This window comes from Telopea speciosissima, chromosome 10, assembly GCF_018873765.1.
Source record: "Telopea speciosissima isolate NSW1024214 ecotype Mountain lineage chromosome 10, Tspe_v1, whole genome shotgun sequence".
Lineage (NCBI taxonomy): Eukaryota > Viridiplantae > Streptophyta > Magnoliopsida > Proteales > Proteaceae > Telopea > Telopea speciosissima.
In genome coordinates this window covers 55,442,972-55,564,867 of record NC_057925.1, presented here as the reverse complement: position 1 = coordinate 55,564,867, position 121,896 = coordinate 55,442,972, and the positions used below count along the sequence as shown (strand labels likewise).

Below are 121,896 nucleotides of genomic sequence, written 5' to 3'. Positions count from 1 at the left end.
TTCTTTCCTCTCTGTAAGGTATCGTGGAGATGGTGGAGTGCGATCTATCACCTGCAAAAACCCCAAATCCCTGATTTTGATTTTCTTAGGGAGATTCCCTTCCAGACTGTTGTTCCTCATGGCAATCTCAACCAGGGAACTAGGCAAACCCACCGGAGCTCCTCCGGAGGTCGCATTGTCGCTCACATCCAAGAAACTGAGGTTCTTGAGGGAACTCAGATCGGGTAACTCGTCGGAGAGCCTGTTCCCCTGGAGCTCCAACCTCTTGAGGCTATCCAGGCCCTTGAAGCTAGCGAGGATTGGGTCCTGAAGCTGGTTCCAGTCGAGATAGAGCTCCTCTAGAGTAGAGAGAGAGCCAATCAAAGTGGGAATCTCGCCTGAGAAGGAGTTTCCAGAGAGAGCGAGGCGGCGGAGATGCGTGAAGTTGGAAAGAGAGGTCGGTAGGGAACCAGACAAAGAATTGTCGGCCAGGTCGAGGGTTTCCAAGTAAGGGAACTAGTTGCAGGCGGAGGAAGAAAGGGAACCAGAGACTACCCATGTTTTCTCCTTCTTACTTTCACTCTTACCCTCGCTCACTCATAGGTTTTGGTTTATAATTTTAGAAGAGGGCAAAGTTGGAATTTTTCACTGAGTATTAACAGAATATTAGAAAAGGGCAAAATTGGTATTTAAAATATATTATTTAACATCATCCACTCACAGTCCACTCAGGGGGTGTGGCTGTATAATTTAGAAACACAGGGGATCATTCTGTATTTAATACAAACCTTAGGAGGTGACAGTGTAATTTTCCCAAAAATTAATTAAAAAAGAAGAGTACAAATTTTTATCTCAAAACGGATCGTTGGATCAGCCGTCTCACTCATCTAAAGGGAAATTGAGCAAAATGGAGCATGTGAGAAATGGAGCAGATAAAAATCCGATAACCGAGAGGCATTTGCCAAAATTGGCAATCATGGACGTTCTTCCTTACCAGCGCTTGTATTAAGCCTCCCCTGATGCGTAACCCATCTCTGCCCTTCACAGGGGTAATTATTAAGCGAGAAGGTTGGAACGTTTCTTCTCGCTTCAACCTCTGTTTCTCCGTCATTGTATCATCTCTCTTACTGATTTTTCCAAACCCTAATTTTACATCTGTATGAATCACAAGGAGAAGATGACGGCTGGAAGTAACCCTAAGGGCTCCTCCCACAAGTCATCTTCTTCGTCGTCTCAGCGTAAAAGCAGGTGGGAATCCGGAAACAATCCTGATCCCGATCGTAATACGGGCTCAGCCAGTGATTCAAAGCCCGCAGAAACTTTATCGAACTCTAAATACGATGCAGCAGCTCCTGGCCCATCGATGCTCCCTCTCGATTCAATCCCTTCTTCAGACCCTGGTTCTTTCCATCCAGGCGGAGCTGGACCTCCGTTTCCTTTTCCGGACTTGGCTGGCATTGGTCCCCCTCCTCCGCCGGCTTATGGCTTTCACATGCTTGAGCGTCGTACCGTCGTTTTGGCCGATGATAGCGTTCGGTCTTACTTTGCTCTTCCACCGGGTTATCAAGACTTTCCGTCGGTCAACAGGTTCTTACCTTTGGGACCCGGTGGTCTAGGGTTGGGGTTTGATAAACATTTCCATCATGGTGGGCTGAGTCCCAAGGGAGGATTCCGTGGTGATGGCAATGAGCCATTTGGTCGTGGTGGTGGACAGTTTGATTACTGGAATTCATTAGGGCTTGATGGGCGTGTGCCACCTGAAGGCTCACTCAAGAGGAAGTATGGAGATGAGTATGAAAAGGATGGCAGAGAAAGCGACGAATTGGCTAGGCAGCGACCGCAGCTCTCGGGGTTTGGGAACCCCAATTCGAATCCCGCTGGCGACCGAGCTGATTACTTGTCTGGTAAAGGTAGCCCATTTAGAAGGGATGCACTGGACTCCAACAGGGGAGTGGATGATTTGAGTTTGAGGTCTTCGAAGCACATGCGGGTTGGAGGGGATTACAATGATATACCTTCCAGGGATGGCGTTGATAATGTGGGTCTGGGTCCCAAGTATCCCGATGTGGACCCACATGCTCTAAAGAAGGCCTTTCTTCATTACGCAAAGTTAATCAATGAGAATGCATCTCAAAGGAAGAATTATGTGGAGGATGGGAAGCATGGGCCTCTGCAGTGCCTTGCCTGTGGCAGGTTCGATATACTTAGGAATTGGATATGCTTATCTGCTTCTTTTTCTCATAGGATGTTTTCAATGCTGATGTCTATGGTATGGAAATTATGTACTTACCTTGGCAACTTAGAAGTTAATGGCCGAAAATTCTCAGACATTAGAAGAGGCTTGGGAATTTTCTACCATGAGATAGGGATCAAGTTACCCTTGGGATATTTTATTTTTCTGTTACATGGTATCGAGGGTACAAAGTCAACCTTTCTGAAAATTGAATTTTTTAATTTGTGTGTCGTGGGTTGGGTGCATATTGTTCATGCATTTTGCTTATACGTTTTTAGACTACGGTGGCCATTTTCGCTTGTCAGCTCTGTAAGTGATTGATTTGATAGATTTTTAGAGTTGCAGGAGTTAGGTCTCATGTAAAGAGTTTTGAAGCTTCTGGAGTTAGGTGATACTAGTTAAAGATTCTTATGGATATGATGGAATTATTACTGGTCCCCTGGAATGCCACAGATATTTGAAGGAAGCTTCTAGAATGGTCAGAATTAACTTGAAGGGAAAGTCATTTTGTTGTTATCATAATCTGTGCACGTGATTTTCATGAATATAATGCTTTTAGTACATTTAGTAGTACTTGGTATTTAGTTTGGTGTTGTTATTTCTATTTAGAGACCAGGATATTATTTTGTTTGGGAGTTAAGAATGCACATCCATAGATTCTCAATATTGTTTGTCATCATTCTTTTGGCCATGGAGGATTGTCTAGACTGGCAATATTTATCAACTAAGGCAGGAAAAATTAGATTTTATAGCTTTTTCCCACACTTTGGAAGTTCTTCTGTCTTCCTATAAGTAAATTGTTGAAAGTGAGAGTTGCTAAATAGAGAAACCAAGTAGTTCTCATGTTGTTTGGAGATTATAGTGTGGTTTGCACCTAGGAAGCTTAGGTGAAGCTCTAGTAGGTACAAGTATTGGCTAACCTAGCACTGGCTGGTCTTGCAGACAAGGGGCTTATTGATTGCATATGTGGTTTGGGAATTCGGCGTGGTAATGTTGTTTAATTTGTCAATGTGTATTATCCATTTACCTCGGCCTATTTTAGTTTCTGGCTGTGGAGTCACATTTTTCTTTCCTTCCTCATTCCCAATATTGGAGTTTTGCTGGTAATAAACTCTAACATGTATTGGGAACACATTCTATCCTTTGTAGCTAGGATTTTGAATTTTCTATTATAGTATGCCATATCAGTTATGCATCCGTCATCATGACAGAAGGAAGACACAAAAGAAAAAGAAGCAATTGTAGTGTTGATGCTATTTAATAGGGCATGTTCAAAGGAGCTGGGGCTTTATTGGTAGTGTGATATGCTGCAATTGTACGTCACTTCTCTGTATTCATCTTCCATGGCTACAAAATGCTGGTATGAAACAAAAAAGGTGGTAAGGAAGAGCAATGAGCTATCAAATATACTTTGATAGACAAGTAGTGTTTATGAGTTCAAGGAGAAATATAATGACGTTGGAGAAGACTTTTGTGGCCCTCCACATAATTTGTATAGCTTCATATGATGTTATGTCAGTTTAGTGTGTTGATGTGACACTGGGTAATAAATAAATTGTGTTCAATACATAGCCTTTTGGATTTATTACTTTAGGTATGATGTCTTGAATTACATTGCATCTAAGGTATTATGCGTCTTATGCAATCTAGGATGAAGATTGCGGACGGGAAAACTTGTGTGTGTTAATGAATTTGAATACCCCCCCTCCACTAAAAAATGGAAAAATATTGTACTGTTATCTCTAGTTGTGTGAGATGCCTAAACTTACCATTATGAGACATGTTTGTGTTGTTTATTTACATGGAATGTAATTGATTTTTTGCCGACCTTTTGTTGTGTTCATAAGTTTTCATCCGTGAATAATGTACCAAAGAACATAATATAGCGGAACTCAACGAGCTGTTTTTTTTTAATGTTATGGCACGGTATTGCATTGGCTTTATACATAAGAAAGCATGTAGTGTTTATGAATCATTTTCAATTTGATATTTGCTTGGCTTCGTTAATGTAAGTATATCAGTTGTATTATTGAATTTCTGGAGCCTAGGTGAATCCAGTTATGACCATGGTACTAAATCTTGTTTCGTTTCGGTGTTTCAGTCTGACCGAAATTTCCGAGATACCGAAATTTCGTCGTCGAAATATGGTATTTTTTTGTGGGTGTAAAATGCCAAAATGACCGAGATTTCCGAAATTTTCGAAACGAGATTACCGAAATTTCCAAAATATTCGAAATATTGCACGTGACTTTTTCAATATCTCGCGATATATCGTGAGTCCACGATATTTCGTCGATATCTCACGAGATATCGTCGAAATATGGTATTTTTCCATTTCGGATTGGTATCGTATCTCGGACAGCTCGAGATATACGAAATTTGGCGAAATATCGCCGAAATTTCGCGAGATTTTGAACTATGGTTGTGGTACAACTCTCTTTGTAGATGCAACTTTTGAGCAATTAGATTGCTTTATATGGTTGTCTTGTATGTGTTGCTTTATGCTTTTGTTGGTATTCTTTGAAGGGCAAAAGGTTCCTTCACAGCCGTGGATAGAGCCTTTCTTCATGGTTGATTTTTTTTGTGGCATGATCAGATGGGCCCCAAAGTTTGTTGACAGGTAGACTTGTACATCCCCAGTACACCGGGGGTGCATACACTTGAATATGAGATTAAAAATTGACACATGCCTAACGAGACCTCCCCTATCTAACCAATGATCAGAATTACTGAATCAACCTACCACACAGCAGAATTAGGGGGTCCTATGGAGAGAAGCCTATCTACACTGGACTGTGTGCACAAATGCCTTCTTTGAAAATACTTCGAAGCATTTTTTGTTTTGTGGGCATGCACATTGATGCAGATCACAGTCCGTGGAAGAAGAATAATTTTCGGATTTGGGTTTGGTTCAGTTTTTTGGGTCAAATTGAACATGCGGTTCAATAAGTTAGTCCCAAATATAAGTCCTGAGTTATATGGGTCGTGGGCTAAGTAATTAGTTTTCTATTCTAATGGGCCAATTCTATAAGCCCAAACATTAGATATTTTATGTATACACGAAAATAGGTATTAGTTTCTATTTTTCAGATTAGGAACTTTCTATTTCTAAGGTTTCTTATGTAAAAAAGGGAACCTCTCTCTACAATGGGAAGGTTTCTTTTAGTCGTTCCTACTTGCTATTTTAGTTTGTTTCTATTTTCTAGATGTAGACTACATCCATATAAGTAGGTCTGTAAGGCTTCAAGTCACTCTTAACGATTTTGAAGTTGAATGAAGATTTGCTTTTGTGAACTTCTTAGCTGTGAGATGCCTTTCTGGTTAGTGAGATACTGACCTTGGCCATAGGTGAGAAGCCATGGTCATATTCCCCTTCTCCTTCCCCTTTTCTTCTACCCAGTCCTTGCAGTCCCAGCACTTGTTTGAAGTTGTTCGAAGTCTACTTCTGGAGCTTTGTTACCATTTCACATTGCCATTGAAGTGGATTACTGTTGGTGGTGAGTAGAGATCAATTGAAAGTCATTTTTCATCTTTTATTGCCCTGCGGCTGCAATTCAGATTGACTGTAATAGTAGGCTTCTAATGTGGATGCTACTTTCTAGTTTGATACCTGAACTCTCATCTTTTAATCTAACCATCAGTTTGATGAGATATTTGGAGGGTTGTGTCTATTGACCAGAGCTTACGTTCGATTGAAATTTGGTGTTGATCTGCCCAACAGATTATTAGATATTGGTAGTTACTAAATTTGAGGCTTTCACTTTCTATTTTATTTTCCCTACTGTAACAACACATCTAACCGATGGATCCCACCAAACTTGGAGGCTATGTGCTTCTACCCTAACCCCATACTCGGCCAGAATTTGGGGTTGATCCAAGCCCTGGTTCTTTAATCAAACCCCTTTGTTTTGCTGGAATCTTTTCCCTACTGTTCTGCTTGTGGATAGAGTTTAAGTACTTGCTGTTAAACTAAGTTGAGCCTTATTACACATCCATGATTCATGTAGACTCCCCTACACTGGGGTCTGGGGGGGATTCAGTATTGAATTTTGAGCCTGTATTATGCCTTTCATCTATGGCTGTGTCTTCTGACTTTTGAAGTAGGTCTTCCCTCTTTGTTCTTGATTTTCTGTAAGCGAATTTATGGTTTAGATCTGTATGTGATATATGATTTGCAGGAAATAGAATTTAATGGCTCTTGACCATTTTTAGTTTCTGGTTCCTGGCTGTTTTGACCTTAGGATCATGGTTCGAGAACTCAACTCGACTTGGCGAGATCTCGGTTTTTTTGAGAAACCGAGTCGAGTTCCAATATGATATTAAAAAGTACACTATTTCGGCGAGATCTCAGATCTCGGGTTGACCTAGAACTCGACCCATCTACCTCTTGTCTTACTTACCTAACTCGACAGAACTTGACATATCTCGGTCGAGTTCTGTCCAAAGCTCCCAACACTACTCTCTTCTTCCCCATTTGAAGCTCTTTCTTCATTTTACTTGTGGATTTCAAGACTTGACCTTTGGGAGAGGTGATTCAACTACACATTTGAAGGATTCAACTACACATCTTCAAAATTCATCACAAATTTGAAGGATTTTTCAAAGGTAAACTATTTTTCCCTAAATCTATTTTTTTCAACAAATGAGTTTGACAATCAAAGCCCTTGGTCTGGTTTTCGGCGCAAATTCCCAGTCCCAAATCAGCCATACATGCCTCAATATGACAGTAGCAGTGGATCTCACGCCTCATGGCAACCGCCTCTTCCATACCCTAAGATAGGGGACTTGGCATATGTTGATGACAACACTTATATGAGTGTTGTGGCAAACTACGTGCAAAACTACAACAACACTATGACATGGGAATTCTTTGTGGATCACGTTGGGACTGAATACATTAACATATCACATTTTATGTAACATTTGTTTAAAGATTGATGTATTGTACACTTTAAGTCTTTAACATTTCTAATGCTTATTTAAGTTGTTTTACATTAATTGAATGTTTTGATTGCTTTCTATTACTGAATTATGTGTAGAGTAGGGTATTTTAGTACGTTGTCACCTACCAACCTATGGTCTGAAGTGAAACTCATATTTGGACTTTGTTGTTGCAAAATTTGATAGTGCCATTGTGTTTAAATGGCCTAAAATAGGCTGAATACCAAGTTTCAGACCCAAACTAGGCCTAAAACCCACCGAGTTGAGGCTTCGAGTTGAAAAAAAAATGCACCAACTCGGCGAGAGTCTCGATCTCGACTCGATTCGGTTTTTCCAAGGGTCAAGTTGGTACCGAGTTCCGAGTTTTAGTACCTTGCTTAGGATGCATAGAAAATATTAATTGATGGCGTTTACCATACTGATTTTTTGTTTTGTCTATGGCTGCAAAAACATGCATTTTTGCTGAATGCTGAGCATGATGTGGAAGTGAACTTTCTCAGCTAGTGTTCTCTCTCTCTCTCACACACACACACACACATTTATTTCTTTCTTTGCTTATGTGGAGATGAATAATAGCTTGTACTCTAGTGGATTGTGTATACATTCCATGGAATGACTGGTTGTCTTGGTAAGTAGGTAGTGTTGAATGCTCACCTTTTTTCTTATTTTGTTTGCAAGTTTACTGTTTCTAAACCCAAATTTGGATTATTTCTCTAGTGTTGGCTTCTTCCCACTCCCCCAGCCCCTTTCTTTCAGTGCCCAATAAATACTTATTTTCATTGTACAGCATACATCTAGGACTGCATATGAGGAAGCTGGGCCAGTTTAAGTTCAACCCAGCTGTAGAGAAGTAGAGTTGCTAGGAACCTTGATCCGAACTCCCAAGTGGGTAGCTGTTGCTGCTCTTTTTACTTCACTTATTTTAGGCAATTTTTTGGTTATACCAATTTCTTGTTTCTCATTTTTTGGTTCTCTCTTTAACAGCGATAATTGGTTTGAGGCTGGTCTGTTCAATTTATAGCCCTACTTACATCCCTTCTTGCATTTAGGTTTTATATCAGACTGCAGTTTCATTGATAGGCAAGATAGACAGTGTTAGTTACTTTATATAGATTTGTAATGCAGTACATACCAGATAAATTTAATGTGCTATTTATACTAGAATACCTGAGAAGCATCTATTTGGTTGTGGGGAATAGTGCCTCTGTTTATTGAATTGTCGGCTTTGATGTGAATGTTTGTCTGTTTATCTGTGGCTTGGACTCATGTGAAGGTCTTTGGTCAATCCTTTTTGCATACAATAATGTAGAATAATGTAGAAGTGTTGGTTTTTATAAATTTTTTTTGTTGGTCTTTTTCAGCTAGTTCACTGAGGGACTGAGAGTGCTTTGCCTGAATGGCTGAACTTTGCTGGCAAATTAATACATAAATAGACACATTTCCTATTATATGTACAAAAATAGGTGCCTCTTCAAATTTTTTTTTTGGTGATTATGCCTCTTCAATTTGATTTCTTTTAAGAATAGAGGTTTGCAAACCTGTGATGAATGCTACTCTGCTTATTGCAGAAAAATGTGGCAAATATTTATTTACAGTTTCCTTTCAGTTGGTTAAGGTTTGGCAATTTGCATCTTCTAGCAACTGGCAGTGGCTGTCATTTGCCATAATTTGTGTCGAGTGGCTCTGGTTTTCTATTCTTCATTTATGTATTCTTGGATTGATTGGCTTTCTTGCATTGTCTTAGATCTGCTGCTTCCCCACTCAGCCTGGGATGTATGGGTGCGTGGGAAACTGAAACATGGTATCCTACCTTTGTATCTTAAGTTTTGAAAGGTGCCTGGAAATTGTATTCCTGGATGGCTGACTCAAAGATTATGTCATAATATATGGTCTTATTGAACAGAGAATTGCTTTTCGAACTTAGAAGAGGGCTTTCCTAGAGTCTTTTCTGCTACCATTTGGTAGGCTTGTCATTTATCTTCCCTGCGATGCTTGTGCATGGTCCAAAAACATTTTAAGTCTTAGATGGCGTCTTTATATTTGCACTACTTCACATAACTTCTTCCGTTTGGTTCAACTTCAATGACATTTCCATCAAACGTTGTATGAATGGAGAAAAGTTCTGTACCCATGTGTGGCTTGGCATTATTGGGCAACTACATCTGGTTTGATTTAGATTCTGCGTTGGTCTTTGATTTACATACTTTTGCTTCAAACTTGTATGATGTGTGTGTGCTATTGTATGGGTGTTTGTACTTGGTATCGTACACTCATTATGGGAACATTAGATTTTAAGAGGGTAGTGAGTTACTTAACAGTTGCTTTATAATAGGTTATATACAAGTCGTTGTGTTTGGTATGTATCTGCTAAACTGTTGCAGATATATGCTTGGTTTTCAATATTGCTGTTTCGTCTATGTATGTCAGTATGTGTGACCAATATGCCTTCATAGTGACAGCTGCATTCTGTTCCAAATATGTGTACCAATTGAAGGAAGAAGGGTTTGAACAATGTTGATTGGGAATTAGTCCTTTTTTATATCTGTTAAGTAAATTTGCATCATCACCCTTTAGATAGTAGGGTGCGCCATTGTGCTATGAATTTGTAATAGAACTTCTTCCCGCTATATGACATCTCTCTGAAGTTTGTGCTCGGTGTGTGTTTTTTGGTGCAAACTTCTTCTGCAAAGAGGATTTTGAGTTCATCTTATCAGAGGAAATAGTTGTTGGCAATCTTTTCAGAACAGGATTATGTATGTTTTAAGCTTGTGATCTTTAATTTGTTACACGGGGTAATTATACTTCTGCGTAATCGGTACTGCCACTTTTTGATATCTTATGTTTAGAGTGTAACACGGAAGGGAGAATGAACTGTTTTAGCCAGCAGCAGAACGGTTTAATGGTCCGACTGTCTTGTCTGAATGGTCAAACTGTTACGCAACATTAGACTAAAAGAATGTTATCTGTAAGATATACTGGTTATATGTAAGTAACGATTAGGCTTGTGGGTCACTCTCGTCATTTTCAGCTATTTTGGTGGTTGTGGTTTTCAAAAATTGCCGTATTGCCTTGACTTATTGATTTCTGGGTTTGTTCTCTATTCTGATCTGGCTTGACCCATGATATTATTATATCTAGTCCGATTATATGGTTTGATGGTTCAGCTGGATGCTCTGAGCATTCTTTGACTTGGTCAATAGTTTCCTGCACAAGGTGGTTCTAATAATTGCTAGTTCCTACGATTATAACTAGGATAATCGATGGTTCTGATCGTTGTATGTCCATCCTGTCTGGTACATTTAATCTGATTGCTCTTTGATAGGTTGTCAGTCATAGTTATGTTAGTTCTGTGCTGCTTTAAAAGCTGTAATGTTGTTGCTTTTGGGTTATGTGATTAATAGTTCTGTACTACAGGTGCCCCCTTTGACCTTTGTAGTTTTCTTTTTTGTAGCCATGTTGCTTCTGTAATCAGAAATGATATCATATTAGGAAATGTATTTGACTATAGATTATAGAGGATTATTGCTGATTTTGTTGTTAGATAACTTAATAGGCTTTCCTTTTCCTTATATAATTTGTGAATGTGAGTTTACATGATTCACTTTTCAAGGTGCCTCGTTGTTGGGATTCTGTTATGTTCCTTCTTATTTGCATGTGGATTTCCTGGTGAAATTACTTATGGAGGGTCAACATTTTTAATTGTCTGGGTGTGTATACCTATTCAAAGGTTGAAACTATGTTACTATCGTAGCTTCTGGCATTGAAGTTTTGGCTTTATATTTGATACCTTACTCTTCATCCTCAGTTCCTTGGATTCCTTGGTGTAGATTTTCAAACCATGATAGGTTATTATTGAAGTGATTTTAGAGTTAGAAAGCTGAATTATTTGTTGTTCAATGCACATTGTGTGTGAAACTACAGGGCATCTAAAGATTTTCCAGATATGCATGGTCTTATAATGCACGCGTTCAACTCACAGAATTCTGACTTGCATGTGGATCATCTTGGCTTGCACAAGGCCTTGTGTGTTCTTATGGGGTGGAACTATGCAAACCCTCCTGAAAACTCAAAGGCTTACCAGTCATTTTCTGCTGAGGCAGCAGCAGCAAACAAGGATGATCTGATTATGTGGCCTCCTGTGGTGATCATACACAATACGAATTCTGGAAGGGGAAAAGATGGCCGCATGGAGGGTATGGGAAATAAAGCAATGGAATATAAACTTAGAGGTATAATTCCTTCCTATATTTTTTAACTAGCTATGTTTTCTTAGAACTCCTTGAGATGAACATCATTGCGGTTGTGGAAATTTTGTTTTGTGTCTGAAGTTAGTGATTCATCTCCTCAGCCTGAAGTGTTTAGATATTTTTTTCAGTTTTTTTTTTTTTTTTTTTTTAAAATTGTACTAAAATCAGTTTGTCCCTAGGGCAGCAAATTTATATGTTTGCAGCATTTGTTTGTTATCCATAAATTAGCTCAAAGTTTTCCGCTATGTTCTGGTGTAGCTGCTTCAAGAATGTGTTCTATAAGTCTGCTGCAAGTTTTACATTGAATTTTGGTTTTCTACTTATTGAGAGTTTCTGGTGATTGTATCATGAGAGGGTTGAAATGGAGTTTTTATGAATCTTACATGAGTTGATTCTGCCCTGATATTACAATATTTTGGGTAGTGTCTATTAGGTGTTTGTTTGTTAGGATCTTTGTTTTGTATTATTTAGTTTGTTTAGATCACTTTCTACTCTTGGATAAGTTATTATACACAACAACAACAACAACAACTCAGCCTTATCCCAACTAAATGAGGTCGGCTACATGGATCCTTGCTCTCTAATCAGCTATATTTGACGTCATACTTGATACATGGCCTAAGCTATGCATGTCTTTCCTCACCATTTCTCCTAAGATCATTTTAGTTCTACCTTTAGTTCCTTCAATCTGAATTAAATCACTTCTCTGTACTGCAGCATCCAAAGGCCTCCGTTGAACATGGCCATGCCACCTCAAACTACTTTCTCGTTTCTTGTCATGTAGCAAAGCTACTCCTAAATCAGCTCTAATATGATCATTCCTTACTTTTAATTGCTCAAAAATCCACACCATACATCATAGCCGGTCGTATGATTGCCGTATAAAATTTTCCTTTAAGTTTTAAGTGAATACGTCACACAACACTCTAGATGCACCTCTCTCCACTTCATCTACCCTATTTTAATTGTCTGTGAAATATCATCCTTTATATCACCTTTATTTATGGTTGGGCACAAATACCTAAAATAATCACTTTGCGGAATCTCCCTCTCATCAATTTTCACCACCTCATTATCCGTCCTAGTCACACACAATATACTCTGTCTTCGTTCTACGTATCTTAAAATCTTTTGATTCCAAGGTTGAACTCCATAACTCCCAACTTGGCGTTAATCTCTGCTTTTGTCTCATCCATGAAAACAATATCATCAGCAAAAAGCATATACCAAGGGCGTACCCAGTGCACGAGGCTCTTGCCACTGCGGGGTCTGGGGAGGGTCATAATGTACTCAACCTTACCCCTGCTTTCGCAGAGAGGCTGTTTTCATACTCGAACCCGTGACCACTTGGTCATTTGAAGGAACTTCATCTTGAATGTCTGTGGTTGAATCATCCATGATAATTGCAAACAAATAAAGGCTTAAAGCTGTCCTGATGTAATCCAATTGTAATTGAGAATTCACTACCTTGGCCCCCACAGTTATTACACTTGTCACCGCACCATCATACTTATCTTTAATTATGTCCACATGTTTTAATTGAAACACTTCTCTTGTCTAGTACTTTCCAGATTCTCTCGAGACTCTGTCATAAGATTTGTTTGATCGACTTTGAAAAAGATTATGACAGAGTCCCTAAAGAGTTAATTTGGAAAGTACTAGAGAAGTGAAGAGTTTCAATTAAAAAATGTGGACATAATTAAAGATAAGTGTGATGGTGCGATGGCAAGTGTAAGAACTGTGGGGGGGGGGGCAAGGTAGTGAATTCCCAATTACTATTTGGTTACATCAAGGATCAGTGGAACGAAAACAAGTGTAAGAACTGTGTGGGGCCAAGGTATTATAAGTTATTATATCTGCATGTTAAAGTCCAACTTCTTTTACTAGAAGTTAATGGTCTTGTGAACTATGTTCTAGAAAATGTTTATTTATGGCTTGACCATAGTTGTCAAGCCTAGGTGTCAGTGCGGCGTTGCCTGAACTGGTGCCTTGGTCACCTAGGCAGCACCTTGCTGGTGTCGCCTTAATTTTTGGCCCTTTCAATTGCCTTGTTTCGCGTAGGCACCGTGACAACTATGATTTATGCTTTCCAAATTAACTTGTCAATTGGAGAAGAGAAGTTGGGGGTTACGATCAATTCAACAAGGATTGATAAATAATGAGAAAAAATGTGAGTGAAATTCCCTGTTCTTTTCAGTTGTTTGAATTATTCTAAGGGAATAGGCTAGGATTTTCAGAGGGTGCATTGTGTGTGCATTTGGAATTAGTTTTCGCATTTGATCTGCTGTTTGGTTGGTGTTTGTGTGCCTATTTAATTAGGAGGGTTTATATTTAGTGATGCGGATCCTGGGTTCTGAAACCCCTTTTGGATAGCTTGTGGACCTACTCAAACAATTTTAACCCAAGTAAAAGAAGCGATGGCAATTTTGTAATTAAATAGAAACTCAAAACCCAATTCAAAGTTGCAATGGCAAAACTGTAAATAATGTGAGCAGTGGAAAGTCTTTTTTGGAAGATAAGGCAGAATTAGATCTAAGCTAGAATAAGATTATTAGACAGAGGGTAATTTTGGAAGATAACTCAAAGAGGGATAGATTAAAAGCAACTTTAGAAGAAGGGGCTGTTCTGTAATTTATGAACAGTACCTTCTTCTAGCTCTTGACAAACAGCAAGTGCGGTAGAACCTGCAGCTATTACGACACAGTTAACTCCCTGATTTGAACACCAATGGATTCGAAATATTAAGGCAAGGGACCACCTCACAGATCTCTGAAATCCACCAGATCACAACCCAAAACAGCAATCAGAATTTAATAAAAAAATCATTGAAGTAATAACTAGCGGTAAAACAGAACCATCAATAGTTTCAACTCTGCAACTCTCAACAGAAGGGTCTGACCAGCATGATACTCTGGGGTTTGTATCGCATATGCAAACCCTACCCTCGACCAAAATTACGTGTCAAACTTTTCAGTTACGGTGAAGATCGAACTCTGACAGTTGGGACTACAAGTACCACCCAGAAACAGAGAACAGAATAGTTTTAAAAAAATCTGAAACTAAAGAAGTGGAGGAGGAAGAAATATGAGATTTAGAATAGAGCTCCAACTTGGTAGAAGAACCGGACTGATTCAAGCGAAGGAGAGAGAATAAGAAACGAAGACAAGAGAGAGGTATCAGGTATGCGCAGCTCACGGCATCCATTTCTTTCAGCCAAAAATAAATTTAATTCCCAAAAACTCTAATCTCCATCGTGGGAGTACATGCTCTTTTATAGAATTAAAAGAAAAGGAATCTTATTCCTATTTTGAAACTGAAATAGAGTTTAACTCTAGCTGGAACTCAAAGGGAAACAAACTCTACTCTAATTCTATCTACGACTCTACCAAAAGATAAATTAATGAAAGAAAATTACAAAAAAAGGACAAGTCCTAATTCCTACGCATAACTGCATCATTTAGATACCACTTGAGGTATTATTCAACTCTTGATGCAAACTAGAGGTGAGGAAATCCAACTCTTTTATCAGTATAATCTGTTCGTTACCACTGAAAAATTGTTTGTTAAAGGCCTATCCAAATTAGAAAATTTCACTCAAGAGCAACTTTCCAAATTCATTTCCAGTATATACACCAAGTCTGCTAATTAGAAAAATATGTGTTCAGAGTTATTTATCAAAAGGTGCAAGATGGTTGTCACAGTACCGATCCTCACAAAATTAGCATCCAAACTCGATGAAACTTTTAGGATGACATGTGGAATTCTAGGTCCTGTTGAAATAAAGTATTGATTAATTAAATGGGCTTTAAAAAAGTTACAGAATTTCCTGAAAGCAGCCATAAGGAACACAGAGAGACAGTGGGAATTTAATTGAAATTCAGTCAAAAAATTTGTCGGCAATTCGCCCTCAAACCAGCTCTATTTGACTCGTTTTTAAGGACGACGGATTCTACAGAGTTCCAAAACTAAAGCACCAGACTTGAGCTTTTCCGTACTCAAGCTTTTAGTGCCACAACTACTGACTATGGAAATTCGGGAGAATATTTGTAAAAGTCTCAACCATAATCAATAGAAGAGTGGGAATACCTACCTAATCTAGCCTCAAGATTAATAACTCTATCTGTAAAGCGAAACCATAGCAGCAAGTCCCTCACCAGGGCTTTTGGAATAAATTTCAGACCAGAATCTTTCATAGCTCCTGCAATGGTAGAAAGAAGGTTTTTACCCAAACAGGAATCTGAAAAGCCCTCTGAACGTTTGCATAAGAATGGAGAAATTAAGAGCTAATAATTTAAATCAACTATTAGAAAATAAAACGAAGGGAAAGGATTTCTGTTCTCATAATCATGCCTTTTCTCCTGCCATAAAGTGAAAGAATAATTGTTTTTGCAATAGTATTCCGTCACAACTAATATGTATGGCCCGACTTTGATTAATCCCAATCATGTTAAATTACTAGGTATTGACCCTACATGGACTCCACATTGAACTCAATGTAACTCCGATTGGGCAAGACCCTTTTTACCTATTGACTAAAATAACTAGAAACTCCCTTTTCTAGACCACAAATACTAGCCATCCATTACTTGACCAATAACCTAATAATATAAAAACCCCTTACAAAATAAGCCTAGAGAATATACAAACAACAAAAAATGAAGATGTACCCACATACCATCTTATCAATTTATCATTACAAAAGAAGACAAACACAAAAACTGTGCTAACAGCCAAACATGCAACATAAATCCAAATCTAAGCATGCAAGCATAAGGGAAAATATAAAGCTAGGTGAGATTGGGTGAAGTCCCAACTTCAACCTTCACTACATGATACCTTTGGTTCCCATTTAAGTTTTTACTTTGACTTGTGGGGACCAAGTCTTCTTTGTTCCTTCCTTGATCCTGCAAATTTGTCAAGCAACTCTTTGGTACTCATTTTAAATTGGGTCAAGTCTTGTTAGTCCTTTGGTGACACTAAAATCTCAAATGTCCCCTTCTTCCACAGCCTTAGCATTTTTTGTTAGGTAACTATGCGTAAGACTTGTGAGAAATTATTTTATTTGTAGAACTACACAAAGAACATATATGATCATGAACAATATTAACAACATTAAGACCATTAGTGAGCTATTCATCTAAAAGAGCGTCCTGGTGCATGAGGCTCCCGCTACTGCAGGGTCTGGGATGGGCTAATGTACGCACCACCCTTGCTTTGCAGGAGAGGTTGTTTCCAAGTTTCAAACCCGCAACCAACAGGTTGCAATAGTGCAACATAACTGTTGCGCCAAGGCTTGCCCACTTGATTTGATTCAATTAATTCCTTATGAGCCCACAAAGTCTCTAGTAACTCTTTCAAGGAATCATTTTCAGAGCATATGTTAAGGCCTTGGATTTCAAGTCCTTGTACATTTATTGCACTTTTTCGTACTCTAAATGCAACCCCTTGAAGGCATCTAATAATTCCTCATATGAGTGAAGGATTGACTTGAGGTTGCAATTCTGTGCGTACTTGAGAATATGAATGAATAAAGGATTGAGAATATGAATGAATAAAGGACAAGGAGGTAAGCCTTGATGTTTGTAAAGCAGGGTACTTGGTCTTTGCAGTTGCTCGAAGACATGGCCATCCTTTTGGCTTAGAAAACCATAGATACTGCCAAGTGCTTGCTGCTCTGGTGCCTGGATCTTGACCAGGTAGATTGGTTCCAGAATCTTGGGTTGGGCAATTAGTTGAGAAGCATAGATGACCCTCCTGGTAGTTGGAATGATCTGACCACTTCCTTTGTAGATGAGATTGGCATGCAGCACCACATCACAAACCTCAAAGGCAATACTTCTCATGTTCTCTTTAGTCAATGTTCCTTCCTTTGATGCCCACTGGAAAACAACAACTGAAATCTTGATGTCATTCAGATATTGTCTTCCCTTGCGCATGTCAATTACCATGTGTGGTCTAGTGGTCTCAGGCCCAAAACACCAGATCTTCTAGGCAAGATCCTTTGCCCAACCAAAATTTTCAGACAAGATCTTTGCAAGAGCCTTCGGGTTGTCCATGGGACCATTATGACCCTCATCAATGATCTCTACAAGACCCTTCCTCCATGGGCCTCGCTTCCATGTACAGACGGTTGTGCTTGTGTGGGGGCTTGCTCATCTCTGGCAAAGTTGCAGAGAAGCTTGGAAGAGATGGCCTGGGGGCTCTTAAAATTGGACTTCCATTCTTGTGGGTGATGAGATTGGCAATAGAAGGGTTAGTTGGGGACGTTTAGATGCTTCTGGAAGGGTTAACGGAGGAAGAGCAAGGGGAGGGGAAGGGATGGCATTGTCACAGTAGAGATCAAAGAAGGGGGGGGGTTGAGATCCGGTGACCCCACTGACATCGCAGAAAAGGGGGAAAAGTCCGAGTTCGGAGTTGCAATGTTGCTTGCTAATTCTCTAGCCAGAGAATCTCCCTTTAGAATAGAACCAAAATGATTTGTGCGTTGCCCTTGAAAAACCCAGGCACTTGGCAAAGATTGAATGCTCATTGGAGGATGAAGGTGCATTGTAGAGTATTATAGATGGATTGCTTAGGTTGGCCGATCCGGTCACCTCTGAATCTGATCGGGTGATTCACCTGATCCGATTCTGATTCCAAAATCCATGTTTGGACTGCAATTAGAATTTTCATTTTAGTCTACCGGTGATGAAGATCATTGACAAATCTGAAGTGCGTGTTAATCATCTCTTTGCTCTCAAGACACCATTAATACTTTTTTATGTGTACTGTAGGGACTCTTCTCTCGGCAGCTACCTTCTGCTTGTTTTCAGATTTTGTTTCCTACTTTCCTCAACTAATTAGTGATTTGCCTTTTTATCAGTGCAAAAAAATGTCACTACTAGGAACTTACTCTCTTGTTATTGTCTTTCTCTGCTTAGGCTCTGTTTGGTTCCAAGGGAAATAATGGGATGGGAATTGAAATTCCGAAACCTAAAAAAGAAACATTTGTTATAATTGCCTAATAGAGTAATAGTGTTGTCTAACAAACTCCAAATCATTCCAAATTTGGTTATTAAATGTTACTTCACTGAACAATCAATTTCCTTTAATGTAAAATAAAGATTACACTGAAAAATCCAATTACTAAATATGGTAAGATTAAGTAGGCTACACAATGATGTTAGATAATAAATACAAAAGTTTCCTTTTCCATTGTTAAATAAAATTTCCCCTGCCCTTCCCTTCCCTTTACTTACAACCTAACGGAGCATTAGTGTATAGACTAGTCTTGCATTCTGGTTGTACTTGTGGCAGTTATATGCGTACTATTTCGTGACCTATTTTGTACTGGTAGCGCCATTATACAGCTGCCTACCCTCATTTCAGTTTCCATGAGTTTCTTTTGTTGACAATCTGATTCTTTTGTGGTATATTTTAGGTTATTGATGCCCTGATTTGGCCAAATGGATAGTCGGTTTTAAAGTAGTTGGAAACTGCTCCCCTTCGAATAAGATCATCTTTGCTTGCCTGGATTTTAGTGCTGCTAGATTCTTAAGTTGCAGCTTTGAGCGAGACTTTTGGCTCTCGTATTTTAGCTATATGTTGGAGAATTCCTCTGATGTGGTTTTCTCTGATTGGCTTGCATTTATTTAGGGTTGAATGTGCCTCTTTCTTCCCTTTCTGATGGCATTAATTTTTAACATATGGAATATAATTTCTTGCTAATCCAGAGGTGCTGCATGTGATGCTCACATCATCATATTATTTAGTGGTCTTAGATATCAAGCCAGCCTTCTGAGTCATATGCTTGGTTTGTGGATCGATTAGTAGTTTCTTGAATTTTAGCTAGAGGCTCTGTTCTTTTAGTGAAACATAAATCCTTTCACTTGAACATCTCTCTTGCTGTCTCTTCTTTCGGTGGCTAATATCTTGGCCTACCTATTAGTTTCTGAATTACAGGAAGAATAGTTACTTTTGAGTAGTTTCTAATTGTAGAGGTTTGTTGTTACAATTGGAAGCCATCTTATAAAAAAACGTAGCTGTCAGTGCTTCACCAGTGGCACTCCAACCTTGGTGATTTTGTACTTAATTCGTTTTTTGGGAGGAGGTTATGTATTTGAAAGTGAATATCACCACCTGAAACGTTGGAATTCAACTTTAACAAATATTTCTGGTTCTACCTTTCTTTATGGCTTCTAGATCTTGGTTTTGGCGGTGGGAAGGTCAAGTCCTTGTATGGAAAGGATGGTCATCTAGGCATTAGCTTGGTGAAATTTGCTGCTGATATGTCAGGCCTCAAGGAAGCCATTCGACTGGCGGAATTCTTCGAGAGGGATAACCATGGTCGTCAATGCTGGGCTCTTACAGAGTCTTCGCAACCAGGCAAGGATGATGAAAATAATCCAAATCTGGTGAAGGTGGATGAGAGGACAGGGGAAAAGAAAAGAATCTTTTATGGGTATTTAGGAACTGCATTTGATCTGGACAGGGTTGACTTTGAGACGAGAAAGAAAGCTGTGATAGAGAGCAGAAGTGAATTCAAGCCACCAACTTAATTTTGATGTTTATAGAAGGTACCATATTTTTGAAACTGCTGTCTGTGGACGATAAACCTTCTGTTGTGTGATAGAGGGCAGAGTTTATTCAGGCCAGAAAATTAATTGTTATTTTTTTTTGTGATTTCATTATTTTGGGTAATGTCTGCACATAGTTACAACTAACCGTTTTTGACTGATGTTTGCAGCAGATTGACGGTTGGTAGGCGTTTGTGTTTTTTTATTTTTCCTTTTATTATTATGTTAATCTCTATTGCATGTTTAGATGGATTTTAAGTTTTATAGCTGGATATCTTTGTTGGGTTTCACCATATTTAGATCTTAGTTCAGAAGATCAAATCTAGTGTTTGATTCTGTGTTTTGTTGTAGAGAGATTCTTAATACAGTTTTTTTTTTAACCTGTGGATCAGGTCATTAGGTAATTTTAGTATATAATGCCATTTGGTGCCACGTGCTAGGGAATCATTTAGAAAGGAACTAGGTCTTAGTTTGAATGTTAGCTTTTCAAGGATTTGCTGAATTAATAGCAGAAACTATGATATCATGTGTCTGTAAAGTAAAATGGGAGCTTAATATTTTATTTTAGGGAAGTAGTTTTTTTAATCTTAGTAGAAGGGAAACCTTTTATGAATCTCAGAAGCGTAAACATTTTTGTTATTAAATACATTGAATGTGGTTCTTGTTATTTAACGGGAAGTATTCCAGCTATTAGTTTGGTATTTGAGCTCACTTCTTGAAATGTAATGCTCCACTCTTTGGATGGTTTTGATCCTCTTTAAGAGGAAAAACTGTTTTAGTTTTATGTGTCTCTTTGGAGTTTGGACGGTTTGGCCAATATTAGTAGTAAAACATATTATTACCAGATCAAAATATGATTTACTTTTTTATTCGTCGCTCAAGTTTGGTAACTGTTATCTGGGGTTCTACTGCTTCAATGGGATCTCTACTCAGGAATGGAGCTAGGCCCCGTAGCTGTGATCAACCCACTTGGAAATTTTATAATTCAAATCATCCCTTTACAGAGCACCTAGATTCGTGGTCTCTGGAATTGGAATCGGATATGATAAATTGTCTGATCTCAGTGGAATTCTGAAACACTCTTCAATTCCTTGGTTTCATTTTGATCTTCATTTTGGGCTATTGTTTCTTTCTTCCAAGTCAGTAAATTCTTTTGCCAGCTGTACATACTTCAAGGGTTTATTGTGGATTTATTTAAGGGCAAGAGATCGGTAACCAGTCGTGTAGCCCCCACGCCAGTGCCACTGGGGTTGGGGGTGGTTGGTTGTCGGGCATGAAAGTGCACACACAGATGTATTTGTGTGGATGAGATTTTTGGATATCACGGGGGGACTTAAGGGAAGGGTATAATTTAAGAGCTTAATTCTATGCTTCCTAATATTATGTCAAGTCACGGCGTGGCAACCTAGTTTTACGATCGCTATCATTAATATATTTATGCTTAGATATTTTTATCCCGAACATCTCCATCTCCTTGGCATCTAGAATCCATTGAAGAATCTTTTCATATTCAAAAGCAGCAATAAGATGTCAGAACCACTTTACTCGTCCTGTGACCAAAATAAGAGATAATCCGAGTTGGCTGGAAATATAATTAGAACCGTTGGACTCATCCCACAAAAAGAGAAATATGAAAAAACGTAGCTTTAAGCCCCTCCATGTGACCAAAAACAAAGATATTCCAGCCTCTTAAGGGACCTAGCTAAACCTGTCCAATTAACCATAATATTAGAGTCACCCATCACATTACATATTTTCAACTAAAAGTGCCCTAAAAGCAGGGTCATACAGCTATGCTGCTTGAAAATGAAATAACTTCTTAAAAGGAACAATATTAGCAGTGGTATAATTGCAAAACTATATGATTATGGTCCGTAATAACTGAACTAAAGCTTCTTAAGAAAGGCAAAGGCCAAACCTGCAACCATGAGTGAGAAATGAGCGGGGTCCTCTATCTATTTGACTATAGGTTAAGGGTGACCCTGAAACTCTAAATCTCTTCCAAATTAAAATAAGAAATGGCATTTCTCAAGTATTGGGCTTAGGAAGAGAGAGAGAGAGAGTCTCACATTAAAAAATAACATTTGGATTTACTTTATAGACGTGGTGAACAAGATACTTCTTAGTATGGGGAATGTAAACCGCCACATTCCAACTCAAAATAATCAGGAGAATATAACTACAAAAAATATTAAAAAAACCTGGAGTCTAGAAAAAACTTCATTATTTGTCACATGCCGTACATGAGCTTGTGCATGTGATAGAAGACCAAACAAACATTTTATTGATACATTTTCAACTTAAAATGAGTAGAGGAAGTAATCATATTTGGTTGACAATAAATGGCTGGAAAAGGAAAGAATTTTTTTTTGTTTTTTGAATTTGAGTAGAGAGAGAGACACATAAATCAATCATTGTGTCATCATAGTTTTTATCTTATTATGCTTTTCTCTTCTTTTCATTTCTTGACAACCAAATATAGCATAAAATTACAAAAATACAATTTTGTATTTGAAGATGAATATAAAATACCAAAATACCATCAAAAGGAGATAAATATAATGGGAAAGAAAAAATCTCTACTTGATGGTGTTTCTTATGCCCTCTCACAGGACACCATGAGATGATGCCTCTGCCCCCTTGGATAGATACCCAGGCGTGTTTAGCCATTGGTCGAAACGCTTGTGTAGAGACCATGTGACCAAGTAGAGATCTCTTGCCCTAAATATAAATTATAAAATGCCCTCAAATGAAGATAAATATAAAATGACATCTTTTTTAATTCTAGTTACTTCAACTACTTATTTCAAGTTAAAATTGTACTAATGAGATGTTTGTCTCGTCTTTTTTTGGATAGAAGTAGTGAAGCATTATACTGCACTTAGCATAAATGATGGGCAAGAAAATTCTAAGGATTTGTTTCTATTGATGGTTTGTTTTATTTATTTTTTTATTTTTATATAATAAATTCTACTAAACGCAAGAACCTTGTGCACTGAATATGACCTTTAAATAAATGATTTTGAAATTAGCTTTTAGTAGTTTGGACCGAATGGTTTACTAGAGAATTTGACTCTTCTCTAGTGCGGGGAGTCGCTGGGGATCTCCTAGTGAGGTCTCTCCATGAGTCACGTGTGTTGGAGAGGATGCAAGGGCTGCTCTCTCTTATGTGGTCTCCCAATTTCTCTATCTCTTCAATCATTTCTTATTTTTAGCTTTTTATTTTTTTAGTATTATTAAAAAGTCAATATCGGCAGCACAATCGCGTCATATCACTATGCTGAACACGTCTTATTGTTGATCATGTCATGTTTGTCGTAGGTTCGTGCTATATCGCGATATTGCGCGATCCACAATATGGCGCAATCCACGATATGACATGATCACCATATATCATGTATGGTATCGTATCGAATCAATAACGAGTTGATATTGGATCGATATTGAAAGTGGATTCGGTTGCATGACGAAGAAGAATGGTCGGCAAAACATTGATATCACGATCGGATCACGCCATATCGCAATCAGATTACAGCATACCGTGGGATAACACTATGGCGCGATCCCATCGTGATATGGTGCGATCATCATAGCGATATATCGCATATCGTATTATCAATATCAATATGATATGAATCGATTTCATATCGGATAAAAAATGAGTTGGTATAGGATCAATATTGGAAGTGGTTTCGAATTGCAAGAAGAGGAAGAAAAGAATAACTAAATAAAGGGAGAAAGAACGCTATCTGATTACGTGCGATTGTAGTCCCTGCACTCAGACACAAGGCTGCATGAAATGACTGCACACCCCATCAAAATGTGAAAATTTTTGAAAATGTGACGATCATTTCATGCAGTCCTGTGTCTAGACACTGTGCAAGAATCAGGTAGGTTTCTTTTCCCTTAAAAAATAATAAATAATATAAATAACAATAAAATCGATAGCTTTTGAATATAAAAATAAGAAGAAATTAAAGAAAGAGAGTAATTGAGAGAACACATGAGAAACCACTCCTTGGATCCAGTGTAATGGCTGGAAAATCCCCCCCCCCCCCAAAGGGGGTTCCATTGAAACATTAGAGGCGGAAATTCGAAAGCAATTCGTTCGTGGTGGTTGTTCTGGAAATTCGCATTCTAATGTGACTTCCTGGGTATTCCTGACCAAACTATTTTAAAATCAACACCAGCGTTTGAAAGACGTTGTCCACGTGTAGAGCTATGAATCTTCCACGTCATCAAGTTCGTACATTTTCCTCCTCGAAAAACCCCATCTTTGCCTTTTAGTTTTTACCACCCACTACCTCCGACGGCTGCTTTTTCAGAACCTCACTTCTATTTCTAGGGTTCCGATCTACCTTTCCCTTCGTCGTAACAATGGGATCGGTAGCCATTACTGATCCCGGCGAAATGTTTCAGACGAGTTTCGAAGATTTCCAGAGGCAGACGTCCTTGATGACCAGCTGTACTCTGTTATGGAAGGAGCTTTCTGATCATTTTTCTTCGTTAGAACAAGATCTACAGAAGAAATCTGAAGCCTTGAAGAAGAAAATCGAAAACCTAGACCATAAAACCAAGGAATCCTTAGATGTTTTGGAGAAGCGTGAGGTTTCCATCGATGGAAATGTGGAACAGGCACTGGTTGTAGTTGAAGAACTCAAGGAGGCAGCACTGAAGGCTTTTCAGAATAGGGGTGAAGAAGAATTTGATGATAGTGAAGAAGGTATGCTCTTAAAGTTGAGATCTTTTTGTTCGGAGATGGATTCTGAAGGATTTTGGAAGTTTGTGACTGCAAAGAAGAAAGAATTGGACAAACTTCGTGCTCAGATTCCGTTGGCCTTGTCTGATTGCATTGATCCGCCGAAGTTTGTTATGGAGGCGATTTCCGAAGTTTTCCCAGTTGACAAGCGGGTTGAGAAGAGTGAGCAGTCGAATGATTTGGGTTGGGCTTGTGTCTTGCTCCTGGAATCGCTCATTCCTGTTGTGGCGGACCCTATTTTTGGGAATTCGCGACCTCTGTTGCCGCCGAGAGTGAAGGAACGGGCAAAGGAGATTGCAGAGGCTTGGAAGGAGAGTTTGGATCAGCGTGGGGGAATTGAGAATGTGAAGACGCCGGACGTACACACTTTTCTGCAGCACTTGGTTACATTTGCGGTTGTCTCTAAACGGGATGCTGAATTGTATCGGAAGCTCGTGATTGGTTCCGCCTGGCGGAAGCAGATGCCTAAGCTCGCTGTTTCACTTGGACTGGGGGATAAAATGGCTGGTATGTTGTCCCACATACTTTTTACTGATTATTTTTGTTTGTGTCCTTTCTGTTGCTAAGGATTGAATCACTAAATTCCCGTCCAATTTATTATTTTTCAGTTCTCTCGATTATTTTTGTCAAGGTCTGGAATATAATGCTGCTTCTTTTCCTGTCTTAAATATCTCAACTTTTTCCTTCTTTAAAGCTGGATTGAGGCTAATGGGTTGAGTGCTTTGATAATACCACAAAGTTACCAAGGACAGTCTATATTTTTTGAACTGTTTTAAATTAATAACTTTTTTTCATATTGTGGGGAATTGAAGAGAACAATTGCACCCAGTGATCTAAATGTTGTTGATTGATCAACTGCTTACTAGGAGTGGTAAACAATTGGACAAATTTGGGTTCACGTTGCATGATCCACTATGTCTATGACTAACTGTTCAACCCCGATCCTCTTGGAACCTGGTTTTCGGGTCTGGACTGGAGTCCATGTCTTACATGGATTTACTTCAGGTTGTCCGTGTCCAGCTCGTTTAGACTGAAGTTCTACAAAAATGCTCATAACTCAAATAAGCTAGGAATCCTGAACCCTAACCTGTATTTCAGGCAGGTAATCTATGTCCCGACCCAGTTTTAATTGAGTCAAACAAAATTAGTGGAACAGGTCACTCAAAAATTTGCCATCCATACTGCTTTCTAATTTGTGTGGAGACAACCAGTTAACCCCCAGAATAATTGACATTTTTAGCAAAGTTATGTTTATGTATTATATAGCTATAAGTTTGCTGCAAGATTCTTGTGGCTTAGAGATCATCACCGGGAAGGGGCTTTTAGGCTATCATTTGGTGTAACCAACGAGGATTCAATGTGTGATCATTTGAAAGGTGTTGGCTCAATATTTTCAGCTTCTTTTACCCCCTTTACTGTTTGTTTTGGCCTTGTGTCTTACTTTCTGGAGTTAAATAGAATATTTTTTTGTTGCTTATGCAAGAAAAAATAAAGTTTTTGGCCAATTTTCCCCGGCAGACTATGAATGCCTGACCCTAAATTTTAAATTTGAACTGCCGCCATTTTGAAGGGAAGAGTGGGTGTTGTGTATAAGGTGAAAAAACATGTGGCCAATTGAGAGGCTTGCCTGCATGCTCCATCTTTTATCAGATTTGGATCAGTGGATAATCTTATAAATTTGGGTGCATCTTATTGTAACCAAATTGGTGAACTGAGAAGTTGTAACCTTCTTCTGATTTGCCCCTTTTCTTATTCCCAACAGTTCTTTTAAGTCGAGGGTAAAAAGGATTTTTTGCCATTATATTACTGTCAAGAGCTTTCATTGTCTTGCATTTTTTTTCGAGTTCACTTGTGAAATGACAGGATTTATCCTCATTGAAAGAAAAAATTGTGCTACACTAATAGGGCAATAAAGTAATGTTACAAATTATTTTTACTCCAACTTTGGTTAGAATAAGATTTTCCCTATAAATTTATATTGAATAAGGTGAAATGTTGTGGCCAAGTTATTTAGCTTTTCTGAAGACTTGGTTATAGGCTTATAGCCAATTAGCCATAAGTTTAATGGAATTAAACGAGTTTCTGATAAATTTCTTTTAAGTAGGGGAAAGAAACCTTTGATTGTTTCAGACTGGGTAATCCTCATCCTGATTTCAATTCGGGTTGGGGCTGGTTGGGTTATGCTGCATCTACTTTGTAGTATAGCAACTTAGCCCATTGCCTCATCTAGTAGAAATGTTATAAGGCTTGGATTCAAGGTCTTTGAGTTGGGTTTTGGTTCTGCATCACAACTACTTTTGATCTAAAACATGGATTCATGGTCAACCCAACCTCTTCCACCCACTTTTGGGAAGCTTAAAAAATTATTGCTTTAGTAGATAACTCTTTACCTTTGGTTGTAAAGGTTTAATCCCTTCACCATTCTTCATTTTTAACCCAACCTCTTCCACCCACTTTTGGGAAGCTTAAAAAATTATTGCTTTAGCAGATAACTCTTTACCTTTGGTTGTAAAGGTTTAATCCCTTCACCATTTTCATTTTTAACTCTCCCTAAGTCACCCTAAATATTTTCACTGTCTATAGTTTTCCGTCAGACGTTGTTGCTATTTGGCTTGTATAGTCTGAATCATTTGAGTATGTGAACTGAGACAAGAAATCTGGAAGAGGATTTCATTGAATTTTTCTCTGCTCAGTACTTTGTCACTTTGTTGTTTCTTTCTTTTCTTATGAGGTTGTATACTGTCCTTAACCGCACAAACCTGGGCTGGGCCTACCTCCATCCCTATAGGAGCCGTATGTGGTGGAAGCTCCTCATACAGTTTTGAATCTGAACCTTTCCAGCAATGGCGCCTGGAGGGAAATCGTATGCTGACCAAACAAGCAACGGTGGTCTACGGCTACGATAGCTGGGGCACGGAAGGACTTGCTTGCTTGTTCTGGCATGTACGCCTTACACAGATACGACTTCCTTCAAGCAGTGCTCCACTTGTATCTTGTATGTACTGTCTACCTGCTCTCCATCTTATTCGAAAAGATGGACACATCATTCCTTCTTTTTCCATACCTCACATATCTCATATGTAAACAGATCAAATTGACCCCTAACTTAATCCACAAAGGCCTTTACTTATGAAGACTTATCCAGCATTGAATCATCATCCCCAGCTTTCAATCAGTACTAAGAACGCTCACCTGAGGGGCAAAATACTCGCTAACCCTTTGGCAATGATACAATGATTTTTAAATGTTTGTAGGAAAAGAAAGTTATGGGGGTTTTACTACCATCCATGTCTTTCTGTTATCAATCTTTATGGCTGGTTGGCCATAGGTGATCAACCCTGATCTGGACTTCAGGGCACTGTGTGAAAATCATATGTGCTTATTGAGTGTGTAAAAATGCTCCTGTTTCGAATGTATGAGCTGGAATCTGTGTGTTTTAATCCTGGGGAATCCTCTTTCTTTGAAAGGATGTTGCTGACAAATTTAGCACTGGCATTTACTTGATTTCATGTACATGAAATGAATGTAGCCCATCTTCAGGATGTTGAGATTGACTAGTGGTAAGAGTAAGAGGCTATGAGGGAAAAAAAAGTTATTATTGGAAGTTTAGCTTCCCACCTTAGGGTGACTGGATGAGGGGAAGTCTATTGACATGGTTTGTCTTGTGCAACAAAGACCAAAGACTGCAACAATGAGGGCTGATGTGTATTAAGTTGAATATTCTAAAAAATGCAATAGAAATCAGCTAACAATTTGACTGATGAGTTTAGCTAGGTCTGGTCTGGGTATATCTGAAGTGTATCTGGGTGCCTGTGGCGTGATTAGACCATGTAATATTTTGCAGTTTTGTTCTCGTTGATGTACTATATCTGTACTTTCAAATTGTTATTGTAAGAGTCGAATGATTGCACAGGATTTTTGTTGATCCTAGTTGCAGAGTTAAGGCTTTGTTGAATTTATTTTCTTTGGAGTGGGGGTTGTACTGAAGGTCTTTTGACTTGAGAAGAATGCATTACTCTTATTATTTTTTTTGGGGGGGGGGTGGAGGTGAGAGAAATAACCTGATATGTGTTTGTAACTCACGTTCTTCATTGTCATTGAATTCTGGCACCCCCCCCCCCCCCCCAATTGTCATGTCATGTCAAGAAGTTTGGTTTAGTTTATTCTAGTTCACATGGTTGATGCTTTCATTGTTAAAGGTCAGCATCTGTTGGGTAAGAGTCTTGGATATTTTTAAGAGAATGTAAGACAGATTTTCAAGGACAATCATAGTTCTAACGGAGAAGTTGGTGACAGAGATAAAGTTTCCCTCTTTTGTTTGTCCTGAATTCAAAGAAGTCAAACAATTTAGTCAAATTAGTATCTTTTATTAGTTAGGATGTCATACCTCATGGCATCAAGTTATAACGAAATTCCAGATAGTCCTTTCAAGTGGTAATTGAGGCTTTGAGTCATTAGCTTTTGTCCTTGTAACACCGCCTCTTTGTTGATTTCATTTTCTGCTTATATTGTCCATCTTGACCTATAAAGATTAAGTGTCCTACAGTTAATAATCAAGCAGGTTCAGATGAGTTGATCGAAGGTACCTTTTGCTATATTACTGTCTTGACCAAATCCACAGGGTGTAAGCAATTCATAGTTATCAAGGCGACGCCTAGGCGTCCAGGCTCCTTGGTCGCCTAGGCGGGCGCCTTGATTTTGGACCCTCTCCAATGCCTTTGTCGCCTTGCCGCCTTTATAACTATGGTAAGCATGCTAGTCTGTCCGTTTTATAATTGGTGGATGTGTGGGTGGTTCATGTAGAAATTAAAAAATAAATAAACGATATTGTAGTTTAATTTCATTTGTTATACATTAGTACACTTTAATTTTTTTTATAATGAAACATTCTAGTTATGATGACTACTAGTTAAATTAGGTGGGTTTTCGGCTGGGGCTGATAAGTACGGCAGTCTAGATCCGCAACCCATGCATGAGCAGATTTTACTTTATATCCATGTAGATGACTTACCCAATATCAGCCTGTTTATTGGCCTGTCTGGGTTCAGGTGGGTTCGAACGGGTGGATATGGGTGGCTTGAGGGCCGAACATGAATAGTGCCACCCATAGTCTTACTGAGGGCAGTTTGCATGTCATGTATCTTTATTAACAAAAAACAAATGTAATGATATTTACTGAAGAAAGCTGGAAACTAGGTACTCTAGTGCAGAGATGTCTCATTTTTTTTGAAGATCTAGTATTTGCCCTTTGCCAAAGTATGGTTTTCAATGTGGACTTGAAATCTGCATTTGCAAATGTTAAATGGGCAAAGTTTCGATGGTGCGGAAAGGTTCCTGATGTTCTTGTGCACATTTTCTGCAGAGATGGATATTCCTCATTTTGTCTTCATGCTTTTGTTACTTGCAGAGATGATTAAAGAATTAATCAACAAGGGACAGCAAGTCGATGCAGTTCATTTTACATATGAAGTTGGCCTTACGGACAAGTTCCCTCCTGTTCCCCTGCTGAAAGCTTATCTGAAAGATTCGAGGAAAGCTGCCAATTCTATTTTGGAGGATCGTAACAATTCTGGCCGAGCAGCTGTATGTGCATGTTTCCTGAACTGATTTTCCCAATTCTTTCCATTCTTTATCTGTGTTTGTGTATGTCTTAAAACTAAAAGTTCAGTCAAAATGTTCTTTTAGATATAGAAAATACTAATGAGAGAAGGGGTTGGGGTTAACCCATTTTCTTTCTCAGTAATGACCCACAGAGTTTTCTTTCCCATCAGAGGGAGGTTTTAATTTTGGCTTCTTTTGTTTCACCGAAAGTTGAAAAAGTAGTCATCTTTGATATGTTTAAATTTTTTTAACTTGTGTTGACATGGTATTATTATTATTTTTATTTTTCTGTCGTCTCAGAAAAATATATCAGAGTTTTACCTCTAGCAAACCAGTTCACCTGGTGAGAATTCCATCGATATAAACAGTAACCAATGCTGCTAGAGTATTCACTCTCTCACTTAAGTGGTGGGAAATTCCCTTTCAACTAGCAATTTTGCAATTGTTTGTTGGTATTATGGTCAATCTCATGTATTTCTTCAGAGAATAGAAGTTAATATCATTTGGAAGTTTCTTTTGTCAATTGAGAGGCACAAGCTCAGGCAGAAGATTAGGAAGTTTGACTTTGTTTGATACTGTTTAGGCAAATTAAAGAAAGTAAGAGGTTATGGTTTTTTTTTTTTCTCATTGCAGCAGCTTGCTGGACGCAAGGAACAATCAGCGCTTCGAGCTGTCATCAAATGCATCGAGGAGTACAAGCTTGAGGCTGAGTTCCCTCCAGAAGGCCTCCGGAAGCGTCTTGAACAGCTTGAAAAGTCTAAGGCTGAGAAGAAAAGGCCAGCTGCAGTCCCCGCCAACAAGCGAACCCGTGCTAGCAATGGAGGACCTATGCCTCCTGCCAAGGCTGGCCGTTTGACAAATGCTTACGTATCCTCTTTCCCTGCACCTGCAGGCCCTACATTCGTCAGATCTCCATCCCATGTCCAATACCCAGCTGGGGTTCCATCTTACTCATATGATCGGCCTGCACCACCTGCTTTGTATGGTAACAGGAGCCCACCAGCTGTTAGGGATCCTTACGCTTACTCACCAGAAGAAGCAGCCCCTCCTGCAATCGCTGGGCCTTATCCAGGAGCTCCAGTGAATTATCCGGCATATGGAGTTTATGGCAATGGTATGGCACCAGGATATCAGCAGGTATACTACCGATAAAGACTTAACGTCAAGAGCATGCAAGAAACCTGAAGATAGCTACACTGATGATGACCCCAAGCTCATCTCCTTTCAATGGCCTGTCTGTAATCGCTAAGACGCTAACCACTTATTGTAGCCTTCCTTCCCTGTGTGTTATTTGACGATGGTTCTACTTATTGCTCTAGGTGATGTTGTGTTTCTAGTCTTGGTTAATCTGGTTTTAGTAGGATGAGTTGTATTCATGGTCTTCATGAAACTTTGTAGTAGGTGATTGTGAAAGTTACCTGGATGACTGTTTAGTTCAGTTGACTCAGTTGACCCAGGAACCAACCACATCAGTGATTTCACATGTAAAAAACATATAAAATTAGTGTCTAATTATGCTGGATCTTCTCTGTTCCTGGTTGTCATATTGTTTTTTTATTTTATTTATTATTTTGTTACTATTAGGTGTTCAGTAGACCTAACTTGCAAGTGAACAGTGCCTTGTATTGTATTCCTGCCCATGAATATAATCACTGAACCTTGCAGAATCTTTGTTCCCCATAACGCCTACGAAAGGCGTGGAAAGGCATCTCTAAGGTGTAGATTTCAGCCGAGAAAGATAGACGGAGAGGGATAGGATATCAGCCTCTCAGTTCAGAGCCGAGATATCTGTCAATCGAGTGGACTTTCTACAATGAGGGATGATGACAGAGTAGAAAACAAATTATGATGGATGATGGCAGACTAGGAAAAAATATTATCGGATAGCAAGTGCTCGACGATTTTCCTCATTGGAAAATTATCATGCTAAACACAAACACTGCAATTTAAGCTCTCAACTCCATTTGCTAGTACTTGTTAGAAGCCTGTATCTGTGATGCAACCTTCATGGAGTTTTCAAGTATACTGGCACATTGATATTGAGAAGAAGCGTCTCCTTTACCTCAATGGTTAACTCTCTCATCCGTTTCATGTTTTATAATTATGTTCTCGGGTGTCATCAATGATTATTGGTATGGAGCATGGAGCCGGGAGCGAAGCATTTGAAGATGGATGATAACCGGAGTGTTGATCCTGCTGATGCCTTCACAGATCATGCAAGTCTAGTTAACCTTTCTCCATTGCTTCCCCACTATAGAGTTCATCTGGAAGGTCTTGAAATGGAGCTCGTGGATCCCGATACTAAGCGGGTTTCCTCTGGTTCAGCCAAGCATGGAGAGAAACAGATGGAGCGAAAGAAAAACTTTCAACAGAAATGGTTGGTGAGCTAGTGAGTTACTCCTCACTTGTTGATGAAGATGACTTTGATGGGGTTGAAGATGTGCGAATTCGTGGTGAACTGTTGTATAAACTTGATAGTTGATAGAGATACCTGAGTACAATAGTTCTAATTAAGGAGAAGAAAACAAAAAAAAGAGTCAAAGCAAGGGAAAATCAACCCATAAATCAATGTCTGGAGATGAAAAACTTCCAAAGCTTTTGAAGAACAAACCAAATCCACATGTTCTTGTCGAAGAGTAGCTCTTCAGCTGGTAACTCCAACCTTTGATCTACCATCGGATCCTTAGTACCATGGCATTTTGCTGAAACACTTAAAATATCAAGTGGCTCAGTTCGTGCCTGCATTGTTCACCGGGCAACTAGTAAGGTTGCTACCGTGGCTTATTCAATTTCTAAGGACATGAAAAGTAACTTGGCCAACGAGGTTACTGCTTGTGGTGCTGCTGCTGCTGTGGGAAGAATTCTGGCAGAGGGCTCTCGCTGATGAAATCGATGCCATGCGGGGAGAAATTGGAGGGGAAGCTTCAGATAGTGCTTTGGTCTGTTATTGATAAAGGAATCAATGTGAAACTGAAGATTAAGCAAAAAAAATGGCCAAGAAAGTTTGGGACTTGGGAGCCAATTTACAGGGTAGTGGGTTTCATGGATAATGATTTGCAGGGAGCAAGGTCTCAAGGCAAAATGGCTTACCATGCTGTAAGTCTGCAGTGCATATGGTTTCTAATTATTCTTTTCCTCTATCACTTGCGTATTGGCACTTGAATTCTGTAACAATTTTGAAAGAGTAACATCTTTTCCTTGCCTTAACCAAACAATATGGTATTGAATTTGTACAGAACCTTATAAATACATCTTTAGGAAATGCTATTTGAAATTTTCAGGGATGGGTTGAGCAAAAACATGTTTTTTTTTTTCTCAACTTCATTTGGGGGGGGAGCTTGAATGCTTCTTTAATGGTGTTCATCATAAAGCTGCAACTGCCCTTCAACTAATTGCATTCCATTAGGATGAACTGCATTGCACTAAAAATAACTTTGACATGGAATTTTTTTTTTAAATTTTATTCTTGCCGCTTCATAGATTCCATTTTGAATATACATTGGACAAATTAGCAAGGGACTATGGGGTCTACTTGTTCATGAATTTTGGGTTGATTTTTGGTTATGTTGGAACTTGAGAAGGAGGGCGGGCCTTGGTGCAACGATTACTCCATTACGATCAAGTGGTCATGAGTTTGAGTTTGGAAATAGCCTCTCTGTGGAAGCAAGGGTAAAACTACGCCAACCTAATTTAACTGTTTTAAAAACTGTGAAACCTGATGAAAATACAACTTAATTGGAAGAGTAGAAATCAAATCGGTTTTATGCAGTTACCTGATGATGTCAACAAGTTAAATAAATTTAAATCTCTAAACTACCCTTGAATCTTAAAAAAAATAGGATAATGACGGGGATATCTCCGTCTTCAACCTCCCCCAAAACAGAAAAAGTAAGGGTTTATACAAACATTCAGCTGCCAATTGCGGCCTTCTTCTGATACCCTCCAGCACCGGCGAAACTAGACGAACGACGATATGACTCCGATGATTATAATGGCGGCGATATCTGCCGGGAACACCAAGCCCCAACCTTAGATTTAAAAAAAAAAAAAAAAAAACAATTTCAAAACCCAAAAAATCCCTTAGGTCGCGCCCCTGTTGCTACTTTGATTTCACGATCATGGCAAGCCTTGGCTGCCCAATCAATAGTACCCCCTTCTTTTCCTTTATTCTGTTATGCTCACGGTAATGGCAGCCTTGGCTGCCAATGTTTTTTTTTTTAAATCTGCCACCCACCGGAGCATTAGGAGAGTTCCCGGCGACAGCAGCGGCATTAGGTAGCGGTTAGGGCAGCTATGGTTGCACAGCCCTTTGCGGGTTTCAGTGTGCGTGGCCAGAATGCTAGCCGTGGCTGACAATCATGGTGGCCTTTGGCTCCCCCCCCCCCCTTCCCCTCCCCCTCCTTTTTTATTTATTTATTAATCCTGCAGGTCGAAAGAGCTCTGCGATTTCATCTGGGTTTTCTCTTCTGTTGTTGTTTTCCTTATTTTTACAGATTCTATAGAGAAGAAAACTTTGATAATGGCGGGGTGGCTGGGGCAACCATGGTTGTAGCGGTGGTGGTGATTTGGGGTATAATTGGAAATATAAAAATTGGTATCCTAAATATAATTTTCAAGTTTTAAGTATCTAAAGTGTATTTTCTACAAACGTTGGGTATCTCAATTATCATTATTTATTTTATTTTGGTTGAGGTTAAAATTGTCTTTTCAGCTTTTGGATTGTTTTAAGTTAACACCGGTACTCTATAGGGGATGGTTGAATATTTTCAAAAACAAAGGGTGACTTGAGTATCTTTTCAGGGGGTGTTACATAATTTATTCTTACAAAAATATAAAATATAAAAAAAGGATTATTACCCACCATCTTAGGGTTTATCAACCCATCCTAGGGTTTTTTAATGTTCCAAAATACCCTCCCAATACCTATTTCCGCCCTATGGTGAATGGGATCTCAATCACAATTAATGGAAAGAAACTCGGTCATAAAAATTTAAAAAAAAAAAAAAAAAAAGAGAAACAATTATAAAAAAAACAGGTAGAGAAAGTTGTGCACCCCTTCCCTACTATTCTCTCCATTGTGGTTTAAAATTAAAACAGATTTTTGGGGGCAATTTTGAAAGTTTACTTTTATTTTGTTCTTACATGGCATGACTATTAACCAACTTTGAAGACTGAGAAAATCTTTTCAAAATAGAAAGTAGTGGAAGTAAAACAAATTTGAAACCTACTTACCCAACGTAGGCTAAGAATTTGTCCCTAGAATTTATCATCCACATTGATTGAAATATTAAAAAAAAATATAAGTTTACCCGGTTCCTTATTTGATAAGAAAATAGGCAATACGATTCAGTTCAACGATTTTAATCATGAAACCAAAATTGAACCAAACCAACCCTCGATAGATAAATCTTGTTATACATATTAATAGCTACTCTAAGAGGAATGTTTTTATATGGTGTTAACGAGTTAATTATTAACTTTGTAGTTTCAAAATGTTTCAGTTTATGCTCCAATCTATTGTCTGGATATACCAAGAGAGATGTACGAATATTAAAAAAGAATATAAATTTATCCATTTTTTTATTCGATTCGAAAATAGTTTATTTGATTAAGTTCAACAGTTTTAGTCATGAAACCAAAATCAAATAAAATCCAATTGAGAAAAGAGTCTAGATTTTGAAACCAAAATCGAATCAATGTACTTTAGTTCAATTTTAAACAACTGGTCTCGATTCTAAATTGTTACCCTTAACCATAAGAGAGAACAGAACATAAGAAAAATATGAGGGTCGGATCCCTCTAGTGTCGAGCTGCCCATACTGCACCCTATTGCGTAAACACAATAAGGTGCGCAATGACCGCCTTACCTCTGCCCAAGCGCCTTGCCCAAGTTAGGGTAAAACAGTCATTTCACGGCCTACTGTGTCTCTGTAGTAGGGAAGTTGGGGCAGCTCGCCAGTAGAGGATCCGCATCCAAAATATGGGGGGGGGGGGGGGTTGGTAGAGAATTAAAAATTTCCCTTTCATTTCCTTTGTTTCTCTCACTTTCATGACAGTTGCCATCACCCTTCCGTTATAAGAATGGAGCCCATTGCTTCATGATGATGTCAAAAATAGAAGAGAGCACACCTTGGATTTTAGATGATGTTGAAAGGGTTTTTTACAAATGCCCCACTGAAAACGTTCATTTGTCCAAATGCTCTCTTACAATTTTTGTAATTGTAAATTTTCCTTTACTTTCAAAACATTATAGCAATTTGATCCCTACCGTTAATCTAGGACGTTAGAGGTTAGTTTTAAGATATTTAATGACCAAAATGCCCTTATTATAAAAATAAACCAAAATTAAACAGAAAAATGACCAAATTGCCCTCATCTTCCCCAAATAGTTTAGGGTTTGAAATGAAAATCCAAAAAATCCCTAAAATCATTCAAAAAACCATCTTCCTCAAATCCTTTGCAAATGGTCGTAAATGGGTTGGATTGAGAAAACGAATCAGTGGAGGATTCCAATAACATTTCATGGCTACTAGATTTCTTCTCCTGTTTCAATCTCTTTCATTTTCTGTACTGGTTTCATTGCCAGGACCCGGAAGGAACAAGAAAACATAAACCCAAAAACACAAAACAAAAATACAAGATTGGAAAAGGGTTATTGGAATCTCGCAATCGTTTCAGGTTTTGGCCATACTTTCGGCCACTTTAGTGTATTCGGTGGTCTATAGCTATCGGTTCTGAACAGCAATCGGGCTGCCCACCGCTTGCTTCCCCTTCGTGGTGAATTGCCAGGTAGTGTTGTTGGGCTGCAACTTGGTGTAGCATGTTGGGGTCCTTCTGTTACATTTGAAAGGTGGGTGTAATGGAATTGGGGCTTGGGTCTTCAATTCTGTATTGAATGGTGCCATTCTCCTGCTGTTCTTGAACTCCTACGTCAAGATGCATCTCAGGAAGAGAAAGGTAGTTGCAGTAGAAGATGACCCTTTAACGACCCATACATGTTCTGCTGCCTCTGGCTTGGAAGCAAGAAGAGAGATTGACAAGTTTTCGTTAATCATCTTCTTAAGAAATTTTTGTGTAATGAGTCTGTATTGTAACTGTAATTCCATCCATCCATGTATTTGGGGGAGAACTCATATCAATTTCCCCCAGTATTTTTGTATAGAATCTGTTAACCTGATATACAAAATGTTGATAGTGATTGTAAACTCTCTACCTTCTTTCATTAATCTTCAAGAGAAAGGGTTTCAAAACAGGAGAAGAAATCTAGTAGCCATGAAATGTTATTGGAATCCTCCACTGATTCATTTCTCAATCCAACCCATTTATGATTTGCAAAGGATTTGGGGAAGATGGTTTTTTGAATGATTTTAGGGTGTTTTTTCGATTTTCATTTCAAACCTAAAGCTATTTGGGGAAGATGAGGGCAATTTGGTCATTTTACTATTTAATTTTGATTGGTTTTTATGATAAGGGCATTTTGATCATTAAATCCTCTAAAACTAACCTCTAATGTCCCAAACTAATGGCAGGGACCAAATTACTATAATGTTTTGAAAGTAAGGGGGAATTTGAAAAATTGTAGGGAGGCATTTGGATAAATGGGTATTTTCAGGGGGCATTTATAAAAAACCCATGTTGAAAATAGAGGAGATGAGACCACAGTTTTTGAGAAAAAAAAATTTTGGTAGAAAGTTTTTGAGAAATTTGAGCTAGGTAAAAGCAATTATAGTTGTCATTTGACATTTTCAACCTCAACATTTGCTTTTAACGAAAAAAAAAAATATCTCAACATTTTGTGGGTCCTATGCGATTCTTGGAGATCTCAATTCTAAATTCTAGTTAAAGAAAATGAGTTTGCGTTTAGAATTGGGATCAGGATCATCTCCAAGGAGCCCAGTGCCCAGGGTGCTACCAGGGGGCATCCAGCAGCTAAGTTGTGTCACACACATCTTGGTGCATGCCTAGGGATGTGTGCGGCACAACCCAATGACTGGCAGCATCCTAGGCGTGCTAGGCTCCCTAGAGACGAGCTAAATTCTTGGAATTGTATAGTGGACTCCCTGAAATTAAGATTGTGTATACATCTTGTCAAGTCCAAAGTAATTTAAAAATATAATAAAATAAAATAGAGAAATATTAGGTAGAGAAAGAGGAAGAGAGGAAAAGAAAAAATATATTAAGTAATAAACTCAAACTTAATATGCTTTGTGGAAGAAAGAATGACGTCTGGCATATTAGCCTATTAAATAGGCAAAACCAAACAAGTAGTTAGAACTCAAACTTCTCCCACATGTCCCATTCCGTACTATACCTTCAATAAATTTCCTAAATAACTATAGTAATGTAAGTAACATATTACATTACAGGAGATGATCCTTATAAAAAAAAATACAGGAGATGGTCCTTTGTCACATGTCAATCTCCCAGAGGTGGTCCTTTGCCACATGGTGATCTCCCAGGAGGTGCACTAGACATGTAGGGGATTCATGCATTGGGGGTGATTGGGTGTTATACTGATATACCGGTCACCACCCGAATCCAATCCATCGATTATCCATCACATAGATTTCCACATTTTTAGCGCTCTCCTCACCACACTCTCATGGTAATCCCAAGCCCGACACCTACTTGCGATACTTGGGTTACATCACATGTTCATACACAATTCACATTTCATTTTTATATATAGCATCATTCAATCATTATTGTATCTCATTATTCATCATATCAGTCCATAAAGTAAGAATGTAAAATAACATGCAATGCATAGTATCCATACACATCCATATGCATAGCTTAGTTGAATGATCCTTTGCCACATGTCGGTCTCCCGAAGATGGCCATTTGCCACATGTCTCTCCCAAATAAGAGCCGCTTAAATTTGACCAAAACGTTTGAGGGTTGAGGCTGCAAATCCCACCTTTTAACCTGCCAATTCTTATTTCTCATTTCACAAATTTCAATCTCGAGGTCTCAAGTGGGGAACAAGAAAGACGCTTGCAGGGCCCAGTTGGTTGCTGTGAATTGACTTCTCCCTCTCAGTCTCCTCTCCAATCTTTTTCTTGATTGGATAGGTTTTGTCAATCAGGGACTAAGAGAAGAGTCGTCTTTCACTGCATCACGTAGTCGTCGCTATCAGAACTGATCATTTCCGTTAATATTTTGTCAGGAAGAAAAAAAATCAGAAAAAGGTATTTCTTCTTCGTTATCATGTTGATCACGTCAAAACAGTTATACTTTTCAGAATCTCTGAACCAGAAAAATTTTCTACGGTAGTTATTGCTTGCTTTTTTCTGAAGTTCCATCTTCTAGACTCTCTCTGTCATATCATTTTCAGATCTTTCAATTCGAGCCATGTATAGAATTGTACGAAAACTTGGCGTGAAAGTCTGTCAGAAATGAATAAAAGGAAAAATTTTCAACATAAAATTCGGTATTGATTTGCCAAACCACCAGCCAATGCATCTATTTTTTGGTATTACAGTAAAGCCAAGCCGAATTTTAATTTATAGTAATATGCTAATTTTCCGACTAATAAATTGACCTTTGAGGCAATCTCCTTCGAAATCAACAATTCCTCAATAGAAATGTTAAAATAACTCGCGTTTGGTGAGAATTGCAGATATAAAGCCGTTTTGGATATCTGTTTCATATTTTGACATCTCTTTTAAGTTTTGGTTTTTCTTCCAAAGTTTTTGCTTGTTTGCATAGTCGCAAGGTTGGATGTTTGCATTTGTGTTTTTCGGAGCTTTCGAAAGTAGGAGTTTGAGAGTTCTGAAATTGTTTTTTCGTTTTCTTTATAATAGTTTTTTCTTTCAATTTCAACTCCCTAATTCGAGCATTTGGGCCTTTAGTTTTCTTATTAAATTTTCGTTTGATTGGGATTGGGAAGGGGTGTGGGATTCCTTTTTGACAATTTTTTTACTTATTATCTTGATCCCTGAGAAATTGTATCTTATTTTTTTTTTTCCTTTTCTACTTCTGCAGTAATCTGAGAAGATGGCGGAGGAGGGGTCTGCAATCGCAAAAGATATTACTGAAGTAAGTTGCCTCCATCAGTGTAGCTTTCCGTCCCATCCTTTTTCTCTTGGGTGTTCTCTGTTATAGTTCCTTTGTTGTAATCTTTTTGGTTTTGGCTTGAATAGTTGATAGGGAACACGCCGTTAGTATATCTCAACAACGTTGTGGATGGCTGTGGGGCCCGTATTGCTGCCAAACTAGAGATGATGGAGCCTTGCTCTAGTGTTAAGGACAGGTATTAATCCAGATTTTGCTTGGTGGCTTCTAGTAAATTTTTATTTCTCTATCTTCCAATTTATAACAGGTGTAATGGTGACTATGACTATCACCATTGTAAATTCAATTTAATCCGTGATGTTTCTCATGCCCTGATTTCATTCCAACTTGCAGGATTGGATATAGTATGATCGCCGATGCGGAGGAGAAGGGCCTCATAGCACCAGGGAAGGTTGGTTGACTCTTTTTCCCCTTCTGTTAGGCCTAATTCCTTCCTTCCCTTCCAAAAGAGAAGGGAAAAGGGGGGGGGGGGGGGGGGAAAGGAAAATCCCTCCATGGGATTTGGTTAATATATGGAATTGTAGGAAGATGTTTATGGTTCCGATTATAATCATTTAATTGTATTTTAGTTCGTATGTTCACTAAACCATCCTTGAGTCCAGACCAATCCAACCAGTTTTGCATTTCATAACAAGTTTTACATTTGTGAAGTATTTGCCAGAGTTAGGAAGTTGCATAATTGAGCTTTATCTTTTCCTAGTATCCCAAAAATGTGGCAAGTTTTGTACCATGTGAATTGCAGACAGTGAACAGCTAGTATGAATCAAGAATGTTTTTAGCAACTTTCAATCCTGTCTAGTGGTCCTAACTTCTCCCAATTTTGTGTCCTTGTAAAATATATTGTACTTCCTAATTCTTTGCCAGCTGGTGTTAAATCTAAAGATGAACTGGAATTTTAATGAAATTTGTTTCACTGCATATCAACATACAAGGGGATGCGGATAGTCTGCATTAATTAACTTTGCATAGGCATCCCCAAGAGTTGATTTTGCTGAAAGGTTAATTAGATGAAATGGTGACTAGCAAGAAAATTTATTTCTTAATGTTATTTCTTGGAACCTTATGAATTTCCTTGATTATGATTGTGTCATAATGATGATGGCTGAAGAGTGTCCTCATTGAGCCTACTAGTGGTAACACCGGCATTGGGTTGGCCTTCATGGCAGCAGCTAAGGGTTACAAGCTTATCATTACGATGCCTGCTTCAATGAGTCTTGAGAGGAGGATCATTCTCCGAGCATTTGGAGCTGAGTTGGTCCTCACAGATCCTGCTAAGGGCATGAAGGGGGCTGTTCAGAAAGCAGAGGAAATTTTGTCAAAGACACCCGATGCTTATGTATTACAGCAGTTTGAAAACCCTGCTAATCCCAAGGTATTTGTCATTCAGTATCTTGTTCAGATGTGTGAGCTGCACACAAAGGCCTACTAACAATTTTAATTGACCTTCTAAGGTTCACTACGAGACCACTGGACCAGAGATCTGGAAAGGCACAGGTGGGAAAATTGATGCCCTTATTTCTGGTATAGGTACGGGTGGTACGATAACAGGTTCAGGGAAATTTCTTAAAGAGAAAAACCCTAATATTAAGGTTAGTCTGATCATATTGTATGAACAGAAGCTCAGTGTATTAGCAACTCATTTGCTGTATGCTAATTTCTCATTTCTTGTTTTCTGGACATGTTTTTTCTGTTCTTTTAGCTATACGGTGTGGAACCATCTGAAAGTACAGTTCTATCTGGAGGAAAGCCTGGTGAGGCATCTTGAATGTCTTACACTTATGTCTTTTTGATCTTCCTTGTGCTGTTCCATCCTTTTATGAGTGGATTCTGGTACTCTTTGCATGTTTCTTGTGTAAGTCCTTTATGGATCATTTAGTAAAGGGGACACACATGAACATTTGTTAAATTTTGATTTGTTAATTCGGAATGTTAAAATTAAGCTCCTGAAAAATGGGGTTATGTAGTAGTAAGATTTGATGCCTAATATGTGAGTCAAGAAACGTGCAGTCATTTGATTTTAAGAATTTATTAGTATTATAAATATCCATTGCTTAAAATGATATTAAATGACAAAAAGTTCAAGAGAACTGGTTAATGTTTCTATCAATTGTATTGAACGTTTTTACATCTCCCCTGTTTATCTTTGGCAACTTCCATTAGGTTATTTTGATTACTTGCTACTTATAGTTGAAAGCTATGGTTCTCTTTATTTACTCAAATTGAGTTCATTCTTTTTTCTTAAGTTGATGCATCCTGCGTTTTAAACTGTGTTAGGCCCACACAAGATCCAGGGTATTGGAGCTGGTTTCATTCCCGGGATATTGGAACTTGATCTCATTGATGAAATTATTCAAGTAAGCCCCCTGAGTAGGAACTTGTCTTTCAGTGAATCTGTGAACTGTTGTTCTAATTCGTGGTGTTATAAATTGTCATTCATCGCATGCCTCAATTAAAAGTGGTTAACAGTGATGTCCCTGTCAAATAAAATAGTTGTTACTCTGGTTGATGAATTGTTGCCTGCCTAGGATTTTTATAACTTGCAACTAACTTATTATGGAGAAATTCGTCATTAACGTACCATCCACACACACACACTGGGTCAAAGGTGTGCCTTCTGGCTGTGCAGAAAATGGTCTATTTAGTTGCATAAAGATTGCAATATCCTAGAAAGCCATCTTCTGGGAATCCCAAAGTTTTCCAAGTGATTATTACCATTATCTGGTTACAACAAGGCCTATGAAAAGGCATATTTGAATCTAGCAGTTGGCCTGCACATGGGAAGTCTTAGGCCTCATGAATTGGGCCTTTTTAGCTGGCTGATAGTTTGAGCGGTCAGGAGCTCAGGCTTTGTTTCTCAGTCACATGCTTATAATGCTATATCAATCCACTAGAAATTGTATGACAGTTATACTTGATCGCTTTTGATTGTAATTCTGATGAACTTTTTTGAGAAGTGTAGTTCATTTCATGCTTGAATTCCCAAGTTTGTTTAACCATCAGATCTCTACTAGTTGACAAACTAACATTAGTCAACTGTTATGTTTCTGTGATTTCTAGATATCAAGTGACGAAGCCATTGAAACTGCAAAGCAGCTTGCACTGAAAGAAGGTTTGCTGGTAAGTTTGCTACATCATTAAAATCTCCATTGATAGGGTCTTCAAGATTAGCACCTCGGTTTTTGGACTACCACATTAAATCTCTTCTGTCTGTAGTTGGAGGTCTCTGGTTGCTAGTCTTTCAATTTCTGATGATTTTTGGGATAATGGTTATAGGTTGGGATATCTTCTGGTGCTGCTGCAGCTGCTGCAGTTAAGATTGCGCGGAGACCAGAAAATGCTGGAAAACTCATTGTGGTAAGTATGACTGCTATAGACAGTTCATTTTGCTTTGGACATAACCCAAGGCCAAAGTTTTATGCAATTAAGGTTTTGCACTAGATGATTTAAAGTGTCTCGAAGAAAATATGAGAAACATGGCAGCAAGTTTAATTTTGTGTTGAGATTGTTGCATCAGTGTAGTATTATAGATCTCTTTGGCTGATCCCATTGAATTGTGGGTTCCGGCTGTGTGTTATTGATTAATATTGGTTGAAATTTCGCATCTGAGCTGAACCCTGGCCATCGTCCAATTTGATGAGATATTTCTTGGATGAATTATATCTCTGAAATCACAAAAATCAGTTTAATTGTTTAACTTACCATCTTTTTTGTTGATTATTAATAGTAACCTGTAAGACTCAAACGACCAATTTGTAGTTTAGGAATAATTTACTGCTGTGATTTATGGGCTACTGTCCATCTAAGAACTGGACCATTATTTGAGACTCTATGGATCAAGTTTTCTCCTCATTATGTAATCCTCACCGAAGCCAACCCCTCCCCCAAGATTCTCTGTTGCATTTCATCATTTAAAGTTTTGAACGATGAATTTTATTTCCTTTGTTGTCTTATTAATAATGAACTAATTTTCTGTAGTGAATAGTGATACTTGAAAATTTATTATTCACCTATGCCTTTTCTTTGTTTATCCTTTTCCTTAACTGTGTCTTCAGGAGTCAGCTTCATCCCCTTTATTATGTTGTACAGGTTGTGTTCCCCAGCTTTGGAGAGCGTTACCTGTCCTCTGTGCTGTTTGAATCTGTGAGGCGTGAGGCAGAGAGCATGACTTTTGAGACTTGAGATGTTATTCACCTAATTCCTTAGTATTTTAACTTAATCTGCTTGTTGGGTCTGGAATGAGAAGCAAGATACCAGGAGGTATTGGGTTTATTTTGTGTTTCTTCTTGGTCGGAATAATTTTCAAGCATTTCATTTTTATGATGAAGGGGTCTCTCTCTCTCTCTCTCTCTCTCTTATTTTGGTTATCGCAAAAGCTTAGGTAGTTTGTGATGGATATAGAATTGGAACAACAATTGGAAAGTTTGATTAAATGGTGAAATTACTCGACTGCAATGTGCCCAACATATCATTTATTAAAGAGGAATTTTGTACCGATTTTTGTTCCATAATTATGGAAGGTTACACTCATGTGTGAGATGCGCTAGTTTTGCTTAATGAAAAACATCATTCGTGAGATTATCCCAAAAAATGCCTCTGTCTGAGTACTTTCGCACAAGCAAAAATTCAGGTGGGCAACTAGTTATGGCTAAGTTCCTTTCTTGCAATTTGGGTTTTGGTTAACAATATAGAGGTAGAAGAACTAGTGATTTACCTATTCTGCTAATTATTCATTCGATCCTCTGAAGGGATCTACATTTTCTGATTAAAAAAAAGGAAGAATGTTTTCAAATGTTCATCCCTTCAGGAACCTAATTAAGTCATAATCGATTGCTTAATACTCTTTTCGTGGTCTGGAAAATCTAGTTCAGATAATCATCCCTTGAAATGGGCAAGAATGGTGTTTGGGTTCCAGCCCTAAACTTAGCCAGGAGGCTGCTCCAATGTGTTTAGAAAACTCGCATAAGCGGATTGCATGTCATTATCAATTCGTCCCATAAAGGAGACAGGCATTAATGACCTTAAGATGGTGGCTGACCTTTTACTGTACGATGAAAGGAAAATTTTTCCCTTAAAAAAGGACAAATTTCATTTATATTATACTCGATACTGAGGTGGGAAGATTTTAAACCACAACATCACTTTTGGATTGAGATGTTTTTTCAACTTCATACAGTAACGGCATAAATTAATGATGAAACTCACCTCTTAGAGTCCGGATCACATCATGGTGGATGAAGAGATTCTCCCTCCATCCTGGGTGAGGACGAAAAAAACTGTGCGTTGTCCGATGTCTCCGATTCAGCTCGAGTTAGATGATGTCAGCGATCCAATTCGGGCTGGATCAGTGTGTGTTCCAAATCAGGCCGAAACGCCTGATCCGATTCGAATATCTAAAATGAAAAAATCATGCTTCTACACAGCACTCTCTAGAAGTGTAGATTGGTAATTTGGTATCTCCGCTCCGCCAAAGACCAGAACCCCAAAGTCCAACTCCTAACCCGTTCCAAGCCTGCATCCCGAAATTCTTGCCCTCCCATCCTCTGTTCGCTACTCGGGCAGCCGACATCGACGACTAGTCCCTACCCACCATCTCCCCACTCCGTCCGTCGAACAGTTGGTAAGCCCTTCTTTCTATTTCTCCCGCTGTGTGTGCGTGTGGTTTAGCTGAAGTAATCCGGCAGTTGGGTTTCATCGCAAGTTGATTGAAGCTTGTTTTTTTTTGGGGGGGGGGGGGGGTGGAGGCAAATCGTTGCTGGTTTTTAACTTTGATCTTTTGAATGTATCCTTTGTTTGTCCCCAATCAATTTGAACCCAATACGTTTAATGGCTATGGGGGACCCAAATCCAGGGTTATGAATGTTGGTGGCAAGAGCCATCAAATTCAGACTCTAAAACAATGATAAGTAATTCATCCGGTCTTGCTTCTGTTTTGTTATATGGTGCTTGAATCAATCTGCTTCTAATTTGTAATGTGTTGTTTGAATCAATTTTTACAATGATCAGGGTTAAGTAGCCTTGCTTTTCTAGTTGCCTGAATCAATCCATACAATGATATCCATTTTAATACTTGTTTGTTTAATCACAACATTTTATTTTAGTTGCTTGAATTCCTGCCCCGCTTGTGAAGTTCCTGAGTGAGTCCTTAGAGTGATGCTGATTATAGAAGTTTTTCAATCCCTATTATTCCTTTTTCTTTGTTCTTGTAAATCTTAAAGTCTCTTGAATTTAGCACTTCTTCAGCACAAATGAAGAGGGAGCTCCAGACTTACAAATACTCTTTGATTTTTTTTCCATCTTTTTATTGCATTGTAATGAAAATTATGACATCCCTCTCTTAATTGTAAAGCACTACTTATTATTTAATTTCATACAATATCTTGAAATTCTTAAAATATGTATTGGACCGGGAAGAGAAAAGGGGAAAAAATAAAGTCTAAGCGCATATGGCATGAAAAGGAAATCCAATTTCGGTAAGACTTGATCTGAATCGTAGTTCAGATCCAAGTCGGTTCAGTGAAGGCGACCATGAAAGTCACCAAATGGGTCAGTCTTTTCTTTCAGTTTGTCCCATATTTGAAATAAAAATAAAGGCGTGGGAGGACGTTGCAGATCTCCGGGACGGATACAACTTCTTCTAACGCTAGAAGACAACGGGAAGACACCCGGGACCAGAGCATGTCCTGAAAGAAGCATACTGGACGGGTGTGCTTCGACCGTGTCTCCGTGGCGCAGTTGAATGTAGATATTAATATTATGAGCGCGAGGTGCAGGATACCCGGCCGAGAAACTGTGCTTGAGATTTTGCTATACATCACTGCACAGACATTGCAAGCCGTGGCTTCAAGGACGCTTGAGTTTAGGAGGGGAAGTATGTCATTCCATTCCTCCTATTTATCTCCCCCTAGTCCTATTGGTATTCATTGAGTTGATGCTTAGTGCATAATTACAAGTGAATTACAGAAATGTGGTGCAGTGTTTGGTGGGTGGGAAAAGTGTGTTGGAGGTAGAAATAGGTCTAAGATGGTTCTTTTCCTTGAGTGTATATTGCTTTATCAAGTCAGTTTCTCAATATGGAAGAAAAGGAGAATTTATTTTTAGGGAGAAAGTTCTCTGTCCGGGAGTGTGGCCTAGGCCAGCACTCCCATGAGTCTATCTCTCTCCTCCTTATTTGAAAAGACACTTCTACCCCCTTGTTTTAAGGAGGAGAGAGATAGACACATGGGAGTGCTAGCGTAGGCCACACTCCCGGACAGAAAACTGCTTCCCTTATTTTTATTAATGACCATGAGTTTTTCAAAATTCTCTTGGAAGTAAGGATTACATCTGTTTATGGATTGTGGTGCTTTGAATTTTCACTGATAAATTTTTTTTAAAAATGATATGTGAAAGAAAAGATGTTTGTGTCATACTTGAAAGAAATTTCCACGTTTCTTTTGTCTGCTGGTGATTGCTCTCCCACTCTCCTCTCCTCGTTACAGCATCTGCTGGATTAGCCTGGTGGTTTGTTAGTTGGTTTCTATCTGATTCATTGAATTCGCTATTGTGCCATTGAGAAATGTCTGTTACTATTAGTAGGTTTTATCCTTTACCAGATGCTTGGTCATCGTGTTTGTTTATGATTATCTCTATTAATTTAATATTTGATTCCATTTCTTAGAGGGAGCATGAACATGCATAATATTCAGATGACAAAATGACATACTTAAGTATGGTTATTTTAATTATCATATATTAGCAGCAAATAGCTTATTGTGGTTTGCAAACTGAAAATAGTAACTCTGTTAGTATAAGATGCACTGACTGAATGTTTATAATTCTTTTTAGTTTCTTGATCTACAAAGAATATTATCCTTACATAAGTGAGTTGTGAAAATCCCCCAAAAGGACGTAAATTCATTTTTTGGGGGTAAGATTTCATAATTATTGTTTTGTTTCCTTTTGGTCTAATTCCCTAAGGTTTACAGCCATGTCAAACAAAGCTGAGGGTGATGGTAAGGAACCAGTGAATGAGCAGGCAATTGCCAACATATATGGCAACATGAGGTCTGAAATCAACCAACTTCACTCAAAAATTACAGAATTGGAGATGGAAGTGAGCGAGCACTCTTTGGTGATTGGAGCCGTACAGCCACTTGATCCATCCAGGCGATGCTACCGGATGATTGGAGGTGTGCTGGTGGAGAGAACCATCAAGGAGGTCCTACCAGCAGTCCAGCGTAACAAGGAGGGTCTTGAGGAGGTGATTTCTCGGCTAAATGAAGCCTTGGAAAAGAAGAAAAAGGAGATTGCTGAATTTGAAGCAAAATATAAAATCAGGATAAGAAAATCAGATGGTGAGGTTAAGGATGATGGAGGTCGGAAGGAAGGTTCTGCTCAAGGAGTTCTTGTGGGTCCTGCGGGTGCTAAGAATGAATAATCAATTGTATTGAGTTTTTTGTCTGATGAATTATTTTATTTTTGTTGAAATGAAATTTTGGTTGAACAGTTGTTGGTGTTTATACTAAATTTATATAACCTTATTCTCTATACAGTGAATGACTGATCATTGACCAAGCACTTAAGTAGAAAATAATTGAAGGGTAAATATCCATCCTTTGGTGCACGCATATGAATAAGACTCTTAGGGACCTGTCTCTAATTTCTATTAATATGTTTGCAAGTGCAACTGGTTAAACTGTTTGGCTGTTCTTGGTACTAACATGCCCAAGGTGTGAATCAACAGCTGAAGCTTAATTTGGTACTAACATGCCCAAGGTGTGAATTAACAGCTGAAGCTTAATTCTGTATTTATATTGGCTTGTTCTCTTTGGATACCACTGCATGTAGCCAGTAGGGAACTTGACAATCATTGGGTTTCTGGTCTCAGGTAGCTGGGGTCATGGAAGGCCTTCCTCATCTCATCAGGGAAGTCATTCACAACTATATCTTCATGTTCTCATCATAGTTATCAAGGCGGGAAGGCGGCCATGGCGTTTTAGAGGGTCAAAATTCAAGGCGACACCGCCATGGCGCCCAAGGCATCCAAGGTGTTGCCTTGATAACTATGGTTCTCATGCTATCTGGGTAAGCAGGGGACTGAGATATTACTATATTAGGCACTTCTTGATCTATATTGTCTGTCATAACTATATCATCTTTTTTTTGTATGTTTTTTTGGATTGGGGGGAAAAGAACTAACCTCTGTCCAACTGTGCTACAATATGAGGGTTAGTATACACATAGTAAGAATGATATGATTGTGCAAAGACATGTTAAGCTACTGTTTATTAGTAATAGTACATCAAAGCCAGCCTTGACCTACAAATTATATTACAAAACTTCCACTCTAGTTGATGAGCACAAGATATTATAAGAGAATAAAAGAATAGATGCACCTAATTAAAAACATCTATAATAATTTTCCCTATAAACATCAAGGCTTTATAAACAGAAGGCAACATCACAACAAATCATTATAGGGTGGAGGTTTTTTGTCTAGGAGCATGGCCTTTGCACCAGCGCAGGGCCAATGGGAGCGCGTGCAGAAGCATAAACAGGGATAGGATTTTTACTTTTCATGGGGGTGGGAGTGGGACGGGCGGTCATTTCAACCCATCATGTGTCTAGGTGCAGGAGTCACGCTCTTGTACAGAATCCTTTTTCCATATTTATATATCAGAAAAATTAAAATGGTCCTACATGCATTATCTAGTCTAATCTGCTAATCAAGCACAAGGAAGAGAAGCAAAGTCAAGGGATGACTCCTGATTCCACTTACTAGAACCTTAACTGATGGCCATCATTGCATTTGGATGGGGGCATAAGGGAATTGTGAAGGAAAATTTTGACCTCCAGCTCCAACACATAAGGAGGGTTGGCGATAATGATGATGGTGGATTTTTGAGTGAAGGAAAACTTTTGCCAAACTGAATGGATCAAGTTTTGTACTAGGTTATATGGGTCAACGATTAAAGGTTAGTGCCCTTACTTGAGTCTTCTTCACTCCTAGTGCCAAAGCACAATGTGGGACAGAGACAGAGAAGACTATGAGTGGAAGCAGTGTATTTTTCTGTTTTTGGGTTGGGAAGGTTTGGAGGGATAGATAAGATTCCCAAATTGAATGGTTTGAAACGAAGGGTTTTTTTGGGTTGATTTTAGATTTTAGGGTTTTGCTATTATCACCGAAATAACCTCAGTTATAGCGGATTTTCATCCTCTTAAGTGCGGTGCATTGTTCAATGCACCTTTGAAGTGCATGTGGCCAGAATTTTTTTTCTGTCTTGTTCCCTACTCAGTATAGTGGTCTAGTTCCTCTCGTAGTAAGGCGGAAATGACATTTTAACCTCTCTCAGCCAGTGTGTTCGGGCAGGGGGTTAGGTCGTTATTTCCCGTCCCCTATGAGAGGAACTGGACCACTGTACCGGACAGGAAACAAGAGACGATAATGATCAATGTGGCCACTCTACTTGGGAGGATAAAATCCAATGCGCAGATGAGATACACCATTCAATGAACTTTAAAGGTGTACTAGGCAGTGCACTACCCTTGAGAGGATAAAAATTCCAGTTTTAGTTCACTGATTCTAGGTACTGCACTCTTACAGTCTGAATTCAATGATTTAGAATGCACTTACCACCAAAAAAAATTGATTTAGAATGCCATCCCTACTTAAGATCAAATTAATCCCATCACTATCAAATGTCCTGCGTGTACGTATAGAATGTATAGCCATTATAAATCAATTTTATTTATTATTTGATGCAGTTTGCCGTATATGGTCCAAATCCTCCATCTGCAACGAAGAAACAAACAACAGAAATGTAATTCAATTCATTTGGTTAAAGTTACGGATTTTAAATTTGTAATCCGGGTTGAATCGGGTTCTGCCGTTTCTTGGATCGGCCAGAATCGATCCCTTAATTCTGAAAAATACCCAACAATCTAATCCCAAAAACCTTAGAATAGACCGCTCCAAATATTCAGGGCTGACCATCCAATTCTGATTTTTGAAATAGTGGTTACAAAGATGTGAACAATACAAATAACTTAAGATTTAAGAGCATACCTAGTGCACGAGACTCCCACTATTATGGGGTTTGGGGAGAGTCATAATGTATCCCTTATTGCTGAGAGGCTATTTCTAGAGCTCGAACCCGCAATGGAGCAAACCTAACTGTCACACCAAGGTCCACCCTCAATAAAATTAACTTAAGATATGTTTCATTATAAGTTAATGATGAGTGAAATCTATGATAATTTGTAGACATTTTTCACCATACATCCAACTAAACATCTTGTGGAAAAGTTTCCTTTCTATTCTTTTGCTTCATTTGGTGTTGGGCTCACGTTCATGTACTCGAACGTACGAGAACAGCTCCCAGCTGTTCAGATGGAATCCACTCCATGTGGGTCCCACAGAGTGGATTCCATCTGAACAGCTTGGAGCCGTTCTCGTATGTTTGCATACGTGAATGTGAGTTGGACTCCTTCCTTTGATGGACTAAAATTTGTTCTACTGTGCACTTTGTTCCGTTTCCTTTCACCTCTTGAATTAAGATTCAGAGGGTATGCAGATGTGAGATGCCTCTATCTCTCTAGATGAGGGTTTCAAAAATCGATGTGAATTGGATCGGGAATTGGCTGAGACTGATTTCGATTTCTGACATACTAAATTTGGAATATTCATATCAAGATTATCTCGATTTCTGCCATTTCAGACCCATTTTTTGGTTATTTGGACCAGAAAAATCGACAGGGACCGATATTCAAATTCGTGAAATTGACCTCCATGGATTTGAATTCGATTCCATCAGCCGGAATTAGCCTGAAATTAAAAATGACCTGATTATTGATTCTGGAATCGACCTGACTTCTAAAAAGACCCGATTTTTTGAATTAGGAATCAGATCCAGCCGATTCCTCAAGTCGTGGTCCCTCTCGGCCCCTTGGTGGATGCTGGACATCTGGTCCGTCTGTAACATTTATTGTAAGTTTAAAGATTAGAATTAGGCGTAAACCAACAAATTGAAAGAATATATCGTTATCCTTGCCAGGGGAACAGCAGACCAAGGTCTCTCTCTCTCTACACCTATGTGGCTAATTAATTATTAATTAAACATTAGATGTTTGTCTGTTGTTTCTCATAAAGATTAGTTGTCTAGATGAGACAATAACTTCACTATTAGCTAACTAATATTGTTTATTATTGGGTTACCAATTAAACATGTTTGTATCGTTCAACTATCCTACTCTACTATTCCACATTTGCCCACATTGCTCATATGCAAGTGGGTTCTGGTCTTCTAGATCTACCTCTCCTAGTTTCCACCGTGACCCATGTCATACATCTTTCTTCTACTGGGCTCCCAAATAAAAAATAAATAAATTACAAATTTTATTATTTACTTTATCTCTATCAGCTGACCTATGTACGGATAAAATTAATCATTGGTCTTTGATTATTCATGATGTTCCCATAATATGATCTTTTTTTTTGGTCTAAGGTGACTTTTGATTTCATGCAGGATTTTTTCTTGGGGAGTGAATGGAACAACTATATTATCTGAGGGAAAAGCTGGGCACACTATCGTACACTGTAAACCATTGTTATTGTGTCTGTATCTCTTTTCCCGTCTTTGAAATGACCCTTGACCTGCTTGTGTGATACCCCCATTCCGCTTTCTTATTGGTGTCATCTATTATTGGTGAAGTTTGATCTTAGTCTAAAAAATGTTGTGATGTTCTTTCGGCAAATCGTTTTGTTTTTAAAATGCGTGTAAATGACCTAAACATGTAGAGGTTATCGGGATCTTTGATTTGATATATATTTCATTTTATTTTTTGTTCACATCTCGAACCTGACCTGGTGTGTCTCTAAGGGTAGTTTTGTACTTTTTAGATTAGAATTTTCTTATATATTGTAACTATCTCTTTGAGAAATGTGAGAGAGGACTTGTATTATTCTTCACTAAAATAATGGATTCGTACTATCACTTGATCGTAGATATCGCTTCTTTTTTAAGGGTGAACCACATAAAATCTTGTTTTGCATGTATGATTTCTTTTTTTTTTTCGTTTTCTTCTATAAAATCATCATTCTATTGCGTTGTTTTTTTAATATCACCCGATAGTTTATTGTCGTGTGTCTATCCCTCGCCCATTATTTGATTATGTTTCATTCAAGGTTTTAGTAAGCGGAATTAGAAATCGATCAAACTCGGTAAGAATTGGCCTAAACCCACTCAAAAGAAGCCGATTTTTTTTTTAAATTGAGAATCGAAATGAATCAGCATACGGATCACTGAGAAGGTTCCTGAACATATTCTCCTCATGTCTTTAGGAGATTCAAAAATATACATTATTGTCTGAGCGGATCTCACGTATTTACAAATCTCCCACTGAGCATGCTTTTGTTTTACCCGGTGAATGGATTGCCAAGCATGAGCAGAGAATTGGCCTTATTAAATGATTCTATTATATCCCTTTTAAGTGGGCTCCCCATACACTTGGAGCTATGATTTTGCATATGAGTATGAGACTGATAGGATACGATTAAACCAGCCACTTTTCTGGAAAGGAGACAACCTTGGAATCTTTCATGTGAGAGTTCAGTTAGAAACTAGAACTCTTCACATTTAAACCATTTACCCTCACATGTGAAAGATTGAGGATGGATCTAGATAAAATTTGAAAGGCTTTGTCATCACCCTATGTTTCCTTACTAATTTGGATGTGGTCCACTGTATGTGTAGCTTTGGTATATCTGACTTTATATGTAAGATTTCTAAAAAAATTTTTACATGTGAGACGAATAACTTAGAAAAGATAATATAAAGATCTAGGCTCTAACACCATGTTGAAGGGTCCAACTCAAAACCGTAAAGCATTAAGTGAAGATAGCTCTTCAAGATTATCAGTATATGAAGACGCCAAGTACTTGAACAAATTAATATAAGACTATAATTCTTTAACTCTCAATATTCTACAATTAAATAATGGGCTTTGCTTTTTGGATAAACATGGTTGGTTATATTTTCACAGTAATCATAACGATTTTGAAGTCCTTCATACAATAGAGGGTGATCTTCTTTTGTCTGCTAAAATAAAAATAATACTATAAAAATTTATGTATTATACAAAAATATCATTATCAGAATATCTCTTCAATAATCTCTGCTATTTTCTATGGTCTCATCAGAATCGCATTCTCAAATGTAAGTCTCAACCAAATCCTTTTTGATCATTAAGAACACCAACCGATGGATTGATTATTTGCAATTGGTACCCAATGCCTAGTCTGTCTCAGATGACAGGCCATTGTTTTGCAGTACAATCTCAGGGTATCCTTCAAGGGCTTAAATAGGCTGCTGCAATGGAATGGAAAACTTTAAACATCTGGATAGATTTGAAGGATCCGGTGGCACTTCTTCTTGAACCTGTTGAGGGACTATGGCTGTGACATCTTGTCTCCTCTTTTTTGGATATTTCTTGTCTTTCTTGCAACATAGTTTTTCTTGTATTGCATGATACTGATGTAATTAAGGTCTTTAAGTTGTTAGCCAATCGGGTCATGACAAACAGATTATCCGTAGTACCCCATGGCAGTGATGTAGATATTTTTTTCTCATCTCTTTTGAATGAATTTTTCCATTACCAAATAATAATAATCTCTACTAATACTCCCAGATGTTGGGGGATCTTTATCCTCTCAGGTTCCTATCCGGTATAGTTCGTACGGTTCTTCTCATAAGAGGCAGAAACAACCACCTTATCCCCTGCCGGAACATACCGTCCGAATAGGGTTCATCCCATCTTATTAGAGGCACTAGGCAACTATACCGGACAGGAAACTTGAGAGGATAATTTTCCGAGATATTGGGTGGTACTTTTACTTCAACAGGAAGTGGTGAAGCTTATAGTTGAATGAATAATTTCTCGAACTCCAAAACAGCGTATACGATCTATGGGTGAGAAAGTGTAAAATCCCATTGGCACCTAATAGAGGAAATGTTCTATGCACTGGTGGCGCAGGATGTGTCCAGACACATGGGGTGAGTGAAATAATCACCCGACCCCCTTAATGGCCATAATGACGGTCCAATCCTCCCCCATGTGTCTGGATGCAACTTGTGGCCCGTGCACTCATGGGCAGAGATCAACGCCCCATTATAAAACAGTAATATGACAAGATTACCGGGAATTAGGGATCAACTATGGAACCCAAGTCTTAGTATATCAGACAACGTGTCTTCTGTTTAAAAAAGAAAAATTGTCACAGTAACCTATGAATGAACCGCCAGAACAATAGTTCACAGATAACACTTAGCACAACATGACTAATCCCAAGTTTAACTGTTCATAAGCACGAAGTGACTCATCTCCAAGTTATTATTAACAATTAAAAATGGACAAAATTGAGATTCTCTCTCTGTTTATGTTTGCCATTTCTTGTTTTTTTTTTTTTTTTTTTGCTCTCAGTCGGCCAAATCTTAAAGTGCACCAATGAGACAATCTGAACCAGTCACTCTGGATCCATACCATAGAGCAAAATAGCAAATTAATGCATAGACAAGGTTGGACATAAATTTTATCTTTTATCGATACCTAACCTAACAAAGCAACCCTTATTATTAATTAATTAATATATCTCTATCCACTCTTGAGTAGTCTTATCAAGGATCGTCTATCTGTTCTGTAGAAAAACTGTGGGAAGAAAAACAAAAAGAGAGTGATAATGATGAAGATAGACTCAGAGAGAAAGAGAGATTGGAAACTATAAAGACAAGATCATAAAAAGGACTATATATACAGACAAACAAAAGTTACAGAAGCAAAACTACCCAAAGAGAAAAACAAATCATATATATCTCAACTGAAATTCCTAAAAATGGAAAATGTATTGGTGAAATAAGAATTTTTATGAGATGGAAAAATTAAACCAACCGCCGTGAAATCGTACACCGGCCGGAGACCATGTCGGAGCCGGAAGGATTGTTGTTGACATCCGATTCCGTCGATTTTGTCATGAGATTAAGAAGGAGATCTGCAAAAGCGCCGATGATGAACTTGTGTGTTTGCTTAGGATTAAGAGTGAGATAACACAAGAGCAACTCGTGAAGGTAATCCCAATCAGCCTTCACGTCAAGCAATTCGCGTGCTTCAACCATTTCCTGCATTGATCGCCTGAAATCCGAGTAAGGATCTGGTGAGTACGTGGAGATAGGAATTCCTCCACTCAATAGTTTCTCTGTTTCTTCTGATTCAGGAGGGGATTCCAGTGGCGATTCGACGATGGAGTTAGATCGACCAGGGGATGAGAAGAAGAAGCGTTGTGAAGCGAAGATTGTGGCGAAATCAGGGATTGTAGTTTCGAGTAGGTCTTCGGAGTACTCTGATGATGAGAAGTTATCGCTGGAACGACTCACTGATTTAGAGGTTGAGTCGGAGGTGAGATCATATAACGAGTTGAAATTCTTCACCAGGATCGACGTTGTCTCTGTGCTGCGTTCGTGATCGCTCGCTACGAGTGGTGTGCGAGGAGATTCAGTTACTACCGGGCGTTTGCACTTAGAGAAGCAGAGATGGAGGTTCTTCGCTAGCATATTCGGCATTTTTCTGCTTCTCTGCAAGGCAGAGAGAACGAGAAGAAAGGAGAGAAGGTGAGAAGATAGAGAAAAGGGGAAGAGGAAGGGACGAGTGGATTTATGTGTTTGTAATTGCAAGTGGAGAACAGAGAGAGGGAATCGTTACAGTGAAGCGTTTTTATTGATTGAACGGGTGAACGACGGTGGAGAGAGTAGACACTGGACCATCATCTTTTTTTTTATTAATTGGATAGTACTATTACTGATTCAAATGGTCACTTTCTAACCGTCGGATTTGTCAGAATTATAAGGACGAAGCCTGAGATTCCAGGAAGACATGCACATGATGTGGGACCAGCTTATGATGTAATGTATAAGATGATTAACATTCACTATTCTGTTAAACTATTTACTTAGTTATTGTTTTGTTATTTTGTGGTTATATATAACGTGAGAGATCAGAGATGTATCGGACGGTTATGGTTTCTTATCATTTTGATGTGATGTGATATGATTTGATATTTTAGTGGGACCTTTGAGTTCCCAATTTTGGGATCCTGTGGGTCCCACTACTTTGAATGAGTACTTTAATCTTACCTTCTGAAGAATTTTTTAGGTTGGTTCGAACCCGGTTCTATTTAGGTAGACTATAAGTACTGTCTACCAAAACTTACTCCACTAGGTCTATGGACCATGGTTGCACGTGGGGTGTAAGCCCATCCACTTTGGTAGAGAATGAAGATTGCTTATGTGATAAAAGAGCCAAATCGTCCTACCAAACACTATCAATTTTCTCACTATAAGCTTCAACCATAATTACCTAATTGGTGTAGTCCTCTATTTGTAGTAATGACTTCAGTCCGGCTAACAACCTATTAGAATGCAGCATTTTGGATCTTAGGCATAAAAAAAAAAAACCAATAATGTATCTGACATTTGATTGGATATGAGGTCAAACTGTCAAAGTCATTGTGAAAATAACAGTTTACCTCCCTGTTCCTAGAATGGATTAGGAATTGAGCTCAGTATGTTTTATTTCAATTCCAAAGAAGTGATCATCATTTTTTTTTTAAGAAAGCAAGGCTATTCATTGAAGCGAGCCCAACGCCAAACAAAGAAAAATAGAATACATAACAAGGATAGATAACATGATAAACACGAGATTTGGATATACGATATCTAGAACCAAGGAGTAGAAATTGACCTGGTCTCATATGCCATTGACAGTGTCATTCAGGCTAGAGGTTGGTTCACAAACACTTTCCTAATAAATATGCTGTAAACACTACTTGGTTTAAGCGCATGCACATACGTGCCAATAAAGGGATCCCCATATGTGCCGAGTAGAACTGCGGCAAGGTAATCGAAGTCGACGTAAGCATCAGCAAGGTTATGGGCAAGCCCAGAAAAATAAAAGTTGTGGATACAACCAACAGAACAGCTGGACACATAACAAATATCCATGATGCTGCAGGGATCAGGATGGATGGGCATGGCTGACATAACCATGTGCATTCCCACCAAGGTGACAGACAACCTGTCAGGTCCTCACAATCCCAAAAACCTGCATGGCCGACAAGGCACCACGCAAATCCAACAACAACTCATCACTAGATCATTACCAAATTGTAAAACTTTAAATATAAGGGGGAAAAAAAGATTTAAGGAAAGGCCGCCAGGGTGTTGAGCATGTGTCATCCTCACTCCTCCTTTGGAAAAGACCCTCTTAATCTCTTATGTCCAACCCTGTTATTGGTGTATGTTGTTAGTTTATCGAAAGTTGATGGCATACCCTACCTTCTCCTAAAAGAAAAACATGATTGTATGGCTTATATCAACACCTTTTTTTTCTTTTCTTTTTTTAAAGCTTTTTAGGTATTGGTTTTGATACCCATATTAGTCACTGCCAATATTAATACAATACCGATATGGATTGGCTAGTATCGGATCGTATCGAGTGCAAACTAAAAAACTAGCCACTTTGGGACTGATTTTCTTGATCCGTATTGGAATTGTATTGATAATCGAATAACATAATACTTATACGTATCAACACCAATACATAAAGCCATGCTTATTACATACTAATGTATATATGTATGGATGTATGTAAGAGATAAGGAACATGCTTAAATTTAATTTTTGGAAGCATCAATTATAGATAAACAGTGTTTGCCAAAATATAATTATTGATAAACTGTGGAAGTACATGTCCTCGTCTTACTCTGCAAGTTCTTGAAAGCACGTGGAAAACCCCGGAATGTGTCTTGGCTCTTGTACACAAGGGTGTTTATTGAGTTCATAAAACGTGTATTAAGAGATAATATAATACCAATTGGTACATTTGATACCTCAGGAAAGCTCTAAAAATGTAGTTTTTTAAATTAATAAAACATTGAAGCTTGTACCTACCTTCAACAAAAGAGGGTGTGCTCCGTAAAAAGTAAAACATTAACGCTAAGATCTATGTTTCAGGACGAATAATTGTCCTCTTCGTAAACTGTGGTTTTGGCATACACTATTACCGTTGCAGTTAATTTATCTGTTTTTTGATTACCCAAAAATAATAATAATAATAATGTTTTTTATCTCTTATTGATTAGTGGAAAATCTTAAATCAGCTAATGGGATTTTGTCCATCACCTATTTCAAAAAACTGATTTTTTTTAAGGATTCAAGGTAATGTCACTTCTGATATAGAACTGTCTAAGGCCTGATTTGATATGAATTTCATAGGATGATTCATCTATTTTTTTTTAAAAAAAAAACCCCACCATTATGTTCCAGCCAATAGCAACTATCGAAACATAAATTTTTTTTGTCAGAGTTTGATCGACGCCCAATTAGTTGCATTGGATTTCTTTTGAACAAATATGTGATATTCATCTCGGGTTTAGATTCTATTCGGACCAATAGCATTCCTCAAAATGAAATATTTTTTTCTCGGGGTCCAATTGACATCCGATCAGTTCCCTTGGACTCATTTTGACCAAAATAGGTGATATTCATCTCTGGTTTTTCAAAATTTTCGGGATTTCTATTTGACCAACAACAGCCCCTAAAACAAAAATCTTTATATATATATTGAAGTTCGATCAACGTCTGATAAATTGTGTCAGATTCCTTTTGACCCAAATCCAATGATTCATGATGTTGCTAAATGGGCTTTGTGTTTTCAAAGGTCTGGATGTTGGGATTCCCTCTCTAGAGGAGCTCATGCCTAATTTGAAAAAAAAATTCTTTGCTCCACATAGGTGAATAAAATTTGACCCCATAAACAGATTTGCATACACACGCAATACATATACATTTTTATTTTTAGAAGTAGTTTTTTATCCACCACACTCCCATGTGTCTCTCCTCCTCAAAACATGGAGGCAAATGTATTTTTTCATATGCAGGAGAGAGATAGACTCATAGGAGTGCTGATGTAGGCCACAATTTGAACGAACAAAGTTCTTTTTCCTTTTTATTTTTATCATTAATTTTTCATTTTTTTTTCTTTCAAAAAGTTTGACCCCTTCTTCCAATTTTATTTTCTTTGTTGACACAAAAAAAAAAATGCCCTCTCATAATAACCAACATCAAATGTGTTCTTTACCAAAACAAAAAAGACATCAAATGTATAGGTGGTGTGGTGCAAACAAGGTGCGGTTGGTTACACTAAGCCTATGACCACAATAAATGTTGTCCATATGTATAAAAGGATCGAGTTCCCTCCACCCACGATGAATGAGATCTAATTCACCGAGGGGTGAGAGAGGGCGAGAATGAGTATCATAAGGGTATTTTGGAACATACTAAAACCCTAGCAAGGGTTTGTGAACCCTATGATGGTGGGTGGAGGAAAACTTTGCCTTATATAAAAAGGTGGTCTGAAATATTTTAGTTAATTAAAAGTTTAGCTTCGCATGTAATGATCTTATGTCTTATATGTAAGACTCTTATTTTTTCTATGCAATATAGGTTGGTGACAATTCATACTCACCATTCATTGTTACACGAACATTATCCCCTAAAAAACATGTGGTCTGTGGAGCTTCCAAAGCTCTCCCTAATGTCCCTAATTGACATCCTCTACTTCTGCCTGCCCGTACTTTTGTGTGCGCCCTACACACAACGAGGCACGCAATGACCGCCTTACCCCCACTCGGACAGGGGTGAGGCAGTCTTTGCGCTCCCCGTTGTGTGTAGGGCGCACACGGAATTAGGGGCAGGCAGTAGAGGATCCGGACTCGTCCCTAAATGCAACACAATAAGATAATAGATTTCAGCATGAATTTCATTTTGTTGTGACACTATTTTCCTTACAAGTCTAATGGTTAAGAACCAGAGAGACTAATGCTTATCTGTACCATCTTAACAGGACAAGGATTGATCTAGGCACGATTTAGATCCTTGGTGACATATATCAAATTGAAATTTGAAAGCAAGCAAGAAGCTAAAATCTTCTTCCAAAAGGAAATCTTTTAAGCTCAGAAAAAGCTTTCTGTGGTTACACATGAGAATCATGAACTGTACATAAAGAAAGAAAGAACTGCTACAATAAAACCAATACTGTTAAGATTCTAGTGGCCATGAATGATGGAACAAGCATTTATCCTTATCTGTTTTGAAAGGGAAATGGCATGTGCAAAGCTAATGTTTTTTTGATATTTTGAATAAAACCTGACCTATATATTGAGTTTTCAACATCAATGTGCCAGGCCAGGCCAGGCCAGTTGATTAGCTCAGGTTCCTGTGTGTGGCTCACGAGAACATTGTCTCAAAAACAAAATCGACCAAACCAGGTTGGTTGGTTTTTTGAGACTTCAATTAATTCAAACACTATCACCAGAAAGTGCAGTACAGTAATTGATGACCAAAGCTCAGCCTTGAGCATATAAACATATCCGTGCTGGTTCTCCTGGAAAACTGGAAAGATAAGTGATAACCTTATAGATAGAAATAACGACAGTTACTGGACCCACTAATAATATGCTAACGTAACGTTCTGTGATTCATTCAGTGCCTCCCTTAATTACTGAATGGTCCACACGCTCACTGTGACCACTATTTCTCAGATTGTGAACTCACAGTGTACGACTGACTATAGGGTCCTGTTTCAGAACCCAGTGAGTCAATCTGGGATGGGATCGCTTGGATTTCTAGTACTCCATGTCCATGGATTCTGATGAGTTTTGACCAAAATCGGCCTGAACCCTAAAAATGATCAGAAATTGGGAATTCCGATCAAATTTGACTGGAATCGGATTGCCAATTCCACGTACAAACCCTGGATGTATTCAACGATTTGTTAGATTTCTTGTACGAAACCTTTAACATCATGAGAATCTTGATGTAGAAGCATTACGGCGAATGCAGGGAACGTTCATGTACGTGAACAACTCACAACCGTTCATGGAACATTTCTGTGGGAATGTTCCATCTGAACAATTGTGAGCTGTTCATGGAACATTTCTATGGGAATGTTCCATCTGAACGATTGTGAATTGTTCATGTATGTGAACATTCACTCCCCCCATGGGCTGTTAGGAAAATAATCCGCCAATATGCCTGGTTAGTGAAGTATAACAATTCACTATTTGTCACATGGTCGTACATGAGTTGGAACATGTGATTGAAGCCTTTACAAACATCTCACTAGTATAATTTCAGCCTAAAATGAGTAGAGGAAGTAGTTAAAATTACAAAGGGAAGCAGTTTTCTGTAGGGGAGTGTGGCCTACAACAGCACTCCCATGTGTTTATCTCTCTCCTCCTTAAAACAAGGGGGCAAAGGATGTCTTTTCACATGGGAGGAGAGAGACAGACTCATGGGAGTGCTGGCTTAGGCTACACTCCCGGACAGAGATCTTTTTCCCAATTACAAAAGATGGCTTATTTTGCACTAAAATTTGGTTATTGGGATGTGTGTGGGGTCACTAGCACATGGACTAACCCATGTACTGCCAAGTGGCAAATAGTGAAGCGTCCCATTTTTGTTTCCCAATCATCCTATGTGATTGCAGTCGTTATATCTCAAGATCTTTTGACATTGAAGTCTTAATGCTCCAATGTGAAAAATTCTTGTGGTGCTAGTAAAACCTTTTAGGTATATTTATCTATGGAGAAAGTTTTCCTCCACTTATACAGGACGGGTCACGCACTATCATAGGCTTCACAAACCCCAATAGGGTTTTAGTATGTTCCCAAAATTATATCTACCATGTATTTTTCTTTTTTTTTTTCTAAGATGCTAGTGCAATGGTTATTGTTAGCACGATTTTGTCCCACCTTGTGATTTTTCAAATGACATCTTACTTGCCACTGAGTTTATTGAATAGGTTGGGTTCCACCCTTCTCCAATTAAATTAAACAGTCAAAATATAATTACTGTTGAAAACACAAGAAGAAAAATTCAATACATAATTGAATGAGAATGGTTCATCTCCACGTACATTTGAGAACCAATCATATATTTATTTTATTTCCACAAATACCCCTCTTCACCTTGTAAATGCCAAAAATTAGACAGGTGATTGCCTCTCACATGTATGTGCACATGCACATTAATGTGTCGAGGAACCAAAATCTAATTGAATTGGAATGTCAAATTTAACATCTAGCTAATACAAAAGACACCCTCTCTATCCATCCATTTGATTGGCTCAAATGGTTCGATCAGAAAAAAGATTGAGTGAATAAATTGGAAAAGTTGGAAAAAGTTTGGGCAAAAATTTTATTTTATTCATGAAAACAGAAGAATCCCTTCACCAATGGTAATTTGACCTTATGATTGAAATCTTATATCATCATAAACTCTTACCCCCTGTTATCAGTATTACTATAGTAGATTGAAAACAGGTTTCCAATCTCATCAAACAATGATAATGGTGAGAAAGGTGAGAGAAAAATGGATATACATATGTGGTGATGTGGTCCATTTGAATAGTATTTGTCCGATTAAATCTCCAAAATTTGCAGTAGAGAAGATTGAAGAACACGTGTGCTGTAGGAGTTGTTGCAATCGTTGCTTAGCTCATAAGGGTCAGAGGGAGTGTGGTAGTGATTCATTATTTTTGGAATTACATACAGAGACGGCCCTACATCACAGTTTGACTTCCTTCTCATATATATATATAAGGCATTAGAACCATTTCCCATAAAGAAATATTCAATCAAATAAATAGAGAGAAATATATGTACTTCCTTGCAGTTTCCCAGAGATTATGTAACCACGAACAAAGGCCAGTGGCACGAGTTAGTGTGCCAAATACTGTCTTCGGCATCAAATCTTAGATCAAAGCTGTGAGGGTTCTCTTTGTTGGATCCTTAGTGACCAGCCAGCCAAGATAAGATATTATCAGCACAGAAAAAGAGAAAGATATGATACTCCCATAGATACTTCATCTCTCTCTCTCTCTCTCTCGTACAAACACAAGTGGTTGAACTTGGACCAATTAACAAAAGGGAAATAGTTTTCTATTCGGGAGTGTAGTCTACGTCAATACTTCCTCTCTCCTCCTCAAAACAAGAGGGTAGGAGCTATCTTTTCACATGGGAAAGAAAAAGATAGACTAATGAGAGTAGGGGCCGGTGTAAGTTTGACCCTGATGGCCTCAGCCCGCCTTGAACCCGAACAGGGCCTGAGCATAGATACCCTGACCCTGAGGGCGGGTCAGCACTGAGAATTTCTGACCTTAAGTTAGGGTCGGGCCGGGTTAGGGTTGAGGCCTTGGGTTGAGCCCGGCCAGCCTAACCCTGTCGCGATCTTCTTCTTCCTTCTTTTTTGTTCTTTTTGTTAAGAAAACAACGCCCATGAGTGGGGATTTACATAAGAAAATGGAAATGATAAATCACACAACGCACAACACAAAGGGATTTACGTGGTTCACCCCAAAAATGGGAAGCTACGTCCACTGCCGATTAATAGAACAAATTTCACTATTTTTGAATGTTACAAAACCTCTCATACAACCCTCCCAGAGATAAGAACATTATATAGATTGGGATTTGAGAAGCCCTAACCCGAGAAAGTATAGAAATACCCCTAGACCCAAAAAAGCCAAACCGGACAGGATTGGACCAAAACATAACATATGTCTCAAAACATATCGATTCGAAGGTCTCAACGAGCCCAACACAACTCACCGCCTTTGGGGCCTTTGGCGGTGATGTATCCACTTTTTAGGCCATCCGAGCTCCTTTCGAGGCCGAAACAGCCCTCTGAAGATCCCAACTACACTTTGTGGACGAAAATCAGGCTTCACCAATAACACTTCTTGTTCTTCCTCCTCTTTCATTCTTCTTCTTTCTTTTTCTCCTCCTTAGCCTAGCCTAGCTCTACATCTCCCTACCCCCTTCCATGGTCAGGGCCAATCAAGGTTAGCTCGGCCCGACCTTAAGGGTGTGTCAAGGTTGGATTTTTCTAACCTTGAGTTAGGGTTGGGTCGGACCTAGGCCTTGCTATGGGAACTTAGGGTTGGGCTGGGATTTTAAAAAGCCTGGTCCAACCTGACCTTGTTGCAGCCCTACATGGGAGTGTTGGCGTAGGCCACACTCCAGAAGAGAGTTCTTTTTCCCTTAATAAAATTTCCTCTCTGAGCCGGTGGAAGGTACACGAGTAGGGAGAGTGGATGAAGGGCAAATGGTTTCAAAAATAGGGATAAAGAGGTCATTTATGTGAAGAAGAGATATATATATAGAGAGAGAGAGAGAGAGAGAGCGAGAGAGAGAGAGGGTGATAGTGCACCATCTGCGGACGACTCAAATACTTTTGCCTTTTTGGTTTTTAAGTAAAAAATCTTCCAACAAAATTGTCGAGGCTAAAGATCAAGATTATGAAAATTGGAATTGAGGATACAATCGGTGCTGAATCTGCTGATTCTGACCCAAATCGATTGAAATTTGATGAAGATCAGTCGGAATCGGCCAGATCAATCACATCTGAATCGATTGATTCAACTAACCCGATTCAGATTTTTGAAACTTTGCTGAAGAGTCACCACAACTGGTGAGCTTGCAGCCTTCAAGTTCTAGCTTCCTTGGCTGCATGTGTAGTCATAGCATTGCAATAAAAACATCTCAGTTAAGAGCTTAATTAGTGATTAGACTTGGTTCCAGAAAACCACAAATTTTGTATATATACAACATCGTGTATGGAACACAAAAACATATACGCTCACAAAATTGTGTATGATACACAAAAATATATATGTAGGACCGAATACAAGAAATAAAACAAATATTTACACACAAAATACAAGAGACGAGATTTATGTGGTTTGACAAAGTCACCCATGTCCACGGATTGAATCCAAACTTCAATAAGATTGAGAAAACAATATAATATTTGCGATTTTATTATCAAACCCAAACCCCTTTATACACCCTTCTCTCATTTCCTCCTTTTACATTTTGGCTTCTCACTTGGATCCTCACTTTCTTTTTTGGTAGACAAAGCTCTCCTTTTATAAGACAACATTTTCTTGAAAACTCTAGTAAAACTCCACCTAATTGGAAGACTGAGAATGGAATCTTGAACAGAGCCAAGCAAGAAAAGGACATCTACATATGAGATTGATTTGAGTTTGTACCAGTAACACGTGACATGGATAACTTATCTGAAAAGCATTTCCTACAAACAGGAGCTATCAGATAAGAATGCAATTTCAAGGCAATTAGTACAATATGCTGCTACCAAGAAGATGTAGCAGAGCCACTTGACTCAATATTTTTCACAAACCTTCAATGTACAGATGCACTGAACTGCTGGGAGGGTGGTGTGAAGCACAGGTCAGGAGAGAGAGCAAATGACTATTAACTGGTCAGTTCTGGTCTTTTAATTGTTAGAGTGATTTATATTTAAAAATGGAATGAAATCAAAGTGATTAATTGATTAGAACCGATCAAGAACCAATTTGGTACCGGGGTTTTATATATGGGTGTTTAGTTTTTTCACTCTCTTGGGCTAACTATGCTCATTTTAAAATGGGCCACTGAGTATGGGCCGAAATATATGGGCTAAGAAAATACTTTCTTTGGGCTTGATTGACTAGGGTTTTGGTCTTTGGAACCGATTAGTTAATCGGGACGGTTTTAGTCCTAGCCCAAAATGTTGGAAGTGACTAGGACCTCGCCTTGTTAACCAGAACCATTTCAATTAACACCATACCAAAGAGGAGAAGCAAGATTTGGACAAAGTAAAGGTAGGAGTTGGGAGAGTTTATCCCTTGATCTTTAGGATCCAACAACTATGTGCAAGAGTACCAATCAACTGCCCTAGAAGTCATGGATTTAGGAATTGTTATTGGATCGCCCGATACCAGATTGGAGACATACAATTTGGGGGTTAAAATAGTACAAAAAAAGTATCATAATCTTGGGGGTAAAATCGTCCAATTTGGACCCATGTAGACAACTTATACCATTATCAATATTAGTATCTGTATTGGCGACAACCAATATAGGTGCCAATACGATTAAGGATGTCAAATTGGAATTGAAATCGAAAACAGATACTGGATCCAAACCGAATAATTGGAGCCGAACCGAATCAAATTTGACAATAATCCAAAACTAAGGAATAGAACCGAGGCGGGATTTGGTGATTTTCTGGATCTAACATAGGAATTGACGGTTAGAACTGAAACCAAACCAAATTTTGGTACCAATATATTATAATATATTAATATAATGTAATACTAATATGTTATAGAATATAAATATACTATAATACTATGTTTTGGGGGGAAGGATCTCGACAGGCCTCCCACTGACTTGGCCCGGGCCTAAGTGAAAGTGAAATGGTGTCTATTATAGTATATTAATATATTACAATATATATTTTACTAGTATTAAATTTTATAATACTATTATATTATAGGAATCCAAATCCTCTATTTCCAAGCTGCCCTTACTATCGTGAGACACAAGGCGGTAAAGACCACCTTACCCTCGCTTAGGCAAGGCGCTCGAGCAGGTGGAGGACAATCTTTTTGCTGCCTTGTTGTGTCTAGGATATACACAACAGTAGGGGCAGCTCGGTAGTAGAAGACCGCGATGCTATATTATAGTATAATATATATAATATAAATAAAATATAGAAATCGGATCCAAACCGTGTAAGAACCAAGTACAGGTTTGGTGTGTATCGAATTTCAAAACTGAGACAGGACTTGGTCTGAATCTGTATGATTCAAACAGAATACCTGCTTCTAAACCGATTTACACCCCTAGAAACGATGAACTAAAGTTGCCTTCAAATATTGCTGAAGTTGACTTGTCTAGTAGGCCGAGTACGTAGCCTACCCCACAAAAAGAAAAGAATTGGGGAAAATCAAGCATTCGAGGTTAAAGTTTCAAAAATCGGGAATCGGATCAGCATCGACTGATTTGTATTGGAATTGGCCGGGCCAGTTTCGATCTTTGCCGTTCTGAATTGGACTATTCACCCCGAGATTCCCCTGATTACTGCACTTCAAGATCAATTCCGATCGATTCCGATCCAATCTGAGTCTGAATCGGCAGTGGACCGATTCCATCACCGATTCTTGATTAAAAACCTTGTTCGAGGTTGTCCAGTCCAGGCTGTCCAACTTTAAGAAATGTTTCGCAAGATCGGTACTTTGAGCCAAAAGCCAACGGCTGGCCTGCAAGCAGTCATTCTCTAACGAGCTTCTCTTTCTCCATCCTTAATGTTATTCTTCTTCAATCGTCTCCGAAGTTTTCCTCGATGTTAGAATCATAAATTAGGCCTAATAACAAAGGAGAACCAGTGGCTAGTTATGGCTTTCATGGCGGTTCTTGAAACAGATCTGCGCGCGTTGTCTGCTGAAGCTCGACGCAGGTATCCTACAGTCAAAGATGGGGCCGAACACGCAATTTTGAAGGTTAGTATCTATAAGGCTTGAAATTAATAATAGGATTATTGTGATGCTACTTAGTCTGGGATTATCGGGATCTGAATTTGAAGATCGTTTGTGGGAAAGGGGCTGCTGATGAGATAAGCGTGATTAGATTCAGTTGAAATGTGATTTGCTACAGACTCAGAATCGGAGAGTTAACAAGCCATTGTACAAGTTCGAGCAATTTAAGGACTGGAGCTTGAATTCAGCTTTTTCTTTTTGAAATTTATGTTGGAACCATTGATTTTTGGGGGAGCAGTTGGATCTTTCTCTTACTTCTATGCTGGGACAATGTTTGATTGTGAACTTAGAAATTCTCTAGCTACGGCTATAGAGTGTTCATTTAAATACAACTTATGACTTGTCTTGGCCGAAAGTCATAAGCTTTTTATGCTTTCTCACTTTATATTGGATTGTATGTCAAACTTTGTCTACTGGATTACTCTGCTTTATACTGTATCCAAGAAGATAATCTGCTAGTTGTGAATATTTTACAAATAGAGGGGCAAACGTATTTATTTTGATTCAACGGTATAGAATTAGCATCTTTGAAATCTGTTATAGTACAATTCTATCTATTCTACAAATAATGGAAATGGATTCTTTGGAAAGTATTAGAGCTTTAAGTAGATACTCCAGTGATTAAGTTAAGAAGGAGATGGTTTGTTGATAGAAAGAATCCCTTCTGATAATTTGTTAATTAGCAAAGAAAAGTTACAAGGCAGACAATTAGAGTTCAGAAAAATAGGTTGGTGGTTCATTGAATTTTTTTTTTTTTTTTTTTTACAGAATAGATGCTTGAGTTTGAATTCATTTGTGCTTGTTTATTGACCTGCAGCTTCGCTCATTATCAAATCCCAGTGAAATTGCCCATAATGAGGATATACTGCGGATATTTCTTATGGCTTGTGAGGTTAAAAGTGTGAAGTTGAGTGTTATTGGGCTTTCTTGTCTGCAAAAACTCATATCTCACGATGCTGTTGCACCCTCAGCTCTGAAGGAGATACTTTCTACACTGAAAGCTGTAAGTTCTGCAGATAATTAGATCTTGCTTTGCATTATAGACTATTAGTTAAGTAAATCTGCTCTGATCATCAAACTGCCAATCATAGTTGTCAAGGCATCGACTAGGCGTCAAGGCTCTTTCTTAGATCCAAGACGACAGCATGCATTGTTGATTCTTCGCAAGTTTATGTTGATTTATGTTTATTGTTTTGTTTTTTGATGAATATGCTTATATTTAATCCTATGTTTTGTTTATTATATGTTGGTTTTTTTCATATCAGGTCATTACAACAACTCAGCCTTATCCCAACTTAATAGGGTCGGCTACACCGGATCTTTCACATACACCAAAAAAGAAAAAGAAAAAAAGGGATAAGAAAAAGGAGTGATGGAAAATGAAAAATGAAAGTAAGAGGAAAAATGATAGCCCAGTAAATCAGGAAAATCTCAGTTACATGGTGTCGATAACGTGGATCCTTGCCCCCAATAGGTTCTATTTGAGGTCATACTTGGCACAAGACCCAAACTACGCATGTCATTCTTCACAACCACACCTATGGTCATTTTAGGCCTGCCCCTACCTCTTTTAGCTCCTTCAATCGGCATTAGATCACTCCTCCTTATTGGGGTGTCCCCAGGCCTCCTTTGCACATGGCCAAACCACCTCAGACGACATATCAGGTCATTACTAGCATAATTATATCATATCACATTGAGATGGCTTCTATGTTGCATATAAGCATAATTATATAAAAGTATCATTGCTATAGTCATATACTGCACACCTAGGCATCCCCTCCAATGCATTGGGTCGCCTAGTCTCTATGTCAACTATGGTGCCAATATTGCCATATTTCCTTTAACTGCAGATTCTGTTAGGCAGGCTCTTTGATTTGCATGTATAGTTTTATACATTTTTTCTCTCAAAAGGGCAGGAATCTATTTATTTATTCTTTCTGTTGTCAGATGACAGAAGTAGGTTGCATGCTGTATGCTTGTGTGGAGGACATTGATACATGATAGATTTAGCAAACTAGGTAGCCCTGTTGATGGTGGGCCATGATATAGCCCTGCGACAATTAGGGTTTAAAGGCTTGAAGGGAGTGAGTGAATGGTTTGAATTGAGGAGAGGAGGCTGAGAGAAGGGTGTAGGGTTTGAGAGGGAGAAAATTAAATAACTTATTGATGATTCAAACTGTAGGTGTAATAGAGGGGTTGATGCCATGTGGTTGAGGGGAATGATAGTTCTCTCATCAATAATGAGGGGAAGTTGGTACAAAGTTGATCTATTGAAGAGAAATCAACTCTTGATCAATCAAAGCAATTGACCACTATAGATATAATACTATCTCAATCAACTGCAGTGAATCAAATGAAATAATTGAAGAACTTCGTTGCAGATTGAAGAAATACTGAATATCTGGAGAATAATCCAATAATCGAAAACCTCAATGCCAGCAAAATCAAGAATTTTTGGAACTAAGCATAAAAAGCAAACAATAGCAAGAATAGACTCAAAAACCTTAATGCTGGCAAAGAAGTAGCATAACCATAGCAGCCAAATATATACCACAGGAATCGAGCGCGGGGCGTGTTAGCCTTACCGCATTCCGGTCCCCGGGCCTGAAATTGGTCCTGTTTCTTTCTCTCGTCTTCTCTGTCTATTGAACAATATCAAACTTAATTTCATTCAATTTCAAAATGTTTACAATGAGTCTCATTCTGATATTTATAAACCCGTAACTCTATTCTAATTCAAAATTATGTACCCATCCCATTTTATCCCTTTTCCTTTTCTTTGCTGCCTGGTTGGAGTGATACTCCCTTTCTTGTATACTCTTAATCTTTTTTAATAATAAATTTTGACCTGTCTCCCGAAAAAAAAAGGAAAAAAAACCTTAAAAAAAATGAGGAACTGAACCTCCACCTTTACTAGATGGTGCCGTATGGATCTTAAACAACCCGTAAGCCCACAAAGCTTGATTTATAAACACAAACGACCTTCTTCTAGATGTATATCTAGACTCAATACATATAAAAGTCATTTATGGCGTAGTATGATTGCCTAGCTGTAGCCACATATCAGGTGTGCTCAGTGACAGTAAGAAAACCTTTTCTCAGAAAATCTGAACTGACTTGTTCACCAGATGGTGGTTAACAGAACCGAATACTGGCTGGAATCTAACAAAATTTTATATGTAGCTAGTAGAAAAAAAGGAATACAAATCAGAGTCAGCAAACCAACTGAATTGATGCTCAGATTCCAGTATTAGAAAGCCAGTTCTAATGTAAAGTTTACCACAAACAAACGAGACTCCAAAGATTACAAGATGTAAAAGTCAGAGTAGGCTCAGAACTTTAATTTCCTAAAGTCTCAATCCAACAGATAACCCTTAGTGGGGGGTTTTTGTGGGTCATTGACAAGACTCCAAAACAGAGCCCTAGGATGCTTGTTTTGCCTTTTCCTTTCTGTAATTTCAACATAGCTCACAGGAACAGCAAGGGAACCTTATAATTCTTGTTTCCCATGGCCTTGAAACTCTCAGAATTTTTTTTGGGTGAATAAAAATTCATTATCAAAAGATGAGAAAAACAGGGACTCCTGAAGAAAAGGGGGTTGAAGAACAAACAATACAAATTAAAACTTACAAAGCCCTGCCTTTACATAGAGAGAGAGAGAGAGAGAGAGAGAGGGGGGGGGGGGAGGCATGGGACTGTTGGAAAATAGAAGGGGAAAGACCCCAAGAGTCAACAATAAGCCTATTTTAGGGGTATTGGCTCATTGGGAAGGGGCCACAACTAACTTGGATCTGACATCAAAGAAGATAGAACCCCAAATCTGTGCGAAAGATCTAGACTTAGAAGTTCATCTTCTGAGGTTGCGTTCCAACTAGATATGGTAGATAGTGACTCCAAATGCTACTTTGCCCAAATGTCACAACAAGAGTTGCCGGCAAAGGACATGTCCATCCAGATCCATTTTCTATCAAATGGAAAAATTCTTCTTCTTTGAGACAACCATTTGGCCAGAAGACCTTTCCAAACTAAGAAAGAGAAAGGGCAGTCGAAGAAGAGGTGATCCACTATCTCAATTGCTTTACCGAGTAGAAATTAAACCCTTACAAAGTAGTTTTCCTATGGGTCACTACACAACCAATTCCTTTGTAGGCTCACAACAAACCCAATGGTTTTCCATGGCTCACCATCAAACTGTATTGTTTTTTTGGCTCACAACTAACCCTATGGTTTTTCAGGTTCACCATCCAACTCGGTGTTTCTCACCGGTACACCAAACGTGAGTGTTTTATTGTTCACACTTAACCTTACAAACTCCATTGAAGGAGGTGTTGAGTTTTTCAACCCAACCATTCAAAGCTTCTTGAAGCCTTGAAGGCTAATATACAAATACATGCTTATTACAAATCCCTCTATGTAGGGGGTTAAACGAATTAAGCTCAAACCATGGTTCGAGAACTTGGTTTTGGACCTGGTTTTGGTTAGGCCAAAAACCGAGTTGGACTGAGATCTCGACTAGTTGGTGCACTTTTTTTTTTTGAACTCATTTGATGGTTTCGGTGGGTTTTCGATCTCTTTTAGACATTAAAACTTGGTATACAGCCTATTTTGGGCTATTTAAACACAATGACACTATTAGCTTTTCCAAAATCAAAGTCCAAATAGGAGTTTGACTTAGTGGGAAACTAGGACAAACACTTATTTATGCCAGAAACTAGGATAGACACTTATTTATTCCTAATATCATTTAAGTAGATGATTATAAAAACAACATTTGCGTAAGGTATTATTCATTAATAAGCAAATACCCCTAAAAATAGTTAAAAAATCAAATTCTAAAAGGATAAAAAGTCAACACTTCAGTCCAAGAACAGAAACTGGATTTTTTATGGTAAGTGCAATTTTCAACTTTTAAATGGTAGGTTTTTTCAAAAAATTCCATAAATCTTAATATGGTTAAACATTGCTAAAAACCAAAAGTGAGGTAAAATATTCATTTGTTTTGATGTCTAAAAATATATTTTCATTTAGAGCGATTTTGACAGCATTCGCGCACACCAAATAAGGTTTGACTGAAACATGACTCCTTCAATCAAGCTTAAGCAATCTTAGATTTGTTTGAAAGCTTTGTATTTGCTTATTTATGGATAATATTTTAAGTAAATGAAATAACAAATGTAAAAACATTTACTTAAATGATATTAAACATAAATAAGTGTCTGCCTTGGTTTCTGGCATAAATAACTGTTTGTCCTGGTTTCTAGTATAAATAAGTGTCTGTATACCAAGGTTTCCCACTGAGATGACCGAGACCACCAAGATCTCAGTGAGACAATGCAATCTTCTCATTTCGCCTTGCATCTCATAAAAAAACGAGCTATTACCGAGATCTTGGCGAGTTCTTGTTCCATGGCTCAAATATATTCCTCTCTAAGGTAAATATACAAATAGAAGCACTAATCATATTACCTCCTAAAGGTGCATCTTCCATTGAAGCTTACATGGCTTGGTTCTTCTCCTCAAGCTCCCTTGAATGACTTCTCCAAGTTTAGCTCATGGGTGTACTTGAGTTCCTCCAAGCTTGATCCTCGTTATATTCCAAAATGTCGTCCCAAGGGTGTTCCAATATGTGCCCAACAACTTGAGATAAACTCCCCTAAACCTCCCCTATTTATAGGAAAAATAAGGGCAAAAAATTGTGCACAAAAAGTGTCCAACGGTTACATTTTTGTCGAACAGGCTCGTCTGCCGGACTGTAAACTGGCTGATGGGTCAGCCTCTTACTTATTTGACAGTTGAAATATAGCCATTTAAAGACCGTTGCTACAATACCAGACTGTCAACTGGCTGGCCAGTTGCATGAGCCGGTAGCCTGACATTTGCCCGGTATTTTGGACATAACTCATTCAGTATAGCTCAGATTGACCCGATTTTTCTTTGGTTTGAAACTAAACTCAGAGAGCTACAATTTTCATGAAAAGTTCAGTTCAAACTGCACGACCATTAAAAATCGCCTTGAAGTTGAGGGATATGCAGAAACAAGGTTGAGAGCAGATTTTGCTCACAACCGGTCGTTCATCGGCGAGCCGGAACATGAGCCGATGATCGGCTGGTGACTGACCAGCGGCCAGTTGCTCAAGTTGGTTGAGCAACAAGTTCTCAGGAGGTTATCAGCCAGTTGGTACAGGCAAGCCAGTTCAAGCGGCTAGTTACCCTCTTGGGAAGAGATCAGCCGGTTGTTGATTAAGTTAAAATTCTGATTTTGAAAACTCATAATCAAATACAACTTAAATTTGTTCTAAGTAAAAAATATACCCTTTTGGTTATGTGGCTTCCCGAGGCCGGTTACCAAAAAGTCATAAAGGGATATACCAATGAGTTCAGTTTAGGTCTTTTTGGGTTGGGTGAGTCACTAATGCCCTAGACATGGGAATCACCTTAAAATGCTTAGGAATACAAGATATACAAATTACAAATACAATCCTAAGTCATAAGGAGATGTCCATATGGTGAAATCTTGATGAGTTTTCCACTTAAGGTCTTGACCCACAGTTTATGTAGACGAATTCTGACTTGGACTTACTGATGAAAGCTTGTTCTACCAATCGGCTCCTCTTCATCATGCCACAAGGGTCGTCTTACACAAGGCTCATGATTTACCTTGGAGGTTGTCACTTGATGCTGATGATGGTCTTACTGAAGTGAATGTATACATCATACCAAAGGGGTAGGCTTACACAAGGGCTTAAGGTAATCAAATTGATGCCACTTGCTGCCATACGTTGGAAGGCCAGGATCACAATAGTGACTTGACCGTCCAAGGAACCAAAGCACACAAACCATCCTGCACAACTTACACAACAAGAGGCACAATTAGTAATCACCAAAAACCTAAGTAAATAAACTATATCTCAACAGGGAGGCAGCAGGAGAAAATCCTCTAGACAGTGAATCTGTGATGAGGGATATGTCTCTTGAACCAGACCAAATTGTGCTAGGCTTTGACGGAGCCATGAGCCCTGATAAGATCCCAAGCCGACTTGGAACTGAAGAAACTCGACGAAGAAGCAAACCAAAAACAATATCACCACTACCAACGGGCCTTCTGGGAATGCTCGGCAGAACATTCCAGAGGGTAGACAAAGAGGAAGAAGGGAAGGGGGAGGCCAATCGTCATGCTGAATAATGTCCGAGATCATGTCCAACCTGCCATTCGGAAGTATAAATAGCTTTCTCCAACTGAGTGTAGAGAACTCCATACTGGTGCCAATGGTCTAGCCAGAATCTCAGGGACGCCTTATAATCATTCAAGGATTTAATAACCCTGTAGACAAGAGGACTGAGCTTCAAGATCTTTCTCCAGACCCAGGAGGCATCAGAGATGGAAGAAGCAGTCCAAATGGAGTTGTTACGGAGGAGGCGAGAGTAGACCTAGTAAACCCAATTACTCTTCCACTTAGCCTCTAACTTCCAAATCAGCTGGAGGATACCAACATTATTGACATATTTAATTCTCTCAAACCAAGGCCCCTCATCTTTAGGTAGGTATACAATTGTCCTACTAATAGGGTGAAGGAATCTGGTGGAATCACAGCTCTTCCAAAGAAAGACACACATGAGAGACTCCAATTTCATAATGGTGGACTGGGGAAGGCTGAAAATGCCGGACCAGTGGATGTAAGAGGATTGAAGCACAGGTCTAATCAACTCGAGCCATCCGGCATAAGATAGCAACTTGCCCTTCCAAAGCTGGAGCCTCTTATGTAGGACATCCAGAATAAGGGAGCAGTGGTGAGCAATCAACCTGGAGGGGATCAAAGGTAAACCCAAATACTTGACCGGAAGACAGCCCAAGGAGCACCCGGACTTCTCTTTGAGGCAAGACTTAACAACTTCAGAAACCCCAGCCAGGAACAAGAGAGATTTGGAGTGGTTGATACGCATTACGAAGACCTGATATACTTTCAAAGTACCGTAAACAAGACAGTGGTCTCCACAGAAGGGATATCGGCTTTGGAGAAGATCATGAGGTCGTTAGCAAAGGTTAGATGGGAGATTTTAAGGGCCTCACATTTTGCCATGGGAGATATGAGCTGATGGTCCATGCAAGATTGAATTCTTTTGGAAAGCACTTCAAGAGCTAAAGTGATAAGATTTAATTTGAGCTTGAAGGAGGATTGAGGAGTTAGAGTGGTTGTTTTGGGGTCTCAAAATAGAAATAAGTTCCAATATGAATTGTAGAATAAGTGTAAAAATATGGGACAGAACTAAAGAAAAGAACAGAGAAGAAAAGTGTAGTTTCAGATATGAGATAATAGCAAGAAAGCAGTGAGAAGACAAAACATGTGATAGAGAATTAGGACAGAGATTAAGAGGGAGCCAAAAAAACCTGTTACTTAAAAATAGAAACTTGGTGATCTGCTATAACATTAGCCTCCTGGTTTGAAAACTAACCATGTGATACCCAACAGACTATTGGAATTACATGTTTCCCCCCCCCCCCCCCAAAAAAAAAAAAAAAAAAAAAAAAAAAAAGGAAGAAAAAAAAGAAAAAAGAAAAGAAGCTAAAGCAGGTGCCAACATGGAACCTTACATGGGCCAAGGATAGATCTCACTAGCTTAGTATTTGGGTTGGACTTCTTCTTAGGCTTGGGCTTCCAAAGCCTAACATATCTATCCAGCAATTCAGTGGCTGCTGTGTCACTGGTTGGTTGATGATTCTTCAACATCAGAATATGTCCTTAGAACTAAAAATGTGTTTGCTCTAAATCCTAGCTGAAACTATTTTTGGAAGATCCAGGGTTGCACTATGGTGCTTTTTAGGGGAGACTGGTAGACATAATATGATGCTGTTGGTACTTGTTGATAAACTACCCAATCAGAAGGAGCCTAATAATCCTGTGTGTTTTCTCAACATAATATTTGTCTCCTCTTCCTGGTAGCTTTTTGCACATTTCATTTCTTGCTATTCCCTTTATGATTAGTGCTTGTATTTCGTATTGGATGCCTAATCGTTGTTCTTTTATTGTTTTTACAGCATGCCGAAATGGTAGATGAGAGTGTTCAACTAAAGACCCTCCAAACCATACTTATTATATTCCAGTCCCGTTTACATCCTGAAAGTGAGGTGATCATTGATTCTACATTATATATTGCCGGTTTTGAAACAAAAATGCTTCTTTAAGCTGTGGCTAAAGGTAGTGATAAAATGATTGGCGCTTAGTTGGGAGATATCTTGCTCCAAGCTACCTTTATTTTCACCTGTTGTATGGGTGCAATCCCTTTAGCCTCAAGAAAGTCCTTCATGGATGTAGGGGGGTTTCTGGTGGGTCTTTGATGAGGTTTGTTGTGAGCTCTTCTGGTTTTTTAGTTGGTGGGGGTTGGTTTTGAGCAAAGTATTTTCCCCCTTTTTTCCTTTTGACTTTGGACAATAATTTCTTTAGAGCCTTGTTTCATTATCTTACTTTCTTTCTCTTTTTACTTATTTTTAAAAGAGAGAAATCCTTCACATTATTTTTTAGAAACTTCATTGTAGTCTTGAGTCTTCTGGACATTACTTATTTTCATAGTTCGAAAACTCGTCCTAGAGGGAGGGCCATTTCAGCCAGAGCGAAATTTCCGAGTTACCCAAATTTCAGTGAAATTTCGCTGAAACATTGTATTTTTTCCTATGAGTTTTGCTTGGCCATTTCGGGGTGCAAAAGGTCGAAATGAGCGAAATACCGAAGCGAAATGACCGAAATTTCAACGACATAGTGCATTTTTAAGACCAAAATGAGCGAGATTCCGAAACGAAATGACTGAAATTTTGGTCAAAACTTTGTATTTTTGGATTTCGGCGTCTCATTTATTGTTTAGTCTCGGGGGGTTCATAATTACTGAAATATCCGAAATTCCGGCGAAATTTTGCCGAGTTTTTGAACTATGCTTATTTTAGGTTTGTGTTAATATCTGGTGGTGAGGGGGGGGGTTGGAAATGTTACTAAGCACGCGTTCCTTTACCTTTTTGTCCTTACATATTCAACAAAAGACTTCCAACAAAAGGAAAAGAATGTGAAAAAGGATTGCTCAATTTTCTAGTTATCCAACATGTAGCTATTTTTTCTTTACAAGCACATATTAGTTCATTTACCATAGACACTTTGGAGTTTAGAAAGTGATTATTTGCGAAGGAACTACAAGCTACGTAAGAACGATACTAATATGGACGCTGGTGTTTGACATGAATATATAGTTCTGGTACAGAACCTGTTGTGAAAATTCTATGTTCTTAGAAAGGAAGCAGAAGTTCTGATGTCAGCATTAGACATGGCAAAATTTTGGAGCGTCCTTGTGACTTGGTTTAATGGGTCAGGATATCTGATTTTTTTTTATGTAAATTTTAGCTGTACTTTGTGTAATCAGCTTGGGAGCATCTCTTGTAGGCAAGTCTACCATGGTCCTCGTCCTGTGTGGCATAAGTGTACTGAGTCTCTCCTGTGAAGCGCACTGGCTCAGGCTTCGGCTCCTCCTGGTAGTGATACCTCTCGCGCATACCCCCCCAATGATCATCCCCATCACCATCATCACTATTATCACCATCATTATGATCACCATCACCATCACCACTATCATCATCACCAATTCACCACTATTGCCAGTACCTGAAACTGACAACTTAGGTTTCTCCTTATCAACCCCACCATCCTGAGACTCGAAAGGTCGGGGTGTCTGTGAATGCACATGGCCCTCGCGAGATGACATATACTCGTCCACGACAGTAGCCATCCGAGTAGCTATCTCCGGGTTAGGTCTACCCCTAGCTTGATCCATAACCGGCTCACCTCGATCCCTTACCCACTAGTATAGGAGATCATCCTCATCATCTGAGTCGATCTGGAAAACGTTGGCAAGTTTGATTGACATGTTTTCACCCTCCATGGCTTGGCGTATGTGCTACATCTTCAATCTCACGTTGTAATGCACAAACACCAACTGCTCCAATCATTTGTGACCCTGTCGGTTCCGCCTCTTGTTGTGGATGAGTGAGAATGTACTCCAGTTGCACTCGCAACCGGAGGCGGAACAAGTTTGAGATAGCACCTTGATTGCTACCCTTCTTAAGTGAGGTGCATCTTGCCCATAAAGGATCCATCATTCGCTTGCATTAGAAGTTTAAAAAATTAGGATTATTTATAGGTACATGATTAAAATGGAGACAAGATGACTTCATGACAAATAATATAGTGGACCTACTAGGGTTTGCGGTTTGTCTACTATTCACTGCGGCTTCACGACCAAAACTACAAATTGCATCCCTAAACACGTTTGTCTATGCTCAATTCAAATATGCCTTGGATTAGTAAACAATATAGTAATTACTATTAATAAGTAAGTACCAAGTACCAACTCTCACCTCATTGTTGTATTTTGACTGTTCAGATGCTTTATGGACCTAGTTTGCCACCACTAACTCCACTGCTTCTATCAGTGCATTATTCAGCCCAAGGTTATACTTGTACTGATACCTTGGATTGAGATAGTATGCTGAAAATTCCATAAATAATTTGTCAGTGTTTCTGAATATGTTAAATTGTAAATCAAATGTAAATTAATTATCTTGGACTAAACATATAATATAAAACTCACCAACTTTATGTAGTGGATGGGACAAGTGCTTCTCCCATCGGTCCTCAATGATTTTGATATACCCCTTCCCACCTCTAGGTATTGCTGCTCTCACTCTTTTTCGTATTAGTTGCATGACAGCATACACATGTGGCAAGGTCGGCTTCTTCTCTGTATCTACCATTTTAGGACCCTTACCACTAGATCCAATATAAGAATGACCCTCTTCAAATCATGTCAGAATTGGTCACTAGAGATGGTATCTGTGTTACCCTACCCCTTGGTGAACCCGACTCTCTCCAACCAAACCACACCTCGCTAGCAAACATAAATCTCAGGCCAACCATCTTATCCTGAAAGCTTTGAATTGCAATATAGTTGGTGACAAATCTAGTAATGCCAGGCCTCACCAAATCCCCTCCATATTTCTCCCTGAATAATTGTAAAGAATATCCATGGTTATGCACAAATGTGGTCACTTGTCTTGCTCGCTCGACCACACCCGCTACCAAAGATTTCTTATTCATGTCTTTAAGGATGAGGTCAACGCAATGGGCTGCACATGGAGTCTAGAAAAGATGCATCCTCTTGCTTTTTCTATGCATCAATTTCTTTTCTGCCTTCTTAAAATTACTCTTGTTGTCCATCACTACTTGGACAACGTTTGTGGCCCTACTTCTTCCACAAAATCTTCCAACAACTTGTATATGTACATTGCATCCTTTCTCTCCTTGGACGCATCCATTGACTTTAAGAAGATGGTCTTGCCATCACAATAGACCATGAAGTTGATGATGGGCTGTCTAGTGGGTCCAGTTCAACCATCACACATAATAGTAACTTCATAGTTCTCCCATTTCTGCTTTAATGAGTTGATATTTTCTTCAAACTCCTGGTTTTGCTGGGGCAAATATACATTCATCAATTCCCATGTAGTGAACCCCTTCAATCCTGGGCCAGCCATCCCAGCAGGGTCAATCATACCCTGGTAATATGTCTCCTGAGCAGCATTAGCTAGGATGCTATGATAGAAGAAGAACTTGGACATTGCATCACCAACTTTCGCTTTCCAACCACCCCATGTTTGTTTTCTAGTTCTTTGTTTGGTGTCCTGTCCTGCTGACTTTATATAAGGGGATTTTGTGAAAGAATCTCAATGGGATCGAAGGGTGGAGGTGGGGATGAGGGTGTATCTCCCCTTACACTCTGGGTTCTCTTGAAAGGAAAATCTCCCTGTGTCTGCTTCTTCCTCCTCTCCCTTGCCGGTCGTGCATTTGGTCCAGCTGGTCTAGAACCAGAGCCACCTGCTCCTCTGCATATCTCTATAGCACTAACCCTTTCCATCTCAGCTGTCATCCGACTCTCAGCCAAGACTTTCTGGTTTTGTCTCCACTCTGCCTGTGTCTCAAAATCTTCCCGCCTGGCCATTTACTCATCATCTTGTGGCTGTGGGTGTTTCTCTAAGACTGCCTCATGAAATTCTTCCTCTGCCCTTTGCTTTTCTGCCTTCTTTAATCTTCCTCCCTTTAAGTGTTTAGACATGCTTTGTTGCACTTCATAAGAAACTTGTGTGCATTTGGCCACATCCTTGTACCCACCAGCCAATTGCTGCTTTAATTTGGTAGCCCCTCCAGAATTTAGAATTTTTCTACAGTAGTTACTTCTTGACTTTTTTTTGTCATTTGACATTGGCTCTCCATGCAGCCATGCTATATCTCTACCTCCATCTTCAGCCATTGTGCAGCAGTTTTAAACCTTGGCACACTGTTACATCAACAAATGCGTGCATTATTAGCCATTCAACATCATTTCAAAGTCCTAAATTAATCATATATCTATTTCCTATTTTTCACTTACCTCTTGTATTTTTTTCTTGATTAAAAATAATTTCTATAATATTTTCATAAATAATCATACCATAAGTAACACAATATTATAATGGATGAAACAAGAATCATCACTTTCCATATTAAAATGCATTAACAATGCTTTCATTAATTTTAAATAATTTTCAAAGCAAAACAGATATTTTTCACTATTTTTTGGATTTTTTCTGTAATTTTTTAAAATATATTTTAAATTTCAGAAATTAAAATAAATAATTTACTAACTGAAAAAAACGATATTGTGAGGCCGTAGATCGGCCAACAGTGTCCATATATTAAATTGAGTTCCAAACAGTGAGTATAAACCATATATATTTTTTTTCAATTTTTTTGGGCAAGAAAATCATTTTATTTTATAGAAAAATAAATAAATAGTTTAAAAACATAAAAATAATTCCGCCTCCATCAATCCATAGATCGGTGGACATTGTATCACATATAATAACTGCATAGTCAACAAACAAGTATTGATCATGTTTCTATGAAAAAAATTGTTTTTGAGAAGTAATTTTTACCTAAAAGTGTTCTTGAGATGCAATGCAACTCCCTCTCTTGATGTTGAAGCTTCAATGTTGAATCTACAAGTTTTAATCTTCAGTTGGAGGTGAGATTTGCCAAAAAACCCCAAACAACCTTCTTCCATGTGTTTCCCTTCATAGCAGATCGAGAGAGGCGAGACAGAGCAAGATTTTGAGTTTGGGGTCGAAATCTCGCTGAGAGAGGGTATTTATATGACTTTGGTTTGATCTAGTTCAACCGAGTCGAACCGAGACCGAGATAAGTCACGAGATCTCGACCGAGATATTACTGTTTTTTGGTGTCGCCTGTGGTCTCATCTCGAGTCCTGGAAAAACCGAGATAATTTCAAGATCTTGACGAGGTCTTGTATTGAGATAATTAGATTTTCTTTCTAGAAGAGTTGCTTGTTTTTTGAGTTACTTATTTTGTAATACGACACATTATAAATAAAGCAAAGGAGGCACAACCTCCAACGACTTTCAGTGATTGAGAAACTTGGCTTTTGCCTCTTTGGGTCAGTAGTGATGTTGTTCCTTGGACTGTGGTGATGCAGCTCCAGCACTATTATGGTGACGCAATAGGTTGGGATTGGTGGTGATGCCCTTCCTGCAGGCCTAGTGGTGATTCTACGTCATATCCCTTTTATTCCTTCTTTCATATGTATATAAAAAAAACCAAAAAAAAGTGTTTAAAAATTTCTGTTATCAATATTGGTTTGTCCGGTATGCGATCCTGTTGCAATAGATCTCTTGCTTGCTTTACTGGTTCGAGATTGATTCTACATTATGTTAAGTATAACTAAATTTGCACTGTGGCTACTGAAAAGCATAGAATTAGAAATAATATACAAATTCTTAGACAAAACTCAACTCACTAAGCCCTATGAAACTACTTAGGGTGGCTACACAAATCATATATAATGATTCTACTCTCTGTACGGCCATATCGGTCTCCTTGGCCCTTGCATAATTTTGAAATCGTGAATCTTCAGATCCATGCTTGATATTTTGGTTATAAATAAAATCATTTGTCTTTTTATAGACAAATAAAATTGTTTGTTGGTGTTGGCAATTAAAAGAAACAATCGGTTTGAGTTCTGGTCATCAACCTAATGTGTCCTCCCTTCCTTTTCTGACCTGGGACTGACAGTGAAAACCACTGGTGTACAGCAACAACAACAACTCAATCTTATCCCAACTAAATGGGGTCGGCTACATGGATACTTGCGCTCCAATCAGCTCTATTCGAGGTCATACTTGATACAAGGCCTAAGCTATGCATGTCTTTCCTCACCACTTCTCCTAAGGTCATTTTAGGTCTGCCCCTGGCTCTTTTAGTTAACCTAAATTTTGGACCTTAGAAAAGAAAGTTCAAGTGAGAAGAAATTTAATTATTATAAACAGGGATAAATTTAAGTATCAATTAGGGAGATCTCAACTTGATTTTTGTACAATTGTTGCAATCTACCAACATGGTAGATCCAGCTTTGATCCACTTGGAGAAGAGGATATTAGGTGATTGAGGGATTTTGCTGAGGTGTTGAATTCCACTAACGGCATGCAGGGATACATCACTGGACTAAATGGGTTCACAATAGCTTTCTGCAAAATGCGTACATATTCAGAGCAAACTTATTGAAAGCATTTGATGAAAATCCCATACAAGGGTTAGATGGGACAAAAAATCAACTCTACTTTGATTCCCCTTATCCTCTATAAGAGAGAAGTTGAAGAACTCACATTTGGGTCAAGTACGTTTTGTTTTCTGTTAGGGTCCATCTAGCCAAGCTCCTAGTGTAACTTTTCAGACAAGCGAGGGTACTTTCTATTTCTGGACTTATACTTCTGACTTCTCTTTGGTTTTGGGTTCAAAACTTATCTGGTTTGCATGATTTTGGTTAATTTTAGGGTTCTCTATTTACTTTTCAAATCAGACCAAGATTTTGGAAATATGCATTGATTTTGAACATTATGGGCAAAATACTGATAGGATTTCAATATATGATGGAAATTCTATTGTTAAAAAAATAGTTTAGCGTTGGAGTATCTGTACTCTTGTGTTTTATGCGATGAATGGAATATTTTACTATGCTTTGGATGATCATTGTCAATTTGCACATGTGATTAGCTAATTGCTTTCAAGTTATAGCTTAAGCTAGGTGTAATCTGGGTTCTCTCTCGTTTTCTCCTCCCTTTATGTTCCCCTTTTCGTATGCAACTTCAATGGAATTCTCTAATGTTCTACTAAAGGTTTATTGCAATCTTCAGTTGAGATGATTTTCTGTCTTCAATTCCAGACCCTCATTGAAAAGTAACTAAGCCCCCTAAGTATTATATGCCAAAACCCTAATTTTTATTTCTTCAAAATTATAGACCTGACTACCTGTAATTTAAAATCTTAATGCCCACTATAGGCCAACAGTCAAACCTTTACTTCACTTCTCTAAATTCAAATGAATCAAATCCTTCTTTTTTTTTTTTCCCAAAGCCAATTTCTCCACTTTTACCCGACCTAAGTCCTTGTATGCCTTATTTTTTAAGGCGCTTCATCAATTCATTGTATTTTGGTTTAGATCCCTATGGAAACCTTTGGCTATTCTATGTCAGTTCAACCGGACAAGCTTATCTGGTGCAAGGAATTTGAATTTTTTTTTTTTTGTGATAGTCGACGAAATAAAATTCATTAGTAAAAATATGAACAGTATAAGAGAGCTGACAGAGAGAGAAGATTAAAGCAAGTGCACTACATGAGAAATCTTCTCTGGTCTGATGCAGCTCATGGGGTGCTATTGGGAGTTGGGACCTTCATGGGGCCAATTGGTTGGCTAGCATGGTTTTCTTAGCCTTGTGGATATAATTTTGATGGGTTTGGTATGCTGGTTTCCCTCAATCACTATATTTCTTTCTCAATTATTTATTGATCAGTAACAACAGAAAAAGAAAATTATTAGGACAAGTACAAGATCGAAAAACTAGGAGATAGCGCAGGCAAAAGGACAAACACAGAAAATAGGAGGGAAAATACTGCACCTCCCACCTCCAGCAACCACAAAGCAGACAATTCCAAGCCATCCTCCACAACGTAAATGAAATCCCCTGCCAACGAATTGATACGAAACCAGTGAACAACCACTTCACTTGTATTTTTGCTTAGAACTGGTAACTGTGTATTTTGCCCTACTTCATGTCTGAATTTGTGAAACTTCATAAAGAAAGGACTTAATTTTAAAGACTTGATTGATAGGTAGACTGGCAGTTGGCAATGGAGGCATGGAATTTTATCAATTGACACTTTGAGATGAAAGCAACATAGTAATGCAATCTAATTTAATTTCAGGACAATATGGCTCAAGCTCTTGGCATCTGTCTCAGGCTTCTTGAAAATAACCGATCGTCTGACAGTGTGCGCAAGTAAGTTAAATTTAAATTTGATTAGTCTTTAGTGTAGATTTCAAGATTCTACTGTCTTGGCTTCATATATGAATATTCCATTTTGTTAGTTAGTCTATGATATTGAAGTACTGTAGGTTCTTTCTTTCCTGTTTCTCAGGTGATCATTTTTAGTTGAGTGTTAAACTTGTCCAAAGTGTAGTTCTCAGGATTATTTCTCTTCTTCCTTTTTAAATTTTCAGCTTCTCATTGTTATTTTTATCTTTCATTCAGCACTGCTGCTGCTACCTTCAGGCAAGCGGTTGCCTTGATTTTTGATCGTGTTATATGCGCTGAATCACTGCCTGCTGGCAAGGTTGGTTCTGGAAGTCAGAACTTTCGAATCTTTTCTGTTACTGGTGATGTTAGTCGGAGCATCAACCGATCAGAGTACGTAATCTTTGTAGACACCAATTATTTCTCATATCTTCCAGTGTGTTAGTTGGTTGCTCTAGCTGACTTATGCATTGACAGGTCATTGGAGAGTGACTGTGTTAGTGGAGGACCATTGTTAATGCGGGAGAGCCTAACTAAAGCTGGCAAACTTGGGTTACGTTTGCTCGAAGACCTGACAGCTCTTGCTGCAGGTGGATCTGTATGTGCTGAGTGGAAACTTTTAGCCAGTTTTCTCTTCAAATCTTTTATTTTGTTGCCCATATATGATATATCTTCAGTTTCTGTTGTCAAGTTCCCTTTTCTGTTACCATTAAGTAATATTATAGTTTTCATTGATGGTTTGATTTCTCAATGCAGTTCATTGATTATGATACTCTTTTAGTGCTAAATCGAGTAATCAATTTTCTTACTGATAGATGATGGATTTGCTTATATCCTTTCAGGTCACCTGGTTACGTGTGAACTCTCTTCAGCAGACATTTGCACTAGATATACTTGAGTGAGGCTTCTATCCACTTTCCATATACTAGTTTATCCGTTTATATATGCACAATTACACACACTATTCACCATTGTCTGGTTTGACATTTTATTGCTATTACAGTCTTAGGCATTGGCATTGGTATTCCCCCCTCCCTTCAAAAAAGGAAAAAGAAGAAAAATTGTAGCCATTGTACAATTTTCCTTGAGCGAGTGCTTCATATTTCTTTATCTATTTTGTTTGTACCCAACTGAAGTTATCCGTACTACTACTACTTTCTATGAAATTCGGGTGGTCAGAATGCTTGTACTCATACTACAATACTGAAAGTCCTCGTAAAGGTTGTTTAGTGTACAAGTGAGAGGGTTTGTACTGCTTATTCACATTCTGTGTGCATTTTGCATTGTTTTGATGAATTAATTTCTTGATGCTGATGGTTGCTAAACATGCAGGTTTATTCTATCCAATTACGTGGCTATCTTTAGAACCTTGGTTTCATATGAACAGGTGACTGCTTATGTTGCTAACACATACTTGTCTGTCTGGCATGCTATTTAGATTTTCACAATAACTGTGTTGTCTGGAAGATCAGGTCTTACGTCATCAAATATGTTCACTTCTTATGACTTCACTTCGTACCAATGCTGAGGTAATATATACATGAAGTCTCTGGTTGTTGGAGTAATCTGATGCATTTGTTGCATCTGTGCCTGATATTGATAAATATTCTTTTATAAGATTTAATTTTTCTTCCTTTCATATTTTGTGTAAAGATTGAAGGTGAAGCAGGAGAGCCATCATTTCGCCGCTTGGTGATGCGGTCAGTTGCGCATGTTATCAGGCTATACAGTTCATTCCTTGTCACTGAATGTGAGGTATGGTCTGTTTATTGATGCTCCATTGTCATTTGACCTGAGTTAGGTTCAGAAATTTATCTTAAATTTAGAAACACACAAGTTTTACTCTCTGGACTTACTGTTATCAGCTTCATGACTACGTAAATCTTATTGAACAATGTTCGGTAGTTACTTGGTCAGTTTTTTGAAGCAATCTCTTTTGTGGGCACATTTTCATGCGTGTAACATTTTTTTTTTTGGTGAATAAATATATTACCAATCCCGGGGGGAGCGGAAACAGAAGGGGGGGGGGGGAAATATACAAGAGAAAGGGGAAAAAGGGGGGTGGGGGAACAAGAACCAGCAACCCAACCTACGCAGAGGTGGTAGACTGTAAAAGAGACAAATCAAGACCCCAGGAGATAACAATATGCTTGTTCCTTGGGGTATCCAAAAGGTGTCTGTGGCAGGTAAAACTGAGCTTAGAAGAGACGTCAAAGGAGATGGCTTTCCGAATCAGATCAAAAGATTGAGAGTTGGTAGTCCATCTCCTGAGGTTCCGCTCCATCCAAATATGATAAATAGCAGTGCCAAAAACCAGCTTCCCAATAGTGTCACAGATAGATGTCCCGGAAAAGGTCATGTCCAACCAGAGCTATTCTCGATCAAAAGCCAGGGGTCTCCTACCGTGGTGCCAGATTGTGGATAGGGATTTTTTCCAAATGGTGGCGGTAAAAGGGCAAGCAAAGAATAGGTGGGGTATGTCTTCAAGGCCATTCCAACAACGGGTGCAAGATGGGGAGACCGGGATGTTGCGTGGAGAAGGAAGGCTTGGGTAGGAAGGTAAAGTCTAAGAGTTCTCTAGGCTGTGAAGCTGTGGCGGGGGATATGACCTTTGAACCAGATTAATTTGTGTCAGGGGATGGTGGGGTAAGGAGGGCGAACAAAATTCCAAGCAGAGATGGAGCTAAAAAGGCCAGTAGGGGAAGGGAGCCATAGAACCTTATCCGCATGAGGAGGGGGGGTGAAGGGGGGGAGGGACGGCCATAAGTGGGAGAGAATAGAGGGATTGAGGTGGGGGTGGGGAGTCCAAGAGCCGAGGGAGATGAGGGAGGAGAGAGGGGTGTCTTTGGGAAGGCCAGAAGAATAAATCATCTTGGGCCCACAAACATTGAAAAGAACCCCAAGCGGATGCCAAGGATCAAGCTAAAGGAAAGTGGAGGAGCTATCAACACTGAAGGATGAGGTAGCACGGAGGGCGAGGGGACGGAGAAGGAGGATCTTACGCCAAATCTAGGAGGAGTCAGAGGGAACTAGGGCAGTCCAAATGGAATCCTTCTTGAGAAGATGGGAATAGACTCAATTGACCCAGATGGAATCCTGACGGGAGGAGATTTTCCAAATGAGCTTGAGGATTCCAGTGGTATTGGAGTCGCGGATGCGATGAATACCAAGACCTCCTTCAGATTTGGGGAGACGAATGGACTTCCAGCTAGTAGGGTGGAGGAATTTGGAAGAATCATTCCCTTTCTAGAGAAAAGCACAGAAAAGGTGTTCCATAGCCATGATGGTGGCTTTAGGAATACCAAAAATGCCACTCCAATAGATATAGGAAGCATGGAGGACTGAACGGATGCACACAAGCCAGCCAGCATAGGAAAGGAGTTTGCCTTTCCAAAGCTGGAGACGCTTACGGATGTTGTCCAGCATGGGAGTGCAGTAGTAACTAAATAGCCTGGCAGGGATGAGGGGAAGACCGAGTTATTTGATAGGGAGAGAGCCGATGGAAAACCCAGTCAGACGGAGGAGGGTCTCTTTGTCCGACTCAGGGATGCCCGAAAGGAAGATCTTTGATTTAAGGAGGTTGATGCGGAGACCAGAGAGATTTTCAAAGAGGTGGAGGGAATCCATGATGGCTGAAATAGAGGAGGGGGAAGCCTTAGAGAAGATCATCAAATCATCTGCAAAGGCCAGATGGGTGAGGTTAATATACTTGCATTTTGGAATAGGAGAGATGAGATGGAGATCCGTTTTGGTTTGGAGGCTCCTAGAAAGGACTTCCAGAGCCAGGGAGAACAGGAAAGGGGATAGAGGGCAACCTTGGTGAATGCCGACTTTGGAATGAAAAAAGCTAGCAGGGGAACCATTAACAAGGATAGAGAAGGAGGGGGGGGGGAGATACATGCATAAATCCAACGGACAAAAGCATGGGGAAAACCCATTTGGGAGAGCACATTGCATATGAAGTCCCAGCGGAGGGAGTCAAAAGCTTTATGGAGGTCAATTTTTATCAAGGCCGCCGGAGAGTGAGATTTGCGGTCAAATCCTTGCACAATTTCAGAGCAAAGGATAATGTTGTCCGCAATACTTCTTCCAGAAATAAAGGGGATTGATTAGGGCTGACGAGAGAGGGGATAACAGCCTTAATTCTATTGGCAAGGATCTTGGCAATGAACTTGTAAAGAAGATTGCAATGAGAGATAGGTCTAAAATTAGACAGGGAGGTAGCTCCATCTTTTTTAGGGATGAGGTAGACGAAAGTCTGATTGACCTGAGCAAGCTGGCTGGGCTTGAAGAAGTTGCGAATGACTTTGAAAAGATCACCTTTAATAGTATCCCAGCAGCTGAGATAAAAACCCATGTTGAAACCGTCAAGGCCAGGGGTTTTATTGGATTTGTGGGAGAGAATTGCTTTGGAGATTTTCTCATCAGAGGGGATGGCAAGAAGAGAATCAGATAAAAGAGGGGGAACAAACTTGTCAATGAGGCCAGGAGGGAGGGGGGAGGGGGAAAGGGGGGGGGGGATTGAACAGGGTAGAGAAGAAGGAAATGGTTGTCGACTTGATGTCATGGACCGAGGAGAGGGGAGTTTCATCGGGAGACTGCAGTAAGGTGATGGAATTGGAGTTGAGCCTGGCTTTAAGGGACTGATGGAAGTAGGCAGAATTGGAGTCTCTGAGATCCAACCACTTAATGAGGGATTTTTGGCGTAAGAAGCTTTCTTCAAGGGAAGAGAGGGAGGAGAGATTCTCAGAGAGCTGTTTCTCCTCAAGGGCAAGCTCAGGGTTGAGGGGATCCGACTCGAGTCTGGATTGGACAAGGGAGAGGTTAGACTGACAGGAGGAGAGCTAGGAAGGGATGCTTCCAAAGGTGGATAAGTTCCAACTCTTGAGGGCAGACTTGGTGTGACGAAGCTTCCTAGCAAGGGCAATGAGAGGGAGAGAGGGGGAGGAAACCGGGATGCGCCAGGCTTTCAGGATGGTTGGGAGGTAGAGATGGTGGGAGGTCCACATATCAAAGAATTTGAAAGGCTTGGGACCAAAGGAGGAGTATGGTTGAATAAGAATGTGGGGGAGTTGGGAAGGAAAAATGGAGGTGGAGGAGTTGGGAAGTGGAATGGGATAGGGAGATGTGAATTTTAGAGGGGTCCTAAAGGATCCAAAGACGACCATTAGGGGAATGGTTGTAGTTGGAGAGCAGAGACCAGGAGAGGACTATGGATGTTGTAATGCGGGCAGCGTTCTCCTGGAGAACACGGGTTTCAAGAAGAGCACAGAAAGAGGAGTGAGTGGACTTAATGAGGGGTCTAATATCTTGATGCTTAGCCAGGGAGTTGAGGCCCTAGACATTCCAAAAGAAGCCGGCCAACATGGGAAACTAGAGGGAGAGAGGCAAGGATCTCGAGGGGGGGTACTCTTGTACTGACGACTGGAATAGGCAATAGGCGGGCTATGAACAAGCAGCTTGCGGGGAGGCCGGGGTAAACCGGGCCAGGGAGGCTGGGGTTGGACCACAACGGATGAGGCCTGGCAGCCCAAAGGGGGCGGGAGGGGTAGGGAATTAACTAAGGGGGGATCCAAGGGTACCCGAGAGAGAAGGGTCAGAAATGGATTGGGTCAGGGAGTGGGTGGGTGGGTTGGGATAGTGTTTTTGGTAGAGATGGGCCGGAGGTTGGAAAATGGGAAGGTTATGGGTGAAGAAGGATTGGGCTTGGGCTGGGGAGGGGGGAGCAGGTTAGGGAGAGGGAGGGCCGAAAGGGTGGGCCTGGAAAAGGAAGAAAGTTGAGGATGGGGGGCAAAGGGAGAGGTTTCATGGGCCGGGGGAAGAGGCCCAAAGGATGGATGAGAGGGAGGGTGTATAAGATGTGAAGGGGGACACGTGGAAGGAGAGGGATTTGAAAAGGGAGGGTTAGGTAATAAGGGGGTAAAATGGGGGGATTAGGTAATAAGGGGGGTAAAAGGGGAAAGTGCCTGGATAAAAAGGGTTGGGAGGCTGGATTAGGTAAAGGGGAGACTGACCTTAATGTTGGAGATGGGGCCATAGCACGAGAATGGCTTCTGGTGATAGAACTCGCCAGGACTTCAACTGTGGCATTGCCTGGAGGAGCCTGCGATCTATGTAGGCTGCTTGTCATCACATCAGGAGAAGGGAAAGGCAAAGAGCATCTTCCAATCTTAGAGCACGCAACAGAGATAGACCTATCTCCAAAGGGAACTTCTTGGTTCGAGAGGACAAGTTCAGATGTCAGAGAAGTTGACAAGGAAGGAGCCAGCACAACAGGGGCCAGAGGGGCCTCGGGGACTGGTAGCGGAAGCTTCGTCGTGTAAGGGGGGGAGCTAGTGGCTCGAAGAGAGCTGCTACGGTGGCTGTGTTGTTGTTGACGATGATTCTGGTGGCAGCGGCGAGTGCAGTGACGGATGGGGTCTCTTCCTCGATTATGGGATCTGGGGGAGCCAGAAAGGGTCAAAGGAGTGTTGATGAGAGCAGAACCAGGGAGAAGCCTGTTAACAAAACAGGAATTACGTGAATGGCTTGAATGATCAATGAGATCAGTCAAGCTCTCTATTTATAATAATAATAATAAAAGAGATTACAAAGGGAAACACTGTTCACGATACTATTCACGATACTGTTCACGTGAACAGTGTCACAGCCCAAATTACAATCCTACCCTTGTTCAAAAGTACATAAATAAAGCATAAATAAAAAACCCAAAATACCCTTATAATATCGGGTAACACATCTCAACACTCCCCCTCAAGTTGGGGCATAGATATCACACATGCCCAACTTGACTAGACTAGGATAAAACAACTTCCCACTCAACCCTTTGGTGAAGACATCAGCCAGTTGATCTCCAGACTTCACAAAAGGAATACAAATCTGCCCACTCTCTAACTTCTCCTTGATGAAGTGTCTGTCAATCTCCACATGTTTGGTACGGTCATGCTGCACTGGATTGTGGGCAATGCTAATTGCTGCTTTGTTGTCACAGTACAACATCATTGGAAGATGAACAGAACCACGAATATCAAGGAGTAAACTCTGAAGCCATAGTAACTCACATATGCCCTGGGGCCATAGCACGGAATTCAGCTTCAGCACTAGATCTTGCCACAACATTTTGCTTTTTACTCCGCCATGTGACTAGATTTCCTCCAACAAAAGTACAATAGCCGGAGGTAGATTTCCTGTCAGGGTTACCACCCCAATCAGCATCTGTGTAAGCCTCAATGCGAAGATGGTCATGAGGAGACAAAAGGATCCCCTTTCCTGGAGCTGACTTCAAGTAATGGAGAATACGAAGAACAGCAGCCTTGTGAGTGGAATAAGGATCATGCATGAACTGGCTCACAAGACTCACAGCAATGGCAATATCTGGTCTGGTGTGGGAGAGATAAATTAGCTTGCCCACCAATCGTTGATATCTGCCCTTATCAACAGGTTCACCATCCTTCTCTTGTAGACGGGTAGTAGCTTCCAAGGGAGTGTCACAAGGATGACAACCAAGCAAACCAGTCTCTGATAGTAAATCTAGAACATACTTTCTCTGGGAGAGAAAGATGCCTTTTGGAGAACGGGCAACTTCAATCCCAAGAAAATATCTTAGCTGTCCTAGATCTTTTATGTCAAATTCCCGTCCCAAGAAAGCCTTCAGGTGAGAAACTTCATCTGTATCATTACCAGTCACAACTATGTCATCAACATAAACTATGAGAAGAGTGACCTTTTCTCCCTTTCGCTTGATGAACAGAGTGTGATCAGCATGACTCTGTTTGTATCCATAGGAGACCATGGCTTTATGAAACCTACCAAACCATGCCCGTGGAGATTGCTTCAACCCATAGAGTGCCCTTTTGAGCCTACAAACTTTCCCATGGGTCTTGTCAGAGGAAAAACCCGGAGGAACATCCATATAAACCTCCTCTTCCAACTCCCCATGAAGAAATGCATTTTTTACATCCAATGTTGTAGGTCCCAGCCAAAGTTGACAAAGACAAGACAAGTAAGACCCGGACAGTGTTCAACTTTGCAACAGGGGCAAATGTCTCCTGGTAGTCGATCCCATAAGTCTTAGTGAAGCCTCTGGCCACAAGCCTGGCTTTATATCTATCCACTGTTCCATCTGGCTTCTGCTTGACAACAAATACCCATTTGCACCCGACTGGTTTCTTACCCGAAGGAAGAACAACTAGCTCCCATGTCTCATTTTTAAGTAAGGTCGTCATTTCTTCCATCATGGCTGCTTTCCACTTTGGATCTGCAATCGCCTCCTGCCATTTCTGAGGAATAGAAACAGAGGAAAGAGAAGAAACAAATGCATGATTGGAAGGAGATAAAGCATCATAGGAAATAACATTGGAGATGGGGTGTTGGGTGCATGACCTAACGCCTTTACGAACAGCGATAGGTAAGTCAAGGGAAGGATCCTTACCAGATGATGTAGTAGGGTCTGGATCTAGATCAAGTGCAGACGATTGTGGAGGTGGTATGGTGGTGGTGGTAGTCTCAACTTGTCCTGTGTGCTCCCGGGTATATACCTTAGCAACAGGGATTTGACTGACTGGTCTACACTCCCCCTGAATAGGAGCCACTATAGGAGCTGAAGTTCTGAGGGCTCCCCGGAATAGAAGCCGGAAGAATAGCAGACACATCTTCAAAACCCTGATCCTGCTCCCCCTGAAGAGGTGTCTGGGAATAATATGACAAGGACTCATGGAAGACAATATCCATGGAGACAAAAGTACGACGAGAAGGTGGATGGTAATACTTGTATCCTTTCTGGGTCGCAGAATACCCCAGAAAAATACACCGAATGCTTCGTGGAGCAAATTTCCCATGAGGATGATGATTGCGGACATAGCCAACACAACCAAAGACTTTGGGGGGAACCACAAAGGAGGAGGAACCCTGGAGGAGATCAACGGGGGAACGACCATTAAGGACACGGGTAGGCACACGGTTGATGAGATAAGCAACGGTAAGAATGGCATCACCCCAAAGTGTGAGAAGGAACCGCCGTGCAAACATAATGGCCCTGGGCTATCTCAAGGAGATGTCTATTTTTCCTTTCAGCAACCCCATTCTGGGCAGGTGTGTCAACACAGCTGGTCTGATGGACAATACCATGTGCAGCCAAATAAAGTTGGAACTGACCCTCCATGTACTCTCTGCCATTATCACTGCGTAAAATGTGCAAGGTGGCATTGAATTGGGTCTGAACCATACGATGAAATAACTGAAAACAGCGGAAGACCTCACTTTTATGGCTCATCATGTACACCCAAGTGGCACGAGTATAACAATCAATAAACGAGACAAACCATCGATGACCGAAAAGGGAAGTACAACGGCGGGGCCCACACATCGAATGAACCAAAGCAAAAGGAAACTCACTTCTTTTATTTAATGAAGAATAATTGGAACGAGTCTGTTTGGCCAAAACTCAAGCCTCACATAAAAACTCATTCCTATTACAATGCTTAATCAAGCTCGGAAACAAAAGAGACAAAGTACTAAGGGATGGATGACCAAGTCGGCATGTGTCAGAGATGAAGGTCAAGGGGACGAGGTGGACTGTAAATGATGAGCTGTAGAGGAAGCCGAATGCAAAGTAGAAGGCTGACCCGGGTCAAGTAAGTAGAGACCACCCTGCATCTTACCACCCCCAATCGTACGCCCCGTCTCCAGATCCTGTATGACACAATGAGAAGGGAAAAAAGTCAGTTTGCAGTTCAGATCTCTAGTTAGACTACTAATAGAGAGAAGGTTAGTAGAAAAGGACGGAACATGCAAAACAAATTTTAATGAAAGGGTAGGGGAGCAGCGTATGGAACCCTTCCCATTAATAGGAGAAAGGGAACCATTAGCTACTCGAACACTGTCTTTGCCAGAAGATGGAGAATAAAGATGAAATACATGGGAGGAGCCAGTCATGTGGTCAGTGGCACCGGAATCGATAATCCAAGGACTGGATACAGCCGATGTACACAGACTACTGACTGGAGTACCTGAGGCAAAATTAGAACCAGGAGGGGCAGCAGGTGTAGATGCCGTAGTGGAGGCAACGGAAGAGGCCTGTAGCATGCGACGGAAAGCTAGGAGCTCATCCTGAGTAAGCCCAATGTCAGATGAAGGGGCAGCAGCAGCAGGAGTAGGAGAATCAGCCATATGAGCCTTGGGCTTAAACTTCCCACGGGCTTTCTTCTCCTCAAAATCAGCAGGCTTCCCATGGAGCTTCCAGCATTGAGCCTTAGTATGATAGAGCCTGTTGTAGTGTTCACACTTGACAGGACCTTTAGGGACAGCAGTACCACCATCAGTAGTGGTAAGAGAAGGAGTACTGGAAGCAACTTGCAAGGCGGAGCGATCAACAGTAGAGGAATGCAGCATAGCAGCCCGACGAGATTCCTCATTATGAACCAAGGCAAAGGCCTGTTCTAGGGATGGAAAAGGGGACTGCCCAAGTACTTGCACCCGAATAGGATCAAACTCCATATTTAGTCCAGCCAAAAAATCATAGACACGTATTTTGTCAACGTGTTTGCGATAGGCACTTCGATAACCATCGCATCATTCGATAACCACTTGTTGAGCTGAGAACCCTCTTCCACTGGTTTAGTTGTTGTCCCAAGAAGATGGCCAGTGAGGCCACGGCCAGCTACTGTCAAATAGGTAGACCGAGACCACTTCAGGTAGTTGGAGCCATCAAGTTTGATTGGGGCAGCAAGGGGAAGAAAATCAGTCCGGGGCTGGCCATCAATGCCAGAAGAGGCCGAAGAAGAATCTGAACCAGTCATTGCAGCAGGTAACCAATCTTCAAGGAAGCAGCAAACAGCCAAAAAATATCCAAAAAAATTCTGGAATCGACCCCCAATAGAAAAGGGCTGTATTGGAGCAAAAAATCTCAGATATGTAGGCTGGGAATGATGTCGAATGAAGGCAGCAAGGGTGCCAATCAGATGCAGCAGGAACCAGCAGCCCAACCCCAAGATCGATTAATGTCAGGGTTTTGAAAAAAACCCTGAGAAGAGAGATCGATAAGGGGCTGGGGTCTTCAACCAATCTGATGAAGTGAATAGGGGCTGAGAACAATATCAAATAAAGATCCCACAATAGAAGATGCAGCCGAACAGATGTAGAGGCCTGATCTCCAAAAAAAAATAGGAATCTTCAAATCGCAGACAGTGCTTCAGCTCCACTCGATCCAAAAAAGAGGCATAAAAAGGAGGTATATTGGGGCAGCAGCTAGATCATTACGATCACCTCAGTAGTGCTGCTCTAATGGGAGAAGAAGAACCAAAAGAAAGGAAGAAAGAAGAAGGGAAGAAGCTCGATGGAGGGAAGGAGAAAAAAATCGAAGGGAGGGAGGTGGGTTTTGAAAACCTAGATCAGAGTGTATTTGGCTCTGATGCCTTGTTAACAAAACAGGAATTACGTGAATGGCTTGAATGATCAATGAGATCAGTCAAGCTCTCTATTTATAATAATAATAATAAAAGAGATTACAAAGGGAAACACTGTTCACGATACTATTCACGACACTGTTCACGTGAACAGTGTCACAGCCCAAATTACAATCCTACCCTTGTTCAAAAAACATAAATAAAGCATAAATAAAAAACCCAAAATACCCTTATAATATCGGGTAACACATCTCAACAAAGCCCATTTGTGATAACGGTCGGTGGAGCAGTAGCAGTCGACGGGGATGTCGCGAGTATCCTCCGAGGAGAAACCAGAGAAGTTGAGGGACACTCAGCGGCCGGAGAAGGCTGAGAAGCCTGTGTTGAGCTTGGCGCAGCAGTGGATAGAGGAGAAGAAGCTGCACAATCCTTCGCAAGGTGTCCAAAATTTTTGCAGAGGTTGCAATGTGGAGGAATCCACTCATATTTAACAGGTTGCTCGAAGCAGAACCCATCCTCTTCCATAATGGAGATGGACGATGGAGGAGGAACATCGGCCGAGACATCGACACAGATCCTGGTGTAAGATAGACGATCCTTTTTGAGAGTACGTGAATCAGTACGCAACGGGAAACATGGACACGGGGAGGGAGCAGGTGAAGCGTGTCGTTCGTAATGGAAAGAAAGATACCACTACTTCGCCTCTTTGTTGGACCACCGGCGCGAACACAGTGGTCTTTGACCAGGACCAGGAACCAATTCGAATTTGGTTCTTGACATGTCGGTGGCTGCTTCGGCGGCGCTTTTTCGCCTTTTCTTTGCTCTGGACAGGAGCGCTAATGGACACGGGGAGGGAGCAGGTGAAGCGTGTGGCGATGGAGCCTAATCAACTGAGGTAGTCTTGACTCCAATAGTGCAGAGGCAAACCAGGGAGGGTGATCCACATGGGAATGGTGTTGAGGTCGACCTTGTGGAGAGGAAGATGAGGCCTCCATTGGCGGAGGAAGATTGGTTTGGAGCCAACCATCCAGGGAGCGCCATCAAGAGCTCTAGATTTTGCATCATCCGAGAAGAATTTGAAAATGAACACCCCATTGTCAAGAAGATAGGTGTCCAGCGAACCAGCAGCTTTCCATTGCTTTGAGAGGGAGGCTTTGACTATGTTGGAAGAGGGTCTAGCACCAAGGAAATGACCTACCAAGCACGATTGCCATTGAGGGATTTCAGGAGAGAGGATGGAGTTGGGGCAGAAGGCGTAAGGAACATCATTTTCAGTAGGAGGTTTGAAGAAATGGAGGGTAGCGTCGGTAGTTGTTGTGGAAGATGGCTGGGAGAAGAAGGATGACCACAGTTTAGGATCAGCGGGTGCAGAAGGGAAGGTGGTGGAGCGTAGTTTAGAGGTGGTGGCGTGAATGGCGGTGGAAGGTGAGGATGGCAGGATGGTGTCGGAGGGGATTGTATCAGTGGTGGCGAGAGTGGTGGTGGAAGATGAAGATGGCGGCATGGTGAAGATGGATAAAGCGGGGGGGGGGGGGGAGGAGGAGGAGGCGGAGATGGTGGGGTCAGTGATGGTCACTAGAGAAGTGGAAGGAGGTGGAGCATCTCACACACCCTTGTAGTTGGGCCCGACACTGATCCGCTTCCCTTATTCTCCATTCATGTGTAACATTATCAATTACTAAAACACATATAGTCATGCTGTATTACCGTTATTGAAATAATCTGTTGGCATATGCCTATCTTTTCTATTTGCTTATTGCAGTTTAGTTTCAAAATTAATTATCTCATTGATTTGGTTTATAAGCTTTTGTCTGCTTTTTATCAATCACAAGTTCATAACATTTGGGAAAAAATATTTCCTCATCAAAGGTTATTTTTGTCAATGCGTCATTTTTTTAGTTGATTCGTTACCTAATTCATTGTATATTTAGACACTGTTTAGGAAACATAAAGAAGTGTCCAACCAATGCCTGAATTCTGATACCATCTTTATAGCTGGTCAATGCGGGATCCTAAGGATGATGAGCTTGCTGATTTTGAGGAGGCATATAAGTCTACAAAATGCATGGGGCTGAGTGGGCTTGACTGAGGGGGAGTGGTTAGGTTGAAGTTGTAGGGTTATGATGTTTAGAACCTTGTATTTTGGAAGGACATGAGAGAAAAGATGTGGTGGTTGAGGTGAGTGGGTGAGTGTGTGGATGTATAGGTGTTACCTTATTGTTTCTTGGGGAGTTTTGATTGGGAGGATTGATGGTTTGGGGGACTTTCATTGTCTCTTCTGTTGTAGTAAGGGGATGGATGATGTTTTGCTTTTGTAGTGGATCTTTCCCACTTGTTGATTTTATAATGCTAGTGTATCCAACTTTAATCCATATCCATCTGAGGGCTGGAGGTGGACGGATGGGAAGACATAGAAAATTTTCCTTTTCCAGTTGGGCTTGTTGATGGCAAAGCTCGGATTTTCTTTTCGAGGGGCAACAAACTAAAAGCATAAAATCCTTGACAACGTAATTGGCATTTTATAAGGCTACCAGTTTTTAGGTGGCCCACTAGGCCATATCATCCTTCCAAGCCTCTAATAAGTGAACCACCAAGAGCCAAGCTTATTTGGTGGCCCAATTTTCAGCTGTCAGATATAAGGGTTGGTGCTTAAATTTTCGTGGAAATGTTATACATGTTCCCTCTATTCACTTGGTGAGTTATAGCCCAAGTACATATCCCAATTTGGTACATTAAATCTCTGTGAAATAGTTGCAAAGTCAACCTTTTCTTTTGGATAGAAAGTTAATATTTGGAAAAATGGTTGGAAAATAGTTTTTAAGGTTAGTGTTTGAAAATAATTTAATGGCTGATAGTACGAAGGATAAATGGTCTTATAGAATATGAAAACACGTTAGCCGCATGGAAAGTAAATTAGTTTTCACTCGTGGGCAAGGCCACCTCTTTGGGGAATATAACATCCTATTCTCCTTAACAAATTCAAATGGACCATCATCAGGAGGTTTGAAGAATGTGCCTATCATTTGGTTGATTGGAAGGAAGTCTTCCAGACCATTTAAAGAGAGTGAAGCACATAAATCTTTGCTATCTGAATGGATTTGGAGATCGAGTGAAGTAGTTTGCATCTTGTGGAGAATGCTGAATTATTGAGAAACTCCGCCAGTCAAATCTCCTTATGGTACTGCTCTTCAGAGAGGTTTATGAATCATAGAGAAATTTGGAGGGCATAAAAAGTAGAGGTGGTAACAGTAGCCAAGTATGGCATATTAAAAAGATAAAAAAAGCAAACTAGCCTTTGGTATGTCATTTTGTGTGGTGATATTCCCTCAAGGAGGCCTTCCCTATTATCTCTTATGTAGCTATGGTCAAACAGGTTTTGGTGTCTGAGTATATCACTTGGCAAGCCAGTGGGAGAATCCGAACTCCTTCAGTGAGAAGAAATTTCAATGATTGGATGGTGGAGTGCTGTGAAAAAAACAAGAAAACGCAGCAATGAAGAGGCAAAATCCAGGGTCACAACTCCCAACAACTAACAGAGAAACCCACATCTGACCCTAAAACCCTCCAAAATTCCAGATAAACCCATTATTAGCAGTCCCACTGGAAAGCCTATACCTCTGCCCCCCCCCCCCCCCACCGCCAAAGGAAACTCCCTTCGAAGAACAGTGCACTGACCATTTATCATATTTTCTGTTGGGGTCACTTGCTACCATGTGTGTTTCTGTTGCCTAAGGGATGATGAATCCGTCCCGTATCTGTTCCTATTTCAATGCTATGCAATGCTATTCTTGGACCTGAAGAGTCCTTTCTTTCTTTTCTTTTTTTGGGGGGGGGGGGTGGGAGAGGTCTTTTCAATGATATATAGCTCTATGCCTTTATTAGCATTATGAACAATCTTAAATAAAATCTATAGGTTTAGGACCAAAGCTATGTTAATGGGATGAACTTTCCTTCTTTTTGTTGCAAAGTATGGACTAAATGTGTTTAGCATCTACTGCTAATAATGTTTTATTATTATTATTATTATTATTTGTTATGCTTAAAAAATCATTATTTGTTATTACTAATACTTTTTTTATGGGTTGGAAGCACAGGTTTTTCTCAGTATGTTGATAAGGGTTACTTCTCTTGATTTGCCATTATGGCATCGCATTCTTGTTCTTGAAGTCTTGAGGGTAATATGATGACCCATTGGGCAGTATATTGTAATATCAAACATGTGTTTGATTCATATATGCATTCATATGATGGTTTTGGGACCCTTTATATGTCAATTAGGAGTCATGCTGTTTTGGCAGGGCTTTTGTGTAGAGGCGAGGACATTGCGACTTCTTTTCCAGAATTTTGACATGTAAGCTTCCAGCTTTGATCTCTCCTGTTCTCTCTCTTTTTGTCTACACTCCCCCCTCTGGGCTTTTCTTGCTTTTTTTTTTTACATTAATTTTTCATTGAGTTCTAAATGACTTGGTGGATTTATCGAGTTTAAAGATGTTTCACACATGGGTACAAATTTCCCTATAATTTTCTCATTGGCTTTTTCCCCTCTTTCCTTTTGATATGGTTTTTTTACATTAATCTCTATATGAGTTTGCAGAATTATCACAATTAATGCTGTTGCATGAATGATTCAAGATTTTAGCTTCTGTGTGTGTGCGAGGATTAAGGGAATACATTAATTCCTGCAATCCACCAAAATAAAAATTTATGGCTCTCTTTGTTAGAATTCTAAATTTTTACTAAAGTGAGAAAATTTCACTGATTTTGTTGGAAATCTTGTAGGAAGCTCAAACCCACACTATATGCAATATTTTTTTAATAACAATCCATTGATAATATAAAGACAAAAAGAACACAGTAGTAATACAAAAGAATAATAAAGTTTCATATGGAGGACTGAATACAGTCTCTGAAGAAGCAATGTATTAGAGCCCCTCTTACATATGAAATAAAATATTATAGAGGAACATCATCCCGAGAAGATTTGTTGATCTGGACTCCTTCGTGTGATGGCCGGTTCTCTTCTAGATCAGCATGGAACGAAGTCCGGCATAGGGACCCCGATAGGTCCTTTTCAAAATGGATCTGGAATCAAACGGTGCCCCTGAAAGTGGGGTTCTTTTCATGGCAGCTCCTGATGGGCAAGATCCTCACTGACGATGCTCTTATGGCCCTTGGCATCCCCCTGGCTTCTAGATGCAACTGTTGTGGACAGCCAAGGAGGGAAACCACGGATCACTGCTTGGGCTCTGGCGGTATGGCCTCGAAGGTTTGGGAGTATTTCTCCCGGCTTTTGGACATCCCCTTCCTGCCCTCTCAGGATGTCAGAAGTCGGGTTTTGCTCTGGCAAGGTGCAGGGAGTTGCAAGAACCTTAGTGCTTACATCACTGGTATTTTGCCTGCTTTGATTGTTTGGGAGCTCTGGAAAGAGAGAAACAACAGAAGGCATGAGGAGAGGCATCGTAGTGCTACCTCTATCATTGAGCGCATCAAAGGATGGGTAAGAGAGATTCAGTTACCCTCCAAGATTGGCAGGTTAGAATCCCCTAGGAATACCTTAATCCTACAGTGTTTTGGCCTTGTGACTCCAGCTGCAAAGCTGAAATGGCCCCTCCCTATCTATTGGTGTCCCCCGTTTCTATCTGTGAAGCTTAATGTAGATGGAGCCTGCAAAGGAAACCCCGGACTTGGTGCTGGAGGAGGGGTGATTAGGGATCAGAGTGGCATGGTGCTGGCAGCCTTTGCAAATTCCTATGGAGAATGCACTAATTCCATTGCGGAACTCAGAGCGTTAAGGGACGGCCTGGAATTATGGCAGGAGGTTGGCCTTACGGATGTGGTGGTAAACTCTGACTCGGCTACTACAGTTAGTATGGTCAACCTCAAGAGATGTAACTTATGGAAGGGATGGTACTGGTTCCAAGATGTTTTGGCACTTGTCTCTCGGACTCGGGCCACTGTGTCTTCTGCCTTTTGGGAAAGCAACAGAGCAGCAGACTGGCTGGCCAGGCACCCTTGTGATACAGGTGCTTCCTTCACCTACCACCAGGACAGCATGCCTGGGGGGGGATTTGCAAGTATTATTAGGGAAGACAAGGCTGGTATGCCGGTCTTCAGGTTCTAGCATAGGGGCTTGCTTGTATGGGGAGCTCAACTAAGAGAGTCTCTGAGCGATTATGTGATCTGGTTTGGGGTAAGGTGGGATGTCCCCCCCCTTGTATTCTTTGATTCTTTTTGGTTAATTAATAAAATACTAGGGGCTGCCCCGGGTCCCATATAATATTCGAGTTTTAAAAAAAAAAAAAAAAAAAGTCTTGGCTGTACAACAAATCATCATCCATCTTTTATCACTTGTTCGCTTAAGATTCCTTCATTGGCACCTCATTGCCATACCATATGTTTTATTTTATTTTTTGGTATATCTTTGTTAGTTATTCTAGAGTTAAAAGAGATGTGAGATGGATAAAATCATAAATCTATTTCATATCTCTTTGTTTATGAATGTATCATTGATTATAATTTGGTCAATTTTATGAATTCAAAAATATCCAAAAACAAAGCAATTGAGGCTAAAAAGGCAAAGTAGTCAACAATTTGATATGTATGGTCGTTATCTTATTATGTGTGTGAATTCTGGTGGTTAATTTGCATAAATAAGAAACGTTTGAAAAAAGACTACATCAATATCTGTTTGTCGCAAATTCCATCTGGATTGATGTTGTGGCATAATCAAATTATATTATATAGGATTTTTTTGATAGGTATGTATTAGGTTAATGCCCACCAATTAATATGGATTCAAGCACTACATTCGTTGTATAGAATTGGCTGATAGGATCATAAGATTTTACTTGAGAAGCTTGTTATGTACTAAAGTACGTTATATGCATGCATGGCCTCTTATCCTTTACACTTCACCACTTCACACTCCTCCCCATATTCTCTCTCATATCAGGTAGTTATCCTATGTACAACAGTAACCTCTCTTATGTAGTTACTTAGTTATCTTGTGTAGTTATCTCAAGGAGTTATAGAACGTGGGAATAACCGTGATAATCTGGTAACTGCCTATTTAATAAGCTGATGTTGGAAGTAAAGACAGATTTGAACTCTTATTCTCTTTCTTTGAGAAAAGAGGCGGGCTCCCTCCTAATTAAGCCAAAATTCTGAAAAAAACTCTCTCTCTCCATCGTCTTCTTATCTCCATCAAGATAGCGAAGCAGGGGAAGTCTCTGCACGTACCAGCTTGGTATCAGAGCAGGGAGATGGACGAAAGAGTGGAAAGGTTGGAAGGTGAAGTGAACACGTTCAACGAAAGGCAGCAGCAAATCCTTTCTAAGCTTGATGGGCAACAACAGGTCCTCACGAAGCTTACTGAGTTGCTGGAGCGGTTCAGTTCTCATCCTTTCAATACCGAGTTCGAGATTGGCGAGAACACAAGGGCTTCCACTCACGATCCTAGAACTCGAGGGCTGCCACAGGGCCACACTGTTCGATCTTCAGCATCACAGCATTCCTACATGCCCAAAGTAGTCAAACTCGATTTTCCACGTTATAATGGAGATGAGGATACGACTAGTTGGATGTGTAGAGTCGAACAGTTCTTTGAATTTCATCAAACTCCAGTAGAGGATCGAGTACCAGCTTTTCAAACAAGATGAAAGGAATGTATCATGGCCGGCCTTCTGTGACGGGTTGCATGCAAGGCTTGGTCCCACTCTCTATCAAGACTTTTTTTGGAGAGATGGCTAAACTACAACTCAATACTGTCCATGAATACCAAGCCAAGTTTGAAAATTATTATCTAAGGTGGGGCCTCTCCCACTTAATCGTTAAGTGAGTTGTTTTGTAAGTGGCCTCAAAGACACTATTAAGGCCGATGTGTTGGCGGGACAACCCGCAACCCTCTCAGCTGCTATCGGGCTGGCCCGAAACATATCTCAAAGGCAATCTACCTCTTCATTTGATACCTGTAAACCCGTCATGGGCAACAAGGAAACGATTAACACCAACAACTCTCTGCCAATCAAACGGGTAACATCTACAGAAATGCAAGAGCGGTGCGCCAAAGGACTTTGCTACAATTGCAATGAGAAATATTTGATCGAGGGGTATTGCGAGGAGGAGGAAGGAGAGTTACGTGAGGATAATGAAGATGACGTGGCCAATATAGACACGGACGTGCCTGAGATCTCTCTTCATGCCATTTGGGGGATTAATGCTCCAGAGACTATGCGTGTACATGGTAGCCTAAACTGTGTACCAGTCACTATCCTTATCGATTCCGGCAGCACACACAACTTCCTCAGTGAGAAACTCGCTAAGAAAGTGGGAATATTTCCTAATAATAAGCAACAATTTCATGTGATGGTTGCATCCGGTGAAAGAATTGCTTGCTCTGGCATCTATTCCATTGTCAAGGTGCACTTACAAGGAATCCCAATCTCTGCAGATTTCTTTCTCTTATCCTTAGGAGGATATGAATTGGTTTTGGGTGCTCATTGGTTGAGAACCCTTGGACCTATTGTGTGGGATTTTTCAAATCTCACCATGAAATTCAATGCTAGTAATAAGGAGGTTGTTTTGAAGGGAGTCACGGCTAAGGCCAATAGAGTTATTGGAGATCCCAACCGAGATACTAGAAAGCACAAACAAGGATTCTTGTTACAACTCTACTCTCTCTCTACTCCCACTCAACTTCTTGAAGAGGGTCCCACGTCAACATAACAACAACTATTAGAAGATTTTGGAGATATATTTGTAGAACCTAAGGGGCTTGCGTCACCTAGGACTCATGATCACCGAATTCCTCTCAAAGAAGGCAGTCAACCAATTTGTCAGAAAGCCTACCGTTACCCTCACTTCCAAAAAAAGGAGATGGAAAAGTTGGTGAACAAGATGCTTTCCACGGGTATCATCAGGCCTTGCAACAGCCCCTATTCATCTCCTGTAATTTTGGTCAAGAAACATGATGGTTCATGGTGCATGTGCATGGACTATCGCGCCCTCAAGTTGACGATCAAGGATCGCTTTTCAATACCATTGATCGATGAACTCCTTGATGAACTTAATGGTGCACGATTCTTCTCCAAATTAGATCTTTGATTGGGACATCATCAAGTTCGTGTTGTACCAGAGGATATGGAGAAAACCGCATTTCGGACACACCATGGCCATTACGAATTTTTGGTCATGCCATTTGGCCTTACAAATGCGCCATCAACTTTCCAATCACTGATGAATCAGTGCAGCAGGAGTAGCCCAGGTGTTTTTTGATCATGTGTTCAAACTTCACAACATGCCAAAGTCCATCGTCTGTGATTGCGATCCAACTTTCACAAGTGATTTTTGGGGTGAGTTATTCTGACTCAATGGCACTGATTTCAATTACAGTTCTGCCTATCATCCTCAAACGGACGGCCAAAGTGAGGTAGTCAATAGAACTTTGGAGATGTACTTACGATGTTTTACAAGTGCACATCCAAAGGATTGGGGTCGTTGGTTGGCTTGGGCTGAGTATTGCTATAACACCAGTTGGCATTCGGCGATAAAATCCACTGCATTTGAGATTGTCTATGGACGCCCTCCACCTACCCTACTTACTTACGTTCCTGGCAGCACCAAGGTTGAGGCAGTGGACAACCAATCGAAGGAACGTGATCAACGGCTTAAGGAGTTACGGGCTGTTCTTGTTGAAACCCAAAATCGGATGAAGCAGGTTTAATCGTCATCACTAGGAATGGGAGTTTGACGTTGGCGATTGGGACTATCTTAAATTACAGCCTTACCGTCAGCAATCAGTGTTTCTTCGCAAAACACCAGAAGTTGGCTCCTCAGTATTATGGTCCATTCCAAGTAGTTCGGCACATCGGCAAGGTGGCTTACAAGTTCGCACTTCCTTTGGTGTGTAAAATTCATCCTGTATTTCATGTATCTCTGTTGAAGAAGACACTTGGGTGTACTCATCACGTTCAAGGTGATTTACCAGAGATCATTCGAGATGACGAATTGCTACATGCGCACCGACTGGCTGTCTTGAATTCTCGAATTCGCAAGAAGAAGCCACAAGTACTCGTTCACTGGCAGGGTTTGTCTCCATCCAATGCTACCTGGGAGGATGTGGAGTTTGTGAAGAACCAATTTCCTTTTTTAAGTCTTGGGGACAAGACTTCAGCTTAGGGAGGAGGAATTTGTTACGTACTGAAGTACGTTACATGCATGCATGGTCACACTTCACCACTTCACACTCCTCCCCATATTTTCTCTCATATCAGGTAGTTATCCTATGTACAACAGTAACCTCTCTTATGTAGGTACTTAGTTATCTTGTGTAGGTTATCTCAAGGAGTTATAGAACATGGGAATAACCGTGATAATCTTGTAACTGCCTATTTAATAGGCTGACGTTGGAAGTAAAGACAGATTTGAACTCTTAATCTCCCTCTTTGAGAAAAGAGGCGGGCTCCCTCTTAATTAAGCCAAAATTCTTAAAAAAACTCTCTCCATCGTCTTCTTATCTCCATCAAGATAGCGAAGCAGGGGAAGTCTCTGCTCGTACCAAAGCTAGAGATAGTGTGTTAACTATGTGATGTAGATCCAAGCCTCCTTGAATTGAGGAAGCCACCCTAAACCTAGGGTTTTAGTAGGAGCCTTAGGATAGTTTATTTCAGTTCTATACTTAGTTTTTTAGCAGCCTTAAGGACTTAATCCTATTGGCTGAGATTGTTTTATTCTTATTGGTTCCTAGGGTATCTTTTATTTAAGTTGTCTTAAGTTATTAGGGGTAGATGAGTCTTTTCCTTTAAGTTTAAGTTATTTTAATCTAGCTACTCCCATCCACGATTGATGAAGGAGAGTTTGAATTGTAATCTGTTTTGGCCCTTAGGCCCTTATTAATAAGAGAATCGTGGGAGAGGCTCCCCCACAGTTTATTTTGAAAAAATATTTCGTTGGTTTGCTGCCTTTGCTGCTGCTGCCATTGCACCCTTTGTGTGAGTGTTGCCTTGTGGATCTCAAGGTGCTAGGGTGAGTGGACTCTCACGACTCCTTGAGTCTGTCCAGTACCGGGAGGTTCTTCTTCTTCTTCAATCGAGCTTCTTCAAGCTGCTGCTGCTGCCTTTGAAGGAGATCAAACCAGTAAGTAATTTTAGTTTCCTGCATATATCCTTCCCCTCTTCATCCTCTAACCTAATCCATCCTTTCCCATCGACCCAATCAGATCACCACAGCCAGCCTTCCATCCCTTCCATTAAACCTGCAACTATTCCTTCGAATTTTAGCTTGATCCCCAAGCATTCACCTTCCAACCATCAGATCTGTGCCAAACTTCCAGCATACATCCCCCACACTCCCCCCTACACGCGATCCTACTTTCAGTCCAATCAGACCACTCAAACCCTAATTCCCCTCATCTCCCATAAAACCCAAAACCCTAAAATTCAATTCTGCCCAATATTGCAGAATTTCAAAACTCATCCAAACCTTAACTTCTTTATACCATATTAATCTCCTAGTTTTGCCCTAAATTAGTAAACCCTAACCCAATTGGTCAGCCCTTGTGTGTGACCCCATTACCCTGGCTCCTAGTGCGATTACCCCTACCTAGGACTACATTACTATGTGGATTGCTAATGTTATGATTGCTGTGCTTGTAGTAAGATTACCCCAAACATCAGATTGGACCCCTTATTCATATCCGATGTGATGGTGTTCTGTTTTGTGTATCTCACTTGTCATGCTGTTTTTTTTTGTGCTTTTTGGGTCTGAAGTTTGTAATCATGCATATAACATCCAGTAGCTAGCATTGATTTTTTTTTACATATTCCGATTTTCAATTTCCCCTTTTCCATTATTTGATTTCAGCATTATGGGTTTGAACTTTTAATTTAAGTGATTCAGTTTCTGTCCTTTCACTAATGATTGTTATGCTTTTGAGATATATTATTTCAGCAAAAATCCTGAGAAACTTTATATATAAATGTTACTGCTTCGAAAGATCTGGGGGTCTGTTTCTTGATAAAGTGTTCTGCATTTTTCTGTTGCTTGATAAAGTGTTTTGCATTTTTCAAGGGTGAGGGAAGCAATTTCTCTGACAGACTTATCTGTTTGACCCTTCAGAAAATAGCAATTGATCAATTTATTTATTTTCACTGTCACAAGTTAGTAATTTTTTTTTACTTATGATAGGAACCCCAAGAACACCAACATTGTGGAGGGTATGGTCAAAGCTCTAGCTCGAGTTGTTTCGAGCATACAGGTTGTAGATATTGCCTTTCCTTCTGAACATATTATAGAAATGAAATCAATATTGGTCATTTCTTATCAGAAAAAGAAATAAAATAAAGCTCAATTATCCATGCCTCCTCTCAGATTTTCTAATCTTTTTAGTGAACAGATCCTCTGTTTTAGAGTAGGGGCTCAAATAAGCTGTTTAAAGGGGATTTTGTACTTGCACCTTACAGATGCCTCATGTCATTTACATCCTTGCTTCCTTTTTATCTAATAGAATGGAAGGATGGTAATGAGGTGGTGAATATTGATGGGAGGGAGATACCACAAATTGATTATTTTAGATATCTGGGCTCAATCGTAAACAAAGAAGGTGACATAGAGGATGATGTTGCCCAGAGGATAAAATAGGGTGGATGAAGTGGAGAGGTGCATTCGGAGTGCTATGTGATCGGTATATTCCTTTAAATCTTTTAAATGAAAATTTTATAGGATTGTCATGTGACCGGCTATGATGTATGTTGTGGTATGTTAGGCAGTTAAGAAGTGTCATATAAATAAACTATACGTAGCGGAGATGAAGATGTTGAGATGGATGTGTGGGAAAACTAGAAAGGATAAAGTAAGGAATGACCATATTAGAGCTGGGTTAGGAGTAGCTCTGAATCATGATAGGCTTAGAGAGAGTCGTTTGAGGTGGCATGGCCACTTTCAACGGAGGACTTGGGATGCCCCAGTATGGAGGAGTGATTTGATTCAGATCAAGGGAACTAAAAGAACCAGGGGCAGGCCTAAAATAACCAATCATAGGAGAAGTGGTGTGGAAAAACATGCTTAGCTTAGGTCTCGTATCATGTATGACGTCGAATAGAACTAATTGGAGAGCAAGGATCCATGTGGCTGACCCACTTTAGTTGGGATAAGGCTATGCTGTTGTTTTTGCACAATTCACAATTTTATTTTTTTGGTTAATCTGGCTCCTTTTGACGTGAGTCACGTGACATTTATGGAATTTTTGTGACTCTGATTTGTTTTCTAGGTTACAGACACAAGTGAAGAGAGCCTTGCAGCTGTTGCAGGAATGTTCAATAGCAAAGCTAAGGGTATTCACTTTCTTAATATGTTAGATTTTTCTTTGAAGATACACAACTAAGTATTATATATGGGATAGAGATTGATTTGGATATTACTCACACTATTTTTCCAATAAATATGTTTAATTTATTGAAACGCACTATACCATGTAAATATCAAATATTCAAAAAATTTATTTGAAATAGGCACAAATATATAGTCTGACTACAAATAGAGTTCCTAAAAGCCTAAATAAGAGAACCTTATTATGTTGCATTCTTACTCGATTTAAAAATTAAGAAGTTCAGAGTTGCTCAAACAGACCATGACATTTCAGTTCATATATACACACACACACACACACACACACACACACAATACTAGAGCAGTAATTCACATAAATGATAAAGATAGTATAGAATTACTTACAACAACGTAGAATACTTCGGATCTATTTTTTCATGTAGACAGCAGTCCTGGGTAAGATTCTTACGACTAATAATTTATTGAGAAGAGGCTGCAGATTGAGAAATGTATGCAAGATGTGTGCAGACCACCAGGAGACTGTCTTCCATTATTAATGGGATGCAAATTTGCTTCAATTGTTTGGGGTGCTTGTCTTTCAGTTTCACAAATGAAAGTCAGCTGGTGCTTCCCTAACTCATTCCTTGGGATGCTACTGGGTGGCAAGGTGGGCCTGTAGAAGGTAGACTGGAGATCCTTTGGAAATTGATCCCTTTTTCTGTTTGTTGGTGCATGTGGAAAGAAAGGAACTCCTGGGTGTTTCACGGCAAGGAGGAATTGGCTGATCAAATTTGAAGTCCAGTTGGGCTTTGTTGGTCCCTGAGTTCAAGGGGACAAACACTTTTTCTTTTTGGGATATAAAGATGAATTTGTGAATGGGTGACTGTTTTTGTGTAAAGGGAGGTTTCTATTGAAAGGGAGGGGGGCTGTTTCCCTTTTTTGTAGGGGGGCCCTTGTGTTAGAGTTTATGTAATAAGGGTAGTTTGGGCACTAGTCTAGTATCTTATTTTCTTATGTTGTATTTTTCTTGTTTTACCTTTTACCTCCTTAGGGAGGTGGCTGTAATTATTATTTCATATTATTGAATCAAATAGGGGAGAGGAAATATCTCTCTCCATTATTTGTTTGCCATCTTTTTCTCTCTTCTTCCCTTCTCTCCTTCTCTTCTTACTTCCTACCTTCTCTTATCTCTTGGATTAATCTTTACACCATCTCCAACTTGGTATCAGAGCACTCTCCGATTCTGGTTTGAGAGTCGTTCTACAAGCTCACCGTCTTCTCTCCCTCTCTGTGGAACCCTAGGTTACAAAGGGGTTCCAAGGAAGGGGCTGCTATGTGAAAACATTGAAGGAATCATGCCATATGTCTTGATGAAGACTATGGAAGCACCAAGATAGGTATTCAGGTGAAGATTTGATTATTTGAATTTCAAATCAACAAGCCCCTGTTTGTTTGACGGAGTAAAGTGGAAAAGTAAAAAAAGGGGTGGAAAACTTGTACTTGTTTCCCACAAATTACCACAAGTGTGACAGTTTGGTTACATGGGGTGGGAAACTTCTAGGCAAGCTCATTAAATGCAATTATTCTTGTCTGGTGAGGTGGCACCCCTCTTTTTCCCACCCCATTTACTTTCAAAGTCCTATCAAATTGGTAGGACTTTGGCACTATTCATGGAAAAGTTACTTTTGTGTCTATCTCTCTCCTGTTCCTATTTCCTTTTTTCCCATGGAATCACACCCATGTCCATTTCCTCTCTCTCCCACCAAATCCCACCTCAGTGCAAAATGCATTTTCCATTATTTCCTTTCCTTTACTTTCCTTGTCAACCCAATCCACAGCATGTGGGACCCACCCTCACAAGTTTCCCACCCCTTTTTATCCCGTCAAACAAACGGGGCCCAAAGGAATGTTCAGACTGGGTTACCGCCAGCCCCTGAGTTTATAGCTTGTCTCTCTTTCATCCTACATTTGTTGAAGTTCAATCTTGGCTAATTGAAGTCGCCCTAGGCTCCCCTTTCAATCCCCCAAAAGCCTGGTTGCAAAAGAAGAAAGCTCAAGGCCTGCAACTCATGTTTATGCTGCTGCTACAGCACCACCAGCTTCTCCCTCCTTTTTTTTTTTATTCTCCCTTATTCCACTATATTTTGCAGTGGGGGCAGGCTTGTTAGAATCGCCCAGAGGCACCCTTTAAAGTCCCTAGGGACTCAGTTGGTGATATGGAATGGTTGAAGAACATAGCTCACTTCTTTACAGCTTCACAGGTACCGCCAACTTCTGGTTTACTTCTCTGTTTCATCTTTACAGCCTTGTGGTTTGTTGAATAGTTGCTGTTGGTTGAAGGAGTACCTTATTTGAGTGTTGTTGATTATTATGGAATGAAGCTAAGGTGCAAATGGTGCATTTGATTCATCTATTTTCAAGAAGCTATTGTTTGTTTGCTTGTTGGTGGTGGATTTGATTTCTGGTTTGTTTTTGCTTTTGGGTTGAGTATACTCCCCATTTGGTTTGGGTATCATCCGCACTTTCTACATGTGTTCTTACATTATGTCAGAAGTTAGAAGAAGGGGCCAAGGGCCGCCCCGGGGGAATGACAAAGATAAATTCAGTTGTGATCACTATGGGAAATCTGGGCACACTAGAGAGAGTTGTTGGATGCTTTATGGCTGTCCCCTTGGTATGCATGGCTGCAGGAGAGGGGGAGCCATCGCACATACTATGATGACTGAGGTTGAACCTATGGGATATCTATCTGGATTGCAGACAAACACCAGTTCTCTCACTCAGGATGATATTGCAGCGTTTAGCAGGGTTATGTCATATCTAGATAGCTCTTCTTCTACACCTACAGTGTAAGATTCTTCAGCTTCCACCTTATAGGCCTCTACATCTGCTTCTTCCACTACTCCTTCGTGGGTCATTGACTCTGGAGCCACTGAGCATATGACCGGCATACCCTAGTGTTATGACTCTGACTCTATTTGTTCTAGTAAGGAAAAGATTAGGGTCACTAATGGTTCTCTTTCTTCTATCTTTGGTAAGGGTAGTGCCCATGTTACTTCTTCTATTCCCTTGATTCCGTTCTTCATGTTCCTAAGTTTAATACTACCCTCTTATCTGTGAGCCACCTAACTAAATCCTTGAATTGTTGTGTCACTTTTTTTTCCATCTCATTGTGTATTTCAGGATTTGGTGACAAAGAGGATTATTGGCATTGGACGTCAGGAACAGGGACTTTATCTTCTTGATCCAAGGACATCCCCCTTACCTATTGCTCAGTCTTATGCATGTGGGCGTAATGACAACAATACTGTTGACTCTGTGATGTTGTGGCATCAACGTTTGGGCCACCCTTCTTTCGATGTTATGAGGACAAAATTGCTACACTTATTTTCTTCCATTCCTTCTTCCCATGTGTTTTAGTGTGAACCTTGTTTGTTTGCCAAACATTGTCGTTCTCCTTATCCTTGTCATAGTAATAGATCCAATGTTCCTTTCTATATTGTGCACTCTAATGTTTGGGGGCCTTCTCCTACTACTTCTTTGTTTGGTTGTCATCATTTTGTTTCCTTTGTTGATGACTATTCCCAGTCAACTTGGACCTTTTTGATGAAACAAAAAAGTGATGTCTATGATGCCTTTAAAAATTTTTATTAGCTCATTTATACCCAGTTTCGTACTCGCATTCAAATTGTTCGTTCTGATAAATGGGGGGAGTATATGTATGGGGGGCTTCAACAGTTTTTTACTGATTATGGCATTATCCATCAAGTTGCTTGTGTTGATACCCCTCAACAGAATGGGGTGGCTGAAAGGAAAAATCGCCATGTTTTGGAAGTCACTAGGAGTCTCCTATTTGGCATGCATGTTCCCAAGACCTTTTGGTTTGAAGCCCTTCTTACCGCTGCCTTTTTAATCAATCGCATGCCCATTGAACTTCTTGGCTTCAAATCCCCTTTAGACTTGTTGTCTCCTCAGATTTCTGTTTTCTCTTCTTCCCAAGGTGTTTGGGTGCGTCTGCTATGTCCATGTCAATAAATGTGCTCAGACTAAGCTTAACCCCAAGGCACTCAATGTATTTTCCTTTGATATTCCTCCTCTACTAAGGGGTATTAGTGCTGCCATCCCTCTTCTCGAAGGTGACTTGTCTCCAAAGATGTCACCTTCTTTGAATCTATTCCTTCACTCCTCAACATCCTCTTCAGGGGGAGAATAGTGGAAATGAAGAGGCTGTTTATATCTCTTTCCTCCCACCTTTGCCTACTTCTTCTTTTTTGTTTGATATTGGGAAGCACAAAGAAGGGGCTGTTGTTGATACTGATACTCATTCTAGTGCTGATGCTAGCAATGGAAAAGAGTTAGTTGTGTACAAAAGAGGTGAATGCTTGAAGGGAAAGAGAAAGAAGACCTACCAAGAGTCCTTTTTGGATCTACATCCTAAGATACATCCTCCTTAGTCAGGTTACATCCCTTCTCTTCCTTCTGATTTAGACCTTCCTATTGCTGTTAGAAAGGGAAAGAGAGCTTGCACTAATCTTGTAGCCCAGTTTGTTTCCTATGACGCTCTTTCTCCTAAAGGTGTTGCCTTCAGTGCTGCTCTCTCTTCTATTTCCATTCCCAAAAATGTCACTGAGGCTATATTTGACCCAAAGTGGAAGCAAGCCATGTCTGAGGAAATGATGGCCCTTGAGAAGAACTGTACTTGGAAACTGGTTGATCTTCCCAAGGGGAGGATTCTAGTTGGATGCAGATGAGTCTACACAGTCAAGTATTGATCAGATGGTACAGTCGAGAGATACAAGGCCCGGTTGGTGGCTGAAGGATGCAGTCAGGTGTATGGGATTGATTATCATGAGACATTTGCTCCTGTGGCAAAGCACAACTCAATGAGAGTTCTGTTGGAATATGTAATCCAGAATACCGTGGGGGTATTCTGGTCGTTTTGGGGTTAGTTTATTTATTATGTTATTAGGTATAGTCGGCAATGTGGGTTTTAGTCCCACATCGCCTAGTTTAGTCTATTTGTAATTTCCCTCTATTATAAATAGAGGGGCTTACCTATCAATTAATTAATTCAAGTATTTTACAATTTCCATCTTCTCTTCTCTCTTTTCTTCTCTCTAGAGTTACTAGTTACAGGTCCTAGGTTTTCTACATGGTATCAAAGCTAGGCAACCAGTGACTGATTCTCTCTAAGATTGCCGGTTTGAGAGTCGTTTCAAGGTTCTCCGATTTATGGAGAAACCCTAGTTCATAAAAAAAAATAAAAAAGGAGAACTAGGACTTCGTTTCGGTTTCATATTGGTTTCTTCTTCTGGTTGTTTTAGCACCGTAGGCTATCATTCTTGGTCTGCATCTGTTGCTACTGCTATCGACATGCTATTAGGGAATATTGTCGATTGAACCAGGTTATTGAACTAGTTTTTTTTTTGGAGCTTCGAATCTGCTATCGTTTTCTGCCGCTGCTGCTATGTTCGGATTCTCCATGGGTATTGCAAACTGCTGCTCGAGTTTACTTCTGAATCGAAGATTGGAGTTATCTCTTCGATTTGCTGATTGCTACCTCAAGTCGATGCTTTTGCTGCTGTCGATTCTTCGAATCCACCTCCTTTCCGCCTCTGACTGCCGCTGCTATGGTTCTGGTATTAACTGGATCGAAGGATTGGTCGACGGTTGCATCGATACTGCCAGATTTTTGAATAAGTTCTGTCCAGCAACTGGGAGATTGTAGATTGGAGTTTCTACTGGTTCTTCCTTTTTGAAGATCGATCAAGTCTCTTCTTCTTCTGGAAATCACAGCTTGGTTCTTTTGAATGGCCATGAATTTGCTGCTGAAATTCCAGGTTACTTGGTATTTCCTTCGATTTTACTGATAGGGCTCTGGTTCACGCTGGAGAGTTCTGGAATTGATTCTGCTTCTCTGAAGTGTTTATTCTGATTTCTGGAACCTGGTATCGTGGTTGATTCTGCTTCTGTTTGCTATTGATACATTCTATGGTGATTGATGTTTCGATCAATGGATTGAAGAAGATGGAGAAGATTTATATACTGCTGTTTTTCGTTCCATGCTTTCCGCCTCTGGTCCATGATTCAATTTCCACAGGATTATAGTTCTTTTTTGGTTGAAGGTTGAAAAACTCTGAAGGTTTTGATTTCTGGTTTTACGGAAGGAAAGAGATGAATTTCTTTCGTAAGTTCCTCTTTTTCCTTTCTTAGTTTCATTCTTTTGTCAGGTTTCACGTGGGTTGAGAGTTACTTTGTTTTATTCTTTGAGTTTTCCCATATTACCCCCACTCCCTTTCCTTTATTATGCTATGTCCCACCTTTTATTTATCTTCCAACTTTCACAATCGTCCCTTAATTTTTTTTATTTCCTTTCATGTCCCATTACTTCTTTATTTACCATTTACCCCTTACAAAATTCTGGTTATTTACGGAACTGCCATTACCTTTTTAATACATTCTCCTATTTGACTACCCAATTGACCCTTGAAAATTCTGGTGTATTACCAGTTTGCCCTTTGGCTTGGATTGTATTTAAAAGTGGATTTCCACCAAATTGCAGTCATGCCATCCTTTTTTCCAACACCATTCCCTTTCAATAATTCTTATTCCCTTCATATCCCATACGTTAGGCATATACCCATAACCACTTTGGATGATAATGGTATTCTCTAATTTGCCATTTCTTCCTTTTCCATTTCCCTTAGCACCTCTTGGAAAATTCTGGAATAATATGTTTTTGCTCTATCTCTTACATCATCTCTGTTATGTCCACGTGTACTACACGTGAGGGGGGGATTATGTACAGTACACCTGTAGACATTGCAGAACGCAGAACTTGCAGGAACATCGATGCAAAACATAGAAGATCAGTTTTCTCCACCATTGTCATTGGGTATCCTTCGTTATTGGGTTGAGTCTGCCGTAAGGGGGAGATTGAAGTATTGAAGATATTTGGTTGTTGCCTATCTGAGGACTTTCGGTTGGGTTGATGCGATTTTTTCCATGCCGATTCGATTTGTTTTCGCCGCTTGTCGCTCTAGTTATTTCACTTCAAGATTCTAAGTCACTATGACAATCTGAGATTCATCACTGGATAGCTATTGAAGATCGTTGAAAGCTACCTTTTTTGGAAGACATTCTAGTCCCGGTTTGCTGATCATGTCTGTCCAAGTTTTGAAGATCTATTTTTTCAAGTTCTTGAAGGTTTATTTGGGAGCTGCATTCATATGTCAAGCTGGATTTTGCTGCAACTTATTTTTTTCCCATTTTGTTCAATTTGGGCATTAATACCTTGTATACGCCAACTTGAGGGGGAGTGTTAGCGTTATTAGGAGTTTTTTTTTTCTTTAGTTCAAGCTGGATCTTCTTTCTTCTCTTATTTGTACGATCCAGCTTGAGGGGGAGTGTTGGAATATGTAATCCAGAATACCGTGGGGGTATTCTGGTCGTTTTGGGGTTAATTTATTTATTATGTTATTAGGTACATTCGGCAATGTGGGTTTTAGTCCCACATCGCCTAGTTTAGTCTATTTGTAATTTTCCCTCTATTATAAATAGAGGGGCTTACCTATCAAGTAATTAATTCAAGTATTTTACAATTTCCATCTTCTCTTCTTTCTTTTCTTCTCTCTAGAGTTACTAGTTACAGGTCCTAGGTTTTCTACAAGTTCTTTTATCTTTGGCGGCCAATAAAGATTGGCCATTGTATCAGCTGGATGTGAAGAACGCTTTCCTCCATAGTGATCTAGAAGAGGGAGTGCACATGCAGACTCCCCTAGCTTCAAGTTTTCCTCAGCTGAAGGGAAAGTGTGCCTGCTCAAGAAGGCATTATATGGTCTCATACAGTCCCCGAAGCTTGTTTTGAGAAGTTTAGGCAGGCCATTTTAAAGAATGGGTATTCCCAGAGCCAAGCTGACCACACTTTATTTACCCGGTGAGGTAATGGTACCGTCACAACCATTGTTGTCTATGTTGATGATATTGTAGTGGCTGGACATGACATGGCTGAGATAGCTAGGCTATAGACCTATTTGGCTCAACTGTTTGAGATTAAAGATTTGGGTGCCTTAAAGTATTTAGGCATTGAAGTGTCAAGGTTTAAGAAGGGAATAAATATATGTCAAAGGAAGTATGTCCTAGACTTTTTGAAGAGATAGGGATGTTGGGTTGCAAACCAGCAAACTCTCCTATTGATCAGAATTATAAGCTAGGAGAAGACTGAGGACCTTCCCTTATTGATGCAGGGAAATACCAGAGGCTTGTAGGGAAGTTGAATTATCTCTCTTTAACTCGCCTAGATATCATCTATGCAATTGGGGTGGTGAGTCAGTTTATGCATTCCCCCAAGAGTGAGCACTTGGATGCTGTATACCGGATCCTCAGATACTTGAAGAGGTCTCCTATATGCCAAGTACAACCATTTGAGAATTGAAGGCTACACTGATGCTGATTGGGCTGGTTCAGTTTCTGACAGGCGATCTACATTTAGCTATTGTGCTTTTATGGGTGGTAATATAGTCACATGGAGGAATAAAAAGCAACCAATTGTGGTTCAGTCAAGTGCAGAGGCAGAATTTAGAGCTATGGCTCATGGAGTATGTGAATTCCTATAGTTAAGACGGCTGGTCCAAGAGTTGGGATTTGATACCGAGGTACCTATGAGACTCTATTGTGATAACAAGGCTGCCATTAGTATAGCATACAACCTTGTGCAACATGACAGAACAAAGCACATTGAAGTGGACCGACATTTCATTATGGAGAAGATTGACTCCGGCTACATTTGTACTCCTTTTGTTAAGATAGAAGATCAATTAGCTGACATCTTTACCAAGGGGCTCATCCCTCATCAGTTTAGTACCCTATTATGCAAGCTAGGAATGTGTGACATTTATTCTCCAGCTTGAGGGGGAGTGTTAAAGTTTATGTAATAAAGGTAGTTTGGGTACTAGTCTATTATCTTATTTTCTTATGTTGTGTTTTTCTTATTTTACCTTTTACCTCCCTAGGGAGGTGGTTGTAATTATTATTTCATATTAGTGAATCAAATAGGGGAGAGGAAATATCTCTCTCCATTATTCGGTTGCCATCTCTTTCACTCTTTTTCTCTTCTCTCCTTCTCTTCTTACATCCTACCTCTCCTCTTATCTCTTGGATTAATCTTTACACCATTTCCAACTCCTTGTGGGTCCTATCTTTTGTATAGCATCCTGGGTGTAGACACTGTACAGCTGCTCGTTTTTTCAAAACATCATTACAATTTAGCTTTCTCAAAAAATAAAAAAAATAAAAAATTAAAGTAACATCATGAATCTATTTAAGATTAGGCACAATTAGTAACAAATACTGATCAATGCGACAATAAAAGCACTTGAGTTCCATTACCTAGCCAATTTCAGAAGTAGTGTGAAAACTTTATTTTCTCAACTATAAGAAGAAGCTCATAAGGCTGGAGTGGTCGCACAAGCAGTTATGCTTTGTTTGCTCAAGTAGAGCAACTAAAACATAGAAACGTAAAAAGGGACAAGGCACACAATAAGTGCAGGTGTGCACTTGAAAGATATAGTACAAGGCACAATGGAATGAGATGCAAGGGGTCCCCATGAGATGCACACCTTAATAACAATGACGGCATCCCATTAAGGTTTAGGGTGAACTTTAGAGGGGTAAGATATGTTCTTTAATTGAAAACCAGGTTTAATTAAGGTTCTAATTAATTGAAAAATTCGAGAAACTGGATTTAATGGCCCAGGAATTTGATGAAACTCAGAGAGATTAAATAACCGGCTAAAAGCTAAGTTGTAGCTAAGAGAATTTGAAGTATTTTTTGGGTTTCTAATGATGGAACCAAGCTGTGGTGCCTTTTTCTGGAAAAGCAAAAAACAAAAGTGAGCTGGTGGTGGATAGTGACCAACTAGTACATTTGTGCTGGTGAGAGAATTGGCTAGCAATTTTTTCATACACTGAAAGCATGCAAATGAGATGATGGGTACAATTGGATTCTTATATGCAAAAGAAAATTGAATGTTGTGAGCTTGTTTAAATGTTGAATATGTCTAGCCTTCCCCACCCTCTTTTGGGAATTTTAGAGTACACCTTAATTGGTTCATGAGTCCCGTTTGCTTGCCATGATTGCTTGTAAGTTCTGCAGGTATCGAATGGAGCTTGGACAACGATGCATCTAATGCTGCTGTTGTAGTTGCTAGTGAAGCTCATGCAATTACTTTGGCAGTTGAAGGTCTGTTAGGTGTTGTATTTACCGTGGCTGCTCTGACAGATGAAGCTGTGGATGTTGGGGAGGTAATTTCTACTGACATCTTCTTTGCATTCTGGCAATAATGTATATATGTGATAAATTGATTCTTTTCTTTATAATATATTTTATTCTATGTTACTATCCAGGTTGAATCCCCTAGAGATGATAGTGATCAAACAACAAAGTGTACTGGACAAATGGCAGTTCTCTGCATGTCAATGGTTGATTCAATGTGGTTGACCATCCTCGATGCTTTGTCCTTAATTTTGACTAGGTATGGTGAGATGATTACTTCAAGTGTGTGGCAGAGATTTATACCATTTACAATACATAATTTGTCCCTTCTTTTGACAAGCAAATAAATTTTGAAGGTCACAAGGAGAAGCAATTATATTGGAAATATTGAAAGGATACCAGGCATTCACCCAGGTAGTTTGTTGCAGATTGCATTCATGACCTAATTTTTAACATAGGGTGTAACAAGGGCATGGATATGGGGTATTGGTGTCTCACTGGCACCTGCAGTGAACTTGTATCTTGAAAAGCAAGATGCATCAGTGTTAGTGTCTGATGTAGACATGCCAAACAGGGCAGAAGCTTGAATTTTGAAAATG

The 121,896-nt window shown here is 39.7% G+C and overlaps 6 protein-coding genes across 16 annotated transcripts in view; 5 read left to right on the top strand and 1 right to left on the bottom strand.

Annotated features, from left to right (window-relative positions):
* Window positions 1-1,029: 1,029 nt before the first annotated feature.
* LOC122642485 (protein SUPPRESSOR OF GENE SILENCING 3-like) lies at window positions 1,030-20,050 on the top strand. Its single transcript, XM_043835982.1, has 3 exons — window positions 1,030-2,172; window positions 11,075-11,382; window positions 19,582-20,050. Exons 1-3 carry the CDS (start codon window positions 1,139-1,141, stop codon window positions 19,935-19,937), a joined length of 1,698 nt encoding a protein of 565 aa, XP_043691917.1. The 5' UTR covers window positions 1,030-1,138; the 3' UTR covers window positions 19,938-20,050.
* Window positions 20,051-24,262: 4,212 nt separating this feature from the next.
* Window positions 24,263-31,837, top strand: LOC122643958 (FRIGIDA-like protein 4a). 2 transcript variants are annotated; one of them, XM_043837537.1, is made up of 3 exons: window positions 24,263-25,221; window positions 30,122-30,297; window positions 30,949-31,837. In XM_043837537.1, the coding sequence occupies exons 1-3, from the start codon at window positions 24,333-24,335 to the stop codon at window positions 31,465-31,467; spliced, it is 1,584 nt and encodes a 527-aa protein (XP_043693472.1). In that variant the 5' UTR covers window positions 24,263-24,332; the 3' UTR covers window positions 31,468-31,837. The 2 variants fall into 2 exon arrangements, with proteins under 2 accessions (XP_043693472.1, XP_043693473.1); XM_043837538.1 differs by having other exon boundaries at window positions 24,265-25,221; window positions 30,952-31,837.
* A 7,578-nt stretch (window positions 31,838-39,415) lies between these two features.
* LOC122643960 (cysteine synthase-like) lies at window positions 39,416-44,680 on the top strand. 3 transcript variants are annotated; one of them, XM_043837539.1, is made up of 11 exons: window positions 39,416-39,475; window positions 40,298-40,356; window positions 40,461-40,570; window positions 40,726-40,783; window positions 41,501-41,764; window positions 41,844-41,981; window positions 42,092-42,143; window positions 42,667-42,746; window positions 43,450-43,509; window positions 43,666-43,746; window positions 44,479-44,680. In XM_043837539.1, exons 2-11 carry the CDS (start codon window positions 40,315-40,317, stop codon window positions 44,569-44,571), a joined length of 978 nt encoding a protein of 325 aa, XP_043693474.1. In that variant the 5' UTR covers window positions 39,416-39,475; window positions 40,298-40,314; the 3' UTR covers window positions 44,572-44,680. The 3 variants fall into 3 exon arrangements, with proteins under 3 accessions (XP_043693474.1, XP_043693475.1, XP_043693476.1); XM_043837540.1 differs by lacking the exon at window positions 39,416-39,475 and adding an exon at window positions 39,870-39,992 and having other exon boundaries at window positions 40,303-40,356; XM_043837541.1 differs by lacking the exon at window positions 39,416-39,475 and adding an exon at window positions 40,013-40,029 and having other exon boundaries at window positions 40,297-40,356.
* Window positions 44,681-45,894: 1,214 nt separating this feature from the next.
* Window positions 45,895-49,019, top strand: LOC122641481 (probable prefoldin subunit 2). 3 transcript variants are annotated; one of them, XM_043834729.1, is made up of 2 exons: window positions 45,895-46,009; window positions 48,349-49,019. In XM_043834729.1, exon 2 carries the CDS (start codon window positions 48,359-48,361, stop codon window positions 48,806-48,808), a length of 450 nt encoding a protein of 149 aa, XP_043690664.1. In that variant the 5' UTR covers window positions 45,895-46,009; window positions 48,349-48,358; the 3' UTR covers window positions 48,809-49,019. The 3 variants fall into 3 exon arrangements, with proteins under 3 accessions (XP_043690664.1, XP_043690665.1, XP_043690663.1); XM_043834730.1 differs by having other exon boundaries at window positions 48,335-49,019; XM_043834728.1 differs by having other exon boundaries at window positions 45,896-46,009; window positions 48,357-49,019.
* Window positions 49,020-56,146: 7,127 nt separating this feature from the next.
* Window positions 56,147-57,119, bottom strand: LOC122641693 (transcription repressor OFP11-like). Its single transcript, XM_043834981.1, has one exon. It carries the CDS (start codon window positions 56,979-56,981, stop codon window positions 56,304-56,306), a length of 678 nt encoding a protein of 225 aa, XP_043690916.1. The 5' UTR covers window positions 56,982-57,119; the 3' UTR covers window positions 56,147-56,303.
* Window positions 57,120-68,555: 11,436 nt separating this feature from the next.
* The window catches only part of LOC122641911 (protein MON2 homolog), a 127,160-nt gene continuing 73,819 nt past the window's right edge, over window positions 68,556-121,896 (top strand). For all 6 annotated transcript variants that reach the window (XM_043835239.1, XM_043835242.1, XM_043835241.1 and 3 more), the window contains exons 1-17: window positions 68,556-68,826; window positions 69,680-69,865; window positions 77,900-77,989; window positions 86,211-86,284; window positions 86,537-86,692; window positions 86,777-86,897; window positions 87,142-87,197; window positions 87,632-87,686; window positions 87,772-87,828; window positions 87,953-88,054; window positions 101,796-101,876; window positions 102,000-102,052; window positions 109,885-109,954; window positions 110,966-111,029; window positions 121,178-121,326; window positions 121,429-121,556; window positions 121,654-121,711. In XM_043835239.1, the coding sequence (XP_043691174.1) occupies window positions 68,722-68,826; window positions 69,680-69,865; window positions 77,900-77,989; window positions 86,211-86,284; window positions 86,537-86,692; window positions 86,777-86,897; window positions 87,142-87,197; window positions 87,632-87,686; window positions 87,772-87,828; window positions 87,953-88,054; window positions 101,796-101,876; window positions 102,000-102,052; window positions 109,885-109,954; window positions 110,966-111,029; window positions 121,178-121,326; window positions 121,429-121,556; window positions 121,654-121,711 (1,605 nt within the window). In that variant the 5' untranslated portion in view covers window positions 68,556-68,721. The remainder of the gene's footprint in view (window positions 68,827-69,679; window positions 69,866-77,899; window positions 77,990-86,210; window positions 86,285-86,536; window positions 86,693-86,776; window positions 86,898-87,141; window positions 87,198-87,631; window positions 87,687-87,771; window positions 87,829-87,952; window positions 88,055-101,795; window positions 101,877-101,999; window positions 102,053-109,884; window positions 109,955-110,965; window positions 111,030-121,177; window positions 121,327-121,428; window positions 121,557-121,653; window positions 121,712-121,896) is intronic.

Coding starts and splice junctions, on each gene's coding strand:
- LOC122642485 (XM_043835982.1), top strand. CDS start 1,139: ATGAATCACAAGGAGAAGATGACGGCTGGAAGTAACCCTAAGGGCTCC. Junction 2,173..11,074: donor CAGTGCCTTGCCTGTGGCAG/GTTCGATATACT, acceptor GTGAAACTACAG/GGCATCTAAAGATTTTCCAG. Junction 11,383..19,581: donor AATGGAATATAAACTTAGAG/GTATAATTCCTT, acceptor TATGGCTTCTAG/ATCTTGGTTTTGGCGGTGGG.
- LOC122643958 (XM_043837537.1), top strand. CDS start 24,333: ATGGGATCGGTAGCCATTACTGATCCCGGCGAAATGTTTCAGACGAGT. Junction 25,222..30,121: donor ACTGGGGGATAAAATGGCTG/GTATGTTGTCCC, acceptor TGTTACTTGCAG/AGATGATTAAAGAATTAATC. Junction 30,298..30,948: donor ACAATTCTGGCCGAGCAGCT/GTATGTGCATGT, acceptor TTCTCATTGCAG/CAGCTTGCTGGACGCAAGGA.
- LOC122643960 (XM_043837539.1), top strand. CDS start 40,315: ATGGCGGAGGAGGGGTCTGCAATCGCAAAAGATATTACTGAA. Junction 40,571..40,725: donor TGCTCTAGTGTTAAGGACAG/GTATTAATCCAG, acceptor TCCAACTTGCAG/GATTGGATATAGTATGATCG. Junction 41,982..42,091: donor AGAAAAACCCTAATATTAAG/GTTAGTCTGATC, acceptor CTGTTCTTTTAG/CTATACGGTGTGGAACCATC.
- LOC122641481 (XM_043834729.1), top strand. CDS start 48,359: ATGTCAAACAAAGCTGAGGGTGATGGTAAGGAACCAGTGAATGAGCAG.
- LOC122641693 (XM_043834981.1), bottom strand. CDS start 56,981: ATGCCGAATATGCTAGCGAAGAACCTCCATCTCTGCTTCTCTAAGTGC.